General features: G+C 34.2%; 10 protein-coding genes and 4 pseudogenes across 16 annotated transcripts; 11 read left to right on the top strand and 3 right to left on the bottom strand.

Annotated features, from left to right (window-relative positions):
• Positions 1 to 26,018: 26,018 nt before the first annotated feature.
• LOC112490712 (F-box/kelch-repeat protein At3g23880-like) lies at positions 26,019 to 27,197 on the bottom strand. Its single transcript, XM_025071025.2, has one exon. The coding sequence runs from the start codon at positions 27,195 to 27,197 to the stop codon at positions 26,019 to 26,021; it is 1,179 nt and encodes a 392-aa protein (XP_024926793.2).
• A 2,130-nt stretch (positions 27,198 to 29,327) lies between these two features.
• Positions 29,328 to 32,621, top strand: LOC107434516 (uncharacterized). Of its 2 annotated transcripts, none has more exons than XM_048467528.2 (5): positions 29,328 to 29,485; positions 29,609 to 29,805; positions 30,031 to 30,220; positions 30,921 to 31,610; positions 31,877 to 32,621. In XM_048467528.2, exons 2-5 carry the CDS (start codon positions 29,648 to 29,650, stop codon positions 32,066 to 32,068), a joined length of 1,230 nt encoding a protein of 409 aa, XP_048323485.1. In that variant the 5' UTR covers positions 29,328 to 29,485; positions 29,609 to 29,647; the 3' UTR covers positions 32,069 to 32,621. The 2 variants fall into 2 exon arrangements, with proteins under 2 accessions (XP_048323485.1, XP_048323486.1); XM_048467529.2 differs by having other exon boundaries at positions 29,333 to 29,485; positions 29,616 to 29,805.
• Positions 32,622 to 34,730: 2,109 nt separating this feature from the next.
• LOC107434541 (uncharacterized) lies at positions 34,731 to 40,275 on the top strand. 3 transcript variants are annotated; one of them, XM_048474718.2, is made up of 7 exons: positions 34,731 to 35,243; positions 35,420 to 36,107; positions 36,954 to 37,048; positions 37,196 to 37,318; positions 37,940 to 38,737; positions 39,065 to 39,278; positions 39,373 to 40,275. In XM_048474718.2, the coding sequence occupies exons 2-7, from the start codon at positions 35,813 to 35,815 to the stop codon at positions 39,885 to 39,887; spliced, it is 2,040 nt and encodes a 679-aa protein (XP_048330675.1). In that variant the 5' UTR covers positions 34,731 to 35,243; positions 35,420 to 35,812; the 3' UTR covers positions 39,888 to 40,275. The 3 variants fall into 3 exon arrangements, with proteins under 3 accessions (XP_048330675.1, XP_048330674.1, XP_015901510.2); XM_048474717.2 differs by having other exon boundaries at positions 34,731 to 35,253; XM_016046024.4 differs by having other exon boundaries at positions 34,732 to 36,107; positions 36,960 to 37,048.
• Positions 40,276 to 40,572: 297 nt separating this feature from the next.
• On the bottom strand, positions 40,573 to 42,411 carry LOC107434488 (pectinesterase QRT1). Its single transcript, XM_048468251.1, has 6 exons — positions 42,113 to 42,411; positions 41,883 to 41,953; positions 41,492 to 41,586; positions 41,183 to 41,386; positions 40,821 to 41,053; positions 40,573 to 40,720 (listed from the first exon to the last, which is right to left on the bottom strand). The coding sequence occupies exons 1-6, from the start codon at positions 42,409 to 42,411 to the stop codon at positions 40,573 to 40,575; spliced, it is 1,050 nt and encodes a 349-aa protein (XP_048324208.1).
• Positions 42,206 to 45,469, bottom strand: LOC107403317 (pectinesterase QRT1). The gene is made up of 5 exons (XM_048474723.2): positions 44,647 to 45,469; positions 44,084 to 44,279; positions 43,772 to 43,975; positions 43,405 to 43,640; positions 42,206 to 43,261 (listed from the first exon to the last, which is right to left on the bottom strand). Exons 1-5 carry the CDS (start codon positions 44,955 to 44,957, stop codon positions 43,114 to 43,116), a joined length of 1,095 nt encoding a protein of 364 aa, XP_048330680.1. The 5' UTR covers positions 44,958 to 45,469; the 3' UTR covers positions 42,206 to 43,113.
• Positions 45,470 to 48,210: 2,741 nt separating this feature from the next.
• On the top strand, positions 48,211 to 51,008 carry LOC107403320 (small ribosomal subunit protein uS10c). 3 transcript variants are annotated; one of them, XM_016010204.4, is made up of 4 exons: positions 48,211 to 48,577; positions 49,105 to 49,164; positions 49,986 to 50,323; positions 50,678 to 51,008. In XM_016010204.4, exons 1-3 carry the CDS (start codon positions 48,326 to 48,328, stop codon positions 50,295 to 50,297), a joined length of 624 nt encoding a protein of 207 aa, XP_015865690.2. In that variant the 5' UTR covers positions 48,211 to 48,325; the 3' UTR covers positions 50,298 to 50,323; positions 50,678 to 51,008. The 3 variants fall into 3 exon arrangements, with proteins under 3 accessions (XP_015865690.2, XP_015865691.2, XP_015865689.2); XM_016010205.4 differs by having other exon boundaries at positions 49,986 to 50,341; XM_016010203.4 differs by having other exon boundaries at positions 48,213 to 48,577; positions 49,986 to 50,318.
• A 578-nt stretch (positions 51,009 to 51,586) lies between these two features.
• On the top strand, positions 51,587 to 54,232 carry LOC107403316 (serine acetyltransferase 1, chloroplastic). Its single transcript, XM_048463118.2, has 2 exons — positions 51,587 to 52,326; positions 52,503 to 54,232. The coding sequence occupies exon 2, from the start codon at positions 52,789 to 52,791 to the stop codon at positions 53,875 to 53,877; it is 1,089 nt and encodes a 362-aa protein (XP_048319075.1). The 5' UTR covers positions 51,587 to 52,326; positions 52,503 to 52,788; the 3' UTR covers positions 53,878 to 54,232.
• Positions 54,233 to 64,187: 9,955 nt separating this feature from the next.
• Positions 64,188 to 65,975, top strand: LOC107403319 (serine acetyltransferase 1, chloroplastic). Its single transcript, XM_016010202.4, has one exon. It carries the CDS (start codon positions 64,451 to 64,453, stop codon positions 65,633 to 65,635), a length of 1,185 nt encoding a protein of 394 aa, XP_015865688.2. The 5' UTR covers positions 64,188 to 64,450; the 3' UTR covers positions 65,636 to 65,975.
• Positions 65,976 to 66,115: 140 nt separating this feature from the next.
• LOC112488857 (cytochrome P450 71D9-like) lies at positions 66,116 to 71,335 on the top strand. Of its 2 annotated transcripts, XM_048463469.2 has the most exons (3): positions 66,116 to 67,176; positions 67,289 to 70,469; positions 70,582 to 71,335. In XM_048463469.2, exons 2-3 carry the CDS (start codon positions 69,504 to 69,506, stop codon positions 71,194 to 71,196), a joined length of 1,581 nt encoding a protein of 526 aa, XP_048319426.1. In that variant the 5' UTR covers positions 66,116 to 67,176; positions 67,289 to 69,503; the 3' UTR covers positions 71,197 to 71,335. The 2 variants fall into 2 exon arrangements, with proteins under 2 accessions (XP_048319426.1, XP_060667684.1); XM_060811701.1 differs by having other exon boundaries at positions 66,116 to 70,469.
• A 7,284-nt stretch (positions 71,336 to 78,619) lies between these two features.
• Positions 78,620 to 81,463, top strand: LOC107403315 (cytochrome P450 71D9-like; annotated as a pseudogene).
• Positions 81,464 to 82,461: 998 nt separating this feature from the next.
• Positions 82,462 to 94,404, top strand: LOC107403321 (cytochrome P450 71D9-like; annotated as a pseudogene).
• A 5,419-nt stretch (positions 94,405 to 99,823) lies between these two features.
• On the top strand, positions 99,824 to 102,650 carry LOC107403313 (desmethyl-deoxy-podophyllotoxin synthase-like; annotated as a pseudogene).
• A 14,112-nt stretch (positions 102,651 to 116,762) lies between these two features.
• On the top strand, positions 116,763 to 129,563 carry LOC125420891 (cytochrome P450 71D10-like; annotated as a pseudogene).
• A 738-nt stretch (positions 129,564 to 130,301) lies between these two features.
• LOC107403322 (cytochrome P450 71D11) lies at positions 130,302 to 132,541 on the top strand. Its single transcript, XM_016010206.4, has 2 exons — positions 130,302 to 131,351; positions 131,796 to 132,541. The coding sequence occupies exons 1-2, from the start codon at positions 130,443 to 130,445 to the stop codon at positions 132,441 to 132,443; spliced, it is 1,557 nt and encodes a 518-aa protein (XP_015865692.2). The 5' UTR covers positions 130,302 to 130,442; the 3' UTR covers positions 132,444 to 132,541.
• The last annotated feature ends 5,846 nt before the right edge of the window (positions 132,542 to 138,387 follow it).

Genomic DNA, 138,387 nt, shown 5'->3' with positions numbered 1-138,387 from the left:
AAATTCAATCTGGCTGGTTCATGTGATGGTTTACTTTGCTTGACAAAACATAATCGTAAAATGTCGAAAAAGTTTCCTACAACATGTATCTGGAACCCTTCCATTAGACTAGTTAAGGAGCTTCTACCTCCAGAGTTCATATTTTGTAATCCGCATGTTGTTAGTTACGATGATTGCGTTTCTGGATTTGGTTTTGATTCCACGACTAATGACTATAAGGTTTTCCATAGTTTTATTGCGAGATTTAGTACTAATGAAGATTATGATGATTTTGTTGTAATCAATGTGGTTCACTCTCTGAGGACAGATCCAGATTCATGGAGAGCGATAGAAACTGATGAGGATGGTAATGATGATGATGATGATGATGATGATTATTATTACTATGATGATTATAAATTAAGGCATTCCTACCCGCTATACCGGTTTCTGCACATCTTTCAATGGTGCTTTCTATTGGATACCAACATGCAAGTATGAATATTTTAATCCAAAATCGATCAAGCGGTTCGATTTTTTGTGATGAAACTATTCCGAATACATCACTGCCAATAGCTGTAACAAAGAATCATGAAATTGTCTTGTCCATTGGATCACTTAAAAACTCATTTGTTGTGTTTGTTTCGGATGCTCCAATAGGGAAAGGCCCATGAAAAATCAGTGCCTGGGTAATGATGAAGAAAGATGATGAGACAACAACATGGGTTCATCAATTTTTAATGACCACCGAATCACAAAATGGACGGCTACTAAATTTTGGAATGAATGGTGAAACTCTTTTCTGGAAGTTTCTTTTCAAGGAAAATTCCAAATGGTCCCCTAGGTTTTATGCGCGTGATAATGTAAAGCAGACAACCAAAGAGCTGGCTACACATATTCTTGAAGACTCTTGTGTCAAGAGAAATAGACATTTCCGGGCGGTTCGTGAGACGTTCACTTATTCAGAAAGCCTACTCCTTTTAAGGACTAGGGAAAGGAGTAGGGATCAACAGATACTAGAATTTACAAGCTGAGGATTTAGTGCATCCTTTGCTTTGCTTTTTCTTTTTTCTTTTTTCTTTTTTATTGGTTGAATGCCTTTTTTTTTTGGCGTATTTTAAGTTCTTCAAACACTTTTGAAAGTTTATTTGGGAAGACAGATATATGTTCTTACTTATATTATTTTCCTCTCCCAACTAATAATTTCTTCTTGACTGACGTAAGAGTGATTTACTTTATCAAAAATGCTATATTGATGAATATAGGAATTTTGTTTTTTTTTTTAATCCCTAGAGACATTATACAACACCTATATGTGCTAGAAATGCTTGGTAACTCTTTAAAGACAACCTATAAGTGCAAGGGAAATGAATGGCCAGCATAAAGAATATAGCAAATGTTAATGCCTTCTTTGGAATTGATTTGCAAATAGCATGAGTGAACAGAACAGAACAGAAGAGAATATCGAGCAAACTGAGCAAAAAAAAAACAGATGCAAAAAATTTTCAGCAGTCAGCACAATCTCTCAAAAGCCACAACTTTATGAACTTCCTTTGTTCTCATAAGCTGTTCCATCAGGCCCATGCAAGGCACATGCTAGCCAATAAAAGATTTATGAAACTAACTAGCTCCATAAGTGGGAAACAGACCCGTAGCAAAAAAAGCTAGAGCAGTTAGATTAAGCACTCATTTACAAAACAAGTCAAAGAATTTCTATGGAATTTTTAAAAAATTCTGCAAGTTACCTGGCTAATGATAACTTCAAACTACCATTCCTCTCCAATTCATCCAAATCCATGTGAGTCAAGCTTGGGATTTTTTTAGCTTATAGCTTGCACCAAATAATGTGATTGGAAAACATGATAACCTCTGTTTGTTTTCTTTTTCTCTTGCAATATAGTAGATCTGATACAATCTCATGTAAGGTAACCATACTTCCAAGAAAGAAAAGTTATTGCATTTTCTTCCACCGAAAACATGCTCAAATAACTCAACTTACTAAGAAGCTGGAATTGAGGACTCAAAGCCCTTTCAAAAGTTAACGAAGTAATCAAATGCATAACATAACTATGCAGATTATGTTGTTCCTCAGTTTCTCAATAAACCTGCTTCCGAATTAAAATTCTACTCTTCCCAAGTAGGATTCCAAGAAAGCAACTAGTTGTTCTAGAAAAAACCTTAATAAATGAAAGTCTAGCCAAATGTTCCACTATAGGGAACGCTTAGAATTTCTAATCATTATCAGTCTCCACAAAAGGGTTGTAATTTATCTTGTCGAGGTAAATAAGATCTTCAATTTCAGCCCATGATCTCATTCAATTGGAATTTTATTGGCTCATTCTACACTTACAATTGTTTTCAATGTAAATAAGGAAACCACCCAAGTATATAGATGTGCTTCAGAATTCTCACCTCAAGTGTCCATATTCCCTTTGGACCATGAAAATCAGATATAACAGAAGTTAAAATTTCTGCATCTGTAGACACAAATTCCATGAAATTGATGGATGCAGTCTTCTGAACTTAGTAAGTTCATATTTCTGATGCGATCGGTTGCAGCTCTTTGGTTTTCTTCATCTCTGTTCCAAAGGGAGTTATTGATCCTAACAATTTCTCCCTTTAAAAAAAAAGGGATAAAATTAAGAAGTTGAGTCATCCTTTTGTTTGTTTACTTTCTTTACAAGCATTGCAGGATTGGCTGTAACATATGAAGTTATTCTGAACATGTTGCAAGTGTGGATGGAACTTCTGCACTTTGGAGAACCAAACAATATGAGTGGAGAGAATGCTTCAAAATACCAGTATCCTAAGTTAGCCTCCATTAGTAATAGAATCAAGCTGTCCAGATCATTCCTGGACATCAAATGAACAAGTTGATAATTAATCTTCAGGTCCTCTTTCAGTTATTGTTGTTTGCTTGTTTCATAGCTAGCAAAAAGTTTCTTGGTCATCGCATTGATTTTTGTCACGTGCCCTGTTTTGTTTTATAACTTTCTGTTCTTCATGCCTGATTGCAACTAAGGGTACTGATTAATGAACATTTGTAATACTTTAATATAGTATTCTGTTTGACCCAAAAAAAAAAAGAAAAAAGAAAAACAATATAGTATTCTGTTTTATTAATTGTTTTTTTTTGGACTGGTTAACTGTTTGTTGCAAACAATACTTAGAGGGTAATGAATTTGAGGATGCTAAGGCTAGGGCTTCCAACTAAAAGGTTAGCCATTAAAAAGAGCATCCCTTTGCTTGGCAAAAGAGTTTGGGAAAAAGGATAAGTTCCCTCCAACACTTGCATGATTGTTAGTGATCCATATTACAATAGTTATGATAATTGTGTTTCCAGGTTTGGTTTTGATCGTAGATATAATGACAATAAGGTTTTCCATATTCTGCTTGTGAAATTTAGTTACAAAAATCATGGTGTACATGTTGCAATTAAGGTGGTTCACTCTCTTAAGGCAAATTCATGGAAAGTAATAGAAGATGATAATGCTGAAGATGAATGTACCTATCCTACCATCCGTACTAGGCGTGCCACATCTTTCAATGGTGCTTTCTACCGGATACCAACTAGGAAATATAAATCTAGTCCAAAAATGACCAAGTGGTTTGATTTTTGTGATGGAACTATCCAGAAAACAAGGCTGCCAATTGCTGAAGCTAAGAATGACCAAATTGTCATGTACATTGGATCACTTAAAACTCACTTGTGGTGTTTGTTTCTGATATTGATCACAAAAAGAGACCATGCAGAGTCAATGCATGGGTGACGATGAAGGAACTAGGTGTGTATGATGTTGTAAAGCAGAGAAAGAGAATAAGAGAGGTAGATGCACATATTGTCAAAGATTCTCATGCTGATAAACATAAACAATGTTGATAAACATGTTTATGTTCATGAGACGTTCACTTATTCAGAAAGCCTACTTTTTAGAAGTAAGAATCAGCAGATATTAGAATGTAAAATCTGATATTTGTTCAATGATTCCATCCTAGCTTTTTGATTTTTTTACGTTTGCTTGAATGCCCTTTTATTTGTAATTTAATTATGTTTTTATATTTTATGTTGTTCAACATTTACACTTTATTTGGTTTCTTTGGTAAGACAGATTTGAAGAATGGCACTGACAATGGAGCTTGCTGTCCATGTACACTTGCAAATGAGCAACTTGTAGGGAATTTGTTGAATCATGCATGTACATAACATGTGCAACCACCATGTACATGTGCCACACGTTGCCAAACACATCTATAGCAACACTTAATACTTAGATGGAAATTTGAAGATATCCATTTTTTCGGATTGATAAATTAGCAGTACCAGTAATTCTATCAATTTCATTTGACTAATTCAGGTTGAGATTGAACAAGGAAGACCACCCTGCCCTGCCATTGAGAGCATTTGGTTGTCTGCATTGTATTCCGGTGCTGTGCATATGATTTTTAAGTTACAGATGATAAAGAGGACAACCACTTAATTGGTCGCCTCTATACACACCAAAACTCTTGCCTATATAAATGATATTGCTTTTTTCACATTTATCTTGCATGCATGGAACAAAAATAGATAAATAAATATATATACCAATATAAATTGATTAAGTTCTCATATTTTGAGAGCATATTATTTTCTTAACATCAAAGAGTTAGAGCTTTGAATGTCTCACAAACTTCAGAAATCCTGACAAAGCTTCTGTGATTTTTCCCATTCCCAACCGATGATTGAAATATTGGCTTGTTATCTTGATTTCCTACATCATAAATTATTTCAGGATTCAAAACCAAAAAAAAAAAAAAAAAAAAAAAAAAAAGTTACAAAGATAAAAATAAATGCATACTATAGTTTTCTAAGTAATGTTATAGTTTTAAGTATTACATACAAGGCACAAAAATTTTCAAAATTGAAAAAATATATGTATATATATATATTTACCTTTCTTCTGTCCTGTAGAGAAACCATTTGAACTTCCAGTGGCTTCTTCTTCTCTTATCTTCTTATGAATCTCATTATAAATCTCCCTACAAATCTTCCTTCTATATTTCTTTTCAGAAAATGCTTCCCCAGTCTTTTTATGAATTTCCATCTTTGCTTTTATACATCTCATATATTCCTTTCTAACTTCCTTTTTGTCTGTCTCTGTGTCTCAGTCAAATTTCTTCTTCTTCTTCCAACAAATCTTCTCGGTTTCCTTGTTTTATCTAAATTATTATTTTGCTCAATAGAAGACGAATTATTTTTTTCTTGTGATATAAAATATCCACTCATTCCCTCGCAAACTTTTCCCTCCTCCATCTTCAGTAGACACCTTCCTTTCTTTTCCTTCACCAAAAAATTGTATCAAACTATCAAATATAACAACAAGAACAGAAAAAAAAAAAAAAAAGAACAACCAAAAAATTGTATCAAAATCTCAAATATAGCAAACAAGAACGCAAAAAAAAAAAAAAAAGAAAAAAAAGAAAAAAAAGAAGAAGAGAATAACCACTATTACACCTGAGCTTAAAGTTGTAGTACTTGTAATCCTATGGTGATCAAACATTGAAAATGTGATATATTGGTATTACATTACCAATAACTTATAATTGTTTCACGAAATTGACAGTAAATTCCACAGATTTCTGGTAAAGTTAATTATCTAACAAATTGAAGGGGTTTCTTTTTTTTGCTTTTGTTTTTTTTTTTTTTCATAAATAGTGGTAATATTAAAAAAAAAAGAAAAAAAAAAAAAAAGCAAGCAAAAGAAGAATAGTGAAATTCAAAATATAAAGAAATTTGAAAGACTGGAGGTTTCAAGCAATCAAAGCGGCAGCATAAGGGTTCTAGAGGGGAAAGGGGGAATGTGTTCTTTCATGGGTGGAAAAACTATGTGGTCTACCCAAAAAGCCACAATGGAATTTTTATATAATAAATGCACAACAGGAGCAAAGTTGACAAATCACCTTTACTAAATATCTGGCTTTCTTGGATAGCAAGCAACAAGGCGTGCGTTGTGCAGACACGCTGCTTTTATAACATTTGTTAACCAAAAGACATAAAGACTAAAGTCTCGACATCCGATAAGTTGTCATTGTGCCATTGACAGTTCTTTTATAACATTAATAATTTATTAATAATCTATCAATTATTAATTTTTTTAGTTCTTATTTTTTCCTTTTCTTGTAAATATATATTATATATTGTTCGATTTTCTTGTGAATATTTGAAAAAAAAAAACAAAGAAAAAAATCAGGTAAACTATGCTTTTAATCTGTGGCAGAAAAGTGGAAAGCAGTGAACAAAAAAGCCATAATATTTAGAACACAAATTCTGAGGAGAAAGAAGGAATGGTGTTTTTGAATCCATCGTCTTTCAGAATCAACGGTATTGTCATCGATGTATTCATCAGTACTTCTTCATCACCTCTTTCTTGGCACTGGCATGGGGGTAAGCGGGTTAGGGAAGGGTGAGAAACAGAGACGAGTAAACTTTTTGCACTCTTTTTTTTTTTTTAGCCTTATTACAATTCATTGTCAACCTAATTTTGATGACTAATTAGAACTATAAATTTTTTTCTGAATTTTCCTCCAACTAAAATTTATTTCGGATAATAAATTTATATTTTGTGCAATAGACATTGAAAAAACACACAAAGCGAAAGCGGTTAGGAAAACCACTTAAAATTTGATTAATTAGATGATATAGGATGCAAGTAAATTTATTTCTTTCCATCAGAACTTTACTTACACCACCTACTTGTATCGTTTAGAATGAAAGAGCTGAGGCATTCCAAATTTGCGACTTGATACTTGCATCATGTACAACAATTGGCAATGAGTCTGATTTTTTATTTTTGTTATTTTTGACATTTTGTTTTCTTACAAATATAATTATGAAATTTGTTTAATGTAGGAACTAGGAATGGGACTGTTAAAAGAGTATATTTGCAACATTTATTTTTCCAACTTTTAAAAGCTGTTTGAATAAATCAGCTAGATCCTAGATATAACTTTACTTGATATCCTGCATGACCAAAACCCATGATTCAATTCAAAGCCTATAGCCATCTTCTAGCCATGTAAGGATCATGGTAAATCCAACTTTGTGCGCTACTAGTCCTCCCTCCACGTACCGCAATCCTTCTTCCTGCTGTAGCATTATTACTTCTACCATTGCCTAAACTCAACACAGTTTTTCCCCTGTTCTCTTGTGTAGATCAACCTCATCGCCTAAACTCAACATATGCATTACTGGGCATACTGTTCCATGGACATATGCCCTGGAACAGTATGCCCAATAAAATTCTCCTTTTCTCACCTCCCCTGTAGCTCTCCTATCCTTGTAATCCTAGTGCTGCCTTGCTCTCCCGTTCTCATTCTCAACTGGTTTTCTCTAATAACACATCCCCGCCAAGAACTCTTCGAGTTCATGCTGTGTCATGCATCTCAGTGGAAAGAGATGAGCTACAACAGCTGATGAATATGTAACAGTGACCAAGCGGTGAATGGGTCTAAGGGGGAAAATCACCAATGCCGTCCATTGCTTGAGAAGCCTAAGGTGTGGTCCACTGGGGCTGCAAAGGTGGATGGTATGGGAAGGAGATGCTGCCAGACATTGGTAGAATGGTTTGAAAAGTAGAGGGTGCACCAGGTGGAATTGGTGTGACACAGAGAGATGGAGGTCGAGGGAGTTAGACGAGTTGTCTGGCTCAATTGGGTCGTTGTCATCATAGCAGGCAAAGTGGAAGAAGGCGCACCGATGGTGGCAATGGAGTCATCAAGAATTCCAAGGATGGGTTCATTACTTTTTTTTTTTTTTTGGCAAGAGAGAGAACCAACAAGGTGGATTGAGGCTGCTATGGAGCTGTGTCCAATGACCACAGCATATGGGGCAGGTCACATTACCATGTCTGACATTGGAGGAGATACAAACAAAGTGGAAAACATAGGAACACTGGGCTGTGAATATAGCCTGCCAAGGACTGATGCCTGTGCTGTTGTACCTGAGAGGATCTAGATATATTGCGTACAGATTCAGCCATATGAAAGACCAAACAAAGATAAGAAGATGGATTGGGAAATAAACATGGAAGGTTGGCAGTCTAACTAGTTGATTAACAATGCTTTACGTATTTGAATGGCAAGGTTGGCAGTGCTCATTGATTATTCTAGTCCAGGTCTGAGTTCTGTTAGATTCATATAAAGCCTATGTTTCCATTGGAAGCCTCTATATGTGGCAGTTAATTTCACTATCGAGTGAAAAAACATTAAATTTTATTACCAAAAAAAGAAAAAAAAAACATTAAATTTAAGATATGGTTTGCTTGGTTCCTTTGAATGTTGCATAAAGAAAATGATTTTCCAAGCAGTGCTGCACATAAACTTACTGTCCGAAGGCAAAATCAATTGCTCATCTAGAATATACAAGTGGTTACCCTTTAGAAAGAATAATGAGATCTAGGAAGTTCTGGTGTAATAATCAACTACTTCTTAATCATTGGCATTTGACAATATTATGGTCACGTTTACCCTATAAAAGAGTAACAGAAAACACACTCTGACAAGATAATTAACTGTCAGCGAAAAAGAAGTTGGTCAAATCCTTAACATAGTTTTTGAAACTTTGTGTACTTTTTAACAAGATTAATACTAATTGAGTTTTAACAAGATTAATACTAATCGAACTTCTGAACATTTTAACAAGATTAATACTAATTGAACTTCTAAAACTTCCAGATTCAACAAAAAGGAAATGAACTCCTAACCAAAGCATTTTCAAAGCTAGCCGAACTCCAAAGTCTTATTAATTTTTGGAAAATAGTATATTTAGAAGTAAAAAAAAAAAAAAAAAAAAAAAAAAAGAAATGGAGAGAAAAATGGAGCTCTAAGGAAAGAAGATGGAGAAGGACATTCATTAGAAATGTATTATGCTCGAACCCGACATTAGTAGCACATAAGCTTTCATGAGTTCCAACATGACCTTGTGCGAGAAAAATACACTACCAATGATACTGCAACTTGGCCTTAAGTGAGAACGAAGCATGAGGATCAGGTGGTTTATGGATTCAATTTCAGGTCCCTTTATGGCATAATTAACCATCAGTCATTATCAAGGTTTAAAAAATCAGTATCGATAGAAATATTGAGAGTTCAAGATATGGAAATTTCCATGAAAATATCGAAAAATATCAAATATCGATAAAAATTATAAAAAATGATGGAAATTTGTTTTTAAAAAATGAAAAATTTTATTAAAACTTTAGAATTAGCTTATTTAATCCACAATTATCAAATTGATTATAAAACTTGCTAAAATATTGAATGAGTGGTATATTCTTCTTAATTAATTGATTTATAATAAGCATTAATGACCATAGATAAATTATTATTAATAAAAATATATCAAAAAATACATATATGATAAAATTATTTATTAACTAAAATATATAAAACGATTATTATAATTATATTATAGTTTATAAATGTAATCTTAATACCACATAAAACTTCTGAATGGTTGAAAATCATCGGTTTCTGATAAGTGAGTTTTAGCTTACTTATTTAGTCTTCTATAGCTTAATTATTTGTGAAAAACTTAAGCATTTATAGTTATTTTAATATGTTTTTGTGTATTTGTGTAGGTGAACTCTAAAGTGAAATTCAGAGTAATTTTCATGGTTTTGAAGCTCTAGAGATCATTTTGGAGAGGAAAAAAGCTTAACATATCTCAACCAAGTCAAACATGCCACTAATTATTCAATATTTCAAAATGTCGACTTTTCATGCTTTAATTTCTAATTTTGATTTTCATTAACTTTGGTCAACTTGTAGCTTTAATGAGGGCATGTGCAAGACTTGTGTTTTTAGTGTAGAGATTTGCATGTGCAAATCATGTGATTCACTTAAATTAAGCATGTGAAAGCCATGTACACCTCTAGGACCCTTTGATCTTGATCTAAAGGTTGGATTTAAGGCTAGGATTTTAGAGATGATTTAAGGGGAGTTTATTTGAGGAGGCTTGGAGAGAAAGAGGAGGGAGGGAACCACCATTGTTGATAGCTTGGAGAAGAACTAGAGAGCAACACACCCAATTTAGAGAGAGAAAGAGCAAAATCTAGAGAGAGAAATCTTGGGCTTGGAAAAAGATTGAAGATTGAAGAGATTCTACTACAAGATTCCTCCTCCTTTGAGTTTTCTCTATCTTTTATTACTCTCTAAATTGTATTTCTATATATATATATTGTGTTTGACATGGATTTAATGATGAATATATATTTTATTTTGGATTTGGTTGATATTTTGTACATTGATTGCTAGATTTACTATCTAAGGTGTTGATGGAACTTTTATTTGGATTGTAATTGAATGGTGGTTGATTACTATTGTGCAATTCTATTCTTTTCTTGTGTATTCCTTGGATTTAATGTTTGAATATGCCTAATTAGATTGGAAATCAATTGGGTATTGGGTAGATCTATAAATTTCACCTTCGGAGAAGGTTATTTAATGGATTTTCACTAGAATTACACAACCCATGTTTTAATTAGAGTTGGAAAGCTTAATTAGGAAGTGGGTAACCTAGAAAGGGGAATTAATGCATGACTTTTAGGATAATTTAGAAAGGGATTCTTGAATTTCCACTAATTGTCCATAGATTCTAATTTTCCTAGGGATAGAGAATTAAATGTAATTAGAAACCCTTTGGTTAGAATTAAGAATAGAAGTCCAATAAAAATCAACCAAAGTAAGTTCAATTATAGGAAGAATAAGAGGGAAATCAACATCTTAGAACTTTAGATCATAATATTTGCCATTTCCATTATTTGTATGTGTTGTTTCTCTTGATTTCTTATCCTACTATTTTAATATTAGTTTTAATTTACGTTTACACTAGTTTTTAATCAAATTGGTTGCCTAAATAAAAAGAATTAATCAATACTTAGCAAAGTTTCGAATATCAATCCTCGAGGGAACGATACTCACTCATCACTCTATTACTTGTGCAACCCGTATACTTGCAGAACTAGCGCATCAGTTTCTTCCTTATTTTGATTTTGAGATGTGAAATGTGAGAAGTAGTTACGAAAAGATGTATCTTCCTGATAATTTTACATATCATTATTAGTATGCCAACCATATGAATCTTATATTATTGATTGACTATGTGCATAACTGCTACTCTCTGATGATTGCGTTTAAGATGGTATCCATAAGTTACTACTTGATAATATTTCATAAATATCTATTGAATAAGGGTTGTGAAAATTACTTCCAACCCTCATTGATCTAAAATTCATAGAAATCGAATTCTCTTCTTGTTGTGACATCTCCATGTATGTGTTTCGTTATTTATTTACCCACATTTGTAAAACAGATATTTCCGGCAACAAGATTTTCCAGGTTCAAAAATATAATCCACAATCTTTGTATTTTTGCTTTATCGATATTCAATAAGTAAAACTTATTAATGTTATTCAATTCAATTCATTCTATTTTGTTTATATCATTAAATGTTAAAAATGTAATTAAAAGGTAAAAAAATTATCAATGAAGTTAATTTGATAAATGTTTTTACTAAATATAAATAATATTTATGAATTTTTTTAAAAAAAATAAAAATTCCATGGATATTTTGGAAATTTCAATGGAAATTTCATGAAAATTTCAAAAATTTTCATAAAAATTATAGATTTTTTAATCAAATTGTTAAGGATTTGATGTGGATATTTTTATGGAAATTTCCATAGAAATTTTTTGAAATTTCAGAAATTTTCAATAGATATTATGAAAATTCTATCCACTTCTATTTAGAACATAAATTTTATTTCGACCTCTTAAAAAAATGAAAATTTCGAGAGAATTTCGGATATTTTAAACCATGGTCATTATGATGTTACAAGTTACAGACATTCTTTTGGGCATGGAAATGAAAAGCTCGTTTGCTTGTTAGTTGTATGGCTTGACTTACTCTATTCACCCTTAAAAGGCCTGAAATAATGATATTACAAGAACATAAGTTTCACTCAATATAATATATACATACATATATATATATATATATACATGTATAAGGTGAACTGAACGATTTCATTGAATACATTGTATGCTTTGTTCAAATTGAAATTGGTTACTCTGGACATAAGCCTTGATCATAGCTGTTCCCTGAGAAAGTACAAATTAAGTTCCTAAGATAATTTAAGTGGTCTTTCACATAAGAGATGTGGTTAAACACTAGTATTATAAAAACATCAACAGATCTTTGTATAACAATGGCAAGACTTGTATATAAATGCATCTTTGACTATATCTAAATCTTTCTCAACCTTGCACTTTGTATATACTATTAGTTGTTTAGAATAGGTATTTCACTTTTAAAAAAGAGCTCAATAAAGCATACCCAGATTTAGAATCGAACAACAATAGTCCTTTCTAAACTAATTTTTTGGTGTGTTTTTCTCATTTTTTTCTTCTAGTGTGTTTTCTCTTGTGCAACTTTTTCTTTTGTTCAATAGTCCTTTTTAAACTATTTTTAAGATGACATATTTTTTGCATATCATGGCATTTGGTGTATTTGTGCGATGACCATTTGGTGTACTTGAGTGATGAAGATTTCTCCAGCGTGTATTTGTGAATGACTATTAGGTGTTTTAGTGCAATGACGTTTAGTGTATTGGTGTATTTGTGTAATGACTATTTGGTGTTTTTGTGCAATGACATTTAGTGTATTTGAGTGATGAAGATTTTATATTCCATCATGTCTTCAAACATCTCATCTTCATTTTCTTTTGTTTCCTTGGTTCGCTCACTTCCTATTTTATATCCTGTGGCATACCCTATGTCCTCTCCTTTATCATAACCATCATTATACCCATCACGTTCTCTATTTTGTAGTCTCGTGGTTATTGATTCATCATCCTCATCCTCATCTTCATCAACCACCTCGTCCCCCTCAAGACTTTGCTAAGGGCTATCAGTATTTCCTCTTCCTCTTCATCTTGACTTTCATAATTTTCTTCATCCTTGTATCCATCTTGTTTACCTTTTCAGTAACCGTCCTTTTTACCATTGGCATAGCCTTCTTTCCCCTTTCGTTTATATGCTCTTTCTTTCCATTTTCTTATTATTATCATCATTTCCAGGCTCCATATTTTTTTGGTGTGTTTTTCTGTTTGTTTACCCTTCTGGTAACCATCATCGCATAGCATTCTTTCCACCCTCGTTTATATGCTCTTTCCATTTTCTTATTATTATCATTATTTCCAGGCTCCATATTTTTTTGGTGTGTTTTTCTCTTTGTTTACCCTTCCGGTAACCATCATCGCATAGGCCTCTTTCCACCGTCGTTTATATGCTCTTTCCATTTTCTTATTATTATCATTATTTTCATCATTATTTCCGGGGTCCATATTTTTTTGGTGTGTTTTTTTGTTGTATAGTTTTTTTTTTTCTAAGTGTGTTTTTTTTTGTGTGTTTTCTCAGTTTTTGTCTTCTGGTGTGTTTTTCTCTTGTGCAGTTTCTTTCGGGCTCCATATTTTTTTGGTGAGTTTTTCTCTTGTACAGTTGTTTTTTCTTCTAGTGTGTTATTCCATGGTGTGTTTTTCTCTCTAGCTCCATATTTTTTTGGTTCATTTTCTCTTGTACAGTTGTTTTTTCTTCTAGTGTGTTATTCTTTGGTGTGTTTTTCTCTTGTGCAGTTTTTTCTTTTGTTCAGTAGTCCTTTTTAAACTATTTTTAAGATGGCATATTTTTGCATATCATGACATTTGGTGTATTTGTGCAATGACATCTAGTGTATTTGAGTGACGAAGTGTTTTTCTCTTGTTAAGTTTTTTCATGACATTTGGTGTATTTGTGTAATGACATCTAGTGTATTTGGGTGACAAAGTGTTTTTCTCTTGTGCAGTTTTTTCTTCTATTCAGTAGTCCTTTTCAAACTATTTTTTCATGACATTTGGTGTATTTGTGCAATGACATCTAGTGTATTTGGGTGATGAAGATTTCTCCAACGTGCTTGTGCAATGACATCTAGTGTATTTGAGTGACGAAGTGTTTTTCTTTTGTTAAGTTTTTTCATGACATTTGGTGTATTTGTGTAATGACATCTAGTGTATTTGGGTGACAAAGTGTTTTTCTCTTGTGCAGTTTTTTCTTCTATTCAGTAGTTGTAACACCCCGTCCCAAAGTACAACGGAAATTTTCCAACTTTGACCGAGGTTGACCGTTGACCATTGACCGAAGGGGTCAAAAGTTGACTTTTGACTCAGATGGAATTCTAGGTTGACTGAGGTATCGTTACGAAGTACACATTGGCACGAGTTCGTAGACTAGTAGCACATTGAAAACGGAGTTACGGTTTGAAAGATATGAGCAAACAAGTTGAGGTCCAAACTGTCCAAGGGATGCGGGAGTTGACTTTTTATTCATGCAAAGTTGAGCCTTCACTCATGCATGGTTGTGAAGTACTCATCGATACGAGTCCATAGACTAGCGGCATGTCCGATTTGGACATGTGGTTTGAAAGTTATGGACCTGTAGAGTTTTTCAAATACTGTATTATTTTAATATTATTTTTTAAACGTGTAACAATATGCCACGTGTGACTTAATAAATGTGACCATGTGTCACTATGGTGAGATGCCACATGTCAACCATGTTTAATACCATATTATTTTATTATTATTATTTTATATAATAATATTATTTTTAATATTATTTAATTATTTTTAATTTATTTTCTTTTTATTTTTTTTCTTTCTTTTTCTTTTCTTTTTTCTTTTTTTTCTTTTCCCCCACGTGGGAAACACCCAGGCCCCCCACCCAAAGCCTTCTTCTTCTTCCTCCTTCTTCTTCCTTTCCTTTCCTTCTTCCTCTCGGGCCCTCGCCGTTTCTTCGTTTTCTGCCATCGGACGGCCACACGCGCCGGCTACCAGTGAAGCCCAGTTCCCGGTGACCCCAACCTCTAAGTTTCCCAGCCAGACGCCGCCGGATGCGCCCAGATCGGGCCGGTGAAGTCGGCGGCGGTGGGTTAAGTTTTTCCGACGATTCTCGCCGTTTTCGGCCAACCCAGCTCGACCCATACCTCTATCCACCATTTTCGAGCCCTCTGAGTCCATTTCTGTGATTAGATTGCCAAAAACCCACACCATTTGAGAGATCTCTCAAGATGAAATTCGGCTGGTACTTCCCGAGCAAATTCCGGCCACCATCGGCGGAATTGGGGTTAATGGAGACCAGTAATGTGATCCTCGTTCCATAAGCTTCGTTTCGGTACATTACTCGTCAATTTTGGTTAACGTTTGCATTAGTCTCCCGGGTACCGGATATTATATACCCGAATAAAATATTATTTTATTTGACTGTGTGTGAATTGTTGTTCTAGGAGCACGTGTGCGTCGTGAAATTGATCCCATAGAGGATCTTAGGTTAAATGTGTGCTCCAGGTGAGTGACCCACCTTTAAAACTATTTTGGGGTGATTAATTATATTTATTTGGTGTTAATTTGATATCTAGAATTATGCTCATGTGGTGGAATTTAAAAATAATTGTGGAAAAATATTATTTTATAAGTACGTATATGTTTACTGCTGCTAAATGAAAATTTGGTTTATTAATGAATTTTTGATTATTATTATGATTTAATGGTATTTATCACGCCTGAGTAAGGTGGTTTCATTTAATTGATTGTATATGTGGTTTTAATATTATTTTGGGCATAATTTGATTTTTAAATATTTTAAAGAAAATATTTGCTTAAATTGGTGGTTTCAAATTTGATAATTATGCCCGTGGAATATTATTTGATGGACTTTGTGCTACGAGAAAAATTATTGGTATATTGTTATCGATGGTTTTGTACCGGAAATGTTGAAGGAAAATGTGGGATGGTGAATTTGAAAACTGGTATATTTCCCATGGTGATTTTTGGAAAATCGGTACGGTAATAAGAAATTTAATGATTGGTTTTAGACGCACTCATACAGTATTGGTGTTCTGGTTGTATATGTGGATTAGCGCACAAGTTATTATGTCTCCCGTGAGTTGCCATTGGACCGAGGGCAGGCAAGTCTTATATATTGCGCATCAGCCGCCCCCCCTCCGTGGCCGGGATAACGGTTTCAGCAGCGGCGCTGTCGGGACGCCGAAGCGCCGTATGCAAGTTTCTCTCTTTAACCTCCCCGCCAGTCGATGCTCGGGACGCTGGGTATCGGAGGGCATCACTGGTATATAGTGTGGTGCGTCAAGTATAAATTTTCAGATAGAAATTTCAAACCCCAAAGTGTTCAAAAATTATTTATTATATTTTATTACATTTTATTTATATTTGGATTATTTAATTATTATTTATTAAATTAATTGATCCCTTGGTTTTCGGGAAACACGAATAACGGGTTTTGTAAAAATGTTTTAAAAAGGGAACATTTCCAACGAAGTGAATAGTAAAATTTTTGAGTGAAATTATTACTTTCAATTGTTTATTATTTATTTATCTATTTAATTGTTGGTATTAATTAAGTTCTTTTATTTGTTATATTATTAATATTAAAAGTGTTTAGTAGATAGGGTCATTCACTGAGATGATTAGCATATCATATTTTTAAATTCCGTTCCCCTAGGTCCAGGTTGGGAGACGTTGATCGTCCGGGGCAAGCATGACGTCTCAGTTTATTGCCGAAAGTCCAAGAAGCATTTCTTCCTTTTTTCCTCTCCATCTTGTATTACTTCTTTATCTGTCATCGTATTAATTTCATATTTATTTGTATCATGCTCTGTATACTGTATTGGACATTTAGTTGTTAACTATGCACTGATTTACTGTTATTCATTTGGAGTGCTGCAAATTTGTGGAATCAAATTGTAGTAACGTAGGAGGAATAAGGGGATGTGTATAGAAGTGTGCTTTCAGTACAGGAAATTTGTGGTAAGTCCAACCCTTAGGGGAGGTTCTGCCGGATTTTCCATTGGAGAGTCCGGTAGGGTTTCTCTAGGATCAGGGATTGTCTAGGGTTCCGGTGAGGAATTTTGGATGGGTCCTGACAGTAGTCCTTTTCAAACTATTTTTTCATGACATTTGGTGTATCTGTGCAATGACATCTAGTGTATTTGAGTGATGAAGATTTCTCCAATGTGCTTGACTGTATGGAATAATTACCAGAAAAGAATTTGATTTAATAATATTTTTTTTGAAAATTACAAATTATCCAAATCCCTTGTATCTCTATGATTTGAACCCATGTTCTCATGTCATGGGAACAGATATGGGTGTTCAACCACTGCAGCTATCCACTTTATCATATTTAATAATATTTACACAGGTTATTTATTATCTTTGCTAGTCCTAATCTATACTAATATTTACACTTTGGTCTTTAATTTTTTTCGTTTTGGGATTTGATCGTTAAATTTCATTTTTTGTTACATTTTAATTTATAAAATCATTTATAATTTAATTTTTAATAGTTTTTAAGAATGTTGTGCATTTAATGCAATATGCAAGGGTATTGTGGGGCTTCTAAAAAAGATAAACTACAAATATTTTTCAAGATCAAAATGTAACAAAATTTAAAGTTTAGATACTTAAGTGCAAAAAACAAAAATAATTAAATATCAAAATACAAGCCTAGAAATAGTTCTAGGACTACTGGAGCTAATAACTTATTTAAAAATTAAGTTAAAAAAATTGGTTAATTAACCAATAATTTTTTAATTAATTTGGAAATTAAATTAATGTAAAACAAATTTTAAATTCAAAGTATGATATAAAACGTTTTAAATTTAAGAGCCAATATGCAATCTCACCAAAAGTACATAAAGCTTAAATGTAATTAACTATATTGTGACTAACAATTAAATTGTTTTTTTCTAATATGTATTATGAAATAAAAAAATGACTAAGTGAAATAAAGTTTTAGTGTTTATTTTGAGATAATTTGGTAAAATATATTTTTGTATTAATTAAATCAAACAAAAATCAACACCAAATGCAAATGACAATTGTCCAAACTTCAAGGTTATAAATGATAATTTAACATTATGGTAAAACCATTAAAAATACATATCCATATCTAAGATTTAAATTTTAACATGAGTAAAATTTCCCTTGCCCGATTATAATAAGTTTGATATTGATAAAAAAATAGAAAGTAATTGAATTTTCATTAAAAAAAAAATTATACAGGCATAGGAGATTTTCTCTAAATATACTTAATATTATAAAGTCTAAATAGGTCAATCAAATGGTTCATAAATAATAAATTTACTATCATCCAGGATGATGGTTTAATGAAAAAATAATAACTAAATTTTTATATTTGATACTTAACTATCCTATGTTGCAATACCGCATAGTGCAGGATCATTGGTTTAAAATTTATAATACTGTCATGAGACCTTTTTTTTTTTTTTTTTTGTCTAATAAAAGAAATAATGGTTTTTAATTCTCATACCAATATGGGTAATTTTTTTTTTTTTTTTTTTTGTGGCTCTTATTATTCATGAACAATTAGATTGACATATTCAAAGGCAAATATGAATTACACCAATTCCAAAGTCTTATGTCGAATGCTTTTATTAAGTAGAACTAGACTCCCATTATTATTACAATTCTTAGCACTTTACTGATCGGCCCCCACTGCTCCTACCTTAAATCCTATTATTTCTATTGTGGACTTATATTTAAATAGAAAAAGTTCATATATTTACCTCTTTGCACTATAATGAATAATTTTTTATTTTTTTGAGAAAACACATTAAAAGTTTAATTTGATCATAAACAAGATTTTTTTTTTTTTTGAAACAGATTATAGAAAAAAATTTAAAAATTTAAAATATTCTCATTTACGAGTTATATTGGGAAGGTGAGATGTACTCCATTCATCTTTTTAGCAAAGCTCATTCTAACCATAAGTTATATGTAATTAATTTTCAAAATAATAATACTACATTCAAATAATGTAAAAAGGGAAAAAAAGAAGAAGAAGAAGAAGAAGAAGAAGAAGAAGTAATAAGGTAGTTAGTTGGCTGGGTAAAAGGGTCCTGAGGAGAGGGTAATTTGCCTCCGATTGAGATCTAAGAACCAGTCCGAAAAGCATATTAATGAAAGTTTCCTCTGTCTAAACAATTTAATATATATATATATATACAAACAGATATTTGTATTTTTGATATTCCTCCGATATGACTTTTTACCAAAACAAATTTTAGATGTCTTTTATCATAATTATTCATATTTATTTTCAATTTAATCATATTTTTATTAATCTTAAAAATAATTAAAATAGTATAATTTTTACTTTTTAAATTGAAAGGTAATTTTCACAAAATTATAAGCATTTGCTTTAATTATACTTTTATTAATCTTAAAAATAATTAAAATAGTATAATTTTTGCTTTTTAAATCGAAAGGTAATTTTCACAAAATTACAAGCATTTGCTTATGTAAATTAAGTTATATAACTTTTTTGTCATTAACTAATTTTCTTTTAATAAAAAAATTATTAACTAAGTTAGATAATTACTAGATAATATATTTAATATATATACTTCAAAATTATTATGTAATGATTGATGTATAATAAAAACTGAACAACAATAAGTTACTTAATAGTCAAAATTTTTGTAGATTTAATCCTTATAAGTGTTAATTAATCTATATAATTGTTGACTTGAACTTAGGTGTCTAAAACTTTTAGGTTTGGTATTAAATTAAATTACTAATAAACTTAAAAATTTAAATTATTAAGGTGTAGATTTATTATGTATCTTAAATTATGTCTAACAATCGATGTAAATTGATTTGCAAACAAAACTGAGTATGACAAGCATTTTTACTGAAAGTCTGCACAATATATATTCTTCTAGGATCTCCAGCTGGTATATCACAAAACATTCTTGATCTTCAAGAGTGGGATCAATCAAGTATCAAAAGGCAGTTCTGAACTTAATTTTAGAGAACAAGAAATAGAAAAAATACAAATTAAATAGCAAAAACAAGCACCATTTTTAATAATCTATGCATGCTTTTGTTGCTGCCTATACTAAATCCTAATCCTACGCGGCTCCAATTTTTTAAAGGCCATTTTTAAAAAAATATATATTATAATTTTTATAAGAAATAATTTTTTTTAATTATTTTAGGTTTTTGTTAACAAGTTAGACTTTTATATTAGTTTTATTTTGTCTAAAACTAATATGGTAGTCTATTTTTTTTTAATAAAAAAAGAAATCTTACATGATTAAAAATCTTATATTTCTAAAAAAATTATAAATGTAATTATATCTATAACTACATGTAAAAGCCGGAGTAGCCCAAGCATGTTCAATTTTTGGCCCCTAAAATTACAAGATTATCCTCATTTTAAAACGCATATGAAATGAAAAATAAAAGGTTAAAATGAGTATTTGATATGATATTATATAAATTTAACTTACAAATTACAAATTTATCGTTTAATTTCTGAAGGTTCTTTAAAAAAAAAAAAAAAAAAAAAAAAAAAAGAAGTGTTTTCAATAATTTAGGACATTACATTTTTGCCCTTCGATCAGTATATTATACTACTGCGGATAATTTACTGTTTTTCTACTCGTACAATTGAAGGTATGGCTTGGCTTGGCAAGGACGATATGATGGAGATGGATTCAGGAATACTTGGTGTAGATCTGCGATGGGATGGGATGAAGCTTCGATCTTGACATAGATCTTGTAGAAGTATACTTTTGTGGAGAGAGGATGAGGGACTGGTTTTTGATCCGACAGAGAGTGTGAAAAAGATATGCGTGTGGGAGGAGTCCTGATATTGTAAAAGCTGTTTTGGTTTTTGTTTGGTATGTTTTAAGGTACAGCTGGAGCTTGATTTGTATGGTTGTGATGTAGATTGTTGATGAATTAATTTTAGACGTTTTGAAGCAAGGACCTTATTTGTAAAGCCTAATTCTACGAGCCATCCAATGAAAAAATAAGTATGGTCATCCATGCATATGTTGATCATATGCTTCTAGCTTTCACAGAAGACGAACGGTTTGGAAAGCAATTGCTGAAGGATTTTCAAATATATATCTCAGCAACCTTTGAGAGACTTAGCTAAGTTTCTGCTTATTTTTGTATTTTACTGACATGGAGTTTGAATATTAAATTCCAAAATTGTAGTTCCTTTTGATTTTCCTTGTAAACGTGGTGAAAAGAATCCAAATACTGGAGATTGATCTGTATAGAGGAGAGGTTGTGGTGCTGAGAGCAATCCACCAGTGGAGATTGATTGATCGGAGCACGAAAGGCTTTTATGTATGTAAATGTCTTTTTTTTTTTTTTTTTTCCCCCGCCAAGCATGACAATGAACCATAACTAACAATAAGTGGATTACAAAATATGAACTCTGGAGGTAGAAGCTCCATGACTATTCTAATGGAAAGTTTCCATATAAATGTTGTAGGAAATTTTTTCGACATTTTGCGATAATGTTTTGTCAAGTAAACCAACACATGAACCAACCAGATTGAATTTAATGTTATCGAAAGAAAATTCCAGTTTCTCTAAGAAATCGAAAGACTTATCTTCTATATGCGATATATGCATCCAGAATGATTGATTAAATATCCAGTTTGGTGTTTTGAAGACCAGTTGGCACGCAAGGAAACAAATCTAGGAGACGCGATGATTGCATTCAAGGATTTGCATACACATCTGTGTCGGAGAAGCGTTTTCACTGAGAGTCCGCACAGTATATGTTTTTCTAAGACATCGATTGGTATATGACACAGCATTCTTAACTGAGCGACTGTCTGTCTGTCTTTTTTCAGATGGAGCAGTTGAGATTTGATGTAGGCGGAGCAGGTGGCAGGTGGAAGGAGGAGATCATAGTGTGAGAGATTCAAAGTTCAAACGGCTGCTGACTTGAGGTACAAGCAACTGATGGTTCTTTAACTTAGAGAAAGGAGACAGAAAAGGGAAAGGGAATGGAAACCAAATTTAAATCACCTTTTTCCTAATCTATATAGGACAACCCACTTACCCTATGTGTCACTTAAAAAAATGAAAAAAAAAAAAAAAAAGAAGCCAAAATATAATATATTCATTGCATTGAAACAAGAGCACATACATCAGCTTGAAGAATACATTGAAGGAGCCACGCAGTGCCCTCTTTTGAAGCCCGAATTCATAATTGTTCAACCCAACAGCAATCCTTTCATTAATATTTTGATCCCACATTTAAACAATTAATATTATTTTTTAGTAATTATTTTTATCTATTACTTAATAATTTATGAGATTGGTTTTTAAATTTTTACCATAGCATTTTTATCTATATCCATTCCAAGACTTGTTTTCTTCTATTTTGAAAATTTTACAGGGAAAGAAATTTTCTCTTTTGCTTCGTTAATGAAAAGTATATTATATGTATATGTATATGTATATATATATATTCAAGGTTTACAATATTATAATGCAAGGGAAAAAGAAACTAAACAGAGTTTCTTATGCTTTGTTAGATCATATTATTTGGTGCAAGCTATAAGCTAAAAAAATCCAAGTATTTGTGTACTGTTTTAATGATTCATCGAATTCTCATTTGTTAGTGCAGCATGAAGGTAAGAGCTTGCAATGCCAAGCTTGACCTGCATGGCTTCTGTTGAATTGGAGAGGACTTGTAGTTCGAAGTTTATCATTTTAGCCAGGTAACTTGCATTTTTGAATTTTTTGAAAATTCCATAGAAATTCTTTGGCTTGCTTTGTAAATAAGTGCTTTATCTGATTGCTCTTGCTTATTCTGCTCCATATCTCTTTCCAATTTAGGTGCTAGTTAGTTTGATGTTGATATATATTTTGTTGGCTAGCGTGTTCCTTGCATGGATCTGACTGAAACAGCTTATGAGAACAGAGTTTCGAATGCTGAAAGTTTTTTCATCTGGTTTTCTAGTTGGTTTGCATGATGTTCTGTTCTTTTCCTGGTTTAACAAATGTCAATGCCCTATTTGGAATTGAATTGTGAAAACCAAGTGAAAAACCTCAATTCCAAATAAGGCATTAACCTTTGTTATGTTCGTTCTTTATGTTGGCCATTCATTTCCTTTGCACTTATAGGTTGTGTTGGAAGAGATACCAAAGTAATTCTAGTACATATTAGGTGTTGCAGGATGTCTAGGTGGATAAATAGTACAAATGAAAAGACTTTGCCAGAGAATTCTTAGTATCATTGTAGCTAGATAATTCATTGCTAACAGATTTCAGGGTGAAAAATAGGTATAATTGCTACTTAATTGATTTCCTCTTCTTATATGTCTATCATCAACCAAGCACTGATTTCAAATGGTCCTAGCCATGGTGGAGCATCAGAAACAAAAGAGCAAGTGAGTTTTTTTAGCGATCCAATGGACAAGACAATTTCGTGATTCTCAGTTACAGTTATTGGCACTGATATATTTAGAATTGTTTCCTCACAAAAAATCAAAACACTTGATCAATCTTGGAGAAGAAACTGTATACTTGGTAAGTGGTAACCAATAGAAAACACCATTGAAAGATGTGCAGTCATCACCATCATACTCATAAGTACAATCATCATAAGCATCATAAGCATAAGCATAATTATAATGATAATCGTAATCATATTCATAATCATAACCGTAATAGTAAAAATTATAATCATAATCATTTTCTCCATGAACGTGGATCTGTTTTGAGTGAGTGACCCAACTTTATTACAAAATTTAGCAATAAAACTATGGAAAAACTCATAGTCATTAGTTCGACTGTGGAAACCAAACCCAGAAACACAACCATAACGACGAACAAGATAAGGAATATTAATGATGAAGTGCGGAGGTAGAAGTTCCTTGACTAGTCGAATAGAAGGGTTTCATATAAATGTTGTAGGAAACTTGTCATCCTTTTGAAGCTATTATGTCAAGCAAAGTAAACCATCACATGAACCAACCAATCGGTATTCAAATTGCTAGGAAATTCCAGTTCGTCTAAGAAATCAAACGACCTATCTCGTCGCGTTCTTTTCCATGACTGATTATATATCCAGTTTGGTATTTCGCCGAACAGTTGGCACGCATGGAAATGAATGTAGGAGACGTGATGATTGCATTTAAGAATTTGCAAACATATCCGAGTTGGAGAAGCGTTTTCATTGCAAGTCCGCACAATATATAATCTTCTAAGACCTTGGTTGTTGTATCACAAAGCATTTTTTGATGCCGAGGCCGGCGGAGCAGATGGTCAGTGGAAGGAGGAGAAAGTGAGAGATTTTCAAAGTTCAAACGGCCGGCTGACTTGACGTACATGCAACTGGTGGTTCTTTTAACTTAGAGAACGAGACAGAAAAGGGAAACAGAATAAATACAAATTTGAATCAAAAGTTGGGCAACCTAGGACCATTTCAAGGGTTGAAAGGGCCAAATTCCTCTTTATAATATATACTTATATTTATAATTTTTTTTAGAAAATTAATCTTTCTATATTAGTTTTGTTTAATCGTTTAAGTCTATAAATAAGTCAACTTATTTTTTATTTTTTTTTAATCTTTTAAGATTTGAAAACAATGTTTAAGGTTCTTATTTTGCATTAAACCTTTTAATTTAAAAATCTAATTAATTAATCTTTTTTTTTTCTTTTTTCATGCAATTTTACTTCTACATATTCATCTCTGTGTAATCAATTTGAATAATACTAGCATACATTACTAAATTGAATTTTATGATTTCAAAAAGGACTTAATTTATTTATTTATTTATTTCTATGGAACTTGTAGATCTAAATTTTGCTTTGTGAGCATTGTTATTTGTCACCTTGAATATTACCAATGAAAGTCTTGCTTATGTGTTAGTTAGTAATTAGCTATTAAATTAGTTTTAACTTTTTAAAAACTAAATTAGTACATGGGAAAGTGAAAAACTAGTTAACAACTGACATATGGATATCGCCAGTGATATTCATAATAATGACAAATTTCTTTTTTATAACAATAAATCCCATTAGTTTAAACATACGTAAAATTAATCTTTAAATTGGAAAGTATATTATTGATATTAAAATAATGTTAATTCACCTTTTATGTTCCTTAGTTCGTGCCACATAACAAAAATTATTATTAAAATAAATTTTAACATTTATATTTTAATAATTTTTTATGAGGCATTTATTATTTATATTTACAAAAACTTCAAGAAAATTTATGATTTAATAATCAAATTTATAGTTTAATATATACATATACATATATATATATATATATATATATATAGACAGCTTTATTATGTTAACTGCCAAGTGTTAAAAATTACTTAGTTGACAATTTCAACATTTGACAGGTCATTAGCTATAATTTTCTATATATATATATATATATATATATATAGAAAAGGCATAATAATTATGATTAAGACGAAGATGCCATCCAGAAAAAAGAAAAAGAATACTATAAATTTTAGAAAAGTTATTTCATATTAAACAGTATTATCCTTTAGAGAGTTTATGATTAAAAAAAAAAATCCTTTAGAAAGTTTAAACTTCGTATTAACATTAAAATAAACTCACTTTTTTTTTTTAAAATTGAATAATATTTTAATTTAAAATTGTAATAATGAAAAATAAACATGCACAAGATGATTAAAAAGAAAAAAAAAAATGGATGCTTCAATAAATAAATAAAGACACACACATTCTAGCCAGCCCCTTCCTCTAAAAGTAATAGGCTTAAATAGATTAAATCTTTTATCTTCTTTTTCCAATATATTCATACCCCCCATTGATATGATATAATGTCATGTCATTTGAAAATATTAAAAAATAAATAATAAAAAATACTTTTTAACATGAGGTGGGAAAATATCTCCATCTGGCTTAAACATCTCATGAATATCGAGATCTTCAAGAATATGAGTGTCCTCATTGATTTCCATTCTTCATTATCATACACACCAATAAGTCGAGAAGATCACTTGGAAAAAATTCCATCTCATAAAACTCCAAGATAATAGAATTTCATCATTTCAATCCAATATTCAATGGCCATAAAAAATCCAAATCTCATTTGTATTGATACTAAAAGTTTTTGGATATATTCTAGTACTTGGTCTCTTCTCCTAAGAGGAATAGGCTTTCTGAATAAGTAAACATCCCACGAATATGAGTATCCACCTCACTGATTTTTTTCTTCTCATTATCATAGATACCAAGTCGATAAGACCAGCTGGAATTTTTCATCATATAAAATTTCAAGAAAAATAAATTTTCACCATTCAATCCAATATTCAGCGGCCATGCGAGTCCTGCTTCAATTGGCACTGAAAATTGATGAATCCATGGCGTTGTTGTCATCTCGCCTTTCTTCATCATCACCCATGTATTGATTCTGCATGGTATAGTCCAGAATTTCCCATCTAGAGCATCGGAAACGAACACAACAAGTGAGTTCTTGAGTGATCCAATGCACATCACTATTTCATTCTTATTAGCTAATGGCAGCTTTGTTTTCCTAATAGTTTCATCACAAAAATCAAACCGCATGATCGATCTTGATTTAGAATCCCAATTTGGTATCCAATGAAAAGCACCATTAAAAGATGTACGGCACCCAATATATGGTGATGGAAATGCAAATTGATCATAATCATCATGTGCAGCCTCTACCACTCTCCATGATTGATTTTTACTAGAATAAACCAAATTGATTATAACAAAATCTTCCAAATTTGATTTTGCACGAACAATATGGAAAACCTTATAGTCATTTGTCTGACCATCAAAACCAAACCCAGAAGCACATTCATAGCTAATAAGATTTTTATCAATAAAAGTGATGATTTGTAGAGGTGGTAGTGGAAGTTCCTTGCAAACCCTAATAGAAGGGTTCCATATATATGTACTAGGAAACTTATTGTTTGCCACAAACTCTTTTGTCAAGCAAAGTAAACCATTACATGAACCAACCAAATTGAATTCAAAAGATTTGAGATGATGATGAGGAAGTTCAAGTTTCTCTATCAGATTAAACATTGATTTATCTAAACTTGAGATTTCGGGTCCCCGATGTTTGATTAAATATCCAAATTGATTGTTGGAAAACCAATTGGCATGAATGGAAATAAGGGTAGGAGAAGTGATGATTGCATACCAGGATTTGCACACGGATCTGAATTGGAGTAGAGTTTTCACTGGAAGTCTGCACAATATATGTTCCAGGACCTCCATTGGTATATCACGAACAATTTTTTTTCTTGATCTATAATATACTCTCTGCATTTTTTTTTTACTTTTTTTTTTGGGTTTGGATTTGGAAGTTGGAAGAAAAAGAGATCGATTAGGCTAATAAGTAACAAGGTCCATGCCAGAAAGTGGAATTGAGTTAAGAGTTTTTTTTAGTACACCCTGAGTTAGTATGCAGCCATAACAAACCTAGCCAAGGACTATTTTTTATTTTTTATTTTTTCTTTGGAAGTCAGTTTTAGTACGTAATTTATATTGTTATTTATATTTAAAATATTATTAAAAATATTTAATAATTAAATTTGTTTGAATAATAATTTTATATTTACTTTCATTCTTCCTCTCAAATCTCTTAGTCTTACATTCAAACATAAATTAGAACTTTATATAAAACGGTTATACAAATCATGAAACCCAAAAAACATAAAAAATTAAAATGTATCTATTTCTTTTATTTTGTAATGATTTGTTTTGCTTCGAAAATTTTATTTTATTTTTTATTTTTCTTGTTGTTTACCAATAACATGCGACTAAAATAATATTCACTTTGGTTACTCACGTCCCTAATTTTTTGGATCATGGTCTATGAAACTTCATAATTTATTTTTTAGTTTAAAATTAAACACTTTGCTATTGTTCAAAATTATATAACAGAACATATTTAATGTTATCCATAAGTTTACAATCAAACAAATTAAAAAGATATTTTTAAAAAACATTCAAAAGTATAAAACTGAATATATTTGAATATGTTCCAAAAAATGTAATTGAACAATTAAGAGATGTTTAGAATTTCATAATTGAATAATTTGATGGAGCTTTTGGATCTATCAATTTCATTCAAAAGCATTCTAATAAAAAAGAAAATTTCATAAAGTTTTATCACTATTAGTTTTACCTAAAATTCTTCTAATTTATTAAGTGCAACATTCAGTTACATCAAGTGGTATCCAAATTATGAAGAATTTGAGAATAAAATGTGTAGAGTTGTTTTGGAATTATAAAAGTAACATTTCTAATTAATATCATTTTATCAAAAAAAAATTATGATATATTTTTCACTTTGCACTTTACCATCTAAAGTGTTGCTTTTGTATCTCTTAAGACAAATTATGCTATTTTTTTCTATTGAATTTGATTAAATTATAGTCATACACGTAACACAAAAATAAAATCATACATACTAAAATTGTTTCCAAACCAATTTATCTAGTTTTTTTTAATTGGTTTTCTTTTAAATTGATAAAACCAATTTATATAGTTCGTATGCAGTTAATTTCATCAAACTCATCCGGAAAAAAAAAAAAATGCTTGATTGGACTATGCTGGGTATTTGTTCCAACACTGCTAAAAAGCTATAATACTTTCGAGAAAATTTAAATAAGAAAACATACAAAATTAACTGCGCAAAAATTACCAATACCAAACAGTATTAAAATTGCAAAAGATAAAACAACCTTAAAAGTTCTTTTAATACCTAGACAAATAGAACTAATAAAATGAAATTTTCGTAATGAAAATGATAAAAATTTAATTCACTAATAAAATAAAAGATTTGCTAAAAATACAAAATTTCTAGAAGGAAACGAAAGTCTACAATTTTTTAAAAAGATATTCAAAAGAAATATTTCCATAATGAAATTTTTGGTGCGTGAGAAAGGTCCGTTTCTCATTGGAGCATGTTTCATATTTATAAACTTTTTTTTGACTGGTGGTTGAATAAAGAAAACTCATGAACTAAAACATCAAATCCCATCATTTACTCTGTTATTAATATTCATGTAATCAAAAATAATTATACCCTTGATTTGAAATAATTTTATTAATTCTAATTTTGAATTCAAACCTTTAGAAATATTAATTTATCTATAAAAAATAAATTATTAGCATTATTCAAGCTTTTAAATTTTTTTAAAAATAAAAATAAAAACTAATCATATTTATGCTCATTTAAATTCTCCAATAATGTTTAATTTTATTATTATTAAAATAAATAATAAAAATATTGTTACAAAAATTAAGTAGTCCGAACAGACTTAAAATGGTATGAAAAAAAATTATAATTTAGAATGTAATATAAAAAACATGTCAGATGGTTTAGGGTAAAAATAATACATTTTTACTTTGATGAATTAGAGTAAAACAAAAATAAATATCAAAAGGGAAACCGGCGTTTCAAAGCACCTCGAGAACCCACATGTGCGTATAGCTTCAAAGTGCCGCCAATCAAGCCTGAAGCCGTGTGGTTTTTTGGATTGATCCTTGATTTCAAATTCCAAAACTTTCCCAGGAAAAAAACTTTGTTTTTTTTTTTCCCCCCAAAGGTGGGTTTCTTTCTCTGTTCTTGTTTTTAGTTTCCAATATTCACATTTTGATCGCCATTGCATTGGGTTTTTAATGTTCACTTTTCTCTTTGACTGTGTATTGGGTTTTTTTTTTTTTTCAAGTTTGAAGGGTTTTTTTTTAAAAAAAAATTGATCAGAGCTATGAATTCGGTGGAAGACCTTCACAAGGTGTGGGAAACTAAGGCCCTTAAAAAGCCTGGGGAGGACAAAGCCAAGAAGCTTCTCGATAGAATCGCAAAACAGGTTCAACCCATTATGCGCAAACATAAATGGAGGGTCAAGCTTCTCTCTGAATTTTGGTATTTATTTATTTATTTTTATTACGATCAAGTTTGCATTTTTATATCTTGTTTGGTTGCCCAGAAAGTGGACGAGAGAAAAAAAAGAAAAAAAATGAATTTTTTTAATTTTTAATTTTTGTTTCGGCTTTGTACTTTATTTTTCGGACTCTTATGTTGATTTTTTTATCCTTCAACAGTGTATCACGATTTTGTTTATTTGCTTGCCAAATGATAAAATTGCAGCCATCCGGCTCTTCTGGGACAGAATGCAGGACGCGGTGCTCATGTGCAGCTAAGGCTTCGAAGGCCCAACAGGGATTCGGATTTCTTGCCCTTTGATCAAATTCTTGACACTATGCTTCATGAGCTCTGTCACAATGTTCATGGTCCTCATAATGCCAGCTTCTATAACCTTTGGGATGAACTTAGAAAGGTCTTTTCTAATTCTCCTTAGAAAGGTCTTTTATAATTCTCCTTTATTTATTTATGTTTTTAGCATTGTTGTTTATATTTGCATTGAAATTTTGCTTATAATATGATTTGGTTGTAGGCATGCATAAATTAGAGAGAACCATTATGGCATGGTGTAGGGCATTTTTTTTGTTGTGGCATAAGTTACTGCAGCCATATTGAAGGTTCTTGTAAGGAGCATGTTGTCATTGTAGAAAGGATTATAGTTTTCAAAAATGCTATTGAGATTTTGCCTTTATTGATGAGGAGTAAGAACTGAAATTGTATTTGTTTAAGATTACTTTACTAGTGATCGTAGAACTACAATGGAAAATGTTAAGCATAAGATACTTTATCTACTCCTTGCACATTCATTTTGGAAACTTTAATAATTGGTCTTTACTCTTTAATATAAGAATAATTTCCTGCACTGTAAAATATAGCTTGGAATATTGTTTAGGTCTGGGGTGTTAGTTAGGACCTTAGAGACACATCTATCTTTCATCTCTAGAGCTTCTCTGACCTGGGGCTGGACAACCTAAAACCCGGTTCCCATTTTTGGAGTAGGCAGTTCAGTAAACAATGTACATAAGTGGTTTTAGGTTGGGAAATTTGTGCTTGATGGTTTCAAATGTTTCCTTTTTTCGGAGTTAATTTATATACATGGTCTTAATAATACACAGGAATGTGAGGAGCTGATAGCCAAGGGAATAACTGGCACTGGATATGGGTTTGATCTTCCTGGGAGGCGTTTGGGTGGCTTTTCCCGTCAACCTTCTATTTCTTCCCTTCGTACAACTGCACTTGCTGCTGCAGAGAAGAGAGCCAAGTTGGGATCTCTACTACCATCTGGACCTAAGCGTCTTGGCGGTGATAGCACAATTATGGTTGGACTTAGTCCAATACAAGCTGCTGCAATGGCTGCAGAAAGGAGGTTACAGGATGATATCTGGTGCGGATCTGCATCCTGTGAAGCTTCTGAGGATGGAGAAGGTAGCCCTGATAAATTGCCGGACATTAGACGTACAGAGCAAGGTGCAGGTGCATGTGACTTGGATCCCATATCTCGAAAAAGAAGTCATGAATCCAATAGTAATTCTTCATTTCAGACTTCAGATAGCCGCTTAAAATCTAACTTTATAGATTTATCCATGGATTCTTCAGAATCTATTTACATGCAAGATCCTAATATGAGATCCAAAGGAAAAAGTCGAGTATCAGAAAATTCATCTTCAAAGTCTAATTGCCACCCAGAATCTACTTTTATGAGTTTATCTGGTCCTTCGTCTTCCAAGTCCACGTCTAATTGTGATACGCATTATACCATAGAAACTGCTCAATGGGAGTGTGAAGTATGCACTTTGTTGAATCCAGTAAGTATTTATTTTTATGTTTCATGATGAAGGTCTGTCTTTTTCATTTTGGCTATATATTGTAATCATGCCTAGGTCTGCTTTAATTTTCCAGAATATCCTGTCTAGCTACATACTTTATCTTATGGTTGTTTAGGATTTATGGGTGCGTTGCTCATTTTAATATGCATGCAACTTACAATACATATATATATATATATATATATTCAAATTGTTGCCTTCCTAACTATCATAAATGTTCTGCGTGTTGCAATGGACTGCTGTAGCCATTAGCTCCATTGTGCAAGCTCTGTAGCACGCTGAAGCCCATAAATATTGGAAGTAAACACAAAATTTGGTCTTGCAAATTCTGTACCTTGGAAAATAGTGGGATGTTGGACAAATGCTCGGCATGTGATCAGTGGAGATACTCACACGGTCCACCAGTGGCCTTCAAAGCACCTAATCTGGGCACTTGAGAGAGACAACGGCTTAAATCAATTTGGCCTTAGATGCTCAACAATCCGATTAATATTCTGGTGATTCTTTTTGGAAGTCTTTTTTTATATTGTTATGAGCATCTAATAATGTCCAGTTTTTGGTAGACATGTTTCTGAAATTCTGATGGGCTGAGTGTTCGTTTTGGTATTTTCCTTCAGTGTAAAGAAACACTGATAATTCTAACCTAAACAAAGGAAGCAGATGTGAATATGTACATATTTTTAGTTTGAAGTATCCTCTAAAGACTGTTTTGCAGCTCTCTTTCTTTCCATGCTCTAATTCATTGCTGCCTTAGGTAGAGTGGGTAGATGATGAAGAGGTGTATTTGGCTGTATATTATGGATTTTGATCCTCTATTGCCATTGGCTGAATTCAACGGTTAAGATGTGTACTGAATCAAGGCCTTAGAATTAGAAAGTGCTCTACTGGCATTAAAAGGTGGATGAACTTCCTTTTATATTGCTTCATTTTTAGTGAAATCATTAACACCAACCCATCTTACTTATATGTTCTATTAAGTCTTTCTTATTATTATTATTATTATTATTATTTATTTATTTAATAACGGGTGTCTGAGCTAGAATTTGGCCTCATTTAAAATATTATTAGGAGACGTGTATAGGTTTATATTTGTTCTACCTCTTAATGATATTTTTTGTTTGGTAAAGATGTTAAAGGATTGCCACCCGATTTCCATTCAGATTGGTTTTGAGTTGTCACATAAACTGTCAATTAGGGTCCCTTTTTCCATAGTAAGGTTGCTTGTGATGGTAGGTATCTTTTTTTACAAATTTATAATTTAAGGATTGCAAATTTTTAATAGATGGGAAATTGGATAAGGGAAATCGTGCAACATGAAATTGACCATTGTCTGCCAGAAATGGGACAAAGACTTCACTATCCTCATTTAATATTTATTCTCACAGCATTCCATCATTTTCTGTGAGCTGCTATGAGTTTTTGTACCTGATGATGGTTATCATTATATTTGCAACTTGTTAATTATTGTTTTTTTTTTACAAGTAAAAAAAGATGGTGGTTATAGACCATCCAATATTCTCATGATTGAATCCAATTTTTTCCATAAAAAAATAAAAATAAATAAATAACCTTTTTGTTTGTGAATCTCTGGCTTCTCATAAAAGCAAGAACAAGGAACATGTACATAGTTCCAAGAAAAGGCCATCCATGCAACGCAAGGATTAAAGTGAGCGATTGATGCACTTTATGTGTTCCGTTTCCTTTGCTTGTAGCCTTGTAACGAAATGAATGAGTAGCTGTTTTCAGGGTCTAACCACTTTTTCTGACATAGCAGCAATTACTTCATTATGGGTCATGATCACCAATAACCCACACTTGCATGGAGTTGATTCCCAATGACTATATAAAGTAATTGACCGTAAGCCAAATTGGACGACTTGCAATCAATTTAAATGGGACCAAAGAGATCACATGCCCTTTGGATACTTTTTCTATCTAATTTATACCTGTGGAAAATGTAAGTTTTGAGCAATGTTTAATATCCCCAAATAATCACCAATTTGTGAGGCTTGAAATCAGACTCCATTAACTCAACATGTCAGCATTAAAGGTTTCCATCATCTCAATTTCATAAACCCACTTTGTAAATACACATTTCTCTTTAGAAGTCAGTGTTTTGAATCATGGATGGATAAAGATTAATGAGTTGAGGCTAGTTGTAATAAAAAGCCTATAAACATGAAGGGTTTGATTTGAGTATCTAAAACTGTGTCCAGACATGTGGCTCTACATTTTGTTTATTTTTCATTTTGTGTGTGTGTGTGAAATATACCCTTTTATCATATACTGGGCAACTTTACAAGGTAAAACACAATCATATGCATATGCATACGTATGATATGCTATGCGTATGATTTTGAGCATTTTGCTTCAATAAAGTATACATAGTCATTGTTTCAGTGATAATTGGTTTTGAATTCGCATTCTTCTATTTTTAGAATAATTCAATTTAGTAAGGCAGTTGTGTGATAATATCGTGGGAATAGAGGATTTTAAAGAGATTCCTCTTTTTGTTAGCACTCAGAAGTCGTTTGATTCAAATAATCAAATTTATACACAAAATGGGGAATAGGGAATCATGTGAATGCAGAGATATTTCCAGAATAACTTTAGTTTTTTGAAAAAGAAATGTCAAATAATAGCAACTTTTGAAGTTTCAGCTGCAATCAAAGTGGAGTCAAAATATAATGTTCAAACCTCAAAATAATTTTTTTTGCTTTGTTTGGATGAATAAACTTCAAAATACTTTTTGATAATGAAGGTGAACAAAAATTCAATCTCACTATTAAGTCACTTCAATTAGAATATTGAGTAAATGATTATAGTATTAATTTTCTGCAAAACAATTCCTTTCCATTGAAAAAAAAAAAAAGCAAAAATAATTTTCAAAAGAGTAAAATATAATAAAATTGTGCTTGGATGGGCCATATACCCCGGCTGCCAGGCCCATTTATTTGATTCACGCATTCAACCCAAAAAAAAAAAAAAAAAAAGATTTTTTTATTATTTGTTATTCATCTTTCATATCAGATAAAAAACATTAAAAACCAGAAAAAATAAAAAATAAAAAGGTGAAAAGAAGAAGAAATATTACTCAAATTAATAAACAAATGGAAATTGTCTGCCCTTATTTGTTGTTCAACTATTCCTCTGCTGTTCATCTTTTCTCTCCCATTCTCAGCTGCATACACATTTCCAAGGCTCTGTTAAATTTCCCCCATTTTCCCATGTCCATGGCCTTTTCAAGTTCTCTGCTATCTCTTTCTCTGGGCTCATCTTCTCCATTAGTCTTCTCTCTTTTTCTCTTCTACCCATCCTATCCGCCAAAGCAGTTACAGAGCCTTGCTTTTTCACTTCTCTCTTGAACCCCTTCAACACCATCATCACCAAGTTTCATCCGTGAAAGTTACCTCTCAAAAACTGATTTTTGCGTGCTTAAACTTCTCCTACAGCTCTAAGCTGGGATGCCCATTTCATTTCTTTGATGATTCTCTGGGAAAAATCAGTCAAAATCGTTTCTTTGTTCTTTGTTGGGTTTCCAGGTTTTGACACACTTTATCTTGAGTAAAGGGTTTCTGATCTGCCTTTTGACCTTGGAAGCACAGATTTCTGGTGGGTTTTGGTAATTTTTTCCAACTACCACCTCTTGTTTTCTGGTTTGATTTTTTTTTTTTTTTTTTTAGTTGGAGTGGAAAATTCATGTGGGTTCTTAGGGTTTATCAAATTAGGGTTGATGGTGCTTAGTTGTGCCTTGTTTAAATGGTAAGAGGCTCCTGATTTGTTGCCAGGTTGCTGATTTAGAAGGCAATTGCCAAGTTTGGAATTTTTTTGGCTATTTGCCCGAGTCGTTTTTAGTGGTAAGGTTTTGGGTTCTGATCTACTTATATGTATCCAAAACATATGCTTTTCTGGATTCTGGTCAATTTTTGTCACATTTCAGGCTATAGCTTGCTAGATTTTTTGATTTTAGGTAGAAAATCATGTGGGTTCCTCAGTTTGAGGTAGTAAATGTAAAGATTGTTGGTTTTTGTCATGAAGAGAGCTCGATTGTTGTTTTATAGTTAGGTAATTCACCGAGATTTATATCTTTATGGAGCATCTTCAGATTTCAGCTATGTAACTAGAATTTAAGTAGGTTCCGGTGTTTTTGGTAACCCCCTCCTTCTGGTGTTTCTGTCAAAATGTCTGGAAATGGTAACTGTTTTGTGGAATGGAAAGAGCAATTTGTTTGTCAGGAGCGGGGCAACCGAGTGGTTCACTATTTCTTGAAGGATTCTGCTGGAGAATCCGTCCTTGCAGTGGTGGGCACTGAAAGGAGTGTTAGGCACATGTTTTATGTTGTAGCTGAGGAGTTTCTGCAAGTTCATGGAAAGGAAAGTAACATTCATGCTGGTTTCAAATGGAGGTCGAGAAGGGAGGTTGTGGATTGGCTTACATCTATGCTTTCAAAGCAGCATCTTCATGGAGATCAGTCTGGTATGCTTCGTCCTTTGTTTTTTTATATTGGAATTAGGTTTTTATGTGACGGTTCTAAAAAAATTGGTAGTTGGTAATTATATTTCTTAAAGAGCTGTTTTCACCTGTTATAGAACCTTTTATTGTTTTATTCCTGGTAAAAACTTTATTTGTATGCACAACTGGGCCCTATAAATGCAATTAGGTAGTTCGCTTGCCACAATAAATAAGAAATCCCATTCCATGTATTGAACATTTAGGTGCTTTTATATTAGTATCGTACTACGAACTAATATACTGAATTCATATATGTTTCTTATGAGAATAAATCATAAATATGCGTGTTAACTTGATTGATTATGTTTGCTATCAGCCCAATATGGAGCTTCAGTATATTGATTATGCCATGGGTGACAACTTATTGGCTTGAGATTAAGTAGCTGCAAGATGTGCATTGCAAGGTTTGACTATCGTATTAATGAGATCTGTAATTTGGTCTAAGGGGGATAGAAATGGCAATATAGTTGGAGTGGTCTTTGCAATTAATTTGTTGAATGATGCTTGAATGGTGTATCATATTTGGGATGTTAATGAGTATGATATATTTCAGTTATCCATATTGATATTAGTTACTTTGGGAAATAGGTAATTTTTTTTTTAATTACTGAAAATAAGTTTACCTAGTGTTTCTAAAGTGGATTAATTTATTTTATCTAACAGTTACCTAGTGTTTCTATAGTGGATTAATTTATTTTATCTCACAGTTACCTATTGTTTCTATAGTGGATTAATTTATTTTATCTGACAGATATTAGAAACAACTAAGCTGGATTCTAATTGGAGTATTAACATTTAAAACCGTTTTAGTTACAGAATCACCTACACGTGATAGATCGCAAGCTTCAGGGTTACCTGAAATGATTAGAGTTACTGGTACACGTAAACAGGGACCAGATTACACGGTAAATTTTCTTTTTATGTATTTGTTTCATTCCTTATAATTTTGCAATACTTGTGTGAATCTGGTAAATTTTCTTTTGATGTATTTATTTGATTCCTTTTTATGCCTGCAATGCTTGTTTGATGCCTTTTGACACCTATATGTCCAGGGCCACCTTGCAAAGAATTTCAAAGGACACAATTCAGATATTGTTTGGTCAGGCATTGCATGGATGTGTGGTAAGCAGCTCAAGCATTACCCAGCATTCTGCAGGAATGGGATAACAATAGCGGTAAGAATCTACCAGTAATAGTAAGACTAACACATGAAGTGCTGTTCTTCCTAGTATGTTTCTACTTTCTATCAAGTGTCAGAAAAGAAACTTTTTCTACGTAAGATGAAAGGCATAAGAATGATCATAAGAATCAAGAAGATGCTTCAACTAAAATTAACTATTTTATATTGGCATAATGATAAAACTAAGGTCATTTAGTTTAACTACGTGGGATTTAGAAACACATAATGTAAACATATTTCCAAATTTTGACAAATATTTGAAATTTAAACACAAATGGGGAATGTTGTTTTAAGTCAGAGTTGATAAACTGGAAAGTTAATATAAAGCAGCTGATTTAGACACAATTTATGAGATAAGAGACGAGCTGCATCTTGATATGGTGTATCTCTCATGTGCCTCACAAGCTAAGTGATCTCTTCCTAGCTTGACTTACTTGTCTGTGAACCTGAGAGGATTTTATTCACATGCAGCATCAATATGTTGTCATTGCACATTGCCTCACCTCTTGGTCCAGAGCTCACTTGCTTTCTTTGAATAATGGAATGAATGTGTTTATCTGACTTTTGTTTCTACTTTGTGATATTTTCTTCTAATGTTTCCCTTCTTGATATCCAGATTCAATCTTTTGTTTTTGTTATGGCAAAGGGAGAAAATCGTTACCTTGCTTATCTGGAAGATATGTATGAAGACAAAAGGGGTCAGAAAAAGGTTAGAGTGAGGTGGTTTCATCATAATCAGGAAGTGAAGGGTGTGATTCCGCTGCGAAATCCTCACCCAAAAGAAGTTTTTATCACACCATATGCACAAGTCATTAGTGCAGAGTGTGTTGATGGTCCAGCCACAATCTTAACCGAAGAACATTATGAAAAATGCTTGACAGTTTTTCCTCATGCTTTGTTAGCTAAAGTACATCTGTGTCATCGGCAGTTCAGAAGTAACAGGGTGAAACCCTTTGATTTGAGTAAATTGCGTGGCTATTTTGATCAACCAATTCTCTCTTGCTTGGATCCTGCTTTCCTCCAAAAGCCGGAGTTTATAAGCAATAGCCTGATTGAAGCAGAAGGTGATGAACTGAGTCCAAATGAAAATGTAAAGCTGGGAGCTAAGAGGACCAGAAGTGGGACAGAACAGTCAAGACTGAGAAGTTGTACTGGGGGCCGGCAGATGATGACGTATGGACCTTATCAAAACTTAAACTGTGATTTTTCAGGTGGAAGATTATTTTCCCTCAAGCATGTGGGTCAGCCTTGGTTTACCCCACCGTTTAAGGCCAATGAAAAGATAGAATTGCTATGCCAAGATAGTGGCATCCGAGGCTGCTGGTTTAGGTGTACAGTCTTGCAGGCATCTAGAAAACAGATAAAAGTCCAATATGATGATGTGCAAGATGAGGATGGATCTGGCAATCTTGAGGTATAGATGTGCAAATTTTAACAGTTTCCCTCTTCTTTTATGAAATGTAATATTTTTTCTTTATTGTGGTTAGGATCTTCTTTTTCTCCCACCTAAGGTTTGGATTTGTAGTATAAGGTTATAGCTTGGAAAGATAGTCCATTTTTCTGGTCCAAGGGAATGGACCATAGGTTAACAGCCTAAAGTGCTTTGTCTTCTTGATTGATTTATCTGTATGTATGTGTGTGTGTGTATATATATATATATATATATATTTTTTTTTTTTTTCACTTTTCTTACTTTAATATTATTTTTGGTGGCTATGTATGACACACTTAAAACATGTAGGAATGGATCCCAGCTTTTAAATTGGCTATGCCCGATAAACTTGGCATCAGGCGTTCAGGACGCCCAACAGTACGGCCAGCCCCTGATAAAGGGCAAACAGACCTAGCTCTTGAAGTTGGAGCTGTGGTTGATGCATGGTGGAGTGATGGCTGGTGGGAAGGAGTTGTGACTGGAGTCGAAGATTGTGGTGATGATGTGCAAGTTTTCATTCCTGGTATGCTTGTTATACAAAGAAATAAGATTTACATCCTTCATCCCTCATATCAATTTTTCCTTCCCTTATATTGTTTTCATTGTGGTTGCATTAGGTGAAAGCTTACGCTTAAACATAAACAAAAGGGATCTAAGAATATCCAGAGAATGGTTGGGGGACCAGTGGTTTAATATTGAGGCTAAACCTGATGTAATCTCAGCTATAACTGCGACTTCTATCTCAGGCACTAACCCATGCTTGTCCTCAAGTATTGGCAAAGACGTCAAGTCTGATGCTTTAGCTTCTTCAAGTATTGAAGCTCCTGCTAGCACGAATTGCGATATTGCTGAAGAGGAAAATCTCAATGGAACTGCATCTGCCAGTTCTGATGGCCTTTCCAAGAGTATGGACTGGGTCAATGGTGATAACTCACCATCATTAAAAGAAAGTGGTCATGATGATGATTTTGTTGACACCAACGACAGTTGCGATAACATTGACAATATGCAAGGTAATGATGGTGATGACAAAGATGACAATGACCATGATGAGGGCAGAGTAGGCATGGAGATGCTTGAAACTTCTGGCCAGAGCTGTAAAGCGGTAGAAGTAATGGAAGTGACAGTATAGGCTTTCTAACATTAGTTGGTATGCCTTGAATTGTGACGGTTTTATTGCGGTTAGTGTAGGGGTCCATGTTGACGGTGGTTTTTTTGGGTTGTTAGCATTAGCATTAGTGTAAATAGTTAGAGTGTAAGGAGAAACATATTGCATTCGTTCAAATTGATGGCCATTTGTAGGTGTACAGTCATGAGGTTAGAGTTTGTGACGTCCTGATTTTTACTGATTGTGTTAGAATTTAGAATCCTTTGATTGGAAGCCCTTCTAAAACGAGTCGAGCCTTTCTCATGCTACCTTGTAATGATTCCATATGTGCTAGCTTGTACCTTGTATAAAGGACACTTGCAGTCTGTATATTTTTATAATAATAATATGTATCTTTCCTGTTTCCTTGTTAGGAATTTGGATTGCCAAAAGCCTAAACTTGGTTATTTAATTCTCTTTCAAGCAGTGACACACAAAAGTACCAGATGTTAGAAAACTATTTGCACCATGCATTTGACTGCAACTTGCTTTCAATGGTAAGTTTGTCCAAATGTCCATACCTCATTAAATCAATAGGGAAGAGGAGAAAATAGAGAGAGAGAGAGAGAGACAGAGAGTAGAAACCAGAGAGAGCCTTTAATTACAATGAATATTGAGAAGAAAAAAAATGATATTTACTATAAAAATGACTAGCACGGTGAAAGGAGAACTACATTCTTAGCCATTGTTCTTCATTTATGTATTTTGTACCCAGAAATGGTCTAATTTCACCGGAAGTGAAATTCTTCGACCATGATACCCTTCGTCTTTGATCTGCTCCTTTTCCCTGGCAATGGTATTCTCCAAATTCTACAGTCCTGTACACAAAAAAGAAGTTATTGCTAGTTAAATCTTCATAAATTTTTGTGAGAATTATGCATAATTTAACATGTTCATTTTTCAGAAATATTTTTATACTTGTGTCTGGATGGTTCATCCCAATCACTCCATCCTTTAGGAATTATGATATCAGAGATATTACAGTATGAATATATGATTCTTGAATAGGTTCCCCAAGCTCTTCCCAAGTAGATACGTCCCCTTCCAGTAATTACACAATTTACAAAGGAGAAGCCTGTTTCATCTGGTGAATCCCTGTGATGAGCTGCAATTGCTCCTGATCTCTTAGCTATTGAATTCAGATGGCATTCCTAGTTGCAAGGTTTAGAAAGCAAAGAAAGAAACCCAGATTAGGAGACTAAATATGAAACATGGGTTTTGTCTTCTCTAATAAAAAATGGATAGGCTTTTTTTTTTTTTTTTTTTTTCCCCTTTTTAACCTTATAAAGTGATCTTGCTCTGCCAAATACAAAATCAACTCTGCCTTGGATGAAACACTTGTAGAAAAAGTGTGTTCCACTTTCATCTAAAAGCGTATCTTGCTTCCCCAAAAACCTTGCTTTATAGAACATTGCTTTATCACCTGCAATTCTCAAGGCTACTGCTTGGTTGCCTTGTCCTCTGCGAACTGGAACTGCAGAATTCTGCAAACACCCCACACCATGAAATTATGTATCAAATAATTTGCATTTGAAAGTTTGATCTTATTGTTTTTTGGAGGGAAGGACTTAGGAAAGATGTTTAAGTACCTCGAAAGTGATTCTAGTTGCACAGAAATAATCTGACTCTACGGTTACAGATGCTGAGTTATATGTTCCCAGTGCAATACCATATTGATTTTTATCTGATGCCAAGTCATGCCATGTAAGTATAGTTCTGGATGTATGATTCATTTGTCCTATGAATGATATATATGGCTTCGTAATTGGTATATATATCTTTTCTCTGCATAAATTTAAAGAAATTTCAAAAAATGTTTTCCACAATTTTCATAAAAAAGCATAAAACCTGCATGCACAGTCAATATAGCTGGTTGAAAATTTTGGTCGAAAAGTCATGTTGAAGGAAAGGAAGAGGAAGATAAAGAGAAAAATAGCAAGTTTTTCAAAAATCCCACGCAAATACCAACTATACATGTACCTACATTTGCATTCTCACTTACAAAGTAAAACAGTAAGAAATGAAAACTTGAAAATTCTTCATTTGGTTTTCTGTTCAAACCAGAAAATTTTAACGACTCATAACTCCAAAAGCAATTTGAACCCAAAAAACCAACTTAGAAAGAGGCTTGCAGACACAAGACATAGCAAGAAAAGAGTGTGTGCGTATATATATATATATATATGTATATATATTTCATATATATAGACCTGTATGTTCCAGGAAGAATGTAGATTTTCACCCTTTGTGTGTTATGTTCTGGAACCATATCAATAGCACCTTGAACTGTACTAAAATTTCCTCCTCCATTTTTGTCAACCACAATAACATGGCTAAAGTCATACGCATTTCCTGAATTGGATCCCAAATCCTTAAAATTTATCTTGAAATCATCCCAACTGATGTAGTTCTTTGCAGACACAGGAGTATTTTGGGAGAAACAAGCTTGAAAACTACCCAAAAGACCCACTAATGCAAAAACAAAAGCAGATGAGTAGTAGTCTGCCATTAGAGGTTTTTTCAGTACCAAAATGCTTCACAACGAAAGATGAAGGTTCATACAATTATATTTGTTTCATTTGGTTAGTATTCTATCCAGTATAAGAAAAATGTCGAGTAATCGATTTCACTTGAACCTCTATCTAAGTTAGAGCTCTATTTCTATGCCTATATTATCTCTAAATGGTGTAATCCTATATAAACACTACTAAAGAGCCTACAAAAAAGAAAAACTCTAATGGAGCAGTCCTATATAAACACTACTTGCTAGATACAAGAAGAAAAACCCAAATCAAAGTCCTCACCTTTTTATTTATTTATTTTGGATATAGAAATTATGGAATGCATAGTGAGATTATGACGGTTTGCTGCCGTTCGTTTTGTTGGCTAATACTGTGTCCGAAAAACACATTGCATTTGTTCAAACATGGCCTTTGTGGCTCTTTCTTGTTTCGTTTGTGTTAGGATGCGCTAAACAAACCAACTTGTATTAAAATTATAAATAACAATTTGAATACACATTTTCAGACATATACCATCTTATATTAACACCATCCTTGTTAAAGTCTTTTTTTTTTTTTTTTTTTTTTTTTGGGTTACTTTTTGCAACAGAGAAAGAGGGAATTTATACTTCAAAATCTGTTTTTGCCTTGTGTTTCTGTTAGCTTTATGAACATGGTAAGTGCTCCATTAGCCTTGCTTGTAGTAGAAACTATAGTCTTAGCCATTGTTCTCCATCAATGAATTTCAATCCCAGGAAAGGCCTTATTTCATCTTCGCTGAAAGACTTTAACCATGGCACTCTACCTCTAGTATGTGCTCCTTGTCCTCGGCAATGGTATTCGCCAAATTCTACAGTCCTATAGACAAGAAAAGGTTTTGAATTCTCCATTAAAGCTTTTTCTAAAAGTTTCCATAATTTTACCAAAAATAATTTTCAGATAAAATTTAACATGTTCATTGATCAGAAAAATAAAATAAAATAAAATGAAAGTTATCGTACTTCTGTCTTGAAGGGTGGTTCCAATCTGTCCATCCTGAGGGGATTATGATATTAGAGAGTAGACAATAGGAGTAAATTATTCTTGCATAGTCTCCCCATGCTCTTCCCAAGTAGACACTTCCAGTACCGGTCACTACACAGTTTACAAAAGAGAATCCCGTATTTTCACTTGGTGAATCCCTATGATGTGCTGCAATGGCTCCAGTTTCCTTAGCTATTGAATGGATATCACAATCCTAGTTCCAAAGAGTCAGTATCAATTATATATATATATATATATATATATATATAAACCCACATCAGAAATTGGTTAAATACAAATGGGCCTTGTGCATTTTTATTTTTATTCTTTATTTTCTTTTTTTACCTTGTAAAGTGATCTAGATCTGCCAAAAATGAAATCAACACTGCCTTGGATGTAGCACTTGTAGAAGTAGTGTGATCCAATATCATCCAAAAGTGTATCCTGAGTCCCCAAGATTTTAACTTTGTAGAACATTGCTTTATCACCTGCAATCCTCAGAGCAACCGCTTGCATTCCACGCCCACCAGGCACCGCAACTACAGAATTCTGAAATTCCAAACATTGAAATTTTTTTAACTGTTACTGGAAAGAAAAAATTCATTATTTCTCTGTTCTTGACAGTTTTATCAAATTTTGGTAAATATTTTTAATTACCTGGATAGTGATTCCAGTTGCACAGAAATAATCAGATTCTATGGCTACAGAAGCTGACCTATATGTTCCAAGTTCTTTACCATTTTTGTCTTTGTCTGATGCCTTATTGTTCCAAGTTATTATGGTCCTGGTTGTCTGATTCTGCTGCCCTATGAATGATATATATGGCTTTGTATTTGGTATAAATATCTTCTCTCTGCATAAAATTGACATAAAAAAATATTTGTTTACTCTTTCAAAATTCTCCATACAAAGGATAAAAAAAAAAAATCCCGTAAGACTTCGAGAATTTTCTTAAAAAAACTTGGATTTAATCTGTCACTTAAAAAGGCCATGAGATGAAGAGCAAGAGGTAAAAAAAAATAATAATAGTAATAAAAGAAAAAAAGGACAGAACACTCTGTTCTTGAAAATCCCATGTAACTACCAGTTACACTCATGTAGCTACATTTTCGGTTCCCACTAATCCCAAAACCCAAAAAAATAAAAAAATAAAAAAGATTGAAAATTTCTAAAGAAAAAAGCAAAGAAATTATTAATATTCTGCTAAAGAAAAACCATACCTGTAAATTCCCGGAAGAATGTAAATTTTGACCCTCTGTGTGTTATGCTCTGGAACCATATCAACAGCTCCTTGAACTGTTCGAGAGTTTCCTCCACCGTTCTTATCAACCACAATAACACGACCTCCTCCATTGTGATATTCATCACCTGAATTAGATCTCAAATCCTTTTGCTCATCCACCTTCAAATCTTCCCAACTGATATAATTCTTCCTAGACAGAGAACTTGCAGAGAAACCAACTTGAAAACCACCCAAAAGAACCACTAGGATCACAACAAGAGCACCAAGAACAGATAACAAGTACTCCATGACACTTTCTTAACCATCAAATATCAGAATTCTGTATCCGGGTTTTCATTGATTTGGATTTTTGGTATGAAATCAAGAAAATTGTTGACTGATTGAGTTCATTAGTCTTATATAAAGTCCTTTGTTTGGATCAGAGCAACATCATTATGTATAAATGAATCATGAAAGAGGTGGAGATAATAAATGAAGGGAGCGTCTTGTTAAATGAAACTTGAATTCCAGAAGCTAGAAGAAGAGCTATATATATATATATATATAGATAGACAAATAGATATAGATATGGTAGAAAGAGGATGAGAAACAAAGAGGTGGAAAACAGAAAATGTTCCAAGAAAACTTAAAGAGAGTTTTTGGGTGTGATAAATGCAAGAGGGAAAATGGGTGTGTTGGGAGTTTTTACTTTTGTAATAAAAAAAGTATCGGTTTCTTTCTGATTATGGAGTTGAGGTTGGTTTTCTTGGAGAGAAGTTAAAAAGAATTTGAAGCCAGAAAGAGCGCGCGGTTATTGCTTCTTTAGCTTGATGAAACTGAAAGAAAATGTGCTTTCCTTGGGATATATATATATATATATAGATACATACACATGTTATTATTATTTTTCTTTTCAATGTGATTTTTGATATATAATTTGATGGACCAGAAGTTTTCTTTGCATGAAAAAATTTTCATACTTTAGAGGGAATTTAATGCTAGAGTCTGCAAATAGTAAGATTCTAATTATTTTATTAGCATGTTGGATGAAAGAAGAAAAAGAAATTATTAGTAGGGTCTTTAGCCATTCCACTATACAACGACAATATGGTCTCAGATCATTAACAGCCAGGACCTTAGGAATTATAATTTGTTAAATAGAGTCAGTTCAAATTTAATGAAATAATTAAAAAAAGATTTTACTGATGTCAAAAAAAGGTCATTTGTATTTTATAATAGAAGAATCCCAGATAGCACCATAGCAGACAAAAATAATGAAAGTTTATGTTAAATGTCTAGTGATAGTAATGGAATGATAGATCCCAAATTATATGTTAAATAGTATACAAAAATAATTGCATAAATTTTATAATCCATGTATTTAATTTGTGTATTTTAATCTGTTCCATCCATATATATATATATATATTGGTAATATTCTGTTCCGTCCATATGCTTATTTATTAATGTTTCAATTGACTTAGGATGAAAGCAGTCACAGTAATTAGATAAAAAGGAGAAATCCCTATTGAATGGTAGGCTACACACGCTTGTTCACATGTAGAAAAGCGTGAAAATGAAATTTTTTTTTTCTGTTTCATATCTCTCTTGCTGGCCATAATGATGTTATCAATGTGGGAACTTTTCGCCATGTGAATGGAAAAAAATCATGACAAGCCTAGTGATGATTCTGAAGGGACTCACATCCAAAATTCTAGATGTAGATGAGGATTGAACTCTTGGGAAGCTAAGTCCAAGTATTCATGGAAAAATTGATGAGGTTGTGGGAGATCTTTCTTATATAAGCTCGTGAACAACCTTCATTTTTTGCACCAATTCAGTAAAACCCTACATACACATATGTCTCAACTCCCATGCTCCAACGATCAAATTATTTCATCCCCAAAATCCAATTGGAAATATTCCCAAACAAGTCCTATCAGCATGATTATCTCTTAAAATCAAATCCAAACTAGAAATGATTATCTAACTTCGTTTGGAAGCAAAGCCTAATTAATACTTTTTACCTTGTGCTCCCCAAACCTTGTTCCTGTATTACATATGAGGAAACTGGTCAGACATTTTTACTTGCTTCCTAATTATTAAGTCTTTGCTTGCTCTTATATAAGCAAAGCCTTCTGTGCTGCACAATATAACTAAGTGCTTCTCTATAAAATCCCTTTTGCAAAAGCCTGTCTAATAACATAGGTTTCTTCCAATATGTGCATGTTGGTAATTTATTTTTGGTTATCTTTGATTTCCACTAGCTTCCCAATAAATAATTTTTGCAGCCCAAATTAAAAGAAAAAATAAATATGAAATTTAACCACAAAAATAATGCACACCTGATCAACCAATAAAAATGTATGGCTTTTCAATTTTCCTCCTCATAATTGTGTTCAGTTGAGAGGGGAGAGAGAGAGAGAGAACATTAAATGACAGCTCCGTTACAGACCTTTATGAGACTCGGAAATAGTTAAAATGACTAGGAAATCATTGCATATAATATATGTCAATATTTATATACTAATAATAATATTAATGTCATATAATGTATAAATATTAGTCAATATATAGATTCACTAGCAGTAGTGGTGGTTTTATAAATATAAAATAGGCTGGGCTTGGAAATGAATCACATGGTGGTCACAATTAAGTTTAAACTCTAGACTTTTTTTTTTTTTTTTTTTTTTTGGTATGATTAATATATTTTGGGCAAAAGTATTAGTGCCTCCTTCTTGTCTTTTGACACTCCACCAGATAAAAGACCAACAAATTAGTCTCTCTCTAGGTATGTATAAAAATGACCAAAATGAAAAGAAATCAAGATTCAGATAGGAAAAAAAAAAAAAAAAAAGGCTATAAAATAGCAAGAGGCTTTTATCTGAGTCATGCATGATTGAATGCAGGGACAAATCAAAGGGTGGTGGTTTAGTGAAGGAGTTAATTGTTAATTAATGGCTTTTTTATAATGAAGAAGGTCATAATCTTTCTACTACTAATCAAAGCTATCACCCATTTAACAAAACTTGTTTACTTGGTTATGCCCGAATTCACCTGGAATCTGAAGAACCTATCATTAATTAAACTCTTACTAATACATCCACTCATTCCTTTTTTTTTTTTTTTTTTATTCACATAAATATATGATATATATATATATATATATATATTTTTAATGGTATTCAATTAGGGCTTTAAAAAGGAAAATCAGCAGTTAGAAGTTAGGACAATAACCATCATCTCTTTTATTTCTAAAGCAAAAAATTACCAACCAAATAAAACAAAAATTCTCCTAAATCCATCAACCTAAAATTTATAAAAAGTAATAAAATAAAATAAAATAAAGTGAAATAAAATGAGATAACTTTGAAGTGGTTTTGTATTTGAAGAAAAAACGTGAAAGGCATAATGCTTTTGGGCTTGCTCATTTCTGGGCTCCACACCCAATCAAATGAATAAAGGAAGAACAAAACCCAGCCCATATAAGGGTAGTTTCATAATTTCACAATTTATATGTTATTTTGTAAAAAAGAAAAAAAAAGAAAAAAAGGAAAAAAAAAGGATTTTGGATAATTCTTCATGGCAGTGTTGAGAAAGGAAGAGAGGCTGTCTCTCACTCTTTCAAAGCAAAAACCAGAGAGAGAGAAACAACACGAAAAAGATTCAGAAATCAAATGGCTGTCTCTTCCATATCTGCAACCCTTGTTCCTTCTCTTCCATTCCCCAAGTCTTCACCTTTTTCTCATTCCAACCCAAAGCTCTCTTCTTTCTCTTTGGCCTCTGCTAACTGTTCCTTGAAGCTAAGAGCTCTAAAACCCTCACAATCTTTTACTAGAGTTTATGCTGCTCCTGAAGTCTTAGAATCGCAAGACACTCTACAACCCCCTCCAGAAACTCTAGATGGGTCCGGCTCTGATGCCAGTGAGGTTTGTGTATCTCTTTCCCCCGTTTGTTTCACCCCTAATTTGGTGATGCTTTGTTTGGCTGCTAAAAAAAATTGGTGGGCAACATTTTTCTTTTTTTATGTTATTTTATTTTATTTTATTTCCCACTTATTTAGAGTAATTTCCAACTCTCATCTCGGAAACGAGAGTGTGGAATAGGAACCCAGTTTCAAATTTTCAGTTTTTCTTCCCCATCAATTACGGTGCCTTTTATCAGCACCCTGTTGGAACTAGATATACATGAAAAGTATGTTGCTTTTAATTTTCAAAATTACATAACATTGTAAGCCAAGAATGTGCTCGACGCAACTAGTTTGGCTTGTGCGGTTTATTTCTTCATTGGAAAAAATGTAAAGACAGAAAATGATGAAAGTATAATAATATGTTCATTTTCAATTTCCTTTTATCTTCTTTGGTGGTAAAGTTTACTATAACATTCTGAGCTGTTAGTTGAATGGTTATGATTGGTTGGTGTATGTTTTAATGATTCATTTTTTTGTGCCTTTTAGGTTGGAGGTTCTGAGATTCCCAGCACATCGTCACTTAGTGTTGGTGCTGACGCTGATAAGGTGATCTTACCTGTTCATTTGCTAGTTGTGAAAGATATTAACCATGGATTTGAATTTTTAAGTAGTTTTGTAATTAAAATTTCTCATGAAGTAGCAAAAAAGTTTCAATGCCTGATGGAAAGATGATTGTTTAGATAAACAAGTTACCTAACATCTCATTTATTTCTATTGGTGATTTGCTTGCCGTAAGCAAGTGATTATGTTGTAAAAACATGTGATGCCAAATGAATCAAGCCAAATCTGTCAATATGTGCAGTATTTTGCTTGGAGGTACTAGCTTTTTGCAAGAGACGCGAATGAATTTCCCTTGTAAACATTACCAATGGCAATGTTACATAGGTGACAGATTGTTTTCGTCTTGTAGCGACACTAGAATCCTAGTTTGATAGGACAATGCTATTGTTGAATTGGCTGTTGTGAAATTTTCCTTTCTAGGCTTGTGCATGTAAGAGTTAGAAGTTTGTTTTTAAATCTCTTAATCAGGTATGAAGAATCCTGGGATAGTGTGACGCCCCCAAAATGTACTGGGGTTAAACATCCTTAGAAGGTTGCAGCTTTTGTGTTGACTACAAATTGAAAGAGAGTTCACAAATTCATGATGGAAGAAAAGTTTTCCACTGGTTGAATTTATATGTCTAGGAGGATAGGAAATAAATACTCACTATGTGCGCCATTATTTGAAAAGTGTTTAGTTTTCTCTTTGTTTGGCATGACCTAAATTAGGACTTAGCCTCTGTGCTTTTGAGCAAGTGGCATATCATGTGGCAAATCTTTATAATTTAAAGGAGTTGAAAGATTATCTGAATGTGTTTATATTGCAGTTGGCACCAAAGCAGAAAATCAGGATAAAGCTTAGGTCTTACTGGGTGCCTCTGATAGAGGACTCCTGCAAGCAGATATTGGATGCGGCGAGGAATACTAATGCAAAAACAATGGGTCCAGTGCCCTTACCAACCAAAAAGCGAATCTACTGTGTTCTTAAATCACCACACGTGCACAAGGATGCAAGGTTCCATTTTGAGATTCGTACTCATCAGCGCCTGATTGATATTCTTTACCCAACTGCACAAACGATAGATTCTTTGATGCAACTTGACCTTCCTGCTGGAGTTGATGTGGAGGTCAAGCTTTGAAGAAGCAGGGTTGCTGCTTCTGTATGGTCTCTTCTCTTGCTAAAGTTGTGATTCTTATTTTTATTACTTGTATTACATTGTTTCCTGATTATTAATTGTCTTAATTTCCTATTCATTATGCGGGACCTTTAAATCCTCAAAAACCTCTTATTCTTGTATGAATATCACCCCTCACAAATGTTGCCTTCTTTCAAGTCGCTGGTTCTATATTTAGATTTAAAAATACTTGTCCCCTGCGTCATATTGTTAATGTTTGTTCACCACATTGATATTTATCTAATTTTCCAAGCGTATACATTGTTGATAATTATTGTAACTTCTAACATCTCTTGCTATTCTTCGAATTCTAACCATTTTTGGGTTGTAAAATGTTTTTGCAGTGTTAGGGGCTGAATTTCTTTGGAAGACATGTATCTGTTGGAAAATTACCATGGTGAACATTAATATTGTAGAGTGACTGCTGAATCAAAGTTTGTAGAAAGAAGTCCAGCAGTCACTCTATTTTGGAGATGTTTTAGGCAGTACTTGTGCAAACACCTGCCGCCTCGAATTGGAAGTGAATAGTGAGCGTAAAGAGTGGCGGTTTATGTAAGCGTGCATTTGTATTTCTGTTAAATTTTCTATTGTGGATTTACATGATGCTCACCTTAACATGCAATGTCATACTATTGAACTATCAAAATTCATTATCAGTTCTTTTATTCTTGATAATTTACCAAGATCTCATTATTATTTTAATTTTTCCTTTTGTTTGATTGTTCGGTTGAATGTCCAATTTCTGGTAATACAGTGCATTGCAGAACAATGAGAGGCCAAAAAATAAAAAAGTTTTTGAGTTTCAACCCCATTTATTTGATAGGATAGATGTTGTTGAAATTGGAAACTCTAGAGATGAAGATGAACTTTGATCGATGTTGGTGTTTTAGCTTAATAATACCATTTATTGGAAAATCCTGAGAACCTAAATGGGGAAATGGGGAATGCACGGAATATTTCTTTTGCAGTAAAAAAAGACATTGAGAGGAAAATGATGCAATCCCTTTCTGTAAATGTTTTACTTGTTTCTTACGAAAAATATTATGAAGTTAGAACTTTGGACACGGAAAAATTAATAAACCACACGTTTATTTTACATTGTATTTTTGGTGGTTAGAAAGTCCTGGTTAATCCAAATTAATTTTTTTTAATATTTATTTGCGTATTGTAACAAATATTCATACGTGATACGTAATCTTCCTTCTAGAAGCCCAAAACTGAGTCCTAGGCCCAGTTCTTAAATTAAGCATGGTAGGCTTATTGGGACAGAAACTGGGAAAAGCCATCCAAACTGCAATGCTTAAAAACTTCTTTTGCTTCTTTTTGTTGCGCTTTATTTTTTGTGGCAATATTCAAAGCTAAAAGTTGGTACCCTAAGTGACTACGCATATTATACAAATCTGGAATAAAAAATGTAGTTTAGAATGTCTGCGTATTTGTCTGGGTGCATGCACATTGTTTAACTAATTCTACCAAACTATTGGAAGCTCAGGGATATGTTAAAGAAGCGTGATAAGCATGCCCCAAAACTATAGTAGATGCCCCTAGTTTTATTTTTCTCTAATTCCCTGTCTCATTTTAGAGAGCCTTCAGTCTAGCATATGGAATTTCTTTTTAGACTTTATTTATTTATGGATTTGATATAGTAAAAGACTTTCGGAGGGAGGGATTGTATTCTATCTCTAAAGACTATAAGCATAAAATCACATCCCACCAGCGCTGAATCTGTTGATTTGACATGAGCCATATATGAATTATGGATTGATAGAAACATTGATGAATTGGAGGAAGAAATTAATCTAATTAGCAGCTTATAGTAAAGGGCAACCAAAAAAAAAAAAAAAAAAAAATTGGTAGAATCTCTTATGCCGAAAGAAGATTTAGAAGAAATTATGGCCCAGGCTGGCTGCTCTGCTCTATTCCCCAGTCAAATTTAAACAACCTGATTCTACCACGATGGATGAACAAGTGATGTTATCAACTTGCAAAAATGGTAATTAGCTAATCAATTTGCTTGAAATTCCAACTTATATTGCCATTTTTTCCTGAGGAAGGGGAAATATGCCCTTTTGGAGTAAAGGGTACTGCCTTTTTGAGATGGGTTTTGCAAACTTGCAATTTGGATTCTGTCATCATATTTTATTACAAGTTGCAAATGCATATATGCAGGAAAGTGCATGTCAATTTCAACCAAAAAGCAAAACCATTCTCCCATTTTTTATCTTTCCCCATCTCTAGGAAAAATCTGATTTCCCTTCGTAATAATCAAACCCCAACTGAAAGATACAGCCAACTTCCATTCTCATTTCTCTTCTTCATATTCCTGACATCTCAGGGGTTAGTGAAATCCTTCGCTCCAAATATATATACACCCTGTTCCCAGTATAAGTTACCAATCCTAGTTATTCCAAACTTGTCCCACCCTCTGTTATCTTCTACTCTCTGTCTTGCTTCCATGTCTGCTTCTTTTGTTGGCTCATCGTTTATTCCCGTACCTGTTAAAACCAGGTATACTCATAAGGCACACAGAACAAAGGCCACCTGTTTGGACAGTAGTTCAAGAACACAAATCAAAGCTGGCCATTTCCCAGATCGTCTTTGTATCGACGATTCTGTCTTCAAGTACTTGAAATATTACAGACCTAGTTCGACAAATCTCCTTTTCATCACAACCCCTATCCCAAACCAACAGGATCTATTTGAGAATCACACAAGTGTTAAAGATGGTGCAAAGAAAGATGAAGTATGGATGAAAATGAGAGAAGAGGCTCGTTTTGATGTTGAACAAGAACCGATATTGTCCCACTATTATTCCACTTCAATTCTGTCTCATAATTCGTTGGAAAGCGCCCTTGCGAGTCAACTTTCTATCAAACTGAGCAATTCTGGCATTCCCATCAACACCCTCTATGAAATCTTCATCGATATTTTTAAAGAAGATGAATATACTGTGAGAGCCGTCAGAGAAGATTTGAAGGCAGTAAAAGTGAGAGATCCAACATGCACAAGCTACGTGCAGTGTTTCTTGAATTTCAAAGGCTTTCTTGCATGCCAAGCACACAGGGTTGCCCACAAGCTATGGCTACAAGGTAGAAAGCCCTTGGCTTTGTTAATCCAGAACAGGGTTTCTGAAGTTTTTGCGGTGGACATCCATCCCGGGGCTAAGATCGGAAGTGGGATATTGATCGACCATGCAACCGGAGTGGTGGTCGGAGAGACTGCTGTGATCGGAAATAATGTGTCAATTCTGCATAATGTGACTTTGGGAGGGACTGGTAAGGTCTATGGGGATAGGCACCCAAAGATTGGTGATGGCGCGCTGATAGGGACTGGGACTTGTATTCTAGGGAACATCAAAATTGGTGATGGAGCTAAGGTTGGGGCTGGTTCAGTGGTCCTGAAGGAAGTTCCATCCAGGTCTACTGCAGTTGGGAACCCAGCTAGATTGATTGGAGGGAAGAATCCAGTTAGGCTTGACAAGACTCCTAGCTTAACCATGGACCAGACTTCTCACATAACTGAATGGTCTGACTATGTTATCTAGAACAAAAATTTTCTCCATTTAGTACTACTTTGAATCCTGTCATGGCTTGTTAGAGAATCAAAGTGTAACTCTGTTTTAAAAGAGAAGCACAAGTTTTTCATTTGATTGACTTTATATATACAATATGATTATAAAATCTTATTATAGATTGAGGATGTAGTTCTTATTGGAGGAAAGGTTGAAATTCTAACACCAAAATTTCTTCACTTCTACATTTCTGGGTTTTGTTGCTAGCTGAACTTAGATGCTGCAACAAAGTTGACTTTCCCCCCACTTATTCGGATTTTGGGACTAGAGTACTGTATAGTTTCAAGTTATCATGCATTTGAATATAATAAAGTAAAGCTTCAGAACCCATGTTATGTACCAAATTTTATTGTTTGGTCTTGTATTTTATTGCTTGGAATAGTTAGTAAAGCAAATTAATCACTAACAGATTTATTGATTTGGGAAGAAATACTTGCAGGGTGATATGAGGGTGATTGAGATGAGTAATTAATCAGTAGAAGAGTGTTTCATGAGAGACTTGACAGATTTCTTATAGCATCTTTGTCTTTGGATTCTGATATAATTTTCCTTATTAGTAGCTTTTCAAGTAAAATAAGCTTGATACTTTTGAAGTATCACTTAAAATATATGCATTTTAGACAAGGCATTTCTATCAATGTCCATGGGAGCCTTTGTCCTTTGAGTTTTTGGGTCTTTTAATGGTCTCCTTATCCCATTGAAAGCTTCTCCAAATATCAACTAGGATTCAATTTTTATCCCAAACCAAAAAAAAAAAAAAAAAAAAGGGGTTCAATGGTAAAAAAAATTTATGCTATCTTATCTATTCAGAATTTGTAGTTGTATAATAAACCAATAATTATTGTATACATTATCATTTTAATGATGCCGTATCATTTAAAATATAAGGATTCTGCAACATAATCATTCTGTATTTGATTCCTTCCTTTGCTTTTTTCTTTTCTTTTTTTCTTTTTTTTTTCTTTTTTTTTTGTTACACTTGTCTATGCTTATTCTTTTAACACTTCAAATATATTTGAACACATATTTATTTAATTTATTTATTCTTTTAAATTATTTTTTTTATTGATAAAATGGTTGGATCTTGTCTATTAAATTGACAATTAATAGTTGAAATTTAAAATCAAGCATAATATATATATATATATATATATATATAGCAGAGGATCCTAATTCATACACTTGATGGGGTACCCAAAAAAAATAATAATAATTATAGTAAAGAATTTTCAGGTCTACTTGCATATGTACATCCACATTTTTGTGAGGATAGCCTTAAAAGTGTGCATATATAGAAGTTTTATAATAACTGTAACCATCATAGCAGGGATTTTATATTGGATTCTTGATATGATTATGTACTGGTTTTTCAAGATTAAAAGCTTTAAGTTTCATCATCAATCAACCCTAAGATGTAATGTACTGGTTTTTCAAGATTAAAAGCTTTAAGTTTCATCATCAATCAACCCTAAGCTACATCTTAGAGAAAAGCTTTAAGTTTCATAATCAACCCTAAGCTACATCTTAGAGATGCAATTATCTTGTAAGCCATTACCTTCAGACAAATCATGGATGATACTAGTTTAATATTATAAAAATATAAGAAACTCTTTAGCCGGTGATATAGAGTAATAAATAGAAGACGCATTATATTTGGGGTTGTTTTATATGCCATTTTATAATCAAGCTTATTACGAATTGGAGTATTTTTAGGCTCTTTGAGAAGCCTGGGTTGGATTATTCTGCCTGGATATGAACATTGGAAAGGAAAATAAAAATAAATTAAAAAAAAAAAAAGGAAGGTAGTTTCATAATCAAAAGTGGAAAGTGGAATAATAACCTCAGAATATTGTAGGCATCTGCAAAAGTTAAAAAGGGTTTATAGATGATAATTACTTGAAGGCTTTCTTTTTATATATATATATATATATATATCTTTTTGCTTTCTGGGGTTAAGATATTGGGGTTTATTTAGCCCTCTAGAGTAGGGGTGCAAAGTCATAATGGATCCGTCAACTATGGATTGTGCTAATGCAAATCAACAAGAAAATGTATTACTGGCCCAGTGGCCCTCACTGCCTCAACATGAGAGGTTCTAAATATTTTACCAAAAAATGAGAGGTTATGAAATAGTGTTCATTTTGTTTCATGGAACTTTCAAACTATGGACAACATTATTATTATTATTATATTTTAACAAAATGTTGGCGACTTGTCTAATTTTTCTTGCACTAAACTTGAATGCGTTTATTATTCCAGAGTATTTTATATAAAAGGTTAAGGTATTTCACTCGTATAGTTTCCAATTATCATGTGCTGTGCAACATCAAATTACACGCGGATACCAACAATATATATATTAAGTATTTAATTATGAATATTTTGTCAGACTGCATCTGTAATAGTCACATATAAAAGTATTTCCTATTAGTTTTACACCACACAGCCGGAATGTTACACTTTATTCCAAGCGGTCCTATCAAATTTCCCCACCATGCTTGTTGACTGTAATAATGTTATTTTAAATGTCCTAGCCACATGTTTTAGATTCTATAATCTCCCCTGAAAAAGACTTATTTAAGTAAATACAGGAAGTTCAACATGTATATAAATATATATATATATATATATATGTATATATATTTTCTTTTCTAATAATTGATCACCATTAGAAATCATCCTATGAACTTATTTGTCCATGAAAAGAGAATATTTTAAACAAATTTTAGTCATATAAGCCAAACAAGGGTTAAATCTTCTAGAAAATACTTGATTTTTTTTTGAGAAATGGCAAGCAAATTGTTCTTCTGATGGAATCTGAAGAGTGGCAAGTTGCTAAAACACAAACAGGGTATGGGTTGTAACTGGGAAGACATGGTGAAATGGACCAAATGGTAAGAGTGGCTAAACAGAGCATTAGAACTCTAGAAGATACTCACTGGTCCAACAAGAAAGAATGGTATTTTAAAAGAGCGCTATACTTGGATTTATTTTAACAGCTCTAAAAATGAGAATGGTATATCCCAGAGAATATGCCATTGAATTCAAAGTTCATCACTAAAAAAAGAAAAGAAAAAAGAAGATCTATCAGCTTCCATTTGGTTTTGTGGGCACCATTATGTATTTTTGTCGAACAATAAGCTTGTCACTATCAAAAATCTCTTTTGATGTCTCTTTTATCTTTCCCTAACCATCGATATATCTTTCTCTCTTACTATATGATGATCACAGAAAAGTTGGTGCTGATTTTTATTTATTAGATTTTCTTGTTAAAAAATCTTCAATGCCCCTTGGACAAATTTAAGAGGCATGGTGTGATGGATCATGATGTGTTTTTTACTGGTATACACTAATGTTGTGTATGGCTGAGACAACGCGTTTGGAAAAAGGAAATGTACTGGTGGTACTAAAATGTATGGTTTTGCGCTTTTACTTATATAATATTTATAGTTTGTCTAGTAGCTTGAATCCTGTCTGTATTCGGTTTTCAGTTTATGCTGGAATATTTTTCTTATCTTCAAAAGAATAATGATTTCTGGTCCTTGCCTTCCATGATAGCAATATGTTTTTTATATTTCCAGTTGGAGAACTAAGCCACCCAACCCAAAAAAGCCTTTATTTTTATTTAATATATTCAAGATTAATGATAAAAAATCAAAATATTTATCAAATTTATTTATATTATTTTAAAATTTTAATTTTTTAAATTATATGAATATGTTAACTAATAATATTTTAATATATATTATTTAATAAATAAATTTTATAAATATTTTAATATTTATAATATTACTCATTTAAGATATATATGTCCAATAATAATATTAGATTTACTAAAATATTTATAAAATTTGCTAATAAAAAAACATGGCTGATGATATAAGTAATATTTAGTTGGTTTATTTTTTATTTTTATTTTTCCATTTCAACGTTCATTCATCCACATTTATATAATATAAATATGCTAATCAATAAGATATTAGCACATATCATTTTATAAATAAATTTGGTAAATATTTTTATACTTGTAACATTACTGTATATTCAAGGTGAAACCAGGATATTCATAGCCGGGGTCTAATATTTAAAAAAAAATAAAAATACAACAATAAAGTGTCAATGTTTAATATCAAATTCTAAAAAACAAAAAAATTATTATTTAGTTTTATCATAGTAAAGTTAAATAGAATATATAAAAAAATTATGATAATCAATCATATATCAACTCATATATATATATATATATATATATATATATATATATATATATATATATATATATATATGTATATATATATATTGAAAAAATCATTAAAAAATATTAATTATTTATCAAAATAGATCCCTTTCATTATTTCAAGTCTCCAGAACATTTTTTAAAACTTTAATAAAATAAAATATCCACAATTGTAGTTCTATAAAAAAAAAATAATAATAGTTATAAATAGTGAATATTAATAAGTAAAACACAAACAATTTGTACTTTGTTATACACTTCTAAAGAAAAAAAAAAAAAGCAATAATATTAAAATAGAGCTACATAATTTTCTTGCATATTTTAATTTGTTTATTGAAGATTGTGCATTTTTTTTTTTGTTTTTTGGTGAATAATTGTAGAGTTGTATAGAGTATCAACATGGTGAAAGAAATATATATATATATATATATATGTATGTATGTATGTATAGTTTGCTTAGATTGGGCCAAGAGATTAGAAATTACAAACTATTTAAAGTGATATTTTATAATTAAGAAGTTAATGGAATATCCACAATGGAAATATAATAAAGACGTACTAAAATGAATAAAAATTTCAAATAGCATAGAATGGGCACCAAATGAAGAAATGAACCATAGTTTGGGGGGCCCTATAGGATAAATTGATAGGGAAAAAAAAAATTTAAAACTATCTGAGATGTAAATTTTTTTTAATAGGGCGGGGTGCCATGGCCCTCTCAAGCCACTTGCTAACATTACACCAAAAAAAAAACAAAAAAAAAAAAAAAAAAAAGAAGAAGAAGAAAAAGAAAAAGGAAGAAAAAGGGAAAGAAGAAGAAGGAAGGCAAAACAGCTTCCAGGCATAATTTGATATAGTTTATGTTTATACTTTTATTTTTTAGAAATGTTTTATGGAAAAGATATTTTTCATTGATTTTGATTAGAAATGCTTTCGAAACATAGAAGTATATTTTAAAAAGTATTCAAACATTTCTAAAAATAATTTTTAAATTTAAAAAATTACTTTTGACTTATCAAAAATTATGTCAAACAAGATTTCGATTATCAATGAGAAAAGAAATTTTTTTTTTTATTCAAAAATAAACAAAGACAAAGTAATTTACTTGCTTATGAGTTTGAATCCTTGACTAGTTAAACTTCTCTCTTCTTTTTGTTTTGTTATGTTGATATTTGTAGTATAACAAAACTGCTATTATGGAAATATTGCTCACCATTTAGTGGGCATCAACCATTGCAGGTAAATCAAATAGTTGTTAATTATTTGTCACTCATGAAATAGTAGATAACTTCCTTACAATAACATTTCTATGTATATATATATATATATAAAATATAAAATATACCTTATTATTGAAATTTTGAAGTTTCTATTAAAGAGCTTATAATATAATTGATAACTGGAGATCTAACATCACATGAAATATAATTAGGTCAGTCTACAAAGTATTCTATTTTTTTTTGGGGTAATTATGTAGAAAATAAAAATATTAAATTTAAATATTTATTTATATGAATTCAATATTTCTATTTCGTACATAATTAGGAAAAAAGAAGTTATTTCCTATATACGTATAAGATTTTTTGGTGAATTAAAAAAAAAAAATGCCTCTTAAGAATATGATAGGATATTCAAACAACAAATACAGTTTCAAGAATTCAAGTATGCTATTGCAGATTTTGGAAGAGGCATCTCCTTTGGCGTAAACACCCGATTCTCTCCTCTTTTAGGCTTTGAAGTAGAGCAAAAGCTAAGCATTGCTTAAAAAAGCATTGTCAAATTTACACATTCTGGTGCACACATTGTTATCAAGCACTTTGACTTCCTTTTATGTGGCTCATATCCTAACCTCTATTACATGTGGTAGCCTTATCCTTTTGAGATTGGCGCTTAGGAATTTTTTCTTCTTTTCTCTTTTCTAGATGTAGAATTTATTTTTACGGAACATTTTATTTCTAACTTCTAAAGTTTTGAATAAATATATAAAAATCTTTCAAAATTTTAATAATATCATTTGCATTCTATGTAAAAAATTAAATTATTTTTATATTTTCATTTAAGTTAAGTTATGTTCAGAATTTTTTTTTTATTTCTTTTGTGTACACTAATTAATTTCAAAATTTTCAAGTTTTGTTAATCTATATTTTAATTAAATTTATTTAAATTAAGTGATAATTTTTTAATTTGAAAAAAAACTATAGGGTGATTTTAATAAGATAAGTTTTTTTTAATCAAGTTATAATTTGTTAAATATAGTTTATTTTATGTATTAAAATGTAATATAATTTTGTCAAATATATTCATCTAAATATATTATAATTTTTCAAATATATTCGATTAAATATATTGATCAAATATATGACTTATACTTAAAAAGCTTATGTAATTAAAATTATCATTTTTTATAAAAAAAATGGAAAAATTATCACATATCTAGATACAAATGAATTAAAAATATAAAAAAAATTTGTAGTTTTCAAATTAATCACTGCAAAAAAAAAAAAAAAGAAGAAATTTTGAGATTAATTTAACTTAAATAAGTATATAAGAATAATTTGAATTCTTTCAAGAGGTGTAAATGATATTATTAAAAATTTTAAAAATATTTTTATATTTATCTAAATAAAATGTTTTCTAATTTTTTATTAGAGAACTATGTAAATGCGGTTGAAATGGTAAAATAGATAAGAAAATTATCATTTACCAAAAAGAGATATGGAAAATTATCGTCCAACTCAATAAACAAATGATATTTTATAATAAGATGAAAATAATGCATGCTTTTAATATCTTACCATTGTTTAACAATGTTTGCACAGCCTAGTGGTTTTGTCACTTTTCCTACAATGATTTTGAGTTATTCCCATACTTTCAATATTCGAAAAAGGGGAAAAAATAATAATTATAATAAAGTGAAATGATAAAAGAATTCAGTTCGGTTTTTTTTTTTTTTTTTTTTTGGGTTAAAATGCAGTTCGGGTTGTGAAGAAGAAATAAAGGGTTAAATATTTAAATGTTATTTTTATTTTTCTGGAATTAAATCTGCAAAGTCAGACTCATACTAGTATAAAATAAATTGTTGAATTTCTAGTATGCAAATGACAAATACAAAGGATTAAATTGTAATTCAAATTCAGAAAATATTATTTAAAAATAATAAAATTTAAACTATATAGAAAAAGATAACTTTAATGATTAAATATTTTTATTTGTATTTATAAAAATATCAGTTTGAATCATATACATTGCAAATATATTTTAAATAAATTCAAAATATAAGGATATTTTAAATAGATTGAGAATACAAATTTAAATTATATTGAATATAAAAATATTTTAAATAGATTCAAAATATAAAGATATTTTAAATAAATTAGGTTGCACATGAGTTAGTTTGTTTAAAAAAAAAAAAAAAAAGTTTAAAGGAGGAAACGTACACCACAAGCAAGTGGTTGATCTTATTTTATCTTATTATATGTGTGTGTGAGAGGGAGGATAATATGATTGGCACCAAATTAATTTTTAATTATTTATTGGAAAGTAATAATTAGACGCTGCTGTGACGTGGAGGGTGACGTGGCGCTTTAGAAATTGATCTTCAATTTTGTTGACAAGTTAAAATTTGACCAATAGAGCGGGGTCCACTCCGTTGGACCGTAACTTCCACGCCTCGACGAACCTCTCTCCATATTCAATGCATGTTCTTCAGTGTTGACCGTCTTACGTAGCCGAATGCGTCACAGCACGTGTCTTCTAATAAGATGTCAAATTTTAATCATCTCAAACAAATATACTTTTGAATAATAAGTAAAAAAGTGAAAAAAAAAAATACAGTTTAACTTTGTTTGATTCGAAAATAAACAAAATCTCCATAATATAATATATTAGAAGTGTGAACAATAGACGAAATGCTATGAATCAAGCGAATGTGCGTCAGTCAATTGACATTTTCATTTCCCCATTATTTTATTTACTTTGATGTATTAAATTTACATTTCCCTTCCTAAGTGAATGGTTTTCAATTTGACATTTTATAAATGCAAGAAGTGTATCCCAATCAATTAGAACAAAGTGTATTGTATATTTTTAATTATGGGATAAAGTGATAAATATTTTTTTATAATGATTTAGTTACAAAGTTTTTATTTATTTATTGCCAGCTTTATTCACCCCTATATTTTTTTCATAATCGGATTCAATTTGAAAGGGGAAGGTCCTTAGTTGCAGTTGTATCTTAGTTGCACTTGTTCAATTTGCCTTCTTCTTTTTGAACATAAAAGTAATTGTTCCTTGTAGTTTTCAAAATGATTGTACCATAAAGAATGCCTAAATGATTTGAAATTACAAAAGTAAAAGCTCATAAAGTCATATGTTTACATGTTTTCATTGTTCCAACTTATCATTATTCTTATTATTGGGATGAGAGAGTTTGAATTTTGAAATATTGTTGCTCTTTCTTTTTTTTTTTTTTTTTTTTCGATTGATTACATATCCAAGATATTTTTGTTCTCCAATAGATTCAAATTCAATATAAAAAGCATAGATAAAATTGTTCTTACCAACTAAATTATCAATACTCGTCTTTATGTTTGCTTGTTAAGTTTTTTATATTTCAGTATTCTTTAATGGTAATACTAGAGACAAATAATAAGTTGTCAAGCCAACGAATAAATTCAAAACTGTCCTTAAAAAACAAAAATAGTATATTATTAATTATATGTAGTGAAAGAAGGGTAGATCCAGGAACTGTAGGGTAGGGGCGGAAGTTAAATTATTGTTTATAAAAATTAATATTTACAATTAAACTGTTTTGAAAAAAAAAACAATAAATGTACATATTTATTTCATATACATGTTTTTTTTCTTTGAAAATAAATTAAACAAGCATAATTAAATTACTTAATTTTATTCACATAGAGATAAAAATAAGTTGAAAGAGAAAGAGACCATCAAAATTATAAAGATTGCTAAGTTGCTAGCAATCAAGTGCAAAGAAATAAAGTTATTTATTTATTTATTTGTTTTTATTTGTCAATTTGATGGTAAAGCAATTATATTTTCATATTTTATAAAAAAAAATTTAGATTAGAATAAGAGATTATAATATACATGATTAATCATTTATATTTAAATAATAAACTAATTTATATTTTTTATATAAGTAATTTATTATTTACATTATTTTAATGATAACTAATAAATAATTACAAACCTAGTATAGTATTTTTTTTTTTTGCAAAATATAAAATAATATTTAATTGATAAAGATGGCTAATAAATATAAATGGCCAATATATGAAAAATACTAAAATAAATCTAAAATATACAAAGCGAAAAAAGACAAAAATTAAAGAGGGCAAGGGGCCAAGTGTGGTCTCCGCCAAGGGACTCAATTTGATAAATATACTAATAAAAAATACGAAGATATTTTACTATTTTTTGTGTGAAGACTGTAGAGGAAACGTAACAAAGTTCTAAGTCTCTCAGGATGTTCAAGAAAAGAAGGAAAAATTCATTTAGGATATAATATCTGGCATGATTCTATGCTCTAAAAAGTATATATACCTGCCAACAAGTACCAAAATGAAATGGAGGATCAACCCAAATGGTTTTCCATTTTTGAAAGGAATAATTCTATAGAATTTTTATGCAACATTTCATTTTTTTTGTTATTTCATATATCAATATTTATATGTTAGTATCAATGTCAGAAGAAGAAGAAGATTGTTTTGTGACAAAGAAGATAAAAGATAGCTCTAAGGCTTCTTTTTTTTTTTTTTTTTTTTTTTGGGGTGAAAAAGGACCGCTCCAAAGACTTGGAATACCATTCAACGTCTTGGGAATTCAAGCCAGGTTCCCCATGAGTTGGCCAAGTTGTTGAATGTAATATGTTAATTAATTTTTCTTTTAGAAAAAAATTATATTATTTTACATATATATATATTTTTTTTTGGCTCTCTTTTTTTATTTTTATTTTTTCAATGTTGGAACACAATTATTGTACAATCTGAGGTGGAAAAAAAAAAATAAAAAAAGAAATGGTACAAAGGTTTAGTCCCTCTCTGCCTTTTTTCTGGAGATGATAAATTGAAAAAGAAGTGTGAGACGGCCGAATGGCATGAAGATCAAATTATCGACTCTTTAAAATTATATAAGTTGCTGCTGTGGCCTCCTGAAGACCAGCCATTTTCTTCTCTCCCTCCACCACGGAACCTCCACGATAATCCTCCTTTTTTATTTTTTGATTTATTATTTTATTTTATTTTTCTCCCAGTTCACAGCTTTCCCTACAAAATCTCTTTGTTTTCCATGAAAATTCTGGTAATAACTCCGTCCCTATATAAGAGCTCCCCTTCTCTCTTGACCCCAAATCACATACCACCCCACTTCTCTATCCACAAAAATTTCCCATCTCTTTCACGAAGTTTCTCACTCTTTAAACAGACCAAGCTTTACAATCCCATGGCCGCTTGTATTGATACTTCTAGAACAGGAACAGCCCAAACGAACCCGCTTCCCCGCAATCCAAATAGGTCCCAAACCGATGATAACCATTACAAGTTCGTAAATTTGTGCCGACCCACTTATTCTGATCAGGTTTCCTGCTTACCCATTTGTCAGAGTCCCAATCAGTTCACGCAAACACGCACAGTCGTGGATTATATTGAGAAAAAAGAATATGAGGTTGATCTGTGGCTTGAAATGCAAGAGGAAGCTCGTTTGGATGTCGATCAGGAGCCCATCTTGTCCAATTACTATTTCACTTCGATTCTGTCACACAATTCGCTAGAAAGTGCCTTGGCAAATCATCTCTCTGTCAAACTTAGCCATTCAAGTCTTCCTTCTGGTACTCTGGTCGATATCTTCAAAGGAGTACTCGCAGAGGATCAAGAAATCATAAGGGCAGTCGAGGATGATCTCAGAGCAGTGCAAGAGAGAGACCCAGCTTGTATAAGCTACGTCCACTGCTTCTTGCATTTCAAAGGCTTCCTCGCATGCCAAGCTCACAGGGTTGCACACAGATTGTGGTCACAGGGCAGAAAGGTCTTAGCTTTGTTGATTCAGAACAGAGTCTCCGAGGTTTTTGCAGTGGATATTCATCCTGGGGCAAAGATCGGACGTGGATTGTTGCTCGACCACGCCACCGGAGTTGTGGTCGGTGAGACGGCGGTGATCGGAAATAATGTGTCGATTCTGCATAATGTGACATTGGGAGGGACTGGTAAGGCCTCTGGGGACAGACACCCAAAGATTGGTGATGGGGTGCTGATTGGGGCTGGGACTTGTATTTTAGGGAACATTAGGGTTGGTGATGGTGCTAAGATTGGTGCTGGTTCAGTAGTTCTGAAGGACGTTCCACCAAGGACCACTGCTGTTGGGAACCCAGCTAGATTGATTGGAGGGAAAGAAAACCCAACTAAACTTGATAAAATTCCCAGTCTTACCATGGACCATACTTCCCATATAACTGAGTGGTCTGACTATGTTATCTAAATGACCATATTTAGTTTTTATTTTTCAGTTTAATTGGGATTTTGGAGCATATTGTTTGTGTTTTAAGAGAGAACTGAGGTTCTCCTATTACCAAACAGAGAGAGCCTTGTAGCCTTTGAGTATGTGCCCAGCAGAAGCTGTTTTGTATGCTTTTTGTTTTGTGCAAAGTTCAAGTGAGAACAGAAGTTCTCCTAGTAGCTTGCATAATCTTGGAGCTCAAAAGTATGGGTATAAGCACAGCTGGTATGGTGCTGTTTATGTGTTCAATGTATTATTTTAAGATGCCAAGACCAATCCTGTTGCAATATATATATATATATATATACATGAAGAATTTTTATGGGTGTTTTAACTGGTTGTTTTTATATTTCAATGTTCTTTTCATTTTTATTATTCTTCTGAATGATTTCTCTCTAATTCTGGTGGAAGTTTGGGAAGTGTGAAACATGGGGGGAAAAAAAAAAAAAAAAAAAAAAAGAGAAGCATGGTCTCGTATCAATCTCTACCTGCTTGGAAAAAGAACATGTTTCTTTGTTATTTTCCCACACAACATCGATTAAGAAATAAGCAAAAGTTAAAAATAGATGTGACAGTGAAGGTCAAAAATTGTGGCTGCAAGTTGTTGAGATGAAAATCTTTGGATGACAGGTGCGAAAACGAGGAAAATAGTTAATAAATGTGGTGAAAAAAATAGGGATAAGATTTTGTTCCTGTTTTTAACACGATCTTCCAAAGGTTCGAAAAGAGTTTGGAATTTGTCCCACCAACATGCAACTTTATTCAAAGAGATTAAAATTGTCTGCAGCACAACTGTTGAGCATGAAACTGATACAAGTTTTGTAGGTTGCTGAGTGCTGTATACGGAGATTCTGTCACAAGGGCAAACAAAATGTAACTTTTTCTAAGGAAAAATATTAAGCCACCACCAAATGTTATAAAATATTTTAATGTCCTTGACGAATTCAATTCCATACCAATTGCTTTGACCAGGCTTTCAGATGTTTGAATATGTACTGAATATGTTGTTAGTATACTGGAGGTCCAATGATTATATTGTGAGTTTATATGCAAACAAATTCGCTATCTTTGTTGTTAACCTGTTTCATGTGTTTTCTCGGGAAGTGTCATTTCATTTGTTGATGTTGTTACAGAAAAGGGGTAGGGGCAGGCAGAGGGGCGACATTGTTAGTCTTGCAACAAGAAATATGTATATTTCTTGGAAAAGGCCATATAGTAGAATGCTTTTTAAATATTAAATATACGTTAGTTTTAACCATTCCCATACACAGCGTCAGCGTCTGTGTTCAACTTTTAGAAAAGGAAGTCTGAGATTTACTTTACTCAAGGCTTTTGAGGATTCAATATGTATGTTTGTCTGAAATTCCATATAGCACTTTACCATGGATGGTGAAATAATCAAGAAAAGCATTGGACAGCTGTCTACTGCAGGAAAATTAGGAGAGGCAGAGCCATGGAACTCCAATACGAGAAGCATAACAAGATTCCAACTCAAGACTTCACTGTCAAAGTTCTGATATCATGTAAACCACTAAACTCAAAAGCTTACGCTTTGAAAAAGTTGGCCTAGTTATGTATGCCAGGCCTATTTTCATTACTATAAACATGATAACCAAGGATTAAGTTACATCACAGGTTGGTATCAACCTAGAGTGTTCTTACATGCTTATGGCGTGGTGAGCTGCCTGAGAAAATTGGTTGTAGAGAATAGAGTTCAATTGGAGATTCTAATTAATTGAAATACAGTGCAGAACATGGGCTCAACATCTTCTACTGCTGCCTTTTTAAGTATGCCATTTTTAATTTAATTTTTTTTTTGGGTAGAATATGATAAATGCTTATGAATTGATATGTTATCATGGGAAATCATGCATGCATACCATATTGATAAATCAAGAAGGGACGAACCATTTCAATTAAACAGTGAAGAAGAAATTAATCAAAGTCATAACTGTGACTGACTGTCTATGTAAATATTTTTCACTTGATTGGTGATCCTTTGTTTGAAGAAAGTAATCTAATCAATTTTGATACCTCTTCTTTCCTGATCGATAGGAATGATTCGCCGTTGTTAAAAAATTAACAGCTCCAATACATGAATTTTTACACAGATGTCTCTAGTAATCTCCATAGGGTGAAAAAGCAATGTATAAGATGTGATAATTTGGATCAAGTAGATTTGGGTACAGCCTGTGATAATAGGTAAATTCATGGGTCTTTTGTCAACCTTCTTTGGCAGCTTCTGGTGCAAGGACCAAGAATTTGTCATAGCAGCTGTGAAGGAATTTGGTGGACAGGTGACAGGAGGCTTTAACTTTGCCAATGAATTCCCTTCCATTAAACTACTTCTAGTGATCAGTTTGGATGAGGACTAAGTGGTTTGAGAACATTTATAGAAGAATTGATGAAATACTCAAAAAGCATTGTTATTAAACTCAACACAACCAGGAAGATTATAGGAAGGTAGGTAGTTAAGAAAATGATAGAGTGGAATTCCTTTTGAATCTTCAGGAGCAGGTCTTCCATTTCCTTTAACAAACAACAATATCGATTAAGTCTGTTATTACCTGCTTCAATTCATATCCATATTTTACTGCATCCATGAAGTATTGATAATGCTCAGAGATATTAAGTAGAAGATTATAAACTTATAGGCTGAAAATCTTGTCTTCTTCTAGGTGATCATCATTTTTTTCCCAAGTTCTGTTCAGATTTCCAGTACTAGCATCTGCAAGATTGGGAACGAAGATTCTATGGAGAAGCAAACCAAGAAGGACAATACTTTTTTTCTTTTTCCTTATTGTTTCTATAATTTTTTGAAGAACATAATGTTTGACGAAAAACAAGTTTAACATTTTATTTGTTGTGTTTCAGGACATTCTCAATGCAGGGATTGAAACATCATTGTACCTCAACTATGAGACCGAAGTAGAGGAATTCCTTAATGGATCGTTTCATTAGAATGGCTCTAATTTATCAATATGTCCCATTTTGAGCTAAGAATATGCCCTCCAGGCATTGCATTTTCCATGCACACTGAATTTTGAGCTTTGACTTGCGCAGTTGCTGTGTCATAAGGAAGATGGTATGGAAAGTTCTCTGACTTCATTTCCTATTTTATGTGCATATCTATCCCATTTTTACTTCATTTGAATGCATTAGGCATCTGAATGTTATAAATATGGTAAATTTTCTGTCTTCATTCCATATATATTTTTTTGCCTCGTTGCTTTCACCGGTTTCTTGTTAGTTAGAATTGGGGTTAAGGTTATCATATTAGAAAACAAAGAACCTTATCTCAAACGCACTCCTGGTTGAAGCCATTTCTTGTCTGTTAGTATATGTATATGTATACGTATACTTTCTGTTCATTGGTTGCGGTTATTGTTTTCCTCTCCAAGTCAGTATCACCTGCATATTACCATTGATCTTCTGATTTTGAAAATATATTTATTAAAAGACTCAATTAACATAAATTTGGACCATCTGCTTTATTTTTTTATACAAATTAACCATCATTTTTTTGGAACCTGTTACAACATTGAAATTAACAATTTTCTTCTTTTCCAAGACAGGTTGTAAACGAAAGAGGACAAAGAAAAATCCAAAAGTGCCTTTTAAGTTGTTGGAGTACACTAACTTCAATATTATATAAAAACAAGTGAAAAAAAACTAGGAAAACCTAAAATTTGTATTTTTATTGGTATATACACATAGATTCCTTCTAAGTACATAAAAAATATGTACGTTTTTCTCGTGTAACTACACAAATATAGTATCAAACAAACTGTGTACAATCCTGAAAGATAGAATATTTCATGAAAAGCAGAAACAATATATATTAGTACAAATGCAGCCTCTGAAAAGGCTTCAATCCAAGTTTCATACTTTCATTATGGAGCTCCAGATTCCCTCATTCCCGATCCTTTTTGCTTTCTTCCTCCTTCTGTTGATGGTGCTGAACATATCAAAGAGACCCAAAACCAGAAACTCATCAAGTACTTCTTCCAAACTACCCCCAGGGCCATGGAAGCTGCCCATCATAGGAAACATGCACCAGCTGGTTGGTTCTCTACCCCATCGAGGACTAAGAGACTTGGCCAAGAAACATGGACCTTTGATGCATTTAAAACTCGGAGAAGTTTCCACCATTGTCGTTTCATCACCTGAGATTGCCAAAGAAGTTATGAAAACCCATGATATTAACTTTGCATCCAGGCCCCAGATCATTGCTACAAAGATCATGTCCTATGATTCTACCAACCTTATCTTTGCTCCTTATGGTGAGTATTGGAGACAGCTACGAAAGATTTGCTTGCAGGAGCTTCTGAGCATATCCCAAGTTCAATCTTTCCAACCTATTAGAGAAGAAGAGCTGTCCATTCTCATTAAATGGATTGCTTTCAATGCTCAATCTGGATCAGCCATTAATCTTACTCAGAAAATCTTTGCAACCACTTATAATATTACTGCACGTGCAGCCTTTGGAAAGAGATGCAAAGATCAAGAGAAGTTCATATCAGTTTTGGAGGATTCAATAACGGAGGCAGGAGGTTTCGATATTGCTGATTTGTTTCCTTCTGTTGGTTTTCTTCATTACATCAGTGGAACGAGGCCTAAACTAGAGAGATTGCATCGAGAGGCTGACATGATATTGGAAACCATCATCAATGAACATAGAAAGGACAAAGCAAAATGCAAAACTGATGATGAGGGAAAAACAGAAGAAGATCTGGTAGATGTTCTGCTAAAATTTCATGACCGCAGTGATAACGAGTTTTCTCTAACAAGTAATAACATCAAAGCAGTGATCATGGTAAGTGTGTGTTTATATATATATATATATATATACATGTATGTATACAACCATTCTCTTATAAGGTTGGCCAAATAATATTATACTAAAGTACTGGTTGTAATTTTTTCAGGACGTGTTCGGTGCAGGGAGTGAGACATCATCCACGACAGTCGATTGGACAATGTCAGAAATGATAAAGAATCCAAGAATAATGAAGAAAGCACAAGAAGAAGTGAGACAAGTATTTAAGGGAAGAGGCTCAGTTGATGAAACAGGGCTTATTGAGATGAAGTATCTAAAACTGGTTATAAAAGAAGCCCTGAGATTGCATCCTCCAGCTCCTCTGTTGCTTCCAAGGGAATGTAGAGAGAGCTGTGAAATCAATGGATATGGAATACCTTTGAAAACCAAGGTTATAGTAAATGCATGGGCAATTGGGAGAGATCCAAGGTATTGGAAAGATCCAGAGAGCTTTGTTCCAGAGAGGTTCATTGATAGCTCCGTGGATTTCAAAGGTGCAAATTTTGAGTATATCCCATTTGGTGCTGGAAGAAGAATTTGCCCTGGAATTTTATTTGGTCTTATCAATATTGAGCTTCCACTTGCATTGTTGTTGTATCATTTTGATTGGAAACTCCCAAGTGGAATGAAACATGAAGGGCTGGACATGACTGAGAGCTTTGGCATTACTGTCAGAAGAAAAGATGATCTGCAAGTGATTCCCATTGCTTACCATGATCCTTAATCTATCTCAAAGTCACAAGTAGGGGAAATAAAGTATATTAAATCTCTTATGCATTCTTATTCCAATGTAATAGCTGTGTCTTGTTATGTATTGATCAAAAATATTTAGTCACAAGTTTTATTTGGTAATTGAAAGGGATGAAGTACTATATTAAATCTCTCATGCATTCTTATTCCAATGTAATAGCCGTGTCTTGTTATGTATTTATCACAAATATTTAGTCACAAGTTTTATATGGTGATTGAAAAGCATATAATATATAGGTTCAGTAATTTTGTTTAAACCCAATTCGAATTCGTCGTTAAAAAGGTCTCTCTAAACACTTATTTTGCTATAAAAGCGTCACTCTATGAGTGATTAAAACATGTACACGCATATTCTTTAAATGATAAAAGCATAATTTTTTTATATGCTTATTTTAAGGATACGCATATATACTATAGAGTAGGATAAATGTTTATCATAGCAATATTGAAATAAATGTGCGAACAAATTTCATATAGGCTAAACATAAGGATCCTAAAAGTTCTATAAAAAGTTTGATAAAAAGTTTGGATTATTCCTCCTATTAGGTTAATCTTTTAGTATTGAACCTTAAATTTCAACAAGTGAGACCCAAACACAGCCATCTGCACATATGAGAGATGAATCTCAAGGTATATAAGAGGATTAAGTTATAGGTTTAACTTTTTAGCTTAAAATCCCAAACCTTAACATATACTTTAAGAGCATATATCTATAAATATATATATATGATTTTTGTGAAATACTTTAATAGCATATTGAATTATAAACAAAAATCTTATAATATATGTGGCAACATAAAGAATCTCAAGACGAGTGGACAGCAAAAATATCTAAAAGAGGTAGTTGAATTGTAAAAATTAGTTATATGATTTTAAAATTATTAACGTGATTTAATGTTTATTTTATTTTTTTATTTTCATTTTTGCCGTATAGGAAAAAAGTTTATGAAAAAACCATATAAAAATATATATTCTATGGACCATCGGGGTTTATCTCAATTAGTGTAACTCACGATTCTGTGAAGTCCAGCCGCACCACCACTGCACCGACAGTGTGAAGATTGCACAGCCACCATTTTTGACACCACTGCACCGACAGCCACCATTTATGACAATGGCCATTGCTGCACCGAAAATGGATTGTTCAACAATTGTGGGCTCTGCAGAGGCTGTTGAAAATTGTGGCCATGCAACCGACCTTGTAAGCCTATAAATAGGCTCCATCCCGTTGTATGCAAGCCAAGCCAAGTGAGCAAGCTCAATATTATCCCAAGTGAGGAATATTGAGAGAAAACTCCGTGAGAGAGAGTGTTTAAGTTCCAGAGAGAGCTTGAGAGAAGAGTGAGCAATTCCAGAGAGAATTGGAGAGTGTAGAGAGAGGTTCCACGTGAGAATCCAAGAGAGAAGTTTTTTGTATTTTTTGTATTCTATTTCCAAGAGAGTAATAGAATTCTTTTTATTTTTCTTCTCATATTTCTTCTCTAAAGTGGTTAGAGAACCACAACAAGTGGTATCAGAGCTCCAGGTCGAGAGCTTGGGTTCAAAATTTGAAGAAACAAAGATACTGTTCTTCAAGTTGGTGTTTTGAAAAGTTGCTCAAATAATTAATTTGACAATACTAGGTGAAATTACCCTACGAGAGGAGAACACACAAGTTCGCCGGAGAGAAAGACAGCATCTCACGCGCCCGCACACGCCGCCTGAAGTTTTCTGCAACAGTTCACGCGCCTCACGCGCCGCACGCGCCGTCTGGAGGTTGAAGACGACCACGTCAGCACACCCTGCCACGTCATCTGCCACGCCAGCCGACATGTCGTCAGCCACGTCATCTGCCACATCATCTACCAAGTGTTGACACGTCAGCACAATCTGCCACGTCATCAATATTTTCTGAAATTACGGAACAGCCCTTGAACTATTGGAAATTATAGATTGACCCCTGTAGTTTCTGTATTTACAGGTTGACCCAGAAATTTTATGAAATTACATTTTGCCCCAAATTTTCTGGTAATTATATTTTGACCCCAGAAGAGTCAAGTCCACCATTTTCGGCCGTTCCGGACGCAACGGTTAACTCCGTTTTGCCAAATTCGGCTCCATTTTTGGTCAAGCCATAATGTCAATGGAAGAATCATCTTCGGGAGCTATGGTTAAGCTCACTACCACAAATTATACACTTTGGAGACCTCGGATGGAAGATCTCCTCAATTGTAAGGATCTGTTTGATCCTATAGAAGCTAAAGGAGAAAACCCCGATCCCAGCAAAGTAGCAGAATGGAAGAAATTAAACAAGAAAACGATCGGTCAGATCAGGCAATGGATCGACCACAGTGTCTTTCATCATGTAGCAAAGGAAACGGATGCATATGCCCTCTGGACAAAATTGGAGGACATGTACCAGGCCAAGACTGCTCGGAACAAAGCCCTGTTGCTTAAGCGATTGGTAAATCTAAAATTACAGAGTGGAACTTCTGTAGCCGAGCATACCAGTGAGTTCCAGAGCTTGGTAAATCAACTATCTGCTGTGGATTACCAACTAGGGGATGAGGATCAGGCCCTCCTACTTCTAAGCTCTCTTCCAGACAGTTGGAAGACATTGGTAGTCTCTCTCAGCAATTCGGCCTCGAATGGCAAACTTACTATGTCTATGGTTAAGGATGCCCTATTTAATGAAGAGGCCAGGAGAAAGGACATTGGCATGGATCAGTCACATGCCCTCGTCACAGAGAGAGGAAGACAGCAAAGAGGTGGTCGAGATAGGGGGAGAGGCAGGAGCAAGAGCGGAGGCAGATCTACAGATGGCAGAAAATCATCATATAAGTGTTATCATTGTGGCCTGGAGGGTCACATGAAGAAGAACTGCAGAAAGTTGTTGAGAGAGCAAAGACTCCAAGGTAATCAGCCGAAGAAGGATGGAGAGACACTAGTCACTGTTACAGGCGAAGTGGCGCTCTGCTCCACCGAAGAAGAGACATGCCTTCATATATCAACCCAAGATGTTGAGTGGGTAGTCGATACTGCAGCATCCTACCATGTCACTCCACACAGAGATTTCTTCAAAACGTACAAAGCAGGAGACTTTGGTATGGTAAAGATGGGAAATTCCAGTTTCGCAAAGATTATGGGAACTGGTGATATTAAGGTAAAAACGAATGCTGGTTGTATAATCACTTTGAAGGATGTCCGTCATGTTCCAGATCTTCGGCTTAATCTACTTTCGGGAGCAGCCTTAGACAAGCAAGGCTATGACAACTACTTCAGCAAAGGCACATGGAAAATGACGAAAGGTGCCATAGTTGTCGCCCGAGGACATATTTGTGGAACGCTGTACAAGATTCATGTGAAGATATGTGCAGATAGCCTCAATATTGCAGAAGGAGAGGCGTCTCAAAATCTGTGGCACCAGAGACTCGGTCACATGAGTGAAAAAGGATTATCCACTTTGGTAAGGAAGAAGCTTATCACTGTTTACAAGGATGCTGTGCTAGATCCTTGTAATCACTGCTTGTTTGGTAAGCAACATAAAGTCTCCTTCAGTTCCTCTGCATCGAGAAGATCAGAGTTGCTTAGTCTGGTGCACTCTGATGTTTGTGGTCCCATGGAGGTGGAATCATTAGGTGGCAACAAGTATTACCTGACCTTCATTGATGATGCTTCACGAAAGGTGTGGGTATATTTCTTGAAGACAAAGGACCAGGTACTGGATTACTTCAAACTGTTTCATACCATGGTAGAGCGTGAAACAGGAAGGAAGCTGAAATGTCTCCGCTCAGATAATGGAGGCGAGTATACTTCCAAGGAGTTCGATGCCTACTGCAGAAGACACGGCATTCGACATGAGAAGACGGTCCTTCGCACCCCACAACATAATGGAATAGCCGAAAGAATGAACCGAATCATTATGGAAAAGGTCAGAAGTATGATAAGTATGGTTAAGCTGCCAAAGCCATTCTGGGGAGAAGCTGTTCGTGCTGCCTGCTATTTAATCAACAGATCACCGTCAGTACCGTTGAATTTTGAAATTCCGGAGAAAGTGTGGTCGGGTAAGATTCCCTCCTACTCTCATTTAAGAGTGTTTGGTTGTTTAGCTTATGTACATGTATCCAAGGAGCTCAGACAGAAGCTCGATGCAAGATCTACTCCATGCATCTTTATAGGATATGGAGATGAAGAATTCGGATACAGGTTATGGGACCCGAAAACAAAGAAGGTTATTAGAAGCAGGGATGTAGTATTCCATGAAAACCAGAAAATGGAAAACATTGAAAAGCCCAGAATGTCTCCTAATTGTAGTTCTAGTGCCGAGAATTTTTGTCCTAATCCAGCACCAGCACAAATAGCCACAGAGGATAATGAGGTGCATGAAGATATACCAGAAGCAGACCAGGAGGAAGAAGGGGATATTGAGCAGGGGGAGACTCAATCCTCTCAAACAGCTGCAGGGCCATCACAGCGGTCAGATGATGGTACATCTCCTGAAACCAGTGGTTTACAAGTTCGGAGATCTGAGCGAGGTCGAATTCCATCAAAGAGATTTCCAGAATCTGAGTATATTCTGCTTACTGAAGAGGGGGAGCCAGAGAGTTTCCAGGAAGCTGTTTCTCATCAAGAGAAGGAAAAGTGGCTGCAAGCAATGCAAGATGAGATGGAATCCTTGCAGAAAAATCATACTTATGAGTTGGTTGAGCTTCCAACAGGAAAGAAGGCACTAAAGAATAAATGGGTGTTCAAGCTCAAGAAAGATGGCAGCGGAAGGGTGGTGAAACACAAAGCCAGATTGGTGGTCAAAAGATTTCTTCAGAAGAAAGGAATTGACTTTGATGAGTTTTTTTCACCAATAGTAAAAATGACTTCAATTCGAGTCATTTTTGGTTTAGTAGCAAGTCTAAACCTAGAGCTTGAACAAATGGATGTGAAGACAGCATTTCTTCACGGTTATTTACATGAAGAAATCTACATGAAGTAGCCAGAAGGATTTGAGGTTTCAAGGAAAGAAAACCTCGTATGCAAGCTGAAGAAGAGCTTTTATGGTCTCAAGCAAGCACCAAGATAATGGTACAAGAAGTTTGACTCGTTTATGGTGAGTTAAGGCTATAAAAGGACTGCAGTAGACCAGTGTGTTTATATTCAAAAATTTTCAGGTGGAAACTTCATTGCACTTTTGCTATATGTGGACGACATGTTGATCGTTGGACAAGATGCAATGAAGATTAGTCAGCTGAAGAAAGAATTGTCTAAGTCCTTTGATATGAAAGACTTAGGACCAGCTCAACAAATTTTGGGAATGCAAATAATCCAAGACAGGAAGAATAGAAGGTTATGGCTATCTCAAGAGAAGTATGTTGAACGGGTGATAAAGAGATTCAACATGGATAAAGCCAAACCGGTCAGCATTCCACTTGCAAATCATTTCAAGTTGAGTAAGAGATTGTGCCCCTCATCCAAAGAAGAGATAGAGGAGATGGCTTCAGTACCATATTCTTCAGCGGTAGGAAGTCTGATGTATGCAATGGTGTGTACCAGACCAGATATTGCTCATGCAGTAGGTGTTGTGAGCAGATTTCTTTCAAATCCCGGAAAGAAACACTGGGAAGCTGTCAAATGGATTCTCAGGTATCTTAAAGGTACATCGAAGCTGTGCTTGAGCTACGGGGGAGGTGATCCAATCTTAGAAGGCTATACAGATGCAGATATGGCCGGAGACCCTGATAATAGAAAGTCTACATCAGGTTATCTCTACACTTTTGCAGGGGGAGCTGTGTCATGGCTGTCAAGATTGCAGAAGTGTGTTGCTTTATCCACTACTGAAGCAGAGTACATTGCCGCAGCGGAAGCGGGTAAGGAAATGTTGTGGTTAAAGCGTTTTCTCACAGAATTGGGCATCAAGCAAGAAGACTACAAGATACATTGTGATAACCAAAGTGCCATGGATTTGAGCAAAAACTCAATGTATCATTCTCGTACAAAGCACATTGACATCCGCTATCATTGGATACGCGAAGTAATAGATCAACAGTTGCTGAAACTGATGAAGATCCACACAAAAGAGAATCCAGCAGATATGCTAACAAAAGTTGTTGCTCAAGAGAAGCTGAAGCTATGCAGAGACATAGCTGGAATAGATGGCAGATGACCATCAGTTTTAAAGGCGGCTGGAGGGGGAGAATTGTGAAGTCCAGCCGCACCACCACTGCACCGACAGTGTGAAGATTGCACAGCCACCATTTTTGACACCACTGCACCGACAACCACCATTTATGACAATGGCCATTGCTGCACCGAAAATGGATTGTTCAACAATTGTGGGCTCTGCAGAGGCTGTTGAAAATTGTGGCCATGCAACCGACCTTGTAAGCCTATAAATAGGCTCCATCCCGTTGTATGCAAGCCAAGCCAAGTGAGCAAGCTCAATATTATCCCAAGTGAAGAATATTGAGAGAAAACTCCGAGAGAGAGAGTGTTTAAGTTCCAGAGAGAGCTTGAGAGAAGAGTGAGCAATTCCAGAGAGAATTGGAGAGTATAGAGAGAGGTTCCACGTGAGAATCCAAGAGAGAAGTTTTTTGTATTTTTTGTATTCTATTTCCAAGAGAGTAATAGAATTCTTTTTATTTTTCTTCTCTAAAGTGGTTAGAGAACCACAACAGATTCAACCATGATAGTGCAGTTTCAATCTTTTTGCTATATTAGATTAAATTGATGTCACTGTATTAAACTTTAGGCAACAAGTGGCTGAACCATAATATTGATTTTGGTGTCTGATTTTTCCTTTTTCCATATCCAACAAATAAACCAATCCCCTATCAAATTTCTAGTACCGTAACCGTAGGTTTTGGTATTAATGGAGATAAAAGACAACCTATCCAATAGAATTTTGAAAAAACATGGTGGAGAGAATTGCCATGAACACACAAAAAATATCAACAACGTTATAGAAACCTGTTTGAGAACCTTTTTTTTTTTTTTTTTTTTTGGTGAAATGCCTAACCCACCTCTTTTAGTAAAGTCTTGAGTGACAGCTTAAGGAGGCTACTCTCCTAGGTTATGTATTTTAATTAATATTATTTTTTAGAAATATGTATTTTTAATTATTTTGATACCTAAGAAGAAATTCATTACAAATCAGACCAAAATCAGCAATATTAATAATTTAACAAGTCAATATCTATAGAAGAGCTTTTGCATAATGAAAATAAAAAGAAAAATTTTAAACTTTTATAACATTCTATTTTATTTATTATTATTATCATTATTTTTGGGTGGGGATGTTTAATTCGGATTTGGAGCTCAATGTCTTGAATTTACAACCTTATTAACTAAGCCAACCTTATTATGCACTTTGAACAACCATTAATTTCAGAACCACTTTTAATCCATAGGAATTATTTTATACTCTGTGCATGGAGCTCCAATTCTCTTCCTCCTTCCCAATCCTTTTAACGTCCTTCCTCTTCCTGTTTATGTTTTTGAACATATTCAAAAGATCAAGAACCATAAAGTATGCTTACCAATAGGAACATGGAAGCTACCTATTATAGGAAACATGCACCAAATGATTGGGTCTCTACCGCATCGTACATTAAGAGACTTGGCCAAGAAATATGGACCATTGATGCACCTCAAACTTGGTCAAGTTTCCACCGTACTTGTTTCATCTCCAGAGTTTGCCAAACAAGTTATGAAAACCCATGATATTGTGTTTGCTTCTGGGCCTCAGATTCTTGTTTAAAAAATAATGGCTGGTTCAGCAAGTATGATTTTCTCACCCTACGGAGAGTATTGGAGACAACTTCGAAAAATTTGCGTACAAGATGTTCTGAGCATTAAACAAGTTCAATCTTGCCAACCCTTAGGGAAATTTTCTTTGAAGCATTCCCTTCCATAAAAGTACTTCTAGCAATGAGTGAGATGAGGACCAAGTGTTTGAGAAAGATTTTTTAATTCATTTTAATTCATCGGAATGTTATGAATATGGTAATTTTTCTGGCCTAATTCTTCTCTATACTCTTTTGCCTTGATGCTTTCTTCAGTTTCTTGGGGATTTAGCCTTTTGTCGATGTAGTTAGTCAGAATTGAGGTTAAGATTATCATATTAAAAAGCAAAGAACCTTATCTGAAAGTGCAGTCTTGTTTGAAACCATTTCTTGTTTGTCAGTATGTATACTTTCTGTTAATTGGTTGCAGTTAGTACCTACATATTACCATAGGGTTTTTCTCATTGAAAATAATTTTTTATTAAAAGCCTTAATTAATAAAAATGTGAACCATCCGCTTTATTTATTTATTTATTTATTATTATTATTTTATATAAATCGACCATTATTTGTTGTAACCTGTTACAACATTGAAATGAACAATTTTCCTCTTTTTCAAGGCACATATGCTTGTAAACAAATGAAGACAAAGAAAAAATCCAAAATGTCTATAAGTTAATGGAATTCACAAATTAAATAAAAGAAGAAAAACTAGGAAAACCAAAATTTGTACTTTTATTGGTGTATTCATATAGATTCCTTGTAAGTACATCAAAATATGTATTTGCTCTTGTCATTTAAAACAGAAACAATATATATCAATACATGCAAACTCTCGAAAGGCTTTATTCCAAGTTTCATACTTTCGATCATGGAGCTCCAGTTTCTCTCTTTCCCAATCATTTTCACATTCTTCCCATTTGTGTTGATGTTGCTGAACATATCAAAGAGATCCAAAACCAGAAACTCATTTAAGTACTTTTTTGAAACTACCACCAGGGCCATGGAAGCTTCCCATCATAGGAAACATGCACCAGCTGGTTGGGTCTCTAACCCATTGAGGACTAAGAGACTTGGCCAAGATACAGGACCTTTGATGCATTTAAGACTCGGAGAAGTTTCCACCATTGTTGTTTCATCGCCTGAGATTGCCAAAGAAGTGATGGAAAACCCATGATATTAACTTTGCATCCAGGTCCCACATCATTGCTACAAGGATCATGGCCTATAGTTCTACCAACCTTGCTTTTGCACCATATGGTGAGTATTGGAGACAGCTACGAAAGATTTGCTTGCAGGAGCTTCTAAGCATTTCGCCGAGTTCAATCTTTCCAACCCATCAGAGAAGAAGAGCTGTTCAATCTCTTCAAAAGGATTGCTTCTAATGCTGCTTCTGTATCAACCATTAATCTTACTCAGAAAATCTTTGAAACCACTTATAATATCACCGCATGTGCAGCCTTTGGAAAGAGATGCAAAGATCAAGAGAAGTTCATATCCATTTTGCAGGATTCATTAGCAGTGTCAGGTGGTTTTGATATTGCAGATGTGTTTCCTTCTATTTGTTGTCTTCATCACATCTACGGAACAAGGCTAAACTTGAGAGGCTGCATCAAGAGGCTGACGACATAATGGAAACCATCATCAATAAGCACAAAGAAAACAAGGGAAAAACAGAAGAAAATCTAGTAGACGTTCTTCTAAAGTATCATGACAGCGGCAGCAATAGCAATTTTTCTCTAACAATTGATAACATCAAAGCAGCGATCTTGGTATGTATATATAGCTATATATATATATATATATATACACAACAAGTCTCTAATCAGGTTAGCCTGATAATATTATACTAAAAATACGGTCTTATAAAAATTTTTCAGGACATGTTCGGTGCAGGGAGCGAGACATCATCTACAACAGTGGATTAAGCAATGTCAGAAATGATAAAGAATCCAAGAGTGATGAAGAAAGCACAAGAAGAAGTAAGACAAGTATTCAAGAGAAGAGGTTCGGTAGAGGAAACAGGGCTTGTGGAGATGAAGTATTTAAAACTAGTAGCCAATAAAGTCTTGAGATTACATCCTCCAGCTGCACTGTTGCTTCCAAGGGAATGTACAGAGAGCTGTAAAATTAATGGATATGGAATACCTATCAAAACCAAATGCATGGGCCATTGGGAGAGATCCAAGGCATTGGACAGACCCTGAGAGCTTTGTTCTAGAGAGGTTCATTGATAGCTCTGTGGATTTCAAGGGTCAAATTTTGAGTATATCCATTTGGTGCTGGAAGGAGAATTCACCCTGGAATGTCGTTTGCTCTTACAACATAGAGCTTCCACTTGCATTGTTGTTATATCATTTTGATTGGAAACTCCCAAATGGAATGAAACATGAAGACTTGGACATGACTGAGAGCTTTGACATCACTGTCAGAAGTAAAGATGACCCGCAAGTGATTCCCATTGCTTATCTTAACCCTGAATCTGTGTAAAAATCACAATGTATTTATATTATGAAAGTAGCAGCTCTCTGATTTTATGTTTTTCTGTTTTTCACTTTTTTGCTTGGCCAAATAGCTCTTTCTTGTTTTGTGGTTATCCTATGTAGTAAAAAACAAAATATTCCATCACAAGTTTTGTTTAAACCAATATAGAATTCATCATTTGGGTACAGTTTGTAAGCCAAGATAAAGCAAGGCTTCTTCACAACTTCTTGGCACCTTCTGGTGCAAAGACCAACTAACTGTCATAGAAGCTGTGAAGGAATTGGGTGGAAAGGTGGCGGGAAGCTTCAACTTTGCAAATGAATTAGCTTCCATTAATAACTCCTAGGGGTCAGTTGAATGAGGACTAAGTACTTGATAACTCAAAAGCCATCATCGGTAAACTCAAAACAACTACAAAAAGTACATGAACAGAGAAAGCAAATGCTATGGTGGGAATATCCTTTTGAATCTTCAGGAGCAGGCCGGCCTTCGATATCCTTCAATAAACATCCCTATCAATCGAAGTAGTTATCATGGTTATTGTACTAATTTCTGCCACATTTATATTCATTTTTTATTACATCCATAAAATAAGGACTCCCAGAGACAGACAATAATTAAGTAGAAGAAAACATGAAGATTATAAAGAGAAGCAAACCAGGAAAAATCAGTACTTTTTCTTTTCTCTTATATATCATTGTTTCTGTAACATGTAGAAGAACATAATGTTTGACCAAACACAAGTTAATATTTTATTTATTCCAGGACATTATCAATGCAGGGAGTGAAACATCATCCTTCACAATGGGACTGAAGTAGAAAGATGTTTCCCACATAAAAATTGCTTAGGGGTCAGTTGTTACAAGGGGTCTAGATCCAATATTTTCTGCTCTGCAGACATCAAAATTTGCCACACCAAATGTTAAGTTTCCACATATGCATGCAGATGCAGCACCATTTTTGATAGGAAACTCCCAAATGAGACGAAGCAATAAGATCTGGATATGACTGAGAATTTTGGTGTGACAGTTTGAAGAAACAAATATTCTTGATTCAAACTCCTTTCTATCCTGTGGTTTTTTAACTTCAAAATTGTAACGGTATGGAAAGTTACCCGGACTCCATTCTCATCTGTATTCTTTTGCCTTTATGCTTTCATCACTTTTCTTTGGACTTAGATTTTTATCTATGTTGTTGGTTAGAATTGACGTTAATGTTACAATATTAGCAAAATCAGAGAACCTTATCTGAAATTGCACTCTTGTCTGAAGCCATTTCTTGTTTGGCAGTATGTATGCTTTCTGTTAATTGGTTATAATTGTTGTTTTTCCTCTCCAAAGTCAGTGTCACCTGACTCACCTCCATATTACCATACAGTTTTTGAATTTGAAAATACATTTATTAAAAACCTCAATTAATTTGAAGTCTGCTTTTTATTTTTTATAAAAAGAGACCATCATTTGCTGTAAGTTGTAACCTATTACAACGTTGTAATCAACAATTTTCCTCTTTTCCAAGACATAAATGTTTGTAAGCAAATAAAGACAAACAAGAAACACAAATCCAAAATGTCTGGAAGTTGATGGAGTAAACTAACTTCAATACCATTTAAAAATAAAAAAGAAAATAAAAACTAAATTTCTACTTAATGAGAAGGAAGGAGTGATTTGTACATATTACAATCGGTATGTACATATAGATTCATTGCAAGCACATCAAAATATGTATTTTTTTTCTCATGTAGCTAGGACAAATATGGTATCAACCAAACGGTGCGCAATACTGAAAGACAGAATCTTCCATGAAGAACATAAACAATGCATTAATACATTAATACACATTGCAAACTCTAGCAAGACTTTAAGTCGCCAAGTTTCATGCTTTCAATCATGGAGCTCTAGTTTCCCTCATTCCCAATCTTTACAACTTTCTTCCTATTTCTGTTCATGGTGCTGAGCATATCAAAGACATTAAGATCCAAAAGCAGAAACTCATCAACAACTTCAAAACTACCTCCGGGGCCATGGAAATTGCCCATCATAGGAAACATACACCAGCTGATTGGCTCTTTACCCCATCGAAGACTTAGAGACTTGGCCAAGAAACATGGACCTTTGATGCATTTAAGGCTCGAAAAGTTTCCACCATCGTTGTTTCATCATCTGAGCTTGCAAAGAAGTTATGAAAACCCATGATATCAACTTTGCATCCAGGCCCCAAATCATCGCTACAAATATCATGTCCTATGATTCGACCAACCTTGCTTTTGCTCCATATGGTGAGTATTGGAGACAGCTACGCAAGATTTGATTGCAGGAGCTTATGAGCATTTCCCAAGTTCAATCTTTCCAACCAATTGGATGTGAAATCCAGCCGCACCACCACTGCACCGACAATGTGAAGACTGCTCAGCCACCATTGTTGACAATGGTTGCTGCAATTAACACCGAAAATGGTTTGCTCAACAATTGTGGGCACCTGTCAGAAGAAGTTGAAAATGGAGGACATGCACCGAATTTGTAAGCCTATAAATAGGCTCCATCCCGTTGCATGCAAGCCAAGCCAAGAGAGCAAGCTCAATATCATCACAAGTGAGGAGTATTGAGAGTAAACTCCGAGAGAGGGAGTGTTTAAGTTCCAGAGAGAGCTTGAGAGAAGAGTGAGCAATTCCAGAGAGAATTTGACAGTGTAGAGAGAGGTTCCACGTGAGAATCCTCCACGAGAGAAGTTTTTTTTTATTTTTGTATTCTATTTTTAAGAGAGTAATAGAATTCTTTTTATTTTTCTTCTCATATTTCTTCTGTAAAGTGGTCAGAGAACCACAACAAGTGGTATCAGAGCTCCAGGTCGAAAGCTTGGGTTCAAAATTTGAAGAAACAAAACCTCTGTTCTTCAAGTTGGTGTTTCGAAAAGTTGCTCAAATAATTAATTTAACAATACCAGGTGAAATTACTCGACGAGACGAGAACAACCAAGTTTGTCGGAGAGAAACGAAGAGCCTAACGTGCCCGCACGCACCGTCTGAAATTTTCTGCAGCAGATCACGCGCCTCACACCCCACACGCACCGTCTGGAGGTTGAAGATGACCACGTCATCAGACATGTCAGCGCACTCAGCCACGTCATCTGCCATGCCACCCGACACGTAGTCAGCCACTCGATTGCCACATCATCTGCCATGTGTTGACACGTCAACACAATATGCCACATCATTAGAAGTTTCTGAAATTATGGAACAGCCCTTGAATTGTTGGAAATTACAGATTGACCCCTGTAGTTTCTGTATTTACAGGTTGACCCAGAATTGTTATGAAATTACATTTTTGCCCTAAAAATTTTGGTAATTATATTTTGACCCCGGAAGAATCATGTTTGTTTTGCCAAATTCGGCTCCATTTTTGGTCAAGCCATAATGTCAATGGAAGAATCATCTTCGGGAGCTATGGTTAAGCTCACTGCCACAAATTATACACTTTGGAGACCTCGGATGGAAGATCTCCTTAGTTGTAAGGATCTGTTTGATCCTATAGAAGCTAAAGGAGAAAACCCTGATCCCAGCAAAGAAGCAGAATGGAAGAAATTAAACAAGAAAATGATTGGTCAGATTAGGCAATGGATCGACCACAATGTCTTCCATCATGTAGCGAAGGAAACGGATGCATATGCCCTCAGGACAAAATTGGAGGACATGTACCAGGCCAAGACTGCTCGGAACAAAGCCCTATTGCTTAAGCGATTGGTAAATCTAAAATTACAAAGTGGAACTTCTGTAATCGAGCATACCAGTGAGTTCTAGAGGTTGGTAAATCAATTATCTGCTGTGGATTACCAACTAGGGGATGAGGATCAGGCCCTCCTACTTCTAAGCTCTCTTCCAGACAATTGGGAGACATTGGTAGTCTCTCTCCGCAATTCGGCCCCAAATGGCAAACTTTCTATGTCTATGGTTAAGGATGCCCTATTTAATGAAGAGGCCAGGAGAAAGGACATTGGCATGGATCAGTCACATGCCCTCGTCACAGAGAGAGGAAGACAGCAAAAAGGTGGTCGAGATAGGGGAGAGGCAGGAGCAAGAGCAGAGGCAGATCTACAGACAGCAAAAAATCATCATATAAGTGCTATCATTGTGGCCTGGAGGGTCACATGAAGAAGAACTGTAGAAAGTTGTTGAGAGAGCAGAGACTCCAAGGTAATTAGCCGAAGAAGGATGGAGAGACACTAGTCACTGTTACAGGAGAAGTGGCGCTCTGCTCCACCGAAGAAGAGTCATGCCTTCATATATCAACCCAAGATGTTGAGTGGATAGTCGATACTACAGCATCCTACCATGTCACTCCATACAGAGATTTCTTCAAAACGTACAAAGCAGGAGACTTTGGTATGGTAAAGATGGGAACTGGTGATATTAAGGTAAAAACGAATGCTGGTTGTATAATCACTTTGAAGGATGTCCGTCATGTTCCAGATCTTCGGCTTAATCTACTTTCGGGAGCAGCCTTAGACAAGCAAGGCTATGGCAACTACTTCAGCAAAGGCACATGGAAAATGACGAAAGGTGCCATAGTTGTCGCCCGAGGACATATTTGTGGAATGCTGTACAAGACTCATGTGAAGATATGTGCAGATAGCCTCAATATTGCAGAAGGAGAAGCGTCTCAAAATCTGTGGCACCAGAGACTCGGTCACATGAGTGAAAAAGGATTATCCACTTTGGCAAGGAAGAAGCTTATCACTGTTTGCAAGGATGCTGTGCTAGATCCTTGTAATCACTGCTTGTTTGGTAAGCAACATAGAGTCTCCTTGAGTTCCTCTGCATCGAGAAGATCAGAGTTGCTTAGTCTAGTGCACTCTGATGTTTATGGTCCCATGGAGGTGGAATCATTAGGTGGCAACAAGTATTACCTGACCTTCATTGATGATGCTTCACGGAAGGTGTGGGTATATTTCTTGAAGACAAAGGACCAGGTACTTGATTACTTCAAACTGTTTCATACCATGGTAGAGCGTGAAACAGGAAGGAAGCTGAAATGTCTCCGCTCAGATAATGGAGGCGAGTATACTTCCAAGGAGTTCGATGCCTACTGCAGAAGACACGGCATTCGACATGAGAAGACGGTCCCTCGCACCCCACAACATAATGGAATAGCCGAAAGAATGAACCGAATCATTATGGAAAAGGTCAGAAGTATGATAAGTATGGTTAAGCTGCCAAAGCCATTCTGGGGAGAAGCTGTTCGTGCTGCCTGTTATTTAATCAACAGATCACCGTCAGTACCGTTGAATTTTGAAATTCCGGAGAAAGTGTGGTCGGGTAAGATTCCCTCCTACTCTCATTTAAGAGTGTTTGGTTGTTTAGCTTATGTACATGTATCCAAGGAGCTCAGACAGAAGCTCGATGCAAGATCTACTCCATGCATCTTTATAGGATATAGAGATGAAGAATTCGGATACATGTTATGGGACCCGAAAATGAAGAAGGTTATTAGAAGTAGGGATGTAGTATTCCATGAAAACCAGACAATGGAAGACATTGAAAAGCCGAGAATGTCTCCTAATTGTAGTTCTAGTGCTGAGAATTTTGGCCCTAATCTAACACCAGCACAAATAGCTACAGAGGAGAATGAGGTGCATGAAGATATACCAGAAGACGAGGAGGAAGAAGGGGATATTGAGCAAGGGGAGACTCAATCCTCTCAAGCAGCCGCAGGGCCATCACAGCGGTCAGATGATGGTACACCTCCTAAAACCAGTGGTTTACAAGTTTGGAGATTTGAGCGAGGCCGAATTCCATCAAAGAGATTTCCAGAATCTGAGTATATTCTGCTTACTTAAAAAGGGGAGCCAGAGAGTTTCCAGGAAGCTATTTCTCATCAAGAGAAGGAAAAGTGGCTGCAAGCAATGCAAGATGAGATGGAATCCTTGCAGAAAAATCATACTTATGAGTTGGTCGAGCTTCCAACAGGAAAGAAGGCACTAAAGAATAAATGGGTGTTCAAGCTCAAGAAAGATGGCAGCGGAAGGGTGGTGAAACACAAAGCCAGATTGGTGGTCAAAAGATTTCTTCAGAAGAAAGGTATTGACTTTGATGAGATTTTTTCACCAATAGTAAAAATGACTTCAATTCGAGTCATTTTTGGTTTAGTAGCAAGTCTAAACCTAGAGCTTGAACAGATGGATGTGAAGACAGCATTTCTTCACGGTGATTTACATGAAGAAATCTACATGAAGCAGCCAGAAGGATTTGAGGTTTCAAGGAAAGAAAACCTCGTATGCAAGCTGAAGAAGAGCTTTTATGGTCTCAAGCAAGGACCAAGACAATGGTACAAGAAGTTTGACTCGTTTATGGTGAGTTAAGGCTATAAAAGGACTGCAGCAGACCAGTGTGTTTATATTTAAAAATTTTCAGGTGGAAACTTCATTGCACTTTTGCTATATGTGGACGACATGTTGATCGTTGGACAAGATGCAATGAAGATTAGTCAGCTGAAGAAAGAATTGTCTAAGTCCTTTGATATGAAAGACTTAGGACCAGCTCAACAAATTTTGGGAATGCAAATAATCCAAAACAGGAAGAATAGAAGGTTATGGCTATCTCAAGAGAAGTATGTTGAACGGGTGATAAAGAGATTCAACATGGATAAAGCCAAACAGGTCAGCATTCCACTTGTAAATCATTTCAAGTTAAGCAAAAGATTATGCCCCTCATCCAAAGAATAGATAGAGGAGATGGCTTCAGTACCATATTCTTCAGCGGTAGGAAGTCTGATGTATGCAATGGTGTGTACCAGACCAGACATTGCTCACGCAGTAGGTGTTGTGAGCAGATTTCTTTCAAATCCTGGAAAGAAACACTAGGAAGCAGTCAAATGGATTCTCAGGTATCTTAAAGGTACATCGAAGCTGTGCTTGTGCAACGGGGGAGGTGCTCCAATCTTAGAAGGCTATACAGATGCAGATATGGCCGAAGACCCTGATAATAGAAAGTCTACATCAGGTTATCTCTACACTTTTACGGGGGGGAGTTGTGTCATGGCAGTCAAGATTACAGAAATGTGTTGCTTTATCCACTACTAAATCAGAGTACATTGCCGCAGCGGAAGCGGGTAAGGAAATGTTGTGGTTAAAGTGTTTTCTCACAGAATTGGGCATCAAGCAAGAAGACTACAAGATGTATTGTGATAACCAAAGTGCCATGGATTTGAGCAAAAACTCAATGTATCATTCCCGTACAAAGCACATTGACATCCGCTATCATTGGATACACAAAGTAATAGATCCATAGTTGCTGAAACTGATGAAGATCCACACAAAAGAGAATCCAGCAGACATGTTAACAAAAGTTGTTTCTCAAGAGAAGCTGAAGCTGTGCAGAGACATAGCTGGAATGGATGGCAGATGACCATCAGTTTTTAAATGCGGTTGGAGGGGGAGAATTGTGAAGTCCAGCCGCACCACCACTGCACCGAAAGTGTGAAGACTGCTCAGCCACCATTGTTGACAATGGTTGCTGCAATTAACACCGAAAATGGTTTGCTCAAAAATTGTGGGCACCTATCAAAAGAAGTTGAAAATGGAGGACATGCACCGAATTTGTAAGCCTATAAATAGGCTCCATCCCATTGCATGCAAGCCAAGCCAAGAGAGCTTGCTCAATATCATCCTAAGTGAGGATTATTGAGAGTAAACTCCGAGAGATGGAGTGTTTAAGTTCCAGAGAGAGCTTAAGAGAAGAGTGAGCAATTCCAGAGAGAATTTGACAGTGTAGAGAGAGGTTCCATGTGAGAATCCTCCACGAGAGAAGTTTTTTTTTTTAATTTTTGTATTCTATTTCTAAGAGAGTAATAGAATTCTTTTTATTTTTCTTCTCATATTTCTTCTCTAAAGTGGTCAGAGAACCACATCATTAGAGAAGAAAAGCTGTCCAATCTTATCAAATAGATTCCTTTTTGTGCTGCTTCTGGATCAACCATTAATCTTACTCAGAAAATCTTTGAAACCACTTATAATATCACCGCATGTGCAGCCTTTGGAAGGAGATGCGAAGATCAAGAGAAGTTTATATCTGTTTTGCAGGATTCATTAACAGTGTCAGGAGTTTTCGATATTGCAGATGTGTTTCCTTCTGTTGGTTTTCTTCATCACATCTGTGGAACGACGCCTAAACTTGAAAGGCTGCATCAAGAGGATGACAAGATAATGGAAACCATCATCAATGAGCATAAAGAGAATAAGGGAAAAATAGAAGAAGATCTATTGGATGTTCTTATAAAGTTTCATAACCTTAGAGATAGTGAGTTTTCTTTGACAATTGATAACATCAAAGCAGTGATCTTGGTAAGCACGCATATTTATATATAGAACCAGCCTCTTATCAGGTCGGCCTGATAATATATACTAAAAGTAGGGTCTTATAAAATCTTTCAGGATGTGTTCGGTGTAGGGAGTGAGACATCATCTACAACAGTGGATTGGGCGATGTTAGAACTAATAAAGAATCCAAAAGTGATGAAGAAAGCACAAGAATAAGTGAGACAAGTATTCAAGAGAAGAGGTTCTATTGATGAAACAGGGCTTATTGAGATGAGGTATTTAAAAATAGTTATCAAGGAAGCGCTGAGATTACATCCTCCAGCTCCACTGTTGCTTCCACGGGAATGTAGAGAGAGCTATGAAATTAATGGTTACTGGATACCTTTGAAAATCAAGGTTATAGTAAATGCATGGGCAATTGGGAGAGATCCAAGGTATTGGACATACCCTGAGAGCTTTGTTCCAGAGAGGTTCATTGATAGCTCTGTGGATTTCAAGGGTACAAATTTTGATTATATCCCATTTGATGCTGGAAGGATAATTTGTCCTAGAATGTTATTTGGTCTTACCAATGTTGAGCTTCCATTTGCATTGTTGTTATATCATTTTGATTGGAGACTCCCAAATGGAATGAAACATGAAGACTTGGATATGACTGAGAGCTTTAACATTACTGTCAGAAGAAAAAGATGACATGCAAATGGTTCCCGTTCTTATCAAGATCTTGAATCTATTTAAATATCAACAACGCATTTATGTTCTAGAAGTTGTATCTCTCTGGGGTTGATTTTTTTTTTTTTTGGTTTTTTTTTTTTTGGGCATTGAGTAGCTCTTTCTTGTTATGTGGATATCCTATGTTATATAAAACAAAATATTTTGTCACAAGTTTTGTCTGTTTAATTATGATCCATCATAAAAAAAGTAGTCTCTGATAGTTTGGCAAGTCTAATGCTTATGTAATATTAAACCATAAAACAAAAATATCTGAAAAGGGTAGTTGAATTGAAACATCAGAAATCAATCATGATATAATGTCACCTTCATCATCAACATTAAACTCTTTTCTCTTCCCAGTATTGTTCAATATTTTCCATCCACACCAGCCATGAAAAAGGGGTAAGCTGACTCACCATTGTACCAGTTTTTTTGTATTTAAATGTGGAGTGTACATTAAATTGATGTCACTCAATAAAACCTTTAGTTTCTAGTCCTGGGACCATAATCATTTCGTATGTGATTTTTTTTTTCTTGTCTATGTCCAACTAAATGCACCAGATCCCTGTCAAATTTCTAGTCTTGAGACTGTAAGTTTGGAAATGAAGACAAGCAGACAAGTAATTGGCCAAAAAGAAGTTTGAAAAAACATTTTGGAGTAGGAGAGAATTGCAATGAAAACACCAAAAATATCAACAGCATTACATAACCTTTTTGATAAGTAAATAAGCTCTTATATTATAGTACTAATGACAGCTTAAGGAGGCTAGCTGTGTCACTTGCATACAACTAATATACCAAGATTTGAACTCAAGACCTCACGGTCACGAAGGATTTGATACCACATTAATCATTGATTTCAAAAGCTTAACTATTAAGGAAGTGGACCAAATTATGTATATAAAGCATATTTCAAGTAGCATAAACCTCATAATCAAGGATTGAGTTATATCACAGGTGGTATCAACGCAAAGTTTTTTTTCAAAGTACTAATACTCCACTAGAATACAAACACAAAACCAAAACAGAATCTTGTATGAGCAAGCTCCAGAACCATAGACATGTATAATAAGGCTAAGATGGAGCAAATCTATGCTTTCTCCTCCACTATCTACATTGTCCTAATGGAATTTCAGTTTCTCTCCTTGATCTTCATTGTCCTCACCTTAGTCTTCCTCTTTGTCTTCATGGTTTTGAAGATAAGAGACAGGTTCCAAAATAATTTCAACTTCAAACCTATTGTTAGGACCATCGTAGCTACTTATCATTGGAAGCAGGCACAGACCTGTTGGATCTTCTGATACGAACCTAGGACGACCTGCTCCTAAACCCGTATTATATTAGCCCGGATCTCAATTAAGTTCAAGTTCTAATAGAATGGACATCAACCCCTAACCAACCTGTGGTTAGAAACCTTGGTATAATGTAGACGCCACAATAGGGGATGGAAAACCTATTGATAAGTCAAGCTAAAACAGCCAATTCTCTAATGACGTTTTAGGTGTTCTCAAAGAACGAAGAGATAATTAATCTCACAAGTATTTTCTTAATCAAATCAAAGTTGTATTCTTATTGAAAAATAATCCTTTAAATAGGCTTTGAAAGAAACAAAATAAACCCTAAAAACCCTAGGAAAAATCGACCACACACATAAAGAAACCTAGTTGGCCGCAACTATACTTCCTTTCCTAATCTAAGTTTGATTAATTAATTCCTTTATATTAAATTAGGAATTAATTAATTTACAATAAAATAAAAACCTTCCTAAAGTTATTTGTCCAGAAAATAAATAAATAAAAACCCAAAAAGAAATAAAGTCAATCGCAAATTAGGTAACGAGTTGACTTTGACATCTAGGCGAAATTATGGCTTCGACCGAGCTAACTTATGTCTGCCTGATGTCTGAGCTAACTTATGGCCTATCCGAGCTAACTGATGTCGGTCCGAACTAACTTGTGTCTGGTCGAGCTAACTGATGTCTGTCCGAGCTAAGCTGTGTCTGGCCGAGCTAACTGGTGTCTGTCCGAGCTAAGTTACATCCGATGTTCGTAGTCCGAGATCAGATGTCCGAGGCAAGGATGTCCGAGGCATGGGTGTCCGATATAAAATATCCGATGTATGGGTGTCCGATGTATCAGCCTCCACCACTTGAATACTTAAATCAGGTCTTTTATCTTCAGGTATGGACAAGCCCTTTTGAGAATGAATTACTTTCTGGATAAAGACAGCAAGGTTGTCCTTAAACCTCTTAACTTGAGCCCTAGTGATCGGTCCAGTCTTCATCTGAATCGAATCAGTACCCCAGCGAGTTGTCGGTGGTGCGAGCTCGGGCGGGTTTGCATCATTCCCCTCCTCTTAAGAAGGATTTATCCTCAAATTGAAGTCATCACCTGCAGCAAAAGGAGATAAATCAGCAACATTAAAGGTGGCACTAACACTATACTCACCCGGTAAATCAAGTTTGTAGGCATTGTCGTTTATCCTCTCCAAAACTTGAAAAGGTCCATCGCCCCTCGACATTAGTTTGGATTTGCTTTGTTCAGGAAACCTTTCTTTCCTTAAATGCAGCCACACCCAATCTCCAGGTTCAAACACCATTGATTTTCAGCATTGATTAGCCACCTTTGCATATTGCTCGGTCCTCCTCTCAATATTTTCTGGTGTCTTCTCATGAATCTGCTTTACAAATTCAGCTTTTTGTTTTCCATCTAGATTAGCGTGCTCACTTAAAGGTAAATGTGTTAAATCTAATGGAGTCAAATGATTAAAACCATAAACAATTTCAAATGGAGTAAATTTAGTTGCTGAATGTAAAAATCCATTATATGCAAATTCAACATGTGGCAAACATTCTTCCCAAGTTCTTAAATTTCTACTAATTAATGCTCTCAACAATGCAGACAAGGTTCTATTTACTACTTCAGTTTGTCCATCAGTTTGTGGATGACAAGTAGTTGAAAATAATAGCTTAGTACCTAATTTAGCTTAAGAACTTAGCATCCCTATCCGAAACAATAGTTCTTGGCATTCCATGCAATCTCACAATTTCCTTGAAAAATAAATTAGCAATATTGGATGGATCATCAGTTTTGTTACATGCAATAAAATGTGCCATCTTAGAAAACCTATCTACTACAACAAAAATTGAATCCTTACCTATCCTTGACCTAGGCAACCCAAGAATAAAATCCATAGACAAATCTACCCAAGGATAGGTAGGAATCGGCAAAGGCTTATACAATCCATGCGTCGTCAATGTTGATTTTGTTTTTCGGCACTTTAAACATCTTTCAAAAATTTTTTCAACATCTCTCCTCATGTTAGGCCAATAAAAATGTTCTTGCAGCAAGGATAAAGTTTTTAAACCACCAAAATGACCCATTAAACCACCCCCATGTCCTTCCCGAACTAATAATTCCCTAATACTATAATTAGGCACACAAAGTTTGTTTTCCTTAAACAAATATCCCTCAAATATGAAAAATTTATTAAATCCATGTTTCAAACAGATTTTAAAAATTTCTCCAAAGTCACTATTATTTTCATAAAGTTCTTTCAATTGTTCAAATCCAAGCAATCTGGCATCTAAGGTAGAAAAGAGTACATACCTTCGGGATAATGCATCGACAACCACATTTTCTTTACCTTTTTTGTAGCGGATCACATAGGGAAAGGTTTCAATAAATTCAATCCACTTGGCATGCCTTCGATTGAGCTTTCCTTGACCCTTGATATGCTTCAAAGACTCATGATCCGTATGAATCACAAACTCCTTTGGCATGAGATAATGCTGCCACGTCTCCAAAGCCTTCACCAAAGCATACATCTCCTTGTCTTAAGTCGGGTAGTTTAGGGGAGCTCCATTTAATTTTTCACTAAAGTAGGCTATGGATCTTCCTTCTTGCATTAAGACAGCTCCAATACCTACATCCGAAGCATCACACTCAATTTCAAAAGTCTTAGAAAAATTTGGCAAAACTAACAAAGGTGCATTACACAATTTTTCTTTTAACAAATTAAAAGATTTTTCTTGTACTTCTCCCCATTTGAAGCCGACATTCTTCTTGACACTTCATTCAATGGTGCTGCTATGGTACTAAAATCCTTGACAAATCTTCTATAAAAGCTTGCCAAGCCATGAAGCTCCTCACTTGGGTGATAGAAGTAGGAACCGGCCACTCTTGAATTGCTTTCACCTTAGCTTGGTCAACTTTGATTCCTGCAGCACTTACTACAAAACCTAGAAACACAAGATCTTCTTTGCAAAATTCACATTTTTTAATGTTAGCAAACAATCTTTCCTTTCTAAAAACTTGCAAAACTTGCCTAAGTTGATCCACATGGTCATCTAAGTTTCAGCTATATATTAGAATGTCATCAAAATAAACAACCATAAATTTACCAATAAATGGACGCATTACATGATTCATAAGCCTCATAAAAGTACTAGGTGCATTGGATAATCCAAAAGGCATAACCAACCGTTCATACAGCCCATATTTAGTTTTGAATGCGGTTTTCCATTCATCACCTTCTTTCATCCTAATTTGATGATAACCACTCCTAAGATCAATTTTTGTAAACATGCAAGCACCATGCAACTCATCAAGCATATCATCTAATCTAGGAATGGGATGCCTATATTTGATGGTAATGTTATTTATAGCCCTACAATCAACACACATTCTCCAAGAACCATCCTTTTTAGGTACAAACAAAATAGGAACAGCATATGGACTTAAACTCTCACGAATGTATCCTTTATCAAGCAAATCACTTACCTGTTTTTGCAGCTCCTTTGTTTCTTCGGGATTGCTCCTATAAGCTGGTCTATTTGGTATGGAAGCTCCTGGAACAAAGTCAATTTGATGTTCTATCCCTCGAATAGGTGGTATTCCACTTGGAATTTCATTTGGGAAGACATCTCCAAATTCCTTCAAAAGAGAAATCATTGAACTTGGCAATTCAAGTTCTTCAAAGTTAGTTTGATCATTAAAATAATTTTCTTTATAAATCATGAACAGCAAAGGTTTCTTGCACTCAATAACCTTATTAATATCCCCTAAACTCAAATAAAAATTGCTACTTAACCTTTCTTTTCTTTCTTTTTCTCTTTTTCCCTTGGATTGGCACAAACCTTCGGATTTTCCTTCCTTCTCCAAGCTCTCGGGTTTGCCGCTTTCTTTCCCCTCTCTTTTGGCTTTTCCTTGATCTTTCCACTCAATATGAGCCTTAGAAACCGTACCTTGATCAGCAACCTCATTCTTACCTTCTTGAAAGGTTGGTGAAGCCGTGGGTGCCATACTTGCTTTTTCCTTGAGCTTTTCGGCTTCTCTCCTTTGTTGCATTTTTAATTGGTCTTTGTAAACCTCTTTAGGAGATAATGGTTCCAGCTTGACCTTCTTCCCTTTAAACCTGAAAACAATACTATTTTCTCGACCCAAATGAGTAGCATCTTTATCAAATTGCCATGGCCTACCTAGTAGTATATGTCCAGCAATCATGGGAACAATATCACATAAGACTACATCCTCATATCTACCTATGCTAAATTTTACTTTGGCTTGTTTATTTACCCTCATCTCACCACTATCATTTAAACCTATAGGGTTCTGGATGTTTAATTGTTTTCAAGCCTGATTTATCAACTACAAGGTTACTTATCACATTGGTACAACTCCCACTATCTATAATCATGCTACAAATTTTACCTTGTATTTCGCAGCGAGTGTGGAAGATGGTTTCTCTTTGTATCTGCTCTTCATCTTTGTAGACAGCAAGTACTCTTCTTAAAACCAAGCTCAACTCGGAATTAGATGTATCAATAGGTTCAGCTTCATCTTCATTGCAATCCTCCTCTTGCTCGGTTTCAACTTCACTTTCTTCACTTGCAGATTCCAGCTCACCGTCACCCTTTAATACCATGATTCTTCTATTTGGGCATTGGCTGGCCATGTGTCCTCTTCCTTGGCACTTAAAAAAAAATTATTTCTCTGGATTTTTAAGGTTTTGGATCAGATTTTATCTCACCTTTAATGGCTTGGGCAAATTCGGTTTTAAGTTCCCTCCTTGTCCGGTTAGTAGCTTTTTCACCAAGCTTCGGCTTCAGCTTGCTTTCATAAGTGGAATTGTTTTTCCAGCCACTTGAACTTGCCCTTCCACTACTAGAAACTCCTCCAAACCGTGTGATAACACCCCTTCTCTTGAATTGGCTCTCAAGCTTAATTGCTACATGCAACATCTCCTCCAATTCCCAATATTGTTGTAATTCAAGTTGGTTGGCAATGTCACGGTTCAAACCACCAAGAAATCTCGCCATTGTTGCCTCCCTACCCTCATTCATATTCAACCTCATCATTAACATCTCCATCTCTTTGTAATAATCCTCCACGGACCTGCTTCCTTGAGACAAAGATTGAAGCCTTTGATGCAGCAATCTATGGTAATGGGATGGCACAAACCGCTTTCTCATGGCTCCTTTCATTTGTCGCCATGTTGTAATCAAGTTCGGGTGCTTTGCTCATTTTTCCACCATTGGAGTGCATAGTGGCCAAACTCCATTGCTGCCAACTTCACCTTCTTACCTTCCGAATAGTTATGGCAGTAAAAAATCATCTCCATTTTTTCTTCCCACTCCAAATAAGCTTCGGGATCATTTTTACCCATAAAAGGTGGAATGTTGATCTTGATATTTCCTAAATCATCATCTGTATCTTCCCTCCTATATCTTCCATGGCCAGCTCTATCTTGGATAGCAAAAGTTTCATCCATACCTTCCTCAAAGCCTCCACCAAATGGCTCCTCATCAAATTCCTCTTTCGGTCTCTCGCGACCTTCTAGTCCTCGGCCTCGTCCTCCATGGAATTCTTGCCTATTTCTTGTATTTGGCATTCCGTGTGAGGCTTCTAGCCTTCCCACTCTTTGATTCACATGCTCAACTTGAGCATTAATCCGCTGTATTGATTCCAAAACAGCTCTCATGTCCACTTGGTCTCCACTACCGGTAGCTCGGGCATCACCATGGAATGCTACGGACTCCTCCTCATTGATCCTCAAGGGTGGATCTCCTCTCCTTATTCTTGATTCTGTCATGTTAGTATAATAATGCAATAGAAATAAAATAGGACCTTACAATTTCACTCCCTTACGTGTTTCACTCAAATGAGAACTCGACACTCGTGTTTGCACACTTGTTTCGGCTTTTTTTACCCTCTTTTAAGCTCAACACTCTTGCCTTTTTCCACTCAATGAATTATCTCAAAGTTCTAATTAAAACACCCACAAAAATAGAAATTAGATCACTAGTATGTTTTAATTAAACTTATCAACAAAACAATAAGCAAACATGAACAAATACCGAACGGAATGAAAATACCTATTTTCGGTTTTTTCAAGACAAAATAAACACATAAAATAATGGGAAAATGTTGGAATTTTTGACAACTGCACCAGATGGTAGTAGATTATGAGTTCAAGAATAAAATTCCAGGAAAATAAATTCAAATACGAACAAGAATCAAAGAGAAAAAAAATATAGAATAATGTTGGTTGCTGTTCTTGTAATTCAAGTTTTGTATCAAATCCTTTAAGTAATTTTAATCCAAATAATTTAGCACTCAAACTCAAATATCCAACAGCAAAAATAATTCCCAGCAACTCAAATAAATAATCAAAAAAAAAAAAAAAACCCAGCAGCTCCAACAAATTTCCAGCAAACAAATCAAACTCCAATAAACCGAAATATATATATATATTTTTATATTCGGCTTTACCTCTTTTTTTTTTTTTTTTTTTTTTTTTTTTTTTTTCACTCACAGAACATAAACAACTTTAGTAGCAAGAATAATTACCAAAATTTCAATTCCAACTCCAAAATAAACACCAAACCCGTGACCTCCAAATAATCACAAATGTGCAGTTTTTTTTTTTTTTGTTTTTTTAAATGTTGCTGCAAACCCTTTTTTTTTTTTTTTTTGAATATATGAATGCAAATATTTAAGACTAAAACAGCAAAGAAAAATCAACAACAACCAAAATTAACAAGAACAATGATGAAAGACAACCAACAAACTAGGAAACAAAAAAATACGGTAAAACTAGGAAATCCTAATTCAACTAGGAATGAATTTTTTTTTTTTTAAAGATGTAGAACGTGTATAGGATGGATGCAACCTTAACCTAATGCTAAAGTTGCAGAATAACACAAAAGCAAATAAAGCAAATAAAGATAGATTCAAACCTGAACAAAATTTAGCTCTGATACCAAATGATACAAACCTGAACAAAATTTAGCTCTAATGGAATGGCTCTCAACCCCTAACCAACCTGTGGTTAGAAACCTTGGTATAATGTAGATGCCACAATAGGGGATGGAAAACCTATTGAGAACTCAAGCTAAAACAACCAATTCTCTAATGGTGTTTTAGGTGTTCTCAAAGAACAAAGAGATAATTAATCTCACAAGTATTTTCTTAATCAAATCAAAGTTGTATTCTTATTAAAAAATAATCCTTTAAATAGGCTTTGAAAGAAACAAAATAAACCCTAAAAACCCTAGGAAAAACCGGCCACACACATAAAGAAACCTAGTTGGCCGCAACTATACTTCCTTTCCTAATCTAAGTTTGATTAATTAATTCCTTTATATTAAATTAGGAATTGATTAATTTACAATAAAATAATAACCTTCCTAAAGTTATTTGTCCAGAAAATCAATAAATAAAAACCCAAAAAGAATAAAGTCAATCGCAAATTAGGTAACGAGTTGACTTTGACATCTAGGCGGAATTATGCCTTCAACCGAGCTAACTTATGTCTGCCTGATGTCCGAACTAACTTATGGCCTATCCGAGCTAACTGATGTTGGCCCGAACTAACTTGTGTCTGGCCAAGCTAACTGATGTCTATCCGAGCTAAGCTGTGTCTGGCCGAGCTAACTGGTGTCTGTTCGAGCTAAGTTACATCCGATGTCCGAGGCAAGACTCGTCCGAGATCAGATGTCCAAGGCAAGGCTCTGATATCCAAAGTCCGAAATCAGATGTCCGAGACATGGGTGTCCGATATAAAATATCCGATGTATGGGTATCCGATGTATCAGCCTCCACCACTTGAATACTTAAAACAGGTCTTTTATCTTCAGGTATGGATAAGCCCTTTTGAGAATGAATTACTTTCTGGATAAAGGCAGCAAGGTTGTCCTTAAACCTCTTAGCTTGAGTCCTAGTGATCGGTCCAGTCTTCATTTGAATCGGTCAATACCCCAGCGAGTTGTCGGTGGTGCGAGCTCAGGCGGGTTTGCATCATCTTCATCCCATCATTACTTAAAAGACTTGGCCAAGATTTATGCACCTACAACTTGGTGAAGTTTCTACTGTTATTGTATCTAGACCAGAAGCTTTCAAAGTAGTTATGAAAATCCTTGATAGTTCCTTAGCTTACAGACCACATCTAATCTCTTCAAGTATCATATATGACCAACAAGCTATTATTGCAGCAGCTGTGAAGGAATTAGGTGGAGAGTTGACAAGAAGCTTCAACTTTGCAAATGAATTCGTTTCCATTGAACTACTTTTGGTGAGCAGTTGAATGAGGACTAAGTATTTAAGAAAAGATCTATGAAATAATTGATGAAATACTTGAAAGCATTGTTACTATGCTCTACTAAACCAGGAAGATTACTGGAACGGAAAAACTAAATGATATAGTCGAAGCTCCTTTTGAATCTTTAGGAGCAGGGCGGCCTTAAGTTTTCTTCAGCAAACGAGGATATCAATCAAAGCAGTTGTCATACCTGGTGTATTTTTTTTTTCTTTTTTTTTCCTGCTTCATTTCTATTCATCTACATCCATGAACTAATAAAATGCTTAGAGATAGAAAATAATTAAGTAAAAAGTGCTAAACTCTTAAGTTGAAGACGTTGTCTTCTTTATGTTCTCTGCATTTATCCAAGTTCTTTGCAAATTTCCCTGAATAGCATCAGCAAGATCAGGCTTGAAAATTATAGAGAGAATTTGACATATAATATTACTTTGAAATATATTTGTTAAAACCCTTGGTTAATGGAAATTTGAAACACGTGGACATTTACAATCCTGTTCTTATTTTAATAACTTGTTTATCTTTTTATATGGATCTAAACACCAAATGGAACAGCTGTTATTAGATCACTGGTATCATCAGTGACAAATAAAATTTATATCTTTGAAGGATATTTTATTTAATGTATTATAATATAATTTAAACATTTGTTTTAATGCACTTCAAAATGTAATATGCTTTTTCCCATGTAAGTAGGACATATATAGCATCAAGTAAACTGTCTGTAATACAGAAAGAATCTTTCATCAAAAATAGTGTAAACAGAGACAAATATTAATACAAATGTAAACTCAGGCACAGAATTTAATCCAAAGCTTATTCTTCATACCTTCACCATGAAGCTCCAGTTTCGCTCGTTCCCAATCCTTTTCACTTTCATTCTCTTTCTGTTCATGGTGCTGAACTTATCAAAAAGAGCTAAAACCAGAAACTCATCAACTTCTTCAAAACTAACCCCCAGGGCCATGGAAGCTTCCCATCATAGGAAACATGCACTAGCTTATTGGGTCACTACCCCAGCAAGGACTAGCAGACTTGGCTAAGAAACATGGACCTTTGATGCACTTAAGGCTCGGAGAAGTTTCCACCATTGTTGTTTCATCACTTGAGATGGCGAAAGAAGTGATGAAAACCCATGATATTATCTTTGCATCCAAGTCCCATATCATTGCTACAAAGATCTTATCATATGATTCTGCCAATCTTGCTTTTGCTCCATACGGTGAGTATTGGAGACAGCTACGAAAGATTTGCTTGCAAGAGCTTCTGAGCATCTCCCAAGTCCAATCTTTCCAACCAATTAGGGAGGAAGAGCTGTCCATTCTCATAAAATGGATTGCTTCCAATGCTACATCTGGTTCGAGAAAATCTTTGCAACCACTTATAATATTACCTCATGGGCAGCATTTGGGAAGAAATGCAAAGATCAGAACAAGTTCATATCAGTTGTGGAGGAATCGGTAAAGGTAGCAGGAGGTTTGATATTGCTGATATGTTTCCTTCAGTTGGTTTTCTTCATCATATCAGTGGAACGAGGCCTAAACTCTAGGGGTTGCATCAAGAAGCAGGCAGGATAATGGAAACCATCATCAATGAGCATAAAGAGGACATGGCAAAATGCAAAAAAGGTGGTGAGGGAAAAATAGAAGAAGATCTTGTAGATGTTCTGCTAAAGTTTCATGGCCATAGTGATACAGAGCTTTCTCTGACTACCGATAACATCAAAGCAGTGATCCTGGTAAATACATAATGTGTATATATATATATGTAGGCCATTTTTTTTTTCCAATAAATATATATGTAGGCCATTTCAATTCAGGATATTCTGACCTGAAAATTTTCCTAGTGTATATGTATATGTATGTATATATATATATATATAATTAGTCATTAATCAGGTGGGCCTAATAACATTATACTAAAAGTATGGTCTTATAAAACTTTGTAGGACGTGTTCGGTGCGGGAAGTGAGACATCATCTACAACAGTGGACTGGGCAATATCAGAAATGATAAAGAATCCAGAGTGATGAAGAAAGCATAAGAAGAAGTGAGACAAGTATTTTAGAGGAAAGGTTCAGTTGATGAAATAGGGCTTATTGAGATGAAGTATTTAAAACTAGTTATCAAAGAAGTGCTGAGATTACATCCTCCAGCTCCATTGTTGCTTCCAAGGGAATGTAGAGAGAGCTGTGAAATTAATGGATATGGGATACCTTTCAAAACCAAGGTTGTAGTAAATGCATGGACAATTGGGAGAGATCCAAGGTATTGGACAGACCCAGAGAACTTTGCTCTAGAGAGGTTCATTGATAGCTCTGTGGATTTCAAGGGAGCAAATTTTGAGTATATCCCATTTGGTGCTAGAAGGAGAATTTGCCCAGGAATGTTATTTTGACCTTATCAATGTTGAGCTTCCACTTGCATTGTTGTTGTATCATTTTGACTGGAAACTCCCAAATGGAATGAAACATGAAGAATTGGACATGACTGAGAGCTTTGGCGTTACTGTCAGAAGAAAAGATGATCTGCAAGTGATTCCCATAGCTTATCATGACCCTGAATCTATATAAAAATCACAATGTATTTATATTCTGAAAGTAATAGCTCCCCATTTTTATGTTTTCCTTTTTTTTGTTTGTCTGAATCGCTCTTTCTTGTTATGTGATTATCGTATGTTTGAAAAGACAATATATTTTATCACTAAATATTGTACCCAATTAGATTTCATCATTCAGGTACTCCCTTTAATCAAGGATGAAATCATGGGCTTTCAACAGCTTCTTTGGCAGCTTTTGGTGCAAAGACCAACAGGCTGCTGTAGTAGGTGTGAAGGAATTATTAGGTGAAAAGGTGGCAGGAAGCATTCACTTTGCAAATGACTTCGCTCCCGTTAAACCCCTTCTAGTGATCGGTGGAATTAGGACTAACTACTTGAGAATGTTGTTGTTTTTTGTGACTCTAAATTAATGGTGAACATCAGGAGTTGATGGGATGATGTTTGGTTATGAAGTGAAGAGGAAGGAAGCCAAAAAAAAAAAAAAAGGTTTTTATTTTTTTCTACAAAATTACTGTTTTTCCCCTCTTTAATAATATGTTAGCTTAGGAATTCGTGCCCAACAGTAAGAGAGGGGTTTTCTGCCTGGGTTTAGAAAGAGAAATAGTGGGTTCTTCAAAATCCCATAAATAGTGCCATGTTCTTGGTGATTAAGCTTGTAATCTCTTCAAGTTAATGAAAATCGTCATCTCCTTACTTGCCCATGGACGTAGATCACCTTGATCGAACCACGTAAAACTTTTATGTGTTTCTCTCTCTCTCTCTCTCTCCTCTTATATTTATGTGTTTGTCTTTCTCTTTCTAGATTTTTCATTGGGTTTGTTCTAAAATCATCTATTTCATCTATATTTGCTTGTTTGTGGACTAGTTATGGGTTGTGTGCTACTTGTGGATATATATATATTGCTTGCTATAATCAGGTTGAATCTCAACAAATTGGTGTCAAAGCCTAGGTTGGTGAAAATCTAGGGATTGGAGTTTTGGAGATTTGGGGCTTTTGTATAGCTTGTTGTTGTTAGCTTTTTGTAGTGGAATTGGAGGTTCCTTTGGTTGAAGTTAGGTTGATTATAGTGTACCCAAGCAAACTTGACCATGTCTACTAAGTTTGAGGTGGAGAAATTCAGGGGCTTAAACGATTTTGGCCTTTGGAAGATGAAAATGAAGGTGGTGTAAGTCAAGGAAGGGTTAGATATGGCTTTAGAAGGTGAGAAATACTTACCGGAAACAATGGATGTTAAAGAGAAAAGGGAATTATTGAAAAAGGCATATAGTTCAATAATTCTTGGTCTTGGAGACAAAGTGTTGAGCGAGGTGTTAAAGGAAACAACCGGCGGATGTTTGGAGAGTTTTGGAGGAAAGGTACATGGCTAAATTGGTACCAATCGCATCAATTTGAAGCAACGGCTATACGGCTTCAAAATGAAAGAGGGAAGGTCTTTGAATGATAATCTTGATGAATTCACTAAGTTGATTCAAGATATGGAGAGTATGCAAATCTCAATTGAGGGTAAGGACCAAGCAGTGATTTTACTTAATTCTTTGCCTCGAGCAAACAAGCATTTTGTGGATACTCTCAAGTATGGAGGACAAACCTTAGATGTGAAGGAAATTATAGTGGCGATAGTTGCTAAGGATGCGGAGAAGAGCTTGAATGGCAAAAGTAGTGATGGGTTAGGGCTCACAGTGAGAGGTAAAACCTCGTATCGGCCTAGTGGTAAAAATTGGCGAGGTAAAAGTCGGGGTAGAACAAAATCAAGGGACAAAATGAGATGTTTCCATTGTAATCAATTAGGGGTTCAAGAAGGATTTTTTGGAGAGGCTTGGAAAAGGGAAGGAGAAGCAATCTGATGGAGATGCAAGTGTTGCGTCAGAAGGTTATGAAAGCTTCGAAGTATTGCTTGTAACCGACCAAGACAGCGGTGCTGAGTTATTCTGACACATTTGAGGACCTAGATGGAGGATGTGTTCTCATGGAGAGCAATACGGTTTACAATGTTGAGGGGATTGGTACGATAAAGTTGAAGCTTCATGATGGAGTTGTGAGAACTTTGTCGGATGTGCAGTAAATTCCCTGGTTAAAGACGATTTTGATTTCTCTTGGTACATTGGATGAGCATGGATATAGTTATAAGGCCGAGAGAGGCATTTTGAAGGTCTTGAAGGGTTCAATGGTAGTGATGAAGGCTTCTAAGAAGAATGGATTGTATGTGCTAGATGAAAGTGTGGTTCAACGTGAAGCTTCGATCTCGGTGAATGAGAAAGTGAATGACACCACACTTTGGCATAGAAGGCTAGGCCATATTAGTGAGAAAGGGATAATTAAGCTTAGTAAACAAGGGCTTTTGTGTGGGCACAAGGAGGAGACACTTGACTTTTGTGAGCATTGTATCTATGGCAAGCAAGCTAGGATGAAGTTCAATATCGCAGTGCATCAAACTAAGGGGATCTCGGATTATGTTCATTCCGATGTATGGGGCCCCGCGAGAACGAATTCAATGGGTGGTTGTAGGTACCTTATGACCCTCATTGATGATTACTCAAGGAGAGTATGGGTTTACATGTTGAAAACCAAGGATGAGGTTTTCATTAAGTTCAAAGAATGGAAGGTTATAGTTGAGAACCAAACCTGAAAGAAGATGAAGATGCTCCAAATGGATAATGAGCTAGAGTATTGCAATGAGGAGTTCAATCCCTATTGCAACGAGCATGGAATTATGAGACACAAGACCGTGCGGATGACTCCTCAACAAAATGGTCTTGTCGAACATATGAATAGGACCATTTTGGAAAGAGTGAGAAGTATGCTTTCCAATGCTAAGCTACCTACAAGTTTTTGGGCGGAGACGGTGAATACCGCTGTGTACTTGATCAATCGGTGTCCTTTGGGTGCTATTGAGTTCAAGACTCCAATGGAGAAGTGGTCCAAGCACGCATCGGATTTAAGTAATCTCAAGGTCTTTGGTTGCACTTCATATTTTCATGTAAACGAAGGCAAGTTACATCCAAGATCTATTAAATGCATTTTCTTGGGGTACCCAGAGGGTGTCAAAGGCTATAGACTTTAGAATCCAGATACAAAGAAGTGTGTGATTAGTAGGGATGTGATATTCAAGAAGAGTGAGATGCTTGGGTTAGCAAGGAGAATCTTTGCGTGGAGGTGAAGTTGACAAGGAGACATTCGATCTTGGGATTGAGGATAATCCAAGAAAGAATGTGACTCGTTACGAGCACCATGATACATAAGTGGCTCAAGAACAAGTTGATGAGGTAGTTGATCATACCGATGAGGAGGTGGTTGATGTTGATAACCTCCATGATTACAATTTGGCTCACGATAGAGAACGGAGACAATCCAAGGGACCAGTGAGATATGGTTTTGCGGATTGTATTGCACATGCTTTGGACGTTGCAAAAGAAATGGACTTGGAGCCTAACACTTTTAAGGAAGCTTTAGCTTCAAAAGATTCGGTAAAGTGGAAGGCGGCCATGGATAAGGAGATGGATTCCTTGCATAGGAATCAAACTTGGAAGTTAGTAGACAAGCCTAAAGGTGGAATGGTTGTAGGTTGCAAGTGGGTGTTCAAGAAGAAGGAAGGCATACCCAGAGTTGAGGCACTAGGTTTCAAAGCTCGATTGGTTGCCAAGGGTTATACTCAAAAGGAGGGAGTGGATTTCAATGAAATATTATCTCCGGTGGTGAGACACACTTCTATTCGGATCTTGTTATCACTTGTGGTTCAAAGGGTCTTGAGTTGCGTCAATTAGACATTAAGACAGGGCTCTTGCATGGAGACCAGGAGGAAGAGATTTAAATAGCTCAACCCAAAGGATATGCAAGGGGTGCCAAGGTATGCTTGCTTCAAAAATCCCTTTATGGCTTGAAACAATCTCCTAGGCAATGGTATAAGAAATTTGACATGTTTATGCTTGGTATTGGCTTCAAGAGGAGCATGTTTGATCTTTGTGGGTATTACAAAGAGTTTTCAAATGGGGAGTTCATTTATCTCTTGTTGTATGTTGATGATATGTTGATTGCTTGCAAACATATGGATGAGGTTGATAATTTAAAGAAGTTGATGAATTCTAAGTTTGAGATGAAAGACCTTGGAGAAGCCAAGAAACCTTTGGGGATCAATATATTTCGGGATAAGGAGAATCGGGAGATATTTGTCTCTTAAAAAAGTATATTGAGAAGGTCTTGGAGATGTTCAACATGGGCGGTGCAAATCCCATGATTATGCCTTTAGCACCCCACTTCAAATTGTCATCCAGGTAATGCTTGAAAAGTGAACAAGAGAGGGAGAGCATGGCTAAGATGCCATATGCAAGTGCCATAGGTTGCATCATGTATTTGATGTTGTGTACTAGACCAGACATCGCTCATGTGGTTAGTGTGGTGAGTAGATTTATGAGTAATCCGGGCAAATCACATTGGGAGGCTTTGCGATGGAGTCTAAGGTATTTGAAGGGATCCATGGACGTTGGCTTATTGTATCAGAAAAAGAACAATGGTAATGGTGATTGTGTTGTCGGATATTGTGATGCGGACCTTGGTGGTGATTAGGACAAGAGAAAGTCCTTGACGGGTTATATATTTTTGGCTTGGGGTAATACAATTAGTTGGAGAGCATCGTTACAACCGGTGGTTGCACTCTCAAGTATCGAAGCCGAATATATGGTGGCCACGGAAGCAACAAGGGAGGCATTATGGCTAAAATGTTTGGTAAATGAGCTTGGTGTTCCCCAAAACCAAGTCATTGTACATTGTGATAACCAAAGTGCAATTTTCTTGGCAAAGAATCAAGCCTTCTTGGACCGTACAAAGCATATCGAGAAGAAGTACCACTTTGTTTGAGAACTGATCGACAAAGATGAAGTGGATTTGGAGAAGATTGCGGGTGAAAAGAATCCAACAGATTATTGACCAAGGTAGTGCCAATGGAGAAACTTAGGCTCTGTATGAGTCTAAGCAATATATAAAGCAAGTGATGAGGTTGTGTGTGCAAGCAAGGAGTGATGTGGAAGTGATTTGAAGAGTATGTGAATTTAGAGTCAAGGTGAAGAAATGTTATTTTTTGTGACTCTAAATTAATGGTGAACATGAGGAATTGATGGGATGATGTTTGATGATGAAGTGAAGAGGAAGGAAGCGAAAAAAAAAAACACTAAGGTTTTTTTTTTCTTTTTTCTTGAAATTACTATTGTGCACCTCTTTAATGATATGTTAGCCTAGGAATTCATGCCCAACAGTAAGAGAGGGGTTTTCTATCTCGTTTTAGAGAGAGAAATAGTGAGTTCTTCAAAATCCCATCAATGGTGCCATGCTCTTGGTGATTAAGCTTGTAATCGCTTCAAGTTAATGAAAATCGTCATCTCCTTGCTTGCCTGTGGATGTAGATCACCTTGATCGAACCACGTAAAACTTTTGTGTGTTTTTCTCTCTTTCTCCTCTTATATTTATATGCTTGTCTTTTTCTCTCTAGATTTTTCATTGGGTTTATTCTAATATCATCTATTTCATCTATATTTGCTTGTTTATGGACTAGTTGTGGGTTGTGTGCTGCTTGTGGATATATATATATTGCTTGCTATACATAGGATGAATCTTAGCAAATGCTTTATAGATAATTGATGAAATACTCAAAAGCATCATCAGTAAACTCAACACAATTAGGAAGATTACTAGAATAGAGAAAGCAAATGATATGGAGGAATCTCCTTTTGAATCTTCAGAGCAGGGAGATCTTCAATTTCCTTCAACAAATAGAAGTAACATCGAAGCTGTTATCATGGATGGTATATTATTTTCTGCTTCATTTATATTAATCTTTTACTACATCCATGAAATAAAATACTGAGAGAGAAACATTAAATAAGTAAAAGATTTTTCATTTCTCCAAATTCTATGCAGATTTCCCCTAATAGCATCTACAAGATTAGGCATGAAGATTATACAGAGAAGAAAACCTGAAGAACAATACTTTTTCTTCTATCTTGTAGATAAGTATGTATCATTGTTCCTAAATACATGTAGAAGAACATAATGTTTGACCAAACACAAGTTAATACTTTTTTGTATTTCAGGACATTAGTGAAACATCAACCTTAACTGCAGGACTGAGGTAGAAAGATTTTTCCCACTTAAATTCGTTAATGGCCCAGTTGATTACAAGGGTTCTAATATCAATATATCCTGCAGGCATCACATTTGTTACACCAGATGTTGAGTTTCCACTTGCACATGCAGTTGCTGTACCATTAGTAATGGGAAACTATCTCCCCAATGAAATGAAGCAAGAAGATCTGATTTTGGTGTGAATATGAAAGTATGTATACTTTTTGGAAATCAGTGCATTATCTATCAAGCCATTTCTTGTTTCTCAATATGTATACTTTCTGTTAATTGGTTGCTGTTATTGATGATGGAGGTGTTATTATTTTCGCTCCATGTGTCACCTTCTCCTTACCATATATTTCTAAGTTTGAAATATATTTGTTAAAAGTCTTGATTAATATAGATTTTGTAACACATTGACATTTAAAATTATTATTATTATTATTATTATTTTAGTAACATGTTCATTTTTTTATTCACATGGATCCAAACACCACATGGCACAGCTATTATCAGATAACTGGTATCGAGAGTGATAAAAATTCTTTGAAGAGTTCATTTATTTAATGTATTATAACATAATTTAAGGATTTATTTAATGCACATCAAAGAAGAAAATTTTTCAGGATGTGTTCGGTGAAAAGAGTGAGACATCATCTCAAGCAGTGGATTGGGCAGTGTTAGAACTGATAAAAGAATCCAAAAGTGATGAACCATGCATAAGAAGTGAGATAAGTATTCAAGCGAAGAGATCCAGTTGATGAAATAGGGTTTATTGAGATGAAGTATTTAAAACTTGAAGTCAAATAAATGCTGAGATTATGTCCTCCAGGTCCACTGTTGCTTCCTGTAGTCATAAGACACCAAAAAATTAAAGACCATAATATATATTTTATTCACTGCATTGCTCTTTATATAGAGCTCACATTTAGCAGAAAAACAAAAATATTTCCTGAACACAAGGCATGACTAACATCTTCCTAATTTCTAGCCATAAACAAATAGTATAACAAATTAAAAAGCATAACAGCATAAATCATAACCAATATCCTAAACACTTGGTCAGCTAATAGCACAACAAATATTCTAATGGCTAGGTCAGCTGATGCAACACCATATGCAGCTACTTAGGTACTATTGCAACAATTTCTCCTCCTTGCCTAATAGCTGGATAGACTTAATTTGTTTCTCAGAACTTCAAATCTTGCTTTTGGAAGAGCCTTGGTAAACACATCTGCAATTTGGTTCTTAGTCTTACAATAAACCAGTTTGATTTCACTAGCCTTCTGTTCTTCTCTCAAATGATATAGTTTGATCTTGAAACGCTTTATTATTCCATGAAATATAGGATCATTTGAAATTGCAATGGCAGCTTTGTTATCTACATAAATTTATGTTGGCTTAGTTTGCTTCATGTGTAAATCTGCAAGTATTTTCCTGATCCAAATTGCTAAATTCACTGTAACGTTTGCTGCGACATACTCTACCTCTATTGTACTTTAAGCTATCACATCTTGTTTTTTTGAGCTCCATGAAAAAATTCCTGATCCAAAACTGAAAACAAAACATGTTGTTCTTCTCATGTCATCTATGAAACCTACCCAGTTACTATCAGAATAACCATGAAGCTTAAAAGATTGACAGCTAGAATATTGAATGCCATAATTTTTTGTGCCTTTGATATATCTTACAATTCATTTGGCAGCTTGAAAATGCATTTCACTAGCACAATGCATAAATCTGACTCATGTATAATCTTTCATCAACTTTTTCTGCTCCATCTTCTTTGCTAAATTTCTCCTTTTGATTCATGGACGTGCTAGTGCTTTTACAATCTTCCATGTGGAATTTCTTGCGTATTTCCTTTGCATACTTATTTTGGCTTATGAAGACTCCATGATGGTTTTGCTTCACCTCCATTCCTAGAAAATAGGACATTAAGCGAAGGTTTGTCATCTCAAATGCTTCTAACATTTTGGCTTTAAAATCTTTCACCAGCATCTCATTGCTTCCTATTACAAGAAGATCATCAACATAAACAGAAATTATAATTAAGTTATCATCTATTTTCTTTATATATAGCGTAGCTTCACTTGGACTTTTAACAAAACCAAGGCTTTGAAGACATTCATTGATCCTGCTATACCAGGCCTTAGGAGCCTGTTTTAGACCGTATAATGCCTTTTTCAATAAATAAACCTTCTCCTCCTATCCCTTGACTTGAAATCCTTCAAGCAGCTCTACATAAATTTCGTCTTGAAGATAACCATTGAAAAAAGTAGATTTCACATTCAACTGGTAAATCTTCCATCCTTTTTGTGCAGCCAAAGCAAGTGATATTCTGATTGTATCGAAGCATGCTATTGGAGCAAAGGGTTCTGAAAAATCTACTCCAAACACTTGACTATACCCTTTCACAACTAATCTGTCTTTAAGTTTATTTACAAAACCATCTACATTAAATTTGGTTCTGTAAAACATTTGACTCCAATGATGTTTCTATGTTGAGGTCTATCCACCAACTCCCATGTGTCATTCTTCTCAATCATCTTAAGCTCTTCTTCCATTGCTTCAACCCACTTGTCATCCTTCTTTGTTTCTTTAAACTCTATAGGCTCAAACACAGCAATATTACATCTTTCATAAATATCAGATAATAACCTTGTACCTCTATTGGTTCATCATCTATGTTATCATCCATATTTTGTTAAATTTCAGACTGCTGCTCCTTTACTCCCTCCTCCCAATTCCATTGTCTATCTTCTATGAATGCGACATCTCTACTTACAAGAATTTTTCCATTTTGTGTTGGAAAATTCTATAAGCCTTGGATGCTTTACTATATCCAATAAAGACTCCTGGTTCCACCTTTTTATCGAGTTTATCTCTTTTCACTTATGGCACATGAGCAAAACAAAGAAAACCAAAAGTTCTTAAACATTGCAGGTCTGGTTTGTAACCAAACCAAGCTTCAAATGGAGTTCTTTTCTATAGAACACTAGTTGGCAATAGATTCAGCAGATAAACTGCAGTATTTGCAGCCTCTGCCCACAGGTTCTTTGGTAGTTCCTTTTCATGAAGCAAACACCTTGTCATTTCCAAAATACTTCTATTTTTTCTTTCACTTACACCATTCTGCTGCGGGGTATATGAAGCTGTAAATTGGTGCTCAATGCCCGCTTCATCACAGAAAATTTTGAAACTATCACAAGTGTATTGCTTTTCATTGTCTGATCTGATTGTTTGCAAACTGTAACCACTTTGATTTTCTACCCAAGTTTTATATTTCCAAAAAAATTAGCAATTTCAGATTTAAATTTAAGAAAATAAATACAACAGAATCTAGTATAATCATCAATAAGTATAATATAATATTTACAGCCATTTAAAGAAGATGTTTTTAGAGGTCCTTCAACATCTGTATGTACCTCTTGAAGTTTGTGTGTTGGTCTTCATGTAGTTTGAGGAAAGGACCTTCTAACTTGTTTTCCATATTGACAAACCACATAATTAGAAAATTTTATCTTCTAGTAATGGTACTCTTTTTACCATATTGTGATTCTGCATGTATAGAAGTCCAGCATGATGGAAATGGCCTAGCCTTTTATGCCATAATTTTGCATTGTTTGCACTGCTTGGAAAGGCTATCTGCTCACCTTCCATTAGATTTAGAACAAAGCTTTTTGCTCTTATTTTCACCTTAAAAGCATCTATTCCTTTTATATCTTTAATCTTGCACCATTTGTCTTCAAATATAACTTTGAAGCCCTTCTTAATCAGCTGTCCAACACTAAGCAGGTTTTGGTCAATATTAGGCACATATAAAACATCAGTAATATACTTCAAACCTGATAAGCTTTCTAAAAACATAGTTCCTTTGCCTTTGACTGAGATGTATTCCCCATTTCCAATCCTTACTTTGGAAATTTCATTTTTTTCGAGTTCCTTGAAAAACTCTAGATCATTAGTCATATGATGTGTGCAACCACTATCAATCAGCCAAGAATCATTAGAGCTATTGCTAGTTGCAAAACTAGTTGCAACAAATTGCTGCTCCTTTTGATATTGCTCAACAAAAATATTTATTTTTCTTTCATGTTGTTGTGACTTACAGATTCTTTCCATGTGCCCAATCTGACCACATTTCCTGCACTTGACATCTGGTCTCCACCAACACTTCCTTTGTGGATGGTTAGTCTTTTTATAATATGGGCAAGGTGGATATGTTACCTCATCTTTTTTGTCATTGTTTTCAGTTTTCTTGCTGTTCTTCTTCTTATTGTCCTTCTTGTCTTTGCCTCCTCTTGAATTATGTGCCTTTGCTTGAAAAGCACCCTCTACAGATTCTTCTTTTCTTATCATTCTCCTTTGCTTTACTAATTCTACCAAGGATATACTTGACAAATCCTTAGATTCTTCTAATGAAGAAATTTTAGACTCATACTTTTCAAGCAAAGTCATAAGAATTTTTTATACAATTCGTTCATCAGAAAAATCCTTACCCAGCAACCTCACCTTTTTTACTATGCCCAGCAACTTGTCAAAGTAGTCTTTGATGGTTTCTGTCTCCTTCATTTTTAGCATTTCAAACTCCCTGATCAAGTTAAGCACTTTTATGTTTTTTGTTCTTTCATTGCCTTGGTATTCGTTCTTGAGATAATCCCTAATAGCCTTTGCTGACTATAGATTCATAATTCTTGTAAATATGGTGCTTGAAACAGCAGAGAATAGGCATGCTTTAACTTTGGACTTCTTTGTCTTCCTCTCTTTGTGAGCCTTTAGTTGTGTTGTTGTTAGATTTGCTGACAATGGCAGAACTTCATAATCCTCCTCTACAGCCTCCCAAAGATCTAATGCCTCAAGATGGACTATCATTTTAAGAGCCCAAGCTTGATAGTTATCACCATCAAAAGTTGGTGGAACAACATGAGAGAATGTTGTTTCAGCTTCCATTTTTGAAGGTTTTTTGTGTTTCTGGTCTTTTAAGTTCTTGCTTTGGGTTTTTATGTTTCTGGGTTTGTGTTTAGATTCACTCAGCTCACAAATCTCTTAGGAAGATGGCTCAGCTCATAGATCCCTCAAAAACTAGCTCTGATACCAATTTGTAGTTATAAGACACCAAAAAATTGAAGACCAGAATATATATTTTATTCATTGCATTGCACTTTATATAGAGCTCACATTTAACAGAAAAATAAAAATATTTCCTAAACACAAGGCATGACTAACAAATTCCTAATTTCTACCCATAAACAAAAGAACGTAACAAATAAAATAACATAACAGCATAAATCATAACAAATATCCTAAAGACTTGGTTAGCTAACAGCATAACATATATTCTAATGACGTGGTCAGCTGATAGCAGCACCATATGCAGCTGCTTAGGCCCTATTGAAATTAATGGATACGTGATTCCTTTCAAAACTAAGGTAATAGTGAATGCATAGGAAATTAGGGGAGATACAAGCATTGAACAGGCCAGAGACAGAGAGCATTGTTGCAAAGAGGTTCATTGATAGCTATGTGGATTTCAAGTTGAGTATATCCCATTTGGAGTTGGAAGGACAATTTACCTTGGCATGTCATTTGGTCTTAGCAATGTTGAGCTTGCACTTGCATTGTTGTTGTATCATTTTAATTAGAAACTCCCAAATGGAATGAAACCTGAAGAACTGGACATGACTAAGACTTTGGCATCACTGTCGGAAGAAAAGATGATTAGCAAGTGATTCCCATTGCTTATCATGATCCTTAATCTATTTCAAAGTCATAAGAAGGGTTAACAAAGTGTATCATCTCTTATGTTTTTATATTCTAAATGTAGTAGTTGTATCTTGCTATTTACTTATCCCATGTTATGAAAAAAACTATAAAATATTATATCACAAGTTTATTTAGTAATTCAAAAACATATATTATATTATGTTAAGTGATTTTGTTTAAGCCCAATTAGAATTCCTCATTAAAACAGGAGTCTCTAAATAGTTTGACAAGTTTGATATTTGAAGAGCATTATGAATCATAAACAAAAATCTTATAATGTATTTGGTAGCATATAGGATCTCAAAATGACTAGAAAGAAAAAATATCTACAAAAGGTAGTTGAATTGAAACATTAGAAATTAATCTTGTCCAATTCCATCCAAATGAACCACCAAAAAGGGTAAATTGATGATTCAACATTGGCTAGTACAGTTTCGATATTTTTGCTATATTAGATTAAATTGATTTTACTAAATGAAACTTGAATTTCTATGGGTGATGAGTGGCTGCTGAACTATAATATTATTTGGTGTTTGATTTTTTCATGGTCAATATCCAACTAGTGGACTAAACCCCTATCAAATTTCTAGTACTAGGACTGAAGGTTCGGCATTAGTGGAGAAAAGCAGACAACTTAGCCAAAAAAGGGTTTGAAAAGCATGGTGGAGAGAATTCCTTAAACACACCCAAAATATTAACCAACATTTTAGAAATGACACCTAAGTCACCTGTTATGGTATAGTCAATAATGATGGCTTAAGGGGGCTACCCTCCTAGGTTTTATATTATTGTTTTTATCATTTTTAGAATATATATTTTTAATATATAAGAAGAAATAATAGAAATCAGACCAAAATTAGTGATTAGATAATTTAACAAGCTAAATAAGAATAAAAGTTAATATAATTATCGAAGGGTTTTTGCATAGTGCAAATAAAAAATGTCAAAATGATATAACATTCCACCTCACAGTATGATTATTCCAAGTAGAAAGCAAATTGAAACACGAAATAATTATTTAACATGATCAAGAAGTCAAAAGATGCAAAAATCCCACCCTAACATTTTGTATATATATATATAAATATGCACTTTGGACAACCATTAATTTAATAACCTTTTAAACAATAGAACTCATTTTATACTTTGTTCATGGAGCTCCAATTATCTTCCTCCTTCCCGATCCTTTTAACTTTCTTCGTCTTACTGTTTATGGTTTTAAACATATTGAAAAGATCAACAACCTCCTCTCAATCAAATTTAAGCCTCGGCCCACTCTTTTAATTTTACCAAAACAATATTTTTTAACCTCCTTCATTTTTCAAGCCTCCATTTTAAACATTTTTTCATATATTATCCAACACCTAAACTTTGGACAAGTTTCAATGTGGTGGTTTTGTCTCCAGAGTTTGCCAAAAAGATTATGAGAACCCGTGATGCTATCTTTGCATCTAGGCCAGAAATTCTTTTTTCGCAGATCATGTCCTATAATTCTACCAGTGTTGCATTTTCACCTTATGGTGACTATTGGAAACAAATTCAAAATATCTGTGTGCGAGAGCTTCTAAGCACAAAAAAAGTTCAATCATATCGACCTATTAGAGAAGAATAGCTATCTAATCTCATTCAATTCATTGGTTCACATGCTGGATCAACCATTAATCTTACTGAGCAAATTCATTCCACAGCATGTGGCATCACCTGAAAGGCTACCTTTGGTAAGAAATCTAAAGAATAAGAAAGATTTGTATCGGTTGTGGGGCAAGTGATAAAAGTTGCAAGAGGTTTTAATGTTGAAGATCTATTTCTTTCCGTATATTTGCTTCATCTACTCAGCGGATTGAGGCCAAAACTTGAGAGGCTACAATGAGAGGTTGACAGGATAATGAACATCATCATCAAGGAACACAAAGAGGACAGGGAAAGAAGAAAAGATGGGGTAATTAAAATAGATGAAGGTTTTGTAGATTTTCTTTTGAAGTTTCATGACCGCTGTGATCTAGATCATAATGAGGTTTCCCTGACTTCTGATAACATCAAATCATTACTAGTATTATATATGTTCATTTTTCTATTGAAACATTATTGCTTTTCCTATGTCTCTATCAAATATCTTTACTACAGAGTTGAAATTAACTGCTTCCTCATGTTTGTGAATCATTTCAAACTATAATTCATTTATTCTTGCTCAAAATGTACACCTTTAATAAGTACTTTTGGACATTAATGATGCACAAATATATGGTAATGGATTATAGCAGAGGAATGGTCAGAAACAGAGAGCTAGTGCGAGTGGTTCTGGTTATGGATAATGGTCAAAACAAAGAGCAAGTGTAAGTGGTTCTAGTTATGGATCCCTTTATCCCTGATATTGCATAATGGATATTTCCTTCTTAACAAGCTATCTCACTATTATATCTTGCTATCCTTTTTTGTTGATGAGCTCATCCTTAGATGATAAATTAGATGAGTTTATCTTCTTCCTCTACAAAGATATTTTTACTCCTTCTTTTGAGCTTCTCAACCTAACTAAACTATATATACACCTTTTAATAGCTCGGCTCAAATTCTTCTATAGTGCATTCCTACACCTCATTGGGGTTAGCTTATTCTTTCCCTGGATAAATTCATCCTCATCCATGGATTGTGTAAATAAAATTTGAATTACCAAATGAATTCATAAATTACCTTTCCCAAATAGTCTATTTTTCAAAATTACTTCACATTTCAACAAAAATTGACATGGTATAGAAAAAACATGGCTGGATATGTTTGCTAGAGGGAGCGAGAAATTAGCAACTGCTATAGACTGGGCAATGTTAGAAATGATAAAACATCCAAAAATGATGAAGTAGGCATAAGAAGAGGTTAAGGAAGTGTTAAGCAGAAAACGTTCAGTTGATGAAACGAGCCTTAATGGAATGAAATATTTAAAGTGTGTTATAAAAGAGGTTTTGAGATTACACGCTCTTGATCCTTTGCTGCTTCCAAAAGCATGCAATGAAGTATGTGAGATTAATGGGTATGGGATTTGATGCGATTCCACCCGAGACTACTCGACCGACAACCCGCTGGGGTGCTGACCCAATACAAATGAAGGTGGGACCGATCACTAGGGCCCAAGCCAAGAAGTTCAAGGACAATCTTGCTGTCTTCATACAAGGAATAAGTCATAGTCAAGAGGGGTTGGCCACATCTAAAGAACCAAGGCCTGTTTTACTCATACAAGCAATAGAAGCCAAAACAGGGTCGGGTGACGTTTTTGGTGATAATAAGGAGGCCGGGTTGTATGAATTGGAACCCCATCCTTATGGGTTCAATTCATATGGAGGATGAGTCATAGAAACCAGCCAAAGCAGCTTCAAAGCCGACCAACAAGGTGGTTTGCGCACAAGGAGAAGGAAAGGCCGGATTTGCTGTATTCCTTGCTGGCTTTACTGTATTTTACTGTATTAGCCTTTTCTCATACTTCCAAGCAAGGGCAACGTGAGGAACTTCACAATAAGGTTATTTGGCATCCTACAAAGCATATTGAAGCTAATTTGGAGCTCAATTTGGTCAAAGATTGGTCAAAGTCAATTTAGTCAAAAAGCTAGTATTATAGTTTCCTAATTTTATTCTACTTTTTGTTTTAGGAAACGACCATTACTTTTTAGTTTTTATTTATTTATTTTCTGGACAAATAAGTTTAGGAAAGTTATTATTTTATTATTTTCATTGTAAATTAATTAATTCCTAATTCAAAATAAAGGAATTAATTAATCCAAATTAGTTTAGGAAAAGGAAAGTTTCGGCCAAGGTAAACTTCTTCATTGTGTGGCCGGTTTTTCCTAGGGTTTTTAGGGTTTATTTTGTTTCTTTCAAAGCCTATTTAAAGGCTTATTTTTCAATAATAAGAAAAACTTTGATTTGATAAAGAAAAATACTTGTGAGATTAATTATCTCTTTGTTCTTTGAGAACACCTAAAACACCATTAGAGAATTGGTTGTTTTAGCTTGACTTATCAATAGGTTTTCCATCCCCTATTGTGGCGTCTACATTATACCAAGGTTTCTAACCATAGGTTGGTTAGGGGTTGAGGTCCATTCCATTAGAACTTGAACTTAATCCGGGCTAATATAATACGGGTTTAGGAGCAGGTCGTCCTAGGTTCGTATCAGGATTCCTATCAAAACTAAGGTGATAATAAATGCATATGCAATAGCAAGAGACCCTAAATATTGGACTGACCCTGATAGCTTCATCGATAGCTTATGTTTCCATTTGGTGCTGGAAGGAGAATGTGTCTTGGTGTGTCATTTGGTATGATCAATGTTGAGCTTCCGCTTTCATGGCTGTTGTATCATTTTGGAAACTCCTAAATAATTTGAAACTTGAAGAACTAAACGTGACTAAGAGGTTTGGCATCACTGTCCGAAGAAAAGATGACCTGCTTTTGATTCCCATCGCTTATCATCCTTAATTAAATTCACCTATTGAAAAATTTCCCATGGGGAAAACTGAATAAAAAGTTTCTTTTTTCTTTTATACATTTTAGGACCTAGGATTTGGAAGAGAAAGAGTTAGTATATAACATTGCCAATAAGCTATACTGTAAATGCTTAATTTTTTATGTGCATATTCTAGATGATTCAACTCTTAATGCCTGAATGAAGAAAAATGGAAAGACAGGGATGAGATAGTCTATAGTACCATGATTTTTCATCTATCTTACAGTGTTCTAAGAAAAGTAAATGACTCAAAAACTACCTCTTCAATCAGAAAAATGTTGGAATAGTTATATTTGGTTAGATCTTTTCCATATAAGATATACTGCTAGAAAATTTCTTTGGGTTTAGAATGAATGCTTCAAAGGATTTAGATGAGAACCTTGATGAATTTAATAGACTGGCATTGGTTTGGCAAACTGTAATGAAAAATTTATAGATGAGCATTTTGCTATTATCTTATTAAATTCAATTCCTAATAGCTACAAGAATCTGAACAATGTTATCAAATATGGGAGAGAGGTTCTCATAACAGATGTTGTAATAAGTGCCCTTAAATCTAAAGAACTTGAGATGAAAATTGTGAAGAAAGATAAGTCAATTGGAGCGGGAATTGTTACTAGAGGAAGAGGTTCTTTTATAAATTCTAAGAGTTATAAAAATAAAGATAGAAAAATTTAGAGGAAAATCTAGATCTAAGTGGCGGACTAGAGAAAGGAAATGTTATTATTGTCAAGGAAAGGATCATCTTCTTAAGGATTGTTAGAAAAGAATAAACAAAGTAAATAGAGAAAAGCACTATGAAAGTGGAGATATTGCTGTAGTGAGGGGTGAAGATGAGATTGGAGAAGTACTGAATGTCTCATGTGAACAGACTAGTTAAGAACATCTTATACACCAAAATAAAATGGCTATGCTGAAAGATGCCATAGGCACAACTGTTTATCTCATTAACCGGCTTTCTACAAAACTCTTCACAATAATTCCCCTTTTCATATTCATTTAACAAATCTCCAAACTACAAATTGTCAAAAAAAAAATTGGGTGCCTTTGTGATCCTTGGTTGAAATAGTATAATTCACATAAACTTGAGTCCAATTCAAAACCATATCTCTTTTTAGGCTATGTACCTTCTTAGAATGGATATAGATCTCTTGATCCTTTAACTGATAAAATATATGTATCATGGCATATGGTATTTATCAAGTTTATCTTTCCTCTCAAGTCCAATTGTTTTTCTACCCACTCAAAAAATTGTAAAGCCTCACCTTCTGCCCTGTCACCTATCCTAGTTTCTTATCCACCTCATCAACTACTACCATTCCCTACTAAAACCTAAGCTTCCAAGACTTCTACTCCAATCGAACCTCTCTCCATGCATTTAACAAACATTTCCTTACCTTCTCAAAATCCAGAGTCCCTATAAGTAGTCAATCCAACTTGGTTATGAACTCCTCTCCTTCAATACACTCATAAAATTCATTTACAGATTCCTCTATGTGTATCCTCCCATGCAGCACGTAATCCTTCTCCAGTGTCTTCCCAACAATCCACACCTGCTACCCCCTCTCCTCCTAAATGCATACACAATATGCATACTAGATCCCTCAACAACATCTTTAAACCCAAGCTGTACTTCTACTTGGCCACAAATTACCTACCCTCACCTCAAAAGAACCACGAACTATTGCCTAAGCCTTGGTAGACAAAAACTAGTTGGCTACCATGCAAAGTGAGTATCAAGCGCTTATGAAAAATAACACTTGGGAATTAGCACCTCATTTTCGTGGTCAAAATATTGTTGGTAACAAATGGGTCTTTTAGATAAAGAGAAATCCATATGGCTCTCTTAATTGATACAAGGCTCGTCTAGTGGAAAAAGGTTTTCATCAATGACCTGGTGTTGATTACTCTGAAACTTACAGTCCTATGATCAAACTCGCCACCACACGCATTATCTTATGTCTTGATCTTACCAACAACTGGCAAATTCATCAGTTAGACATCAACAATGCCTTTTTGAATAGCACACTGGATGGTGAGGTATTCATGAACCAGCCTTTAGGCTTTGTTAATTCATCTAAACCAACCTTTGTTTGCAAACTCAAAAAGGCTCTTTATGGACTCAAAAGTGCACCCCGAGCTTGGTACCTTACTTTAAAATCCTTTCTTCTTCATTTTGGCTTTAAAAACTAGGGCTTTGATTCTTCACTATTCTACTACACTCATAATGGCTACATATTGTACTTATTGGTCTACGTAGATGATATTACTATTATAGGAAATAGCCCTTCATTCGCCCGATAATTCATTCATGCTCTATCAAGATGTTTTTCTCTAAAGGATCTTAGTGCACTTCATTAGTTTTTGGGTGTGGAAGTCTTACAGTCCACTACTAGTTTGTTGTTCTCCCAATAGAAACATATCCATGACATACTTGACAAACTGGTATGAGTGGCACCAAAGAGTTCCCCACACCGATGGCATCATCCTCTTCACTTTCTCTTTTTAATGGACAAAACCTCTCAAATGCAGCTCAATACAAACAAGTTGTTGGCTCTCTTTAATACTTGTCTATCACTTAGCCTGACATCACCTTTGTTGTTAATAAACTAGCCTAATTCATGCACAAGCCCATGGAAGTACATTGGAGTACGGCCAAACGAGTACTAAGATACTTCAAGGGTACTTCTAATCTTGGTTTCTTTCTATATCGCTCCTTGCCTCTCTCCCTCCATGCATTTTCAAATGCTGACTGGGTCTGAAACAAAGATGACAGGAGTTCAACCACAGCCTATATTATTTTTCTAGGTGCCAATCCCATTTCTTGGACATTAAGAAAATAAAAGTCCATTTCTATGTACTCAACCAAAGCTGATAAAAGGCTACTGCAAATGCCACTGCTGAACTTTGCTGGGTAGAGAATTTACTCACAGAACTTGATATTCCCCTCTCCCCACCACTAGTACTCTAATGTGAAAATTTAAGGCTACATATCTCTATTCCAATCCTTTTTTTCACTAAAAAATGAAGCACATTGGTGTAAACTTCAACTTTTTATGATAGCAAGTTCAATCTAGCACTCTTTCGGTACATCATGTCTCCACATGTGATCAACTGGCTGATATCTTAACCAAATCTGTCCCTCGGTCATTGTTCTTGGCTAACAGGTCCAAAATTCATGTTCTTCCAAGACCACAAATTTTGAGGGGGCATAATGGCTCATAACAAATTCATCTTTTGTTCTTAACTGTAACAACCTATGTATAGCCTTATTATTTCTATGTTTATCTATTGTACCTGCTTTTTTGTATTTCTATGGTGATTCAGTACATTAATAAAATATAGATTTCATACCGCAATCTTTGCTTTTCTTTAAAGTGTCCAGGAGAAGAGGTCTAGTTGATGAAACATGGCTTAGAGAGATGAAATATTTAAAACTTGTTATGAAAGAAATGCTAAGGTTACATCCTCCAGCTCCACTATTGCTTCCAAAGGAATGCAGAGAGGGCTTTGAAATTAATGGATATGTGATTCCTTTCAAAACTAAGGTGATAGTGAATGAATGGGAAATTGGGAGAGATACAAGCATTAGGGGTGGGCTCGGTGCGGATTGGTTCGGTTTTTGGGGTTTTTTTAAACCTAACCGACAAATTCGGTTTGGGTTAGTTACATAACCGAACCGAACCGAACCCAATATACAACCCGAAACCGACCGAACCGACCATACTTGATTGGTTTGGGTTGGGTTTGCGGTTTGGGCCGATCTGGGCTTCGTGTTGGGCCTCGGCCCAAATTGTATATATATATATATTTCGAATTTGGTATTTTTTGGACTAAAATTGTATAAAAAAATTTTTAGGCCTTTTTAATCATCAATCTATATTTTAAATTAGATATTCTTTTCAAATTATTCTTTAAATTAAATAATTTTAACATACATCCATCCACCTAAACAAAAATACCAAATAAGTTAATTATTAAGCATCAAACATATTAAATAATACAACACAAAATCATACAACTATAATACAAATCTACAACTACCACCACCCAATTATAAACCATACATCAACAAATAAAGTATATAACAAGTCTACAACCATTATTAGCAACAAAATAAAATACAACCCATATTTGAAATCTAAAATTTTAAAATAAACTTATAATTAAATAAACTAATAATCCATAAAAATGAAAATTATTTTAAATATTGTTTTCTTCCACATTCTCCATTGCTGAAAAGCCACCAGCAGCAACCACAAGCTCACTACCTCAATAAACCAAATTCCATTCATCCTTCAACAAACATTAAAATTATAAATAAACATTAAACATTAAGCATTAAATGTAAAGAATTAGCAATCAATAAACATTAAGTGTATTACTAAAATATTATCTAACTTAAAAGATAATTGATGATTTGGAATTAACAACAAACTTACCAAGTAATCATATATCAATTAGGTGGAGGTAAACTTTGTTTTGTAACCCAAGATGCTCCTAAACAAATTAAAATATGATATTAGATTAATTAGTAAGCTAAAAGAAGTTGTAAATATTACTAAAAAATTTTAAAAACTCTAAAATAGATAATAAAAATAAAAGTACAAATAATAATAATAAAAAAAATGCTTACCCGATTCAATAGAATCATAATATGCGACATCTTCTATTGGTATTTCAACTCTATAATCATACGTCATAGGCTTTGATTGCAAACAATTTTGAGAACAAATCAAAGCCTCCACCATTTTTGGACCCAATGAACTTCGGAATGCATCAAGAATACGCCCTCCGGTACTAAAAGCAGATTCGGATGCTACTGTAGAAACTGGAATGGCGTATACATCTCTTGCAATTTGAGATAAAATTCGATATTTTGTCCAATTATTTTTCCACCAAGCCAAAATATCAAATTTCTCACTCTCCACATCCTCACATGGATCAAACAAAAATTTATCAACCTCATTCTTTATTTCCAATACATTTTTCTCCATTTTTCTTTTTTTAAATTGTGATTCTTTCAAACGCCGACGATCATCTATGCTTCCATCATCCAATGAATCCATCATCATCCCACTTTGTTGTGCTTGCATTGATTGACCATCATTTGAATTTGATACTTTAGAACTCCCATTCATAGAATCAATTTCCTTATAGAAGTTGTAAAGGTTAACTAAAGTATCTTTTACATCCCTAGTCAAAGATTCAACCATACCACTTTCATAAGCATCCTCAAAAAGATATGATACATATTCCAGCTTATATCGTGGATCAAGCACAATGGCAATAAGCAACAACTTGTTGACATTTCCAAGTGAACCCCAATATTTGTCAAACTTTATCAACATTTTCTTTGCCATATCGGCCATCAAATGATTTTGACTATTACTCCATTCAACAAGTGCATTATACATCAAACTCAATTCATGAAAACATATATTAGAAGTAACAGTCAAAGAGGCACTAAACTTTAAGGTAACTTCATAAAAAGTAGCAAGAAATTTCACAAAAACCCTTGCACTATCCCAATCTTTAATTAGAGGTGGTCCGGCTCTCTTCCTTCCTACTTCATCTTCCTCAAAATATCCAAGATAATGTCCATCAGCATCTATCATCCTATCAAAACCTTTTTGATACTTCAAAGCCAAGTTCAACATCAAATAGGTGGAATTCCACCTAGTAGACACATCCAAAACCACGGTTTCTTTAAATTCAATTTTCTCCTTCTCTACACATTCTTTAAATTTGTTTAACCTTGAAGGAGATTATCGAACAAATCTAATAGCATTACGAATTCCAGCAATACTATCATGGATTTCCCTTAATCCAAATGTCACAATTAAATTTACAATATGTGCAGCACAACGAACATGTAAAAACTCACCATCCAAAACATTTCCTTTCCAATAATTTAATTTTCCTTTCAAAAAATTAACAGCCACATCATTTGAAGAAGCATTATCAACCGTTATTGTGAAAACCCTTTCAATACCCCATTCAATCAAACAATTTTCTATAACCTTACCAATTGTCTCACCCTTATGATTTTGCACAATACAAAAATTTAAAATTCTCTTATGCAACTTCCAATCATCATCAATGAAATGAGCGGTAAGAGTCATGTAATTGTTATTTTGAATGGAAGTCCATGTGTCCGTCGTAAGACAAACCCTTTGCTTCCTCAATGAAAACACACTCTTCAAAAAAATTTTCTCATCTAAGTACAACTGAAACACATCTCTAGAAATTGTTCTACGAGATGGCGGTTCAAACTTAGGGTTCAAAGCATTACAAAACTTTCTAAACCCTTCTCCTTCAACGTGGCTAAATGGTAACTCGTCCATGATGATCATTTCTGCACATGCAAGCCTACATGCCTCTTTACTAAATGTTGTACTCATAGAGACCAAATTGCTACTACCACTTTCAAATGAAAGAACTTGTTGCTTTTTATCCTCCATCCTATTAGGGTATTTTTTGCATTGGTTCATCAAATGGTTTCGCAATGTACTAGTTCCACATCTCTTGGTATTACATGCATAATCTACCCCACAATGTTTACATTTGCACCTAGGATTATTTGGATCATTATCTGGAATTTTTTCAAAATGTTCCCAAACCCAAGATGGAGCCCTAGAAGGTTTTCTCTTTTGCGTTTTATAAGGTTTATCCAACTGTGAAGGTTGAGATTCAGCTTTATCTGATTCATTTAAATACTCTTCCAATTCATTAATATCATACAAATCATTATGGCCCTCATCCATCTAGAACCTATTAAAAACAAAATAAACATATTGAAAAACATATATACAAAAAAAAACAGCAGCATAATCAAATTTCATGCACAATTCCACATATAAATTATGAAAATGTCACAAATAGATTTTCATAACAAGTTCTCACCCATTTTCTATGTCTACAATTGTCTGAGAATATTTAATGGATATGTATATTATATATAAGTAATAAAATGTAGGCCATGCCTATTTGTCAACAATACTAATTAGAAGAAAATGGATATGATGAAAGCAATGCCATTTGTGAAATATGAATGAAGTACCGCTAGTGAAGAAAGTCAGACAGAAATATTTAATACCAATTGAAAATTTTCCCAGAACTGGTAGTAATGAAAATGGATTCATTAATGGTACTAGTAAAGAAAATTTTAGTCCCTTTTTTTTTTTTTATTTTGTACCCAAAACAGGGAAAGTCTAAGAAACAATTGCAGCTGATATGTTCATGGAAACTTTTCTTCTTCTGCCATTATTTTGAGACCCCATAAAATGTTTTTTGGCCATGTTATTTTCTAGACAACCAAGCAGACAATAATAGCAAAGATCTTTATCATGTATATGGTTGAAAAAAAAATTTTGGTTGAAATTTGGTCCACAATTATGAACATTGAGAGTTTGCTTATAAAGAGAATTTTTGATAAATAATGAGTATTGGGAATAGCTAGCTTTTGTAGCTCGGATTCAATGTCTCGCTTATCCAGTCCAAAAAAAGAGTGAAAAATCATGGTGTTACCTTTTTCATATACAGAAAATTGTTGAGAATAATTCATAATTCTGTTTCATTTTTTGAAACAAACATATAGATGCACTTCATGGAAGAAGATTTTGCTGGTTGGTTTGTGACCAGCTAGTTCTTGCCTAGATTAATTTAATATAAAGAGAAACAAGAAAGGAAAAATTGGTTGAACAGACAGGAATTGGTAGAGTTGGGACCCTACTGAAAATGCCCATCAGGATCTTTTAATTAAGTTTGCTTTTTATCATTAAAATACAAAGCTATAGATATAATATATGTATATATATATACAAATATATATACATATAGCTGTCAAAATCAGCAGGCCAGGTTATATTAACAACTTCACAGCAATCAAGTCACACATCACTTCACAATCTCCAAACTTCACAGCAAACAATTTCATAGCCTATGCTTCACTACACTTTCCAAAAGCAATTTTTGACCTTCCCACATGCAAAAATAACGAGAAAAAGGCTAAGTAACTTACCTCCAAATAATAGACAATCACACAATTGTTTGTGATCTTGGAATTAAACGAAGAAAAGGAATGCTATTCGATTTATGCAAGTCACGATAGGCTGTTTGATTTTATCTACAAAACAGGGGAAAAAAATATATTAGACCACAAAGCAAAATAAAAAAAATAAAATTGCAATACTAATTAGAAAAAACAGAAAAAAAAAGTTTGCTATACACTTCTTCCATCCAAACTCCTGGTGTTAAGACTGATTAGAAAAAACAGCATTCCATAGTTTCCATGTATAATATTTTATGTATTTAAAATAGCATAGATTCTTTAAGTAATGGGAAACAACCACCAAAGGAAATTAAAAGAGAATAAATTCCAGAGAATTAGAAGCTTATCAAACCTGCCACATCTGTTCTACCATTTGGAGAGGAATTAGATTCACTGCCCAAATTAGTGCTGACTGCTGAGAGTTTGAGAAGCCTGTCCAACAGGTGATTCAGGCAAGCTGTTTGGTCCTTGAAGGTGACTGAAGAAGTAGCTTTCTTCCAATATATTCTGCGATTGTGAACAAAAAATGCAGGTTAAGGTTTTTATTCATATTTATCAAGACAAAAAGTTTTAGTTATGCATAAATAATTTTGAGTGACTTGAGGAAAAGAACCTCATATATATAAATATATAATATATATATATATATATATATATATATATATATATATATGCAGCTTGTACTTTAAGTTTAGCTTGTACATAATTATGAACATTATTATGATGAATTTATATAATAATTGGACAGATACTGCCAAGTCCACCATTCAACAAAATAAGCCATTTGAATCAAACAAACAACAATATAAACACTCTGAGTTACAAAGAATAACCAACAAATTTGCAACCATTCTTGGTGAAGGGGGATTTGGAAAAGTTTACTATGGCCAAATAGGTAAGACTCAAGAAGCCGTAAAAATGCTCTCCTCATCCACCGCCCAAGGACATCAACAATTTCTTGCCGAGGTATGCGATTAATTATAAGTAATTCATACAATATCTATTTACATATAGCAATTAGAGTCACACATCCTATATATTTTTTTAAAATCCAGGTAAAAGTTTTGATGAGAGTCCATCATGTAAACTTAACAAAACTGGTTGGATACTGCAATGATGGACCTCATACAGGGCTCATATACAAGTACATGGCCAATGGAGACTTACATTCCCATCTCTCAGGTTAGCTTGGTTGCAGTATTTGCTTGCAATGATTTTGAGTGATTAACCAACACAAGAAAGAAAAAGAAACAAAAAAATAAAAATAAAAAAAGGTTTCTAAATTATTTGTCCTGCTGATGTAGGTGAACGTCCATGCATCTTAAACTTAAAGTGGGAAGTTAGACTTGAAATAGCTAATTCACAAAAAGCTAAAATCATGAAAGAAAAACAAGATCCTTAGCATGATTTTTAACTGGGACCAAATCGTGTAGACCAGGTTTTAACTGGGACAAAAGATTTTATGAATTGCCTCCTTAGCATGAATTGTGAGATGCAAAGATCTATTTAATTTTCCAATCCGAAGGGAAGAAGAAAGGAACGAAAAAAAAATAAAATAGAAGTTGCTAACTCGAAATAAAATAAAATTATGAAAGATTTCCTTTCAATTTCAATCAATCAATAATCACTATAATAATAATAAGAAATATAATGATTTTTACCTGCAGAGCTTGGGAGGGCGACAAGTGGTGGCGAATGGCGATCGGCGAGAGGGCGACGAGTGGACTGGGTCCTGTGCCGGCGGTTGTTCAAGTGGTGGCGTTGCTTGGGAGTTCAATCAGGTGGTGGCTGGCCGGTGGATGCTGCCTGCGAGTGGCGACTGGCGACGCGAGTGCTAGGGCTTCAATTTCATTTTGTGAGAATCTGAGATTGTGTTGAGTGCTATCACTGTTGTGTATTGTGTTTTCATCTTGTAATCCAACGGTGGTAATTAGATGGTGAGAGATCAATGGCTTACAAAATTTCATAGAAATAATTTAATGAAAATAATTTTTGCAAAATGGCTCTTTGGGTATGAAACGGTTCGGTTCGGGTTGGGTGGGTTAAAATTCCTTCCAACCCGTAACCCGAACCGAAAATGTAACATTTTTATATGTATAACCCGACACAAACCGACTAAACAATAAAAACCAACCCAAACCGACCCAAATTCTTCGGTTTGGTCGGTTTTGTCGGGTCAGGTCGGTTTTTGCCCACTCCTAACAAGCATTGAACAGGCCAGAGGCAGAGAGCATTGTTCCAGAGAGGTTCATTGATAGTATGTGGATTTCTAGGGTACACATTTTGAGTATATCCCATTTGGACCTGGAAGGAGAATTTTCCCTGGCATGTCATTTGGTCTTATCTATGTTGAGCTTCCACTTGCATTGCTGTTGTATCATTTTAATTGGAAACTCCCAAATGGAATGAAACATGAAGAACTGGACATGACTGAGAGATTTGGCATTACTGTCAGAAGAAAAGATGATCTGCAAGTGATTCCCATTACTTATCATGATCCTTAATCTATTTCAAAGTCATAAGAAGGGTAAATAAAGTATATTATCTCTTATGTATCTATATTTTAAATGTAGTAGCTGTATCTTGTTACGCATTTATCCCTTAATCTATTTAAAAAGTCATAAGAAGGGTAAATAAAGTATATTATCTCTTATGTATTTATATTTTAAATGTAGCAGCTGTATCTTGTTACGCATTTATCCCTTAACATATTTCAAAGTCATAAGAAGGGTAAATAAAGTATATTATCTCTTATGTATTTATATTTTAAATGTAGTAGCTGTATCTTGTGACGCATTTATCCCACCCAAATGAACCACCAAAAAGGGTAAACTGATGATTCAACATTAGCTACTACAGTCCAATTTTTTGTTATATTATATTAAATTGATGTCACTAAATGAAACTTGAATTTCTACGGGTCACAAGTGGCTGCTGAACTATAATATTTTTTGGTGTCTGATTTTTTCTCTGTCCATATTCAACCGATTGACCAAACACCTGTCAAATTTCTAGTAGGGACTGAAGGTTCGGTATCAATCGACGAAAGCAGTCAACTTAGATCAAAAAAGGTTTGAAAAGCATGATGTAGAGAATTACTTGAACACGCCCAAAATATTAACAAACATAAAAAAATGACACCTAAATCACCTCTTACGGTATTTATCATTTTTAGAATATATATTTTTTAATATCTAAGAAGAAATAAGTACAAATCAGACCGAAATCAGTGCTTAGATAATTTAGCAAGCTAAATAAGAATAAAAGTTAACATAATTATTGAAGTGCTTTTGCGTAGTGCAAATAAAAAATGTTAAAATGTTATAACATTCTACTTTACAGTATGATTATTCCAAGCGGAGAACTCATTTTATAGTTTGTTCATGGAGCTCCAGTTATCTTCCTCCTTCCCAATCCTTTTAAGTTTCTTAGTCTTCCTGTTTATGGTTATAAACATACTGAAAAGGTCAACAACCATAAACTCTGCTTCAAAACTACCACCAGGACCATGGAAACTACCCATTACAGGAAACATGCACCAAATGATTGGGTCTCTACCGCATCGTACATTAAGAGACTTGGCCAAGAAATGTGGACCATTGATGCACCTCAAACTTGGTCAAGTTTCCACCATAGTTGTTTCATCTCCAGAGTTTGCCAAACAAGTTTTGAAAACCCATGATATTGCTTTTGCTTCTAGGCCTCAGATTCTTTTTTCAAAGATAATGTCCGCCGGTTCTTCTGGTATAACTTTCACACCCTATGGAGAGTATTGGAGACAAATTCGAAAAATTTGCATACAGGAGGTTCTAAGCATTAAACAAGTTCAATCTTACCAACCCATTAGAGAAGAAGAGCTATCAAATCTTGTCCAACTCATTGGTTCACATTCTGGTTCAGCTATTAATCTTACTGACATGATTTACTCCACCGCATATGCCATTACTTCGAAATCAGCTTTTGGTAAGAAAAGCAAAGAACAAGAAAGATTTGTATCCGTTATTGCTGAAGTTGTCGAGGTTGCAGCAGGTTTCAATCTAGCAGATCTGTTTCCTTCTGTTCATTTTCTTTACCTAATCAGTGGAATGGGAGCTAAACTTGAAAGGCTGCGTCAAGAGGCTGATACTGTATTGGAAACCATCATCAATGAACACAAAGAGTCCAAGGAAAGAAGAAAATATCACGGGGTTGAGACAGAAGACGATATTGTAGATGTTCTTTTGAAGTATCATGACCGTGGTGATCCGGATCAGTTTTCACTAACTGTTGATAATATCAAAGCAGTGATCCAGGTAAATGAATACTGCTCAATTTTTGCTGAAATTTCAGTCACATCTTGATACTGAAATGTAAGTTTTTTCTTCCTCGTGTATGTAATTTGTTAAATCACCGACTATTTCAAAGGTTATAGCTCATAGAAAATGGGCCTGCCAAATAAATATTCTAATATGATTCAAACTAAAGTTTTCTACTTCGTCCAAAATTTGAAGTGTTATGTCTTTTATGTGGCAAATCAATGATGACAAGCTTTATAGGTTTGTAGCAGACTCTATCAAGGATCCTCAAATATTCTAAGAATCAAGACTTTCAATTATAGCATACAAAAGTTAACCATTTTATAAAAAATGAATAATTAAACAATAGTATGAATTTTGTGGAGGAAATTAATTAAATTTCAGTTTTCGATTATTTAACACGATATATGTTTATGTGAAAAAAAAAAAAAAAATGTTCAGGATATCTATGGTGCTGGGAGTGAGACATCAGCAACTACTGTAGATTGGGCAATGTCAGAAATGATTAAGAATCCAAGAGTGATGAAGAAAGCACAAGATGAGGTTAGGGAAGTGGTTGACAGGAAAGGCTTTGTAGATGAAACAAGCATTAATGAGATGAAATATTTGAAGTGTGTTGCTAAAGAAGTTCTGAGATTACACCCTCCAGCTCCATTGTTAGTTCCAAGGGAATGCATAGAGAGATGTGAGATTAATGGGTATGAAATCCCTGCCAAAACCAGAATGATGGTAAATGCATGGGCAATTGGAAGAGATCCGAAATATTGGGCTGAACCTGAGAGCTTCTATCCAGAGAGGTTCACTGATAGCTCTGTTGATTTCAAAGGTACATATTTTGAGTATATCCCATTTGGTGCTGGAAGGAGAATTTGCCCCGGTATGGCGTTTGGTGTTACCAGTGTTGAGGCTCCACTTGCATATTTGTTATACCATTTTGATTGGAAACTCCCAAATGGAATGAAACATGAAGACTTGGACATGACTGAGAGATATGGCCTTGCTGTCAGAAGAAAACACGATCTGCATTTAATTCCCATAGCTTATCGTCCTTCACCTGTTGAAAATCCACAACCCCATGGTGAAAACTAAGGAATTGATTTGTTTTGAAATTAGCAACTTTTAATGTGTTTCTTCTATGTTTATGAGAATGGGTAATAAGAATTCGGGGAAACCATATAGCCTGAGAATACTCTTGGCTTTTAATATTTGTAAGCTATTTAGCTTCTGTTCACAAATTATTGTCCACTAGGACTGTCTATTTACAAACCAAATGTTTATTTGTGTTTGTAGTTGCTACAGTTGAATAGGCATCCTGAATCATTATAAATTTAATAGAAAGAAAAAAATAAAAAAATAAAATCCACACAATTTCAAATTTTGTTTGATTTAATATATTTGTTTATTTATTTTTTAAATTTATGATTAATTGAGATATCTAATAAATTTTAGATTAATACTATTCAACAAAGTAAATATAACTTTTTAATAATGTCTTAAACACCGGGCTAAAAATTCGATAGAATTATTTGAGACAATAACAAAATTTACTAAATCTCAAACTATAATTTACAAAATTATAATATGGTAATTGGATAGCTTTTTCCCACTTAAACTGTCACTCCAGTGGTTATTCATATTTTTAATAAGTATGTGTCGATACTTGTCATAGACTTTTCCTTTTATTATTTTTGACTAACTAGAAAGACTTTAAAATAGGTGCTTGCTGATGTTGATATTGTTGTTTGTCGTGTCTTTCAAATTTCAAACAAATCTCGGAGACTGAGACATCAGAAATAATCAGGCCATGCCTCCAAAACCATTCGAAGCCACGTGGCAGTATATGAACGGTGCAGTGTTTGTCTATAATTAATTTTCATTTGATAAGTTTTCTTTACGATTTTAAAATATTTCTATGCAGTTTTTTATATATTATTATTTAAGCATATAAAAAACTATAGAATAACTTTATAAAATATTTTTATTATTTAAAATTTCTACAATTCATAAAGTATCAACTAAACTAAAAATATATGTATATATTTTTTTCATAAATCACTTACAAATCAAATATCATTTATTATGAAAATTTTCTACGACACTTTTAAATAAAACTGATAATCATAAAAATTCTACAATTTTTTTTTTTTTTGGGGTTAAAATTCTTTTGAGCAATGGAAGGATGTGTTTGTTAAAGTGTTTGGTTTCAAAAACTTTTCTAAAGATGTTCGATTTTTACTCACTTTTTTGACCCTTAATGATTGATTAATGCCTTAAAATTCAAGCTTTATTTTATTTCTAATGGTTTTTGTTGAAAATTTTAAAGGGAGGGTTTAGATTGGAGTTAATGGCATGTTATTCAGAAAAAAAAAAAAAAAACAAAGTTTGGAGTAATTTTGAAAAACATTGGAATGCTCCATACTAAAATGGAGTGTACCCCATGCTCCACGCTATGCTTCACTCTAAAATGGAGTAAACCAAAGGTCTACTCCAAGGTGCATGCAATTTACTCGGTCCACGCCACACTTCACACCATGCTTCACTCACACCATGCTCCATGCCATGCTACATGCCCAAAATGGACTCCATGCTATGCTTCACACTAAAAGGTCTAAGCTCATACCAAACCAAGCTTCAAACAAAGATAAGCGTGTTGAAGTCTTCTCACACCTTAGTTCGTGCCAGCCAGCAGCTTTACACATGTGGAAAGAAAGAGCACTTTCATAGAGAGGGTGGCATTGCCCCACACCAAAATGGTGTTATCCCTTAAGCTCCATGCCATATAGAATTTTTTGTTTTTTTTTTGTTTTGTTTTGTTTTTTTTTTTTTTTTTGTTTTGTTTTGTTTTTTTTTTTTTTTTACGCTTAAGTATTTTTTGTGAGTATAAAATATTGATGATGAGGTGTCAAATAGGAAAGGCTTTTGATCAAAATGGAGGGTGGATCTTTTATTCTTGGCTAGGGTTTAAGAAAGGATGGGGGCTAACTTTTGAAAGGAGAAGAAATGAAGCACATATACCAAGGAAGATTTTAGAGAGAGAAAAAGAAGAACTACGAGAGAAAACTTGGATTGAAGGAGATTGAAGCTTTCAAGACAGTGAAAACATCAAGATCTTCCAACCAATTAGTTTTTCTCTTCCATCTCTTATTCTTTAATTTGTGTTGGGCTTATTGTTAATTGTTAAAGATTATGTCTTTCTGTAACACCCCGTCCCAAAGTACAATGGAAATTTTCCAACTTTGACCGATGTTGACCGTTGACCATTGACTTTGACCGTTAACCAATGGGTGAAAGTTAAATTTTTGACTCGGATGAAATTCTAGGATGACTGAGGTACCATTACAAAGTACACGTTGGCACGAGTTCGTAGACTAGTAGCACGTCGAAAACGGAGCTACGGTTTGAAAGTTATGGGCAAAACAAGTCGAGATTCAAATTGTCCAAAGGGTGCCGGGAGTTGACTTTTTATGGTTGTAGAATTTTGCTTTGACTTTTGTATGGTTGTAAAGTGTTCGTCGATACGAGTTCATAGACTAGCGGCACGCTTAAATTGGACATCTGGTTAAAAAGTTATGGACATGTGAAGTTTTCCGACTACCGTAATATTTTAATGTTTTTGAATCAGTGAACAGTGATGCCATGTGTCGACATCTGAGAGGTCCATGTGGGTGAACAGTGTCATCCACGGTGGCTTTTATTTGGAAAAACGATGGGGGAGGATAGGGAAAGAGAGAGAGGAGAGAGAGAGGGAGAGAGAAAATCGTCGGCCACCAGAGTTACGAAATTTTCTGGCCGATTCTTGCCACACGCGTTGGCCAGACAGGAGTGCCTCTCCATTCCCAGCCAAACCCCAAAATTTCACAGCCAACCGACTAGCGACGCACCCGAATCTGGGCTTTTTCGGGCGGCGGCGCCGATTCCTTCAATTGCCGAGATCTCCACATTCCGGCCTCCATTCTTGTCACCGCCGGTACCGTTGAGACCCTCTCCCTTTGATCTACAAAATCCCCAAAAATCTCAGCCACCAACCACCGCACGCGCCGGAGGCGGCCACGGTTGCCGGTGACCGCGACGGCTCATTGCAGAAATCCCTATTCCGGTAAGTACCCAGTCACGTCTCCAGTCCCTCCCCACTAATTCCGACCCCTTGAATCCAAATCCAGTGTCCTTTTCCTCTAATTCACGACGGTTTGAGAGAATCAAAGAGTTGAATCTCGAAAGCTTTCCGGTGAGATTCCGGCCACCTTGGGTCCGATCTCAAGGAAGTAAGATCGGATTCGTAATTCTCGTCACTCAAGCTTCGATTCGGTATATTACTTGTCAATTTTGATTGTTGTTTGTGTTCGCTCCCCGGGTACCCATTTGGGAGTTATCCGATTAAAATATTAATATAATTGGTTTGGTGTATTGTGGATGTTTTAGGTGCACGTGTGGGTAGTGGAGTTGATCCTGCGGAGGATCTTGATTGATATACGTGCTCAATATGAGTGACCCACCTTGAAAACTATTTTGGGGTGATTAATTATATTTATTTTGTGTTAATTTGATATTTAGAATTATGCTCATGTGGTGGAAATTTAAATATAATTGTGGAAAAATATTATTTTATAAGTACGTATATGTTTATTGCTGCTAAATGAAAATTTGGTTTATTAATGGATTTTTTATCATTATTGTGATTTAATTGTATTTATTACACATGAGCAAGGTATTTTCATTAATTAATTGTGTCTGGATTTTTATATTATTTTTTTTGGGCATAATTGGTTTAAATATTTTAAGGAAAATATTTGTTTAAATTGGTGGTTTCAAATTTGATAATTATGCCTGCGGAATATTATTTGATGGACTTTGTGCTACGAAAAAAATTATTGGTATATTGTTATCGATGGTTTGTACTGGAAATGTTAAAGGAAAATGTGGGATGGTGAATTTGAAAACTGATATAATTCCCACGGTAATTTTTGGAAAATCGGCCATAAAAAATTTAATAATTGGTTTTAGACGCACTCATACAGTATTGGTGTTCTGCCTGTATATGTGGATTAGCGCGCAAGTTATTATGTCTCCCGTGAGTTGCCATTGGACCGAGGGTAGGCAAGTCTTATATATTGTGCATCAGGCGCCCCCCTCCGTGGCCGGGATGACGGTTTCAGCAGCGGCGCTATCGGGATGCCGAAGCGCCGTATGCAAGTTTCTCTCTTTAACCTCCCCACTAGTCGGTGCTTGGGATGCTGGGTATCGGAGGGCATCACTGGTATATAGTGTGGTGCGTCAAGTATAAATTTTCAGATAGAAATTTCAAACCCTAAAGTGTTCTAAAATTATTTATTATATTTTATTACATTTTATTTATATTTGGATTATTTAATCATTATTTATTAAATTAACGATTCCTTGATTTTGGGCATACGAACAATCGGGTTTTGTGAAAATATTTTAAAAGGGGAACATTTCCAACAGAGTGAATAATGAGGGTTTTGAGAGAAAATATTACTTTTAAATGATTATTATTTATTTATTTATTTAATTGTTTGGTATTGAGTAATTAAATTCCTTTTATTATTATATTTTTTTAATATTAAAAGTGTGCAGTAGATAGGATCACTCACTGAGATGATTAGCATCTCATATTTTTCAATTTTGTTCCCTTAGGCCCAGGTTGGGAGACGTTGATCGTCTGGGGCGAACTCGATGTCTCAGTTTATTGCCGAAAGTCCAAGAAGCATTTCTTCCCTTTTTCCTCTCCATCCTGTATTACTTCTTTATCTGTCATCGTATAAATTTCATATTTATTTGTATAATGCTCTGCATACTGTATTGGATATTTAGTTATTAATTATGCACTGGATTACTGTTATTCATTTGGAGTGCTGTAAATTTGTGGAATCAAATTGTAGTAATATGGGAGGAATAAGGGGATGAATATAGAAGTGTGTTTTCAGTGCAGGAAATTAGTGGTAAGTCCAACCCTTAGGGGAGGTTCTGCCGGATTTTCCATTGGAGGGTCCGGTAGGGTTTCCCCGGGATCAGGGCTTGTCTAGGGTTCCGGTGAGGAATTTTGGACGGGTCCTGACACTTTCTTTATAGATTTTTCTTTTATTTTAGTTATGGCATTCATTATGAATGTGTGTAGCTAAATTTGTATATAGGATTTGGATGGAACCTCTATTTGTATAATATTTGATTAATGAGTTGATTTTTATTTCTCTTTTATCTAATTTTCTTGTGTGAATCTTATATTTATTGTTCATTATACTCTTGCATTTTGGAATTTGCTTGGGTATTTGGTAGATTTACTATTTTAAACTTGTAAAGGATTAATTTGGTAAATTGGTCATTAGATTGTCACAACTTAGGCCCTCTAATTAATATTGAAAATTTAGTTGGGAATTGGGTAACCATAAAAAAGAGAGTTTAAGGCATGAGAACTTAAGAATTTTATGGAGTTTTTAATTTTCATTAAGGACTCATTGATTCTACTTTCACTTTAGAAAAATGGATTAGATTAAATTGGAATTCTCTAGGCTAGAAATTGGATAAAATTTGAAATTTTATCAACCTTATTGATCAAATATAAGAAGGGTAGAGAGTACAGCAAAATCCTAGATTTCTAGTTCATTGTAATTCCATTTTAAGTTTTTGAATTGTGTGTTGAGTTTGTGACTTGAATTTCTTTTCTCTTGTCATTTACTTGGGTTTAGTTTACAATTTCATTATTTAATTTCTTATCTTATTTTTAATTTTAGGTGCTTGAATAAAAAGAACTAATCAATAATTCTGATAATTAATAAAGTTTTGAACATCAATCCTCGAAGGAACTATAGTCACTCGTTGCTTTATTACTTATGCGACCCGTATATTTGCAGAAATAGAGCATCATACATTTTTGAATATATTTGAGATATTTAGTCATATACTTCTAAATATATTTGAGATATTCGTATCTGAAGTCGTTTAGTCGTATACTTTTAAATGTAGTTGAGATGTTCAGTCGTATGCTTTTAAATGCATCTAAGATATTCATATATAAAAA

The sequence above is a fragment of the Ziziphus jujuba genome, chromosome 1 (assembly GCF_031755915.1).
Source record: "Ziziphus jujuba cultivar Dongzao chromosome 1, ASM3175591v1".
Lineage (NCBI taxonomy): Eukaryota > Viridiplantae > Streptophyta > Magnoliopsida > Rosales > Rhamnaceae > Ziziphus > Ziziphus jujuba.
This window is presented reverse-complemented; position numbering and strand designations above follow the sequence as displayed.

Bases quoted from the DNA above. Each gene is read 5' to 3' on its own strand.
- LOC112490712 (XM_025071025.2), bottom strand. From the start codon at position 27,197: ATGCAGAGAGTATATTATAGATCAAGAAAAAAAATTGTTCGTGATATA.
- LOC107434516 (XM_048467528.2), top strand. From the start codon at position 29,648: ATGAATTCGGTGGAAGACCTTCACAAGGTGTGGGAAACTAAGGCCCTT. The intron at 29,806-30,030 runs GTATTTATTTAT...ATAAAATTGCAG, and splicing joins AAGCTTCTCTCTGAATTTTG to CCATCCGGCTCTTCTGGGAC. The intron at 31,611-31,876 runs GTAAGTATTTAT...GGACTGCTGTAG, and splicing joins TATGCACTTTGTTGAATCCA to CCATTAGCTCCATTGTGCAA.
- LOC107434541 (XM_048474718.2), top strand. From the start codon at position 35,813: ATGTCTGGAAATGGTAACTGTTTTGTGGAATGGAAAGAGCAATTTGTT. The intron at 36,108-36,953 runs GTATGCTTCGTC...AAACCGTTTTAG, and splicing joins TCTTCATGGAGATCAGTCTG to TTACAGAATCACCTACACGT. The intron at 37,319-37,939 runs GTAAGAATCTAC...CTTGATATCCAG, and splicing joins GGAATGGGATAACAATAGCG to ATTCAATCTTTTGTTTTTGT.
- LOC107434488 (XM_048468251.1), bottom strand. From the start codon at position 42,411: ATGGCAGACTACTACTCATCTGCTTTTGTTTTTGCATTAGTGGGTCTT. The intron at 41,387-41,491 runs GTACTTAAACAT...GGGTGTTTGCAG, and splicing joins CAACTAGAATCACTTTCGAG to AATTCTGCAGTTCCAGTTCG. The intron at 40,721-40,820 runs GTATAAAAATAT...TTTTGTGTACAG, and splicing joins GATGAACCATCCAGACACAA to GACTGTAGAATTTGGAGAAT.
- LOC107403317 (XM_048474723.2), bottom strand. From the start codon at position 44,957: ATGGAGTACTTGTTATCTGTTCTTGGTGCTCTTGTTGTGATCCTAGTG. The intron at 43,641-43,771 runs GTAAAAAAAGAA...CTTTGGAACTAG, and splicing joins GATCTAGATCACTTTACAAG to GATTGTGATATCCATTCAAT. The intron at 43,262-43,404 runs GTACGATAACTT...TCTTGTCTATAG, and splicing joins AACCACCCTTCAAGACAGAA to GACTGTAGAATTTGGCGAAT.
- LOC107403320 (XM_016010204.4), top strand. From the start codon at position 48,326: ATGGCTGTCTCTTCCATATCTGCAACCCTTGTTCCTTCTCTTCCATTC. The intron at 48,578-49,104 runs GTTTGTGTATCT...TGTGCCTTTTAG, and splicing joins CCGGCTCTGATGCCAGTGAG to GTTGGAGGTTCTGAGATTCC. The intron at 49,165-49,985 runs GTGATCTTACCT...TTTATATTGCAG, and splicing joins TTGGTGCTGACGCTGATAAG to TTGGCACCAAAGCAGAAAAT.
- LOC107403316 (XM_048463118.2), top strand. From the start codon at position 52,789: ATGTCTGCTTCTTTTGTTGGCTCATCGTTTATTCCCGTACCTGTTAAA.
- LOC107403319 (XM_016010202.4), top strand. From the start codon at position 64,451: ATGAAAATTCTGGTAATAACTCCGTCCCTATATAAGAGCTCCCCTTCT.
- LOC112488857 (XM_048463469.2), top strand. From the start codon at position 69,504: ATGCAGCCTCTGAAAAGGCTTCAATCCAAGTTTCATACTTTCATTATG. The intron at 70,470-70,581 runs GTAAGTGTGTGT...TAATTTTTTCAG, and splicing joins ACATCAAAGCAGTGATCATG to GACGTGTTCGGTGCAGGGAG.
- LOC107403322 (XM_016010206.4), top strand. From the start codon at position 130,443: ATGGAGCTCCAGTTATCTTCCTCCTTCCCAATCCTTTTAAGTTTCTTA. The intron at 131,352-131,795 runs GTAAATGAATAC...AAAAATGTTCAG, and splicing joins ATATCAAAGCAGTGATCCAG to GATATCTATGGTGCTGGGAG.